Source organism: Netta rufina (genome assembly GCF_964035555.1).
Source record: "Netta rufina genome assembly, chromosome: 4".
Taxonomy (NCBI): domain Eukaryota; kingdom Metazoa; phylum Chordata; class Aves; order Anseriformes; family Anatidae; genus Netta; species Netta rufina.
Window position 1 is genome coordinate 64,652,933 of NC_140127.1, and position 127,345 is coordinate 64,780,277.

At 35.4% G+C, this 127,345-nt stretch overlaps 1 protein-coding gene across 1 annotated transcript; it reads right to left on the minus strand.

The window, feature by feature from the left end:
• Positions 1 to 407: 407 nt before the first annotated feature.
• Positions 408 to 87,000, minus strand: JAKMIP1 (janus kinase and microtubule interacting protein 1; the record flags this gene model as incomplete). Its single annotated transcript, XM_084285503.1, has 22 exons — positions 86,888 to 87,000; positions 82,792 to 83,066; positions 71,689 to 72,183; positions 60,600 to 60,809; positions 59,739 to 59,858; positions 57,365 to 57,511; positions 56,610 to 56,750; positions 53,272 to 53,331; positions 43,569 to 43,697; positions 42,051 to 42,179; positions 38,798 to 38,881; positions 35,690 to 35,752; positions 34,302 to 34,400; positions 31,160 to 31,261; positions 28,059 to 28,112; positions 27,568 to 27,633; positions 24,495 to 24,563; positions 21,357 to 21,434; positions 19,541 to 19,744; positions 3,260 to 3,325; positions 1,975 to 2,019; positions 408 to 440 (listed from the first exon to the last, which is right to left on the minus strand). The coding sequence occupies exons 2-22, from the start codon at positions 82,918 to 82,920 to the stop codon at positions 408 to 410; spliced, it is 2,523 nt and encodes an 840-aa protein (XP_084141629.1). The 5' UTR covers positions 82,921 to 83,066; positions 86,888 to 87,000.
• Between the last annotated feature and the right edge of the window lie 40,345 nt (positions 87,001 to 127,345).

Here is a 127,345-nt window from a genome sequence, read left to right on the forward strand (position 1 = left end):
ACTTAGCTTTTTATATAGATATTAAAAAGGAGATTTTGTGTTTGCTGGGTGAAATGAAAACAACATTGGCTGAAAGCATGCAGAATGGAGACAAAGATCTCAGTACTGTAAGAAAACCATTTGGTAGATAACAGTTCACATAGCAGCCAGTAATTGCACTTGTATTTTTTTCCAGTGTTTGATTGGTGTATGAATGTAAATTCTGTTTAGACTTTTTTCAGTGTTTATGATGTGCTGGTCCTTATTTGATTATTAAATCATTCCAGCTTGAAGCTATATCTTTAAAAAATCTCTAATTTTAAATTCAAATATTTTGCAGCTTCAAGTATTATGCAAACAGTTTTATGAAAAAAATGCACCAATTTAAAGCTGCTCAATAAAAATTTTCTATATTTTTGCACGTGGACTCAGCTGTTCACTCCATAGGTTCTTTTAATAGCCTGTATAATAAAATAAAACAAAAAGAAAAAAAAATTCTTCTCAGCTTTAGATAGACAAAATTAATTTAGGAATAAGTGTTGGCGTTCATCCCATCACAATCTCTTCCTAAAATTTTGATGTTAGCTTCAAAACAACAAGAACCAAAACTACCATCAGTAGAACAAAAGCAACCATCCCCTTTCTTCAAACACATCTTTATAAAATTTTTAAAATTTTATAAATCTTTTTAAAATTTTTATGTTGTTTATTTTTATTTTTAAATTTTTACAAAAGAAAGGAAAAATAAAAATGAAGGGTTAAAAAACTGTAAAAAATATATCTGAAATTCACCTAATTTTCATCCCACCTAATAATCAAAAGAAAGCTACTGCACTTGTAGCAAGTCAGTAATACTTTCATTATATTATACCCACCAGCATTTACCATTGTTTCATTTCAAAACATAAAACCTATGCAGAAATGCTAGTAACAGAAGACCTGAGCCAGTTCCCAAGAGGAACTGAATAGCAGGGCTTACCAGGAGCTGTATAAACTTGTAAAAGAGTCCATAATACAGGACTGATTTTTCAAAAGTACTTGTAGTCTGGGCAGAATATAATACAGTTTCAGGCTTAATATAAGGTATATATAATAGCTTTTTTTTGGATTGACTGTTGTCATCATGCTTCATCGTATAGTACTTGACAGCAGCTTATAAAAGTGTTGATTGAATTGACCACAGTCTTACCAGAAGCTGTTTCCATGAATGTAATTCAAAACAGATTTCAGTGAAGAAAAAGAATTGAAAACATGCAAAAGTAAAAATATTGCATATTTTCAGTTTAAAAAACAAATCAAAACAAAACACTACATAAATAGTTTTAAATTGTATCTTAATAGTCTGTCAATTAGGTTGTGAAGATATCCTCACATGCCACTTACATTGCTCCAGAGAAGAGGGCTTGGACTGATTTTGTCTCTAACCTGTATTTCCTTCCTGTTCTGTGTGAAAGGTAAGCCTTTTTAAGTCTTTAGCTATAGGTATTGCTACAGCTAAAGAAATTCACTGTCTTTTGCATTGAGCTGAAAAAGTCAGCACACTGTGGAAGGGGCAGTGGGAATGATGGTTTTGTTTGAAGGGAGACACATACAAATTTCTTAGTCTCATCCTTACTATATTGCATGGGCACAAAGAAGGTCAGTCATATTCCAGTTTTCTTGCATGGCAGAAAGGTACGATCCTATAGCCATAGCTGAACTTTTAGGTTAAAATGTACCCACTCTACAGAATTGAGAAGAACCCACTGAAGTTCAGGCAGTCAATATCTTAGAATGCAAAATCATATCTTGTTGAAAACTGAATGACCTTCTGCAGAAGCCCAGAAAGCTAACTGAAGACATCCAATTTGGATCTTAAATGTGACTCTTCCTCTATGTGCAAGCAAAATCAGTAAAGCCTTCCCAGAGTATTAGGGTCTTACATAGATGATTCTTAAAACATGGCAAAATCTAGGAGTTAAAAATTGAGTACAAAACGATATAAAGAATACCAACCACACGTCTTGGCTCAGTTGTGTCATCAAGGCCACAGAATGAATGCTAGTGAAAAAAACAAAAAAAGGAACAAAAACTATAAAATAAGATCAAAAGAAAATGAGGAAAAAGAAAAGAAAAGAAAAAAGATGTAAGATATGTAATATGAAATCCGATGACATAATTTTACAGCAGTTAGTCTTACATCAATATTAACTGAGTTGATTTGAAAGAGAGATACTGTATACCAATCTTACTCTGAAAAGAGGGTACAAAACGACGGTACAGGGTACAAAATTCAGTATTTGAGGGCAACATTTGTGGATTATGTAAACTTCAGAAACATCAGGCTTGGCTCTGTAACTTAGTCAAGCATGTACTTATAATTACATTTGTGCAAGCTTGCCTGAATCAAGACTTACCCAGCTGAGGGCACAAGCTAAATGTAACCAAAAGGGCAGAGAATCTGTTATGAGAAAATCATGAAGTGTTTAAATGGCACTTTTTCCTCATATGTTGTCCGGAAGAACAAAACTGAGATTTTACATTATTGTTATGTATAGCCTTCGGAAGCAGGACAGTTTGTTGAAGAATACATAGGGCAAAAACACTACCACCCCTATTTTCTGATTTGACAGAATTTTACATAAAATTTAAAAATTGAATACATTCCTGGGGGTGAATAAAAAGCCATACTCATGACAAAGTCAGTATAAGTGACCCACTGCCCTTAGCTACAACCAGCAACAGGCATCAGATATACAAACTGCCGCTCCTTCAAAAGAAAGGATTTCCCTCCACAAGAAATCATTGTGCTCAGTGTCAGCAGCAAGTATATGCAAGCCTCTATCCACTGACATATTAAACCTTCAAAAGACCAATGAAGTAGAAGTGTATCTGTCATTGATTCTCTGACAATGGAAATTTCCTTCAGGCAGTCATATTCAGAAAGAGATTTAATCTCAAGGAAAAAAAATAAATATGATACAGATAGAAGGAAGTCCTCCACCCAACCAAGAGTAGAAGGATAGAAGGATATCAGAAAATGATGAAGCCTTGAGAGGTCTCCTGCTAATGCAACATTAAGGTAAAGAAAACATTATTCATTTTAACTAATTACCAGTTTTCAGTTCAGTTTATGGTTACCTCACTTAATACAGTACTGAACTTCAGGTTTGATGTTTCTTGTATTAAAATAGATCTCTCAATATTAGATTAAATACTACTAACATCAACATAACTGGGAAAAATAAATTACTGAGGGGAAGGAGGAGGGAACTTTGGCATTGCCCAGGTATTTATTTACCTTTTCCTCAATTTCTTTGAGTTGCCTCTTTTGAAGTTCTATTTTATCTTCTAGTTCTCGAATCCGCTGAAACAAGAAAGTGAAATAGAACTTATAATATCTACTTTAAAAAAACATAAGAATCAAAAATATATGAAAAAAAATAAAAATGAAGAGAACAAATGCCCATTATTAATGTAACACCTCCTGTTCAGTTATATTGGACATGCTGATGGCACGATTGCTCCATGTTTCTACAAAACCATAGCATTTTAAACAAGATGCACCTTCAGGCCATCATGTTTACTATCAGGAATTCTAATCTCAACACTCATAAATTGTAAATTTAACATATATAAACAGATAGCACCACAGTTCCAAGCACAACACAACTACATGCTCTGCAACTCCCATTAGAAAACTAGGGTTTTCTACCACCTAGACAGTCAGCAGGTGATACTATTACATTTCATTGTAACTCTCTCTTTTCCTATAAAATGTAATTATGCTTCTAGCACATTTATGTTATACCAGAATAATTGATATACCAGCACACTTAGATTTTCAGGTCACCACCAAGATGCCACTCAGACATTCAAACCCATTCCACTACCAGGACCATTTCCCACCAGAGTTAGAGGGAACATCTCCAATGTATCTTTCCCTATTTGTAACATTTTTTTTGGTTCAGTTCTAGAAAGCATCTCCAAAAATATGACTGTGGTTGTCTGAACATCCTATTTCCACCCCCTTCTTTCCTTTTCATAAATTCCTTTAAAAAAAAATAAAAATTTATTATTATTATTATTATTATTATTATTATTATTATTATTATTATTATTATTATTATTATTATTATTATTATTATGTTCTGGAGCCAAGTCCAGTTGGAGGCCAGTCACTAGCGGCGTCCCCCAGGGCTCGGTGCTGGGGCCGGTCCTCTTTAATATCTTCATCGATGATCTGGACGAGGGCATCGAGTGCACCCTCAGTAAGTTCGCAGATGACACCAAGTTAGGTGCGTGTGTCGATCTGCTCGAGGGTAGGAAAGCTCTGCAGGAGGATCTGGATAGGCTGCACCGATGGGCTGAGGTCAACTGCATGAAGTTCAACAAGGCCAAGTGCCGGGTCCTGCACCTGGGGCGCAATAACCCCAAGCAGAGCTACAGACTGGGAGAGGAATGGTTGGAGAGCTGCCAGGCAGAGAAGGACCTGGGAGTGATGGTGGATAGTCAGCTGAATATGAGCCAGCAGTGTGCTCAGGTGGCCAAGAAGGCCAACGGCATCCTGGCTTGTATCAGGAACAGCGTGACCAGCAGGGCGAGGGAGGTGATCGTCCCGCTGTACTCAGCTCTGGTGAGGCCGCACCTCGAGTACTGTGTTCAGTTTTGGGCCCCTCGCTACAAGAAGGACATCGAGGTGCTTGAGCGGGTACAGAGAAGGGCGACGAAGCTGGTGAGGGGCCTGGAGAACAAGTCCTATGAGGAGCGGCTGAGGGAGCTGGGCTTGTTCAGCCTGGAGAAGAGGAGGCTCAGGGGTGACCTTATCGCTCTCTATAGGTACCTCAAGGGAGGCTGTAGCGAGGTGGGGGTTGGCCTGTTCTCCCACGTGCCTGGTGACAGGACGAGGGGGAATGGGCTTAAGTTGAGCCAGGGGAGTTTTAGGTTAGATGTTAGGAAGAATTTCTTCACTGAAAGGGTTGTTAGACATTGGAACAGGCTGCCCAGGGAAGTGGTGGAGTCACCATCCCTGGAAGTCTTCAAAAGACGTTTAGATGTAGAGCTTAGGGATATGGTTTAGTGGAGGGCTGTTAGCGTTAGGTTGGAGGTTGGACTCGATGACCTTGAGGTCTCTTCCAACCTAGAAATTCTGTGATTCTGTGATTCTGTGATTCTGTGATTCTGTGATTATTATTATTATGTTCTGGGCTTTTAGACTGAGGATGCATTTTATTACACTATTAGCATATTGAACTTCTTACAGATTTTATGAACTAGCTTCATTTTATTTTTTTTTTTATAGGCAGAAACCTGGGATCTCCCCTGGGAATCAAGCAGAGACTTTATAATCTATCAACTTTTTTCAGGATTAACTACCTGACGTTCGCCTGGCCTACAAAAATTAAGGTTATTAGCAGTTCATGAACTTTGAAAGGGAAATTATCATCTAGTCTAACTTCTATGCACAGGCCAACAAGTTTAATGTAGGAGCTGTGCACCACTCCCAAATTATTTGATTACTCCCAAATTCTTCTGAACAGCATCTCTTTCAGAAGAGCACCCAGGCATTACTTATAAATTGATGTGATTAACTGACAACTTACTAGTCAATCATCTATATTCAAGTCAAAAACCTCTGATAGTGGGAAATGCCCCATACCCATGGCAACCCACAACAGTCCCAACAGCAGCAGTGGATCTACTGATGGCTCAGTATTGCATTGGGAACCACAGCACTTGGTTTCAGCATTGGGAATCTAATTTGGAACTACCCCAAAGATGAGGTACATCCACCCCACAGGCTCACCTTGCCCAGGGCATGCTACTCTCCCCCCAAATATTGCAGGCAGGTCACAAGCAACAGCTTTGATACTGTTGCTGCTGTTTTTTAAAGAAAAGACTTTGCTTCAAGAATTGTTTTGCACATTGTGCAGTTGGAAGACGTTAATCAGCCCCTCCCCTGTATCACGCTGCATTGCTCAGAGATTTCCCCAGATAATACAAATGCACAAAGCAGATTACCCTCATGTGATACAAGTTCATACAGCCTTGCTGACAAATGCCTGGAGCACAGCTGTATTAATTCCACTTTCCCTCTATTACATCTGAACTGATTTATACTTCTACTCCATGCTTGAGATACGTCTATCTCTCAAGCACTTATTTTCATAAACTGTAGGTACCAGAAATATTACAAGAACTGTAAGAAGCCACAGGATGAGAAACAGGCAGATGTCTCTGAGAAGTCTGGTCCATCAGGTTACACTCCTATTTCCCTCCCACTAATTCTGCTGATTCCTACTTACAACCACATCCCACATGCAAGCGACAGACTTCGACATTCTGGGGGTCCTGCCATGCTCTGTGACAAGATTTGACCATGGTGAAGTAAGTGGAGAGAAGTAATAATTTTAAACACCATTTTCACCTTCAAGATTTATTGTGTGAGCTATTGTTTCAATATGTGCTGAGGAAATGCCTCCAGAAAAACAAAACAAAACAAAAAAACCTCCCCAAACATCTGGTGGCTTCCTCACTTCAGGGTTTTCAGTAAGTGTTCTTTTATAAAAGAATATTTTAATTAGGATTAGATAGCATTTTTCAGATTAGGGAATTCTGTTAATTAAGTAAAAATTGAGATGTTATTACTCCCTTATGAATTTCTTATCTTTTCAAGAGATTCCAGTTACTCAGTTATTCTCTTCAGCTATTAAGAAAAGTTCTAAAAATAAGAGCTGAGATTTCTGTTTTGCAGTTCTCACCTATAACCTCTCATAACTGTTAAACTTGGTGAGACTAAAGCAGAGAACAATTTTATGGTGAAAAAAAATTTACACTTCATCAGTTTAAATATAAAGATAACCTAGAAATCTAAAGGGAATACACACTGCATTTCTTAGCAGTGAAAATCCATCTACATAAAATTTTCAAAATGACTAGGTGTATATTGGTAGGGCAGGCAGAAACAGGGTGGCTGTATCCCATGGCGCAGAATTTGTTCTAAAATTTAACAGTGGGCTGGAATTTTCCACCAGGTATAAGAGCTTGGGGTTGTTTACTTGTACTTGCTTACTTGTGTTTCCCTGGAGTGTGGTAGGAAGATTATCCAGGGGGATGAAGTGGGCGTAACTATTTCAGTCAATACCTTGTCAGCATTGCCAGATAACCAGCCTAGTTCAGCTATTTATATATCCTGAAAAATCTGACTGTTATCTATTTCCATTTAAATGCAGACTTTACTTTAAAAGTATAAATATATCTTTCCAATGTATTAACAGGAAAAACAAAACAGATTTACATCTATGTACAGAAGGTAACATAAAAATCATTATTTTTCCCCTTTGTGCCTCTCTGTATTTATAGCATTATCTTGGTCACGTAGAGGTAATAATTTGCAGAATATGACTTAAAAATACACATACGGTACATCAAATAAATATAGCTTTAACAAAGAGTATCTTCTAGAAGTAGCAACAGATGTTCCTCAGTCAAGTGGTATTAAACCACTGAGAAGGAAATTATACAAAAATTTCACATCCTAATTAAGACTAAAGGCAGGACTGCTTGAGTTTCAGTATAAGCACTTACATCTTTGTCTTCTCTTCCTTTTATTTGCAAGTACTATTAGCAATCAAGAAGCTGTGGACTCACTCTTAGGTCTTCAGCACCTGATGAGTTGCTTTCAATGAACTCTGATTTGTTTATGTTTGCAAAAGCACAACTGTGACAACAAATCATGCAGAGATACTTTATTGTTATCAAGAAATTCTACCTACTGTCATGCTTCAGGGCACAAATTGACGATCGGTAAGTCAAGCTTTTCTTACTGTGTCATATAGAGGTATAACTATTGCACTATAAAAGATCTTTTCAGCTCTAGACTTGAAAAAGGTTTTCAGGAACCTCGCAGAGTAAATCCAGTGCATTTTCAACATAACAGACTGTGTGAGGAAGCCACTAAACCTATGGTACCCTCCTGTCAAAACACTGAGAAGTCTTTCTTGAAAAAAGACCCAAAGGCCATTGTTTTACTTTATTGTTATTATTATTAGAAGGGGACAGAAGACAAGTAAACAATCCAAAAGCATGACTGTTTACATTTCCAGTAACCCCCCTTCCCCCCACTATTTGGCCACGATCAGAGTGAGGATCAGGGACAAAGTGCAGCAGTGTTCTGCTGGGTTCCTATGGTTAATAGCTGCCCATTAGTCACATGAGTGCACCTTTTGGGAACTGGCAGGGTTGATGAGAGTAACACTGTACTGTCAAGTCACAAGGCCATACAAAGGAATGACTATAGGCAAACAAAGAGCCACAGTCAGAAACAGTGTAAAGGGAACGTAACTGTGAAAGAGATGCTTGGATTCCTAATGCTGCCCACCTCGCCTGCATTCACATCCAACCTGCCAAAATAATGAATACAAATCTGCCATTCATTAAATTGCAATAGCAAATAAAAGTTCACAAAACATCAGGATGATGGATGGGCAGATCTGTGAATACTACATGTGACTACTTCCCCCGCACGGAGTTCTCCTGCAGTTTGGAAAGAAGGCTGGCCAACCATCCATTTTAGTAGGGAAAGCACCTACTTGACAAATCATACTTCCATTAGCAATGAAGTTTGTTGCCACTTCTGGGTAGGTGCTTGCAAGAAGCCAGGGAGCAGTAGGGCCTGCTGTAATGCCGAGCTACCAGCAGATGGCTCTGCCAGCCAGGCTATGCTGGAACAGCAAACGAAGCTCATTTAGCAGTGAGGCTCATCTTTAAAACCATTTGCAATTCCAGACAGCCATTTAAAAAGCAAACTGAAGATGGACAATATATATGCCTTACTTATCACTTAAGTGCAATTTGAACAGACTTCTAAGATCCATTATAAATTATTTTTAGGAGTAATTATATATACTTTAGCAAAAGCAGATGGCACTCAGCCTCATGGCATTCACCCTAAAGGACATAAACCTAACAGTTTGGTAAAAGAGAGGGCATCCAGAAAGCTAAGGCAGTGAAAGCATACATTTTCTTTGGAAGCCTGTAGTTTAGTGATAGGCATAGGACTGAAAGTTTCCTAATGCACCCCTAAGAAGGAACTATTTATGATATTAATTAACTGAACAGAGCTGTAAAAGGAAAATTTAACATCAGTTAATTCCAAGTGTATGAAGAGAGTTCAATGACTGCCTTGGTCATATACTTCCCTTCCTCTCCATTTCCATGATTGGAGAGCTTCCAATCACAAAGGGCTGTCAAATTGCCCCAAAACAGGAAATCTTTTTTTTTTTTTTTCTCAGCACAAGCTTCCAAATGCACAGAAGATTCCTCCCAAATCTCTTAAGTCGTTTCCTTTCACCTCAAGATGAGAAGTTCATCTTTCTGGGAAACAGGATGTTCACTTAAGCAATTATTTCACTTTTGTAAGTTTGGATGGCAAGTGTCCTTGCTGTGCAGCTTCCAATACTGGTAGGGAATTTTTGACAGTCAACTCACATTTTCTGAGGTAACAGAGAGATACCAAGATGGGAGTACATAACATTACTGTACCTAGCTGGCTGCTGCCAGCTGGCTGCTGCCAGCTAGGTACAGTAATAGCCAGTTCCAAGATACCTTATTACTTTGGTGGTAACGCTTCATGAAAAAAAAGTAGCCAGCACAGATCTGAAAAGAGCATACAAGTGGGTTTATGCAGCATTATGCCAGGGCTAACGTGAGGTCCCAGAAGCAGGGTGGCTGGATAGCAATTTCCAAATGCACCAAAGGATGTCCCTGCAGTTCTGACCAATTCAGGAGTCTCTGCACCCACATCTCATTTTTCCTGACAGCTGGATATTTTTGCTAGAGATAATGGTTGTTTTCCAAATACATCCAAACTCAGGAAAAGGCTAGATAACACCAGATGCAAGTTCATTATTGTCAGGAATCCCATAGGTACAAAAATAATAGTTTTAAAAACTGAAAAAAAAAAAAAAAAAAAAAAAAGAAAAAGAAAAAAAAAAGGCAATGGGTTCCTTGCAGAACATTCAAATCAGACGAGGTCTAATAGAATGATGCTAATGCTTTGTTCATGGAGAACCAGCTAGATATGCTATGCACTAATTTCAAAAGGGAATTTTCTTCGGTTTTTAGTATGGTCTAGGTCCCATGCCTATACTGCAGCTTCAAGGAGATAAACATCTCTGGACCATCTGAGAAATTAAGGTTTATGTGAAATGCAGCAGCAAGATGATGGATATGTGCTTCGGAATATTACTCTGCTTTCAGTAATAGATAAATTCCAATAGCACTGGCTTCAAAAACTCAGTTTGCATTAAGGATCAAAGAAGTACAAATAATGAAGCTAGTAGTGAAAATAACATTACACTTTGGTTACTTCTTATTATTGAACACTTTAACAAAAATCAAAAAAAAAAAAAAAAAAGCTCAATTAAAAAAAGCTGATTACATTCCCACACTGTACACATGAAGTATGTATGTGCAATTGGTGTTGCAATTGCAATCCATCTACATTAAATACCATTTCCATGAATATAGTGCCCATTCGAAAGGGGCACTTAATAAATGCAAATCCTTCGGCTGAGCTCAGTGAGCCCTGGATTGCAGTCACTGAGCCATCATTTTTTTCTTTTGGAGGTAATAAATCAGCCCAGTAATGATTTGTCATCATTTTGAGAGTTTGGCATCACAGGAACTTCAGCTTTACAAAGAAAGATCTGAGATGTAAAGAATTGCTTCTAGGTTCAAATTTTCCTTACCAAATAACCAGAATGTGGGGATTTTTCTTTTACAATACCTCCAATTCCTATGAGAAATGTACTATGCCTCTCTACAATTACACAGTCCATTCCGTGCATTCAGGTATTTTACCCCATCTCTCAGTTACCTTCCCGGTAGCAAACGGATTCTGAGAATTCTGGCATTTTCTGCTTTTGGACAGTGATGCCCACTGTCTAGTATGCACTGAATGCACACTAGATGAAGTGGGACTTCTTCATGTAAGCCTTTTGTCCTCTCCAATTCACTCATGGCATTAGCCAGCCATTCACAGCCCTGAACCAACATCTTGGATGGCTTCTAGTCATCAAGGAGCTTTGCGAACTGAGGAAAATGTGACAGGAAAGGAACTTCTGTGGCAAATTTCAGCTGCTGAAACAATGAAACTTCATCCTTCTTTTGGTATCCAGCTGCAGAACTTATGTTCTTGTTTTCTAGGTAAGTGTGTAAGTTAAGGGCTCATATGAACAAAGACATTGTTTTACTGACAGTGACACCAAGAAAAATAATTTATTTGCCTGCAAAATAAGCTTCTTGCCATGCCTCTATAATCGTGAAAACACAAGATCGTACTAAACAGGGGGCATAGAAATCACCTTAATAGTTCCTGTGACTCATTCTTATTGGATTTACACTCATCAGCAAATCCAAGAAAACAATTTGATAATTTTAGCACAAAGCAGACAAAGAAGGATTTGCTAAGCTGCTTACAGCCTCAGCTCTGAAATGTCTGAAAGGTTCAGGTTGATATACATTTACAGAATGTGCACCATGAATGGACTATATTAGACGTGAAAGATGTTCCGAATCTAGCAGGTGATCAAGAATGTACCTAATTCTGCAGAAAAAGTTAGCAAGTGAAATATTTTATCAATCCAACATAGGGAAGAATCAATATTGCTTCACTCTTTTATATCACTCTTTTAACCAGCACCTCAACGATATTAGGACACAGGTATGTAAGATATTTAATAATATGAACAGCATAACTATGTTATATGTATAAATTTAAACAAAGATGAATATAAACTGCTATGCCTTTAGCTATTATTTGAATCACTTAGCTGATGGATAAAATTCCTTAATGAAATATAAATATATGTATTTAGATCTAATGCATTTTAACAGCTGTTTAAAAGACCCTACTGTGCTTACAATACAATTTACATGGGTAATTGCTAGATGAATTTACTCAAGCTGTTGTATCTGCTACTGTAACAGGCCTGGACTCAGGAATCCAAATGCTCCCTTTAGTCCCATATTCCTAGAATGTGATTTTGCATAATGAACATAAGGAAATGAGCAAACACATTGTAACATCAATAGCATAAGCTATTTCTGTTGCCATCTCATTTTACTTTATGATCATAAACTTAATATAACTTTCAGACATTTCAATATAATAATAATACCTTATTTTTGGATATACTATACCTCTCTGAATCTCATCAAGATATTTCTTTACAAAGCAGGCAAAAACTTCATTCTTTTCTATGTTCTGTAATCTCAACCATGATAATCCAATTAATTGTCACTGAAGTAGGAGAGTTGTTCTTGTTAATCTTTATTATGCATTTGTAATTTCTTTATTTGCCTTCCTGAGGAGAATGAATCTTTTAGCAGCTCCACTGATGCATCTCAGCATGAACATTAATATGTATTCAATTACATTGGTCCTAGCAGTAAATCAGTGAATTTTATAAATGAATTTCAATTAAAATAAACATTTATTATTAGCTGATATGGAATGATTATTTGCATGTGAAGATATGGCTTAATATTTATAAGTAAGCTTGATTTTTATTTTTTAGCACCGAGAGTGTTTGAATTTATGCTATGATAAAACTATATCCTACATTGATAGCAAGCGGCAGAAAGAACTACTCATTTCATTAGAGGAAAACAATAATTTAAGCCATATGAGCTTTATATCTATACAGAAAGGCTATTCTAAGTCTATGGGAGCTCAGAAGACAAAACATGTTCAGTATATGAAAATTGACTGCTTGTTAGTCAATACTCATTATCTGGTAAATAATAAGAATAATAAAATTAATATTAAAAACTATAATATTTATTTAGCATTACATTTAGATTATTTTATATTCTTGTGTTTTTGAATAGCAAATTTCCATTTAAATAATTATATGTATGAACTGTGCACATGAAAATACATTTAGTCTCCACTTCTGTAACAGACTTTAGTACACTTTCTTTTTTTTAGAGTTATCTTTCCTCAGCTCCCACAAAGAAACACAGGGCATTCAGAATTTCAGATGAGAGGATTTCAGCATTCAGACTTCAGAAGAGAGTCTGAATCACACCTCTTTGAGGACAAAAGAAGACTTTTCAGATATAGCTGGTATAGGACCAGCCCTGCTATCATCCCTTATGCATACAAGTAGCATTGCTAAGGCAGTTAGCAAAGCAGACATGAACCCTAAATCTGAACCCTAAATATACAGAAAACATATATAAGAAAACATGGTAGGATAGATATATAAAATTACTAAGATTAACTTTCATTTATCGTGTCATTTGTGGGAAATCACCGAAGTTTATTGTACTACTGTAGTTATAGCAGCAACGATGTCTTGAAAGACTCAACATTCACTCCTGCACTATAAATCAATACCACAGGTCAACTATGATTAACCTAGTCATGATATACTTGATGACTGTAGATTACAGTTAGATGTCTATGGTATCTGATGCCCTCAAGAGCATTAATGAATATCAAAAATGCACCATCATCAGTAATCTATCATATACTGAACAGTCAACATTCTGCAACTGCAAGCATTAGAAAATGCAATAAAAGATCCCTGGTTGCCCTATAGATTCCTCCTTGCGTACAGCTGCATGCAAATAGCTGGGGATGAACTTTGCTAGCACCATAACACTTAAGATTTAAAATTAAAACATCAGAACAGACAGTATCTATAAAGGGTTAGAAGTAAATTGTCTGAGATTTTCCCCAACTACTGTTGTGTAAGTATCATCAGTAAAATTTACACCTACTTTCTGAATTCTCTGACAAAGCTGTGAGCTTTTGACCAACCCAAGCTCTCTTTGGCACAAAGCAATGTTCCAGAGAGGACAAATGGAAGACAACACCTCCTCATGCCTATCCGCGAGGTACGCTGAGCTTAGCATCCTCTTCTAATTCAATAAAGTAAGCTTTCATCTCCTTGTCTCTCTCCAGAGCATTCAGAGTCTAACATTAAGCCTTAATAATTCTCCCTGGGTGACAAAAAGATGGTCTATCAACCATAACAGATTACACAGCAAAGAGAAACAGAGCTGCTGTATTTATCCAAGCTTTAACTGAAATCAGTAATATATCAAGCAACAAATCTCAGGTTCCTACTTCACATAGGCAATTAATATTTTAACAAATTAATGTTTTAAAATGAAGATTTTCAGCAAGAACCTTATAAAACAACAAAAGCATGTTTTCTGAATGGCTCAGAATCTGATAGAAACAGTGATAACCAATCTTACGGGATTGTGAACAAACTGCTCCCACAGACATAACAAATGATAGCAGTGTGAAAGATTTGTCCTGCTTACAAAAGAGCGAGGAGAACTCAGGGAGGAATTGCATCCGCCATAGCTTTGTTTGATCTATAAGCAGTAAGAATTTAGCTCCTCAGGATAGAAAAAAAAAAAAAAAAAAAAAAAAAAAAAAAAAAAAAGAGAGAGAGAGAGAGAAAAGAAACAAAGTAAAGGAAATGAGTTTGGAGTTTCCTGATTTCAAGTTATGTTTACATTTTGATATTTCAGGATGAAATAAGACCTAACTTCTGCTTCTGACTTTTCCTCAGTGCCCATGAAGACAAGTGCCTGAGGCACTGCATTTGCAGTGAACCTATCCCTATGGCAGTGACATGCAGAGGTCAGTTTGAGTTATACCTTTTTGGAAAAAAGGATTGTGCTATACCTTCTTCTAGTAAAACATGCAAAGTGGTAGTTTATGCTTTTATTACCAATGAATAATCCAACCTGGTCATAGGAGTAAAGGCAATAGTTTAAACGAAATTAGTTAAAATAATTACATCTATATTCCGACTGTATAAGGCTGGAATTTTGATGCTTTCAGCATTCCACAGATGTATTATTTTCAGGTTTAGAAATGAAGTGATGGTTTTATTTACTCTGTAAAACTTAGCTCCACCCAACAATATTCTAAACCAAATTAGAATAACCCCCTCCCACACACACACTTCAGTTTAGCACAGTGACTACAAAGCAACTCAGAAAAGAACAGTTTTACACCTTCTGATGACACAGTGAACACACATACACATTTTCTATTTCTTTTTCTTGTAATTTTAAACAAAGACAAGACTGCTCTGGGAAATTATTGGATTACATTAATAAAATCTGTCTCTTGCATCCTTCTTGATTGGCAGCAACCATTTTTGGAACTGAAAGTCTATCGGTCTGCTGTCCTTCAAAGATTTTATCATTTCTCCTTGTACTTAACATAGAATGAAATCAGAATAAATGCTATTATACATTTTCCTCATGTTTGAAGACTGCCAACAGTGCAATGTGAATTAATCTATCCTAATTCAGAGCATGGTTCTGATTACTTTCCACAGTTTTTTACTCCAGAAACAGATACACCCAAACCAACAGGAATATATTTCAAGTTAGGTCCTATATAATAGACATAAAGCAGAATTTGACCTTTAAAATTTATTAGTTTCAGCAGAGAACAAAATCACAACCTTTTTTTTCAGGAGATCTGGACATGTGACTCTCTTTCTCTCTCTCTCTCTCTTTTTTTTTTTTTTTTTTTTTTGCTGTAAATAGAGCTTGCTTAATTAATAAGTTGATATCACTACTTCAGAAACATATGGTATTGCTCTGTTTGAAATATTCTTTTCTAAGAGATTATTTTTGTAGCTACACCACTACATTTTTTCTTTCTCTTTAGATATTGCTTACCATGAAGCATGTTATTTATATAATACATCCTAATTCACAGAATCTGCTAGTAATGATCCCCATAATAGCCAAAATGCACAAAAGTCATGCCACTGCATTGGCTAGAGCACAAATGTTACTTTAAATGAAGTTCTGCTAGAAATAAACCAGACACTGGCTTATAAAAGCTTATAACGATACTGCAGCACAATAAGATACTTTTTTGATGGCAATATACACAGGAACAGCAGTTGAACTGCATATACCCTATGGCTAGGAGCAAATAGCACAAGCTGCTCATGACAGATTTTTAATTAACATATCTTGCCTCCCACAAATAGAGAGGATGGTGGCACCTTCACTGACTTAAAGGGAATACTGTCAATGTGCTTCAGCCAAGGATCTGTCCCCCACATTTGCACGTTGCAATCAGAGTTTAATAAAAGCTTTGTATGTCTTAGCAAGAAGATCCAATCACACAATCTATTTAATTTGGTTCCACAGAAGCCTGGTTTCCTTAATACTCAGTGGGTATACACAAGTAATTCTACCTATATTAATGAAAAGTAAAAATGTGGGGTTATGCATGCTAAAGATGAACAGAGCTACCAAATTAAAACAGGGCCTAACATCTTAAAATACATTTATTTCACTAGAACAACACCAATACCTAGTGACTAAGAACTATGGCTTTACATCTAGAAAAAGCAGACACACAAAGCAGCATGGGCTCACATGTGGACAGCTTTCACCCATATGCATCCCTGTCCTTTTCAGACAGTCCTTTTCAGCCTGAAAAAAGAATATTTACAAAACTCAACTTCTCCTTCTGCATCACCAGTTGGAGAAACATAGTTTCTGCTTCAGAGAAGCAGAAATTTAAAAGTGTTTGTAACACGGACATTTCATATCCAGTCTTGAAGGTCCACCATGCTGCCATGTCATTCTCCTTAACCTTCACTTCAGGAGATTAAGAACAGTGCATACTGCAAAGACACTCCACAGTGCACAAATATGAACAGGTCTAGACTACAGTTTTGCCAGAATAAATGTAGTGGGTGCTTACTAATGACATTGTGTCAACAAAACCTCCGATGGCCATAAATATATCAAGAAAAGAGGAGGGTTCATTTAATGTAGCATCTAAGGATGTAGGACATTTAAGACATTAGGACTCTGCTAACACAGATATGCTCTTGTTTTTGTAGCATTTCAGCTTCTGTCATCTGCTAGCGCAGACGAATGCAATCCTATGAGGATTAGCTCTGTGACACTATTGTTCCATTCTATGGCATTTTGTTTGGTTGCTTTGCTGTTGTTTTTTTTTAAGCTGTGCACATTGCACACAACCACTAGGTTATCAGGGTTGACCACAATTCCCATAAGAACCCACAAATACAGCCTTCAGAAAGGAAACAACAGAGAAGAATCCGAGTGACGGATTTGAAATGCAATATGCTCATTTCCCTTACACTGGGCAAATTAACTCTCTCTGCCTTTGGTTTTCCTATCTACTACAGGGGGTTAAAAATAGATGACAAAAATGATAAAAAATGCATAGCTCCTTATTAGGCAGTAGAATTAGTTTAACATGTCCTCCAGGGTTGTAACATTAGCATGCCTAACGAGATAGGCACAACATGAAACTCTAATGACACACTGTAAAATGCATCTGGAGACAGGTACATAAATATCCATGGCTAATGAGGCTTTGCTTATGTTAATATTTTGCTTTAGAGCAGGAGCAAAGTTTTATTCCATACCCATCATATTTAACTTTTTATTGTGGAATAATCTGTGAGTACATAAACCATACCCAAATGAGGATGTGCTCTAACTGGCAGTGAGCAGTCCCTGGGACCAAACACACACCTGAAATGCACATAGCATGCCTGTTGGGTTCTTGGGAATACTTTTTCACTCTATGAATATATTCCTACGAGTACATCCTATTTGCCAATGTTATATGAACCTAAATCAGAAGCTCTGCCCAGGTGTCCACAGCAGGCCACACAAAGGTCCTAGTCAATTGTGGTCCTTCAAAGAGCATCATACATCATCTAGGCTACATCTGGTCTGATGTAAAAATCTCAGACTGCATATTGCTTAGATGTAGAGGCTTTAGCATCAAGTTTTCATGTGGTGTTATCTGCTCCTCTGAAACCCTCTCTTGAAAATGTAGACATAAAACTCTATCATCTATCAGATCCAGTAGAACTGAAACAGGCCAATTTGAAGGAAAATCTGAAAAGTTGTGAGCCTCTGTAGCACATGGCTGAATGGGTCTGTGTTCCTGATGAGAGACATTTATACAGCTAAAAAAATAAAATTCTTATTCCACAGCTATTGTTTCAGAGGTTTTGGGTAAAGACAGACTCGTGGTTGCTTGGAGCCCAAAGTGCTTTATTTGATCTTTCAGAGCTGTAATAGAACCTAAAATGATTAATGCTGTATTCACTAGTCAATGAATAGAGTCAACACAAAATAACATTCACACCCATTAAATGTCAGTGATAAATAATATTTACCTAACTGAAAAGCACTGCATTACCAATCTGAGGAAAAGAAAAAAAAAAAAAAGTACAAAAACACCACAAGTGTGGCTAGGAGATTAGACTAGCAAATAAAACCCATTCTCACAAATTTTCAGCTACACTAATAACACTAAGCTAATAACTTCTGGCTCCATTCTTATCGTCCAAATTTCATATGTATTTACTCTACTGTCTCTTTCTGGCACTTTTAGTACCAGCTGGTAATACCTTCTCCAGCTTTCCGTACACCACCACTGATCTGACACCCATTAAAAACAAACAAATAAATAAATAAATGCAAGAGTTGCTCCTGTTCTCCTGATCTCAATATTGCAACTTCCAAACCAAGGCAACATAGTGAAGGTGTCAAGAAAAAGGAGACTTTTAGTAAGTCACACAGCGTAAGTACTTCTCATCACTGCATAATGAGAGGAGATCAACAAAATAGTCCTGGGTCAGCACATTACATCGGTTCTGGCCTGTATTAATCTACAAAGCAAATCTGAATAAAGAGAAGTCTGGACTAAAGTGAAAGCAGTACCTACCCCTACCAACATTTGAGACAGCAACAGCATCCTGAACACATCTGCATACTACAGATTCTGGCATTTAAAATATGTGATTCCAGATTTGCATTGAAAGTAGCCAGAGCAACTGGAGGGCAGGCTCCAAGACCTAAGACATCTGCCTGCATCTTCCAGAGGTTACTATAATGAGGAACCATGCAGGAAAAATTATTCCTGCTGGAATAATTAACACCCCGAGACATGCAGTTCTCTTCTTTCCGTGAATCCTTGCACAGAAAAAACAGTAATCCTATGAAAGAATTCTCCAGTAATTAGTGTGCTTCCAGAAGCTGGGAAATTGCCTGATTCTAAGTTGTAAATATTTGTCCCAAAGGAAGTTGTTTAGAGAGACAAGGCTTTTCTAAACTAAATTAAAGGCATGAAGGCTTGTTAATAGTCCCTTAAACTACTGCTTTTACCTTTCCTCTTTTCATAGTGTTACAGTCTTACAACCATCCTTCCATTCAAGCTTCTTGTAATTTAGGTCTTAAACCTACAACAAGCCCTTTGTGGAGCCCTGTGGCTGTCTGTAGTTCCACACCCAAGAAGCAGATTGTGCAACACAACTTTGTAGCGAGACAGTGACCCATTTAGCGTGCATACCATGCCCAGGACAACAGGGTCCTCACATTGCTCATCTTCTTTACATGGGAGCAGTACAAAGCCTAGAGTAAGCATGACTCGACGAGGTGAGGGTGAGGTGGTGCTGCTGTATGTGCAGTGGTGGCAACCACAGTGATAACAATGACAGGAGGGAGGAGAGAGACCAGGGATTACCTGCTGTGCCTGCTGCAGCAGCTCCATTCGCTCGTGCAAGATCTGGCTGTCAAACTCGCGGCTCTGCCTCAGGATCTGCCGCCGCACCTTCTCCACTGCCGCCCGCAAATCCTCCCTCTGGGCCTCAGTCAGCGACTCGCTCGCCCGCCTTCCTGGATCCTGCTGCAGGGCATTATACAGCGTGGCTTCCAGCTCCTGGATTTTCTAAGGCAACCCAAATCACATACAGACAGGCTGCCATTTGAATCCAGCAAGCAAACAACCCTCCCAGAGCTAGAGGAGAAGGCTAGGGAGCAAAGCCATAGGCAGGAGGGGAGGACAGACACAGACAGCTGGACAGAAAGCAGCAGCCATGAGCAGTGAGCAGCATTGCATATGCAGTGCACAGAACCATCCGGCACCTATTTACACCTGGGCTAAGCTTTCTATTCCACTAAATGATCAGTTTCTTCCATTTAGGAAAGATTCATGGTAGTTCTGCATTCAATACCTGGCAAAAAAAACGAAACCCCTGATGCTGAAAGTTACAAGATCAATGCAAACTAAGATTCCCTTCAACTGCTACTGAATTGCTAAACCATTCTGTAAAATAACAAGGCCACAGCAAACAAAGGGAAAGCTGTGAACAACAAAAATAGGACTGTCCTCTCTCCCTTTTGTTCTTACTGTCCTGCTATCCATTGTTTGACATCTACTTCACTCTATTACCAGCTGCCAAAAGCAATGAGGAAAAAAACACTTAAGGGTACACTAATCCCTCTTCAGTCTCTTGCCATTTGTCAGACTGCTAATTGGATTTTCATACCTAACCAAAACTCTGGTAGTTTGCAAAGCAGAGAGCACCGGAGAACTTTACATTCATATGGAGAACCGTATTCCCAATAGGAAAGAAAGAAAGGAATCATGGCAGTATTTCTCTTGCTACTGGGGTTAGTATGTTCCTATTACAAAACAACATACAATGACATTTAGATCAAAAGCATCTGACAACATCCCTTTAGTCCTCGTAACACCTTTGTGAGGTAGGTAATTCTATCCATATTAGTGATGCATAAACAGCGGCAGAGAGGTTAAATGGCTTGCCCAAGGTCACAGTGCTAGAAATAGAGCCTGCTTGGTTCCATCTGTTATCTACTCTGAGCACTAAACCTTGCTCCTTCTTGAAAATGTTTTGCCCATAAGAAATATTTGTGATGTATGAACAATTCTTCAGGTCATCATATTTTGGTTTCCTCAAGTCAAACACTTAAGGAAGTGTGCTGTGCAGTTTTGCCAATTCCTCAATAATTCCAGAGACTTCATTTTATGGTGCTTAGCCTGAGAGAAGGTGAGGTTGCAGCTTTCCCTTTGAAAAATAGGAAAAGTAAAGTTGGATAGGGCAGCACAGGAAGGGATCGCATAGGAAGAATAAGCATTCCCAACTTGGGATAGGTTAGCAGCAGCAGTATTTACAAATGGTTAGGGAAAAGCAGTATCAAAGGAGTTCTGAAGTTATTTCTGGTATATTTTACCAGGATAATTTCATGCACATATAAGCCAGCTCTTCCCATCCTAGATGTACTAATGAGATGTTCACACATTTTAGAATTAAAAAATAATAATAAATCAAAACCATGACACTTCTAAATAATATCATCCATTTTCTAATTCCCCATTTAAGTTGTAATTGATTTCCTACTCTGGCAGAACAGTAAGTGAATTAAAAGAGAACCCTATTTATAATTAAAAGAAAGAAAGAAAAAAAAAATAAACAACAACAATTGTATTTTATCAAATCTGTTCAAACAAGAAAATTTAATGACTGTTCTTTTCCTACCATGTATGCCTGGTCCAGGGCTTGTTTCCTGTAGTCGAGTTCTTCCTCTAAATAACCCTTCTGTTTACTGAACAGGTCCTGAGCAATAATAAAAACAAGGGAGTGTTTGTTCTTTATCCTAAGTCACGAGCAGTCATAAATGCCATCATTTTCATGTGAGCTTTCCATTTGAAAGCAAAAGAAAAGCTTAGCTAATGATCACATTAATCATAATGATATTCAGAATATCAAATTTACAATATGAGCACTTAAAATACATGTGTACTACCAAAATACATGTACTACCAAGGTGTACCTAGAAAGTGCAGACCTCTTCACCAGTGTACAAACCTGTCTAGACCTGCCAGAGTTGCACACAAAGGAGAGTTTGTGAATGTGAGGTTGCATGCATTTGGTCCAAGAGTCATTATTTGCACCAGGCATGCCAAGAGAGGGATGAGAGTAACAACAGTGAGGTCACTTTACTGTTTTTCTAAAAATATACAATATACACCCCTCAGGAATTCACGGGGCAAAACATAATCCATGTTGCCTAGCCCCTTTTAGACAGGAAATCAGAGCATGCCCTAGCTGTATCCTGCAGCAACAATCCCTGATGTGTTGGCAAAGCCATAGAAATTCAGTTCTCAACTGTTAAAGGTCAATTTGAAATAGGTAAAGTGATGCCAGAGAGGTTAAGTGACTTTAGCTAAAGGGCTGAAGAAGTTTTCAACACACCAAGGTTTTACAGGGATTCTTTTTTTGTTGTTGTTGTTTTATAATCAAACACACTAAGTTTCACAGAAGCAACACCTTACACCAGAGAAGTTGTAAAACAGGGTGGGATTTCAGTGAAACTTGATATCCAAAAGCATGATGTTGCAGGAAAATTATGGATAATTGAATGTCTGAATGAATAGTCAAACTAGAAGGGACTGGTGACAGTGGTTTCACAAAACATGCCACTAGAGTGTTTTGATGAAAATAAATAGATCATAAATTAATTAGTTGGTTTTATTAACTTTTCTCTTAAGGCACCTCATTCTCAAAAATAAAAAATAAAATAGTAGTAGTCCTAAAGCAGAGAGGCCTTTTGATTGAATTTAGTATTTTTCATTGATTTTTCTCTATTCAACAAACTCTTGCATTTCTTATAGACGTACATATATAATGTAACACATAGAATAGATCCCAATTTAAATATACAGGAGTCTTGTATGTTTTTTGATGATGCTTGTTTGTAGCTTTTTTTAGCACTATAAAAAGTCATTTATTTGACCAAATTTCACCTTCAGACATACATGTGCAAGCCCAAAGTTTTTTCTTTTAATTGTTGGTGTAGCACTGACGTAGCATTTGACTAAACATGAACAGTACTGATGATGAATTGTAAGTCAAAACATCTTGCTTTAAAATAAATGCACTCTGATCAGCAAATTAATGTTTGAGGGGGGCTGTGAGTACAAAATGACTACAAATACATTTGTACCTGTAGATGACCTGCCAGCCCCTTGTTAAGAACAATTCATAATTGGTGACAGCAGCAACATACAAAGCCAATATTGGAAGACTAATTAAATTGCTGTTTTCTGTATAAGGATTATAATCTTTATTATTCAAGTGTTTGTATTTTATTATTATTTTTTTTTTATGGAGTTCTTTTAATTACTTATCAATTAATACTGAAACTAGAACTAAAGTTTAAGCCAGGCTTTGATCCTGAGGCTGGAATTCCCTTACAGACCGGTGTCTGCTGCTATTGTAGCCATTCTAGGGAATGCTACTTTAGCTGTCAAGAAAGGTCCCCAACAGGTCTTACAGGACATACTTCCCAGCCCCTCTTGTACATAACTCTAAGAAATCTAATATATATTAGATATTATGCTAATGCAGCTGAATCCCACCTTGACCACCCAGGTGGCATTGTTTTCTTAGGCAGATTACAGCAACAATGTCATGGCTGTTGTAGAAGATGCAGTTCTACCATGCACTCTTAAATGCATAGTAAAAAAGGCCTAGTCTACATATGCTTACAAATGGCTTACAAGAAAACGAGCAAGATCTCAAATTCTTAACATGGGCTTCAAGGACAACTAAACCTCAACCCTTCTCAAAGTGGAATAGTGGAATATTTCTTCTAAACTCATCTCACGATTCTGTTTTAGGAGATACAGTCATTGTCAATGAAGAGTTTCAGATTGCTGCTCTAAACAAATACAGGGCTATCCAGAGTAATACTTGAAAAAAATCACAGATAATAACTGGGAGGATAACAAACTAAGTTAGAAAGAAACTATTGTTTACCAATCCCTTTTATAAACAATCATTTATAAACAATCAAGCATTTGTTTGTATTTGTATTGCATTACAATCAGCTACACTCAACTGAGAACACAGTCTGAGCACAGCCCAAATACACAATTCTTCAGTGGCCCTGGGCAAATCACTTAACCTCTTTGTCTCAGTTTCCGATTCTCTAAGATGGATGTAATGCTGATTACTTATCTACCTGGAAAAGGTGTGGTGAGGATTAACCTGTGTTTGTAAAGCTTTTTGAAGATGAGAAGCACAATATGAATGGTAAACCAATAAAACCAAGCACTCATTTCAAAACTCTTTGTCCATCATATGGAAAAATAAGGTGAGTATAACACTGAGTTTCTTATGTAAAACAGAAGTGCTTTTGAGAAAACATTCTGCCTTTAAACAGGAAGACCTTGGTGCAAGAAAGGTAATCTGGATTAGGAAGAGGCCTTTACAACTTGTCCAGAAACTGAATACCAGAGACCAAAGGATTTAGCAATTCTTCAAGCATGATTAAAAAGATTAAAAAGACGATGCTGTTGCCAGACAAATAAATACATAGAGAAAGCACAAAGACAATTTCACACTGTTTGGTTAATATGCTTTGTAAAGTTATGCCTTCATATGCTATTTTGTATATATTTTGCTATTTTTGCTCTATATGGCTTTGACATTTCCCTCCCACTCCAAAAAACACAAGCATTAAACTGGGATAGTACTTACCAGTTCCACCATGAAGCAATCTCAGTTAAGCAGAGAAAGGCAGCATGTCAATCTGTGCTGAAGTTTATACACTTTCCCTTGAAAAGATTTTTTTTAGCTAAATGAATTCTGGTTTTGGTGACCTTTACTTACCTTCTCATTCTCCAGATCTAACATCTTCTGTGTCAGTGCAGCTTCTGTCCCCTCTATCTGTTTTAACCACTACATGAATATAGTAGCATGAAGAGGAAAAAATAAAAAGTGAAAAAACAGAGTTTGTGAAAAATTTTCACCGAACATTTTGCAAGTTTGTTGCCAACATTCCCAGGCATATGCTTCCCCCTTATTATCTATTCACTTTGAAGTTACACTTGAATAAGCAGGTTGTGGAAACAGGCAGAATGGAGGACTATAGAAACATAATCAAAAACAGTAAGTGGAGGCTATCTTCTTATTAAAGTTTCTTTCCTCCTGTAAACTTCAAGATGCAACATAGATTTGGGTAAGCAATGCAAAATTAATCTTTTTTTTTTTTTTTTTTTTTTTTTCTCCAACTTGATATACTTGTTGGCTTGATTTACAAAATAATAAGATTTCAGGGCACCAGTTCTGCACTTTTCCAGATGTAGGCCAGTTCCCATTAAGATCAACCATAGCTTTGCCAATGATGAATGCTTACTAATATTAGATTACTCCTATTTAGTTTAATTCTTTGATAAGCATTGCACAACTTGTTGTTGTTTTAATTTGTTTTTTAATTTGGGATTTTGATTTCAAGAATAGCAAAATGTGCATTCATGAATTCATGCATTTAGACCTTCCACTATTTAAGAGACTAATGGATAAAAAAAATAAATGAATTTTGCTTTATCTATTTAGTATATTTAGCTTTGCATACAGAGTTGAAAGAAGTGTGCAGGAACATCATATCCCCCAGAGATTCTGTTCTCATCATAATCTTTGTTTTCTTCATTTTGAAGGTGACAGACTGACGATATTGCTAAACAAAGCCCCACTGCTGATAAAGGATACTGCAAGACAGTGAGCATTCTGAACCCTTTAAATCTATAGAAATTGGAAGTCCTCAGCATCTCTCACAGTTATTCTCAATAAAGAGTTTTTTCTTTAAGGATTAATTGGAAGAATTAAAGTTCTAATTTTTGGAGTTAATAGAATTGATAAAAAAAAATAACCATTGAGTGTGATTAATTAGCATACATGAATGTGACTGGCACATCTTGTACGCTACATAGGGTAGCACCCTTACTTTACCAAAACATCTAATTATGAGTTGTGATTACTATATGGTACTTTGTAATTAAGGAACTATAGGAATGTACATGGGATGTTGTGTGTTCCTCACATAGCAGGACATCTGAGATAGTTACATTTTAATAGAAGAGGCAGTAGTAGGGTTGTTTTAATCTAAATTAAGTCTACACATTCAGTAGAATGGATGTTAAAGCAATAATCTAGTTTTACTTATCAGATTTTGTCTTTTCTTTTTCATTTTAGCTTCTCAATGAGTACTGTAAAACATACAATATTGTGCAAATATGTGATATGTTTCTCTTCTCAAGGACAACATAAAACTGTTTTCTCTTATTCTTTGTCTTGGTTAAATTTGGATATGGATAGTGTCTCCTCTTACGAAGAAACTTAGTTATTTGATGTCATTCATTACCCTTTACCTCAAATGTTCATCAGGAAAAAAGACAAAAGATTTTGTGTTTCTCAGAGTACCCTCTTCATTCAATTGGCTATCAGGTTGTGCTTATGAGTTTACTGTGAGAGACTTCACTAAAATGGCAAAAAATTGATATAGAGAGATAAAATGAACTATTTTCTTTTCAGTCTTAAAGTGCAGTCTATTAGCCTATGTAAGATAAAATGAAATATTTAATCTTTCTGATAGAGTGGTGAGTTTCTGATCATCACATTATATGATAAAACCACCATAAAAATCCATTAAGGCAAACTATGACTGCACAAAACAAAGAAACAAAAGCAATCAACCAAACAAATAAACCCCCCACAATTTTACCTGGGTAAAAATTACACTATAACTTTCACATTCAAAAATTAATAAATAAGGATTAATTTTTAATTTTATGGCTCTATTTATTTAAGGAATTACTTCTATTGACAAAGCTGCCAATACCTTATTACTAATGGAAATAACTTACAGATAACAAAGTGTATGTTGTACGTTGCACTGACACAAATTAAACAATCTCACTAATTCCACTGGCACTTTTTATGCAGACATTTATTTATTTGAACAATATTAACCTAATCTCACCCCTAAAGTCTGGCCATGTCTTAGGCTTGCATACTGGGGTTCCTCCACCTTATTTATTGAATTTAAAGGAAAATTAAAGGATCATCAGCTCCTCTTTTTCATGCGATGAGGCAATCAAAAGGATAGCGCTTTTAGCCCTCCTCCTCCTTTTTATATTGCTTATAGCAATTGCTCAGTTAAGCTAATGATTGTCAAATTACCTTATTTAGATTACCTACATTAAGATATTTGGATAAGTAGATTATCAAAATTGTGTCAATTAAAGCAATAATTACTTGTTAAACAAAATGCTCAATTTTTACTTTTAAAGTTCTGTTTCTGAATTTTAAAAGTAAATCTAGGAAAGATTTACTATCAGCCTACAAAAGAGTGAAGCTTCTTCAGAGTAAAAGACAAGTGCTTCTTAGTTCTAAATGACATCATTATTCATATACAGATTATATTCTCTCTGTAATTGGAGAATTAAAGAGCTAGCCATGTGGAATTGAGTGACCTGACTAATAATCTGTCTTGCACAAGTTCTTTTTTGTTATCTATGCCCATTAATTTACAGATGAAAGCAGCACAGGCTACTCAGAAATTTTTCAGTCATATGTCATGTGATTTACAGAGAACCTCACAGCACACCTGGTCCCAAGAGGGTACTGGCATTTCTTGAAATGAAGTTGCTCTCGTTTAGTGACATTTTAGTAACTTATTCTAAGGGAACATCCCCAGAAGAAATTTTTATTTTTAAATTGGGTTTATTCTGAATATTTGATTGTACCTCAACACATCACAATCCCAACAAAGCCATGTAAGGATGAATACATGCTCTAGTCCAGATGCATTTAACAGAAAAGCCATGCTTCCCTGGCAAAGTTACATCAGATCTTAGCAGACATGGTCAGTCTTTAGGCAGACAAAAATCTTTACTGAATTCACCTTTTCACAGAGAGAAAGTACAGTCCCAGCTTGGATTATTGCAACCTGTTCTTCATTTCTCAAATTCTAAAATACAAAACAAACAAACAAATAAAATAAACAAAAAGATGCATTTTAAATTGGATTGGAAATCTATTCTTCAACATGTGATAAATTTTAAATTAAATTACAGTTATAAATTCTGTACATTTCAGAATCAAAGTATCAAAGTAAAGAAACTATAATATTTGGTATTGTATAAATGAGACCAAAATGGGTCCCATGATTGAAAATATTGAAAGTACTTAGTTTCCGCTTGAATTCAGTATGACACTCAGTAATAACTTTGCAATTGCTCATTATTTAGTGAGACCTGTTTTCCATTTGAGGATTTTGAAATTTCTTTCTTTTCTTTTTTTTTAGATAGAAAAATTCCAGTGCTGTGAGGAAAAAAAAAGTGCTTTAAAATAACCACAAAACTAGAAGTATGTTAGAAAGTAAAAAATTGTTACCCCATTATCTCCAAGAATATCTAGCTTCTTCATAAGTTCTGATATATTCACATCCTGAAAAAGATGTTCAACATATTTTTATAAAGGAGTTGAGAAACAATTTTGCATGCTACATTTTATGTACCCTTGTACTCTTCATTCACTTTGCATGCAAAAAAACGAAATGCAAATAAATTAAATGTTAGTTTTGCATCACAATTATGAACGTGTTACTTTCACGTGATACTTTCAGAAACAAAGCCAACTGTCACTTGATTACAGCAAGCAACCCCAAGGTCTGTGCATTAGGTCAGACTGTACTGTTTCACATTTATCATCCTGCTGACGGATGCAGAAGAAAAATCAAAACTGATAAACAGGCCTAAATGACTGCTTTTTTTTTTTTTTTTTTCTTCTGTTTGTTTGGAGTGGAGTTTGAAGCGCATCAGGCTATGTAAGTCAAAGGGACAGCAAAATAATTGTTAAGAAGGTGTTTTCTGTTTGTTTGTTTGTTTGTTTGTTTTTGTTTTGTTTTTCTTCCCCTTTGTTAAGCAAAAGAAGAGTTCCATATCAGACTCAGAGGGGCAGAAGTGAATATGCACAGTGGGCTGAACATGTTCTTCCAAATATTACTAGCTCACAGTTTTTGTGAGTAGAAAGTCACATTTCTTTGCCAGTCAACCCCCCAGATCCACAAAGAGCAGCAACCAGCCCATCCCTATTAAGTGTCTAGTCACTGCGCTGCAATTAAGAAAAGCTCTCCACTGATTAAAAATAATTAAATAAATAAATAAAAATTAATAAATAATAGGAATAAATTTGCAGACGATGCTTTCATTTGTTGAAACTGTTCATGCAACTGTTTAACCTCCAATAGTAGCACACTCCAGAACTATCCTGAGTATGACCCGCCAGTTAATGTGGACCAAAGATATTCCCATTGACAGCTTGTATGTGGCCATGCTGTTTGTGAAGGTAGTGAGTCTTGACAGCATGAGCAAAGACCAGCTTATGTTAGTCCAAAATGCTTAATTTACACACAAAAAAAGACAGCCATGATAATGCGGGTACTCTCAACTTCTCATATTCAGCACTTCTTAGTAGAGGTCAGCAGTTCACAGTGGCTGTGTCTTGGCTCATTAGTTTCATTACTTACAGTGCATAGTGCTGGTTTACATCTGTGTTGCACAACTGCATTATTTGGGAGTCAGGATGATTGATCTTTCAATTTCTTTAAAGCCAAATTAGCTATGCTTGCAAATTACATAACTACATCAGAACAGATCTGCTCATGATTCTATATCCAACAGACTCCAGAGAGTAAAGCTTAATAATGAATTGAAAGATTTCTTGAAAACCAGACACAGTTGTGGGAGAGAGTCCATACAAATTAGACTATCCTGGCTCCAAAATAGGAATAATGTGTTGTTTTCAAGTTGGTCTATCCTGGGAAGTGCCCTTCCTCACTCCCCTCTCTCCCCCAACACTTCAGCAATACTGCAGAAACTACTAGAGTAGTTTCTAAACAGTGCACATCAGTAATTTAAGAATGGTGCAGAGCTTAAAATACACTTCAATTTAAAATTAAAGCTGTTGATTTTGATCAGCTGTGACAATGTTGAGTAAGAACTTCTTTCGCTGATCAGTTACACTGGTGAGGAATGGAATTCAGAAGGATATGCTAGTTCTAGGCCCTCTTAACCTATAAATAATCATTCTAATTAATTGTAATATCACTCATTGTGATATCTAGTTTTCTGCCAATGGCTAACAATTTTGAAAGATACTGAAAACACAAAAAGAAAGCAATTTCAGTATGCCCATATCAGGTGACTGTCCCTGCTTCCAGGCAAGTAAACTGAAAAGAGGTTTCAAAAGCAAACAAACAAACAAAACCCTGCCATTTATATTTAGGAAATAAAATGTTCTGCAACAGAAGGCAATGCATAAAAACAAATGAGTTCCAGAACCTGTACATGCTACAACGAATATGCAAGTTAGAATAATAGATAAGTTAAAAAGCAGATCCGGCATCCCATGGAAGGTCTATTTGAAAGGCAATACATTAATTGATGACTCTTGATGTGGTGTTGGGAAATGACTAACCAACCAAACATGTAGGTTTTACCTTAAACCTATCAGGTGTAACCTTTTTTTTTCTTTTTTTTTTTCTTTTTTTTTTTTTTCTAAGACTACTCAGTCTTGCCTATACATAAAAGAGAGAGGGGCTATATAGCCTATAATTTCAGTTGATTTCCACTACTGAAAGTATTGCACTTATTAAGGGACTGAATAGAAACCAGTCTTCTGTTAGGGAGCTTGTAAACACAATTACAAATACAGGCAAAAATTACTAGTGTGTGCTATTGATTGTAACACAGAGATATTCCACCTAAGTTACTGATGGAGAAATCAGCCTGGCCTGTTACACAACATTACTATCAAGACAAGCCTGAATTCAGTCTTAGGTGAACCAGCATGCAAATCAGTTTGTATGGTTAGCCTATTGAAAGGGGTATAAAAGTAGAAAGAACAATCTTTTCTTTCTAGTAACACAAGCTAACCAAGTGAGATCCTAATGTTTGTCTTGTGCTTGATCTAAAATGATAGTCTCACCTGTTTGAATAGCTTTTGGATCAGGCACCTCATGCTTCAAGGCCCTGATCCAGGCAAATAACCTAAGCATATTAATTCAACACACAAAATGTCTAGGGACTTCATGAAATTGGTTGTAAAATAGTATGTGAATGTGGTATTTCTGACCTTAGATGCAAGTATTTATTGTGAAGGAAAGACAAAAGTACTGTAACTAGCCTGACAATGACTCATATCAAACCCCACATTCTTCTCTGCAATGTTTTTACAGCAGTTACCTAGACTGTACACTAATTATCTTGACTGGCTATCCTTAATTTTCATGAATGAACTCCTGACAGACTACCAGATTCCAACCAAATCATATTTGTATGAAATCCTTTTCCCAGTTATAAATATATTTGCTTACTATATGTATTTTTCATATTTTCTTCCCTACAGTGAGACGATAAAAATGGCAAACCGTTCATTTGCGTATTGTGTTCTTCATTTTGGCCATCCAACTGTTCCTAACTTCCCACATATACCTTTATTCCTTCATGTTGACAGAACAGTTGAAGCGCACTTCCATTGTTTTCAGGGAAGGTGGTTATATGAAGATTAAATGCTGGTGACCTTCGTTCTCTCTCCTGAGGAAAGATTTCGTTTAAAAACAATATGTGTGATTACATGTAAACAATTATTTCCCACCTTTACAAAATAGACTTGTAAATTAAAAAGACAGATTCCTATTCATATTCCAAATATTTCCTCCTACTTTCTTTCTTTCTTTTATACTTGTAGGCTGTTGGACATAGCTATGAAAAAAAAAAATAAAAAATTTCAGATTCTAACAAATTCCATGCACACAGTTTCTGCAAAGTTAACAGACACGCTCCAGAGCCAGAAAACTTTGCACGTTGCCCAAATAATTCACTGGAACTGAAAAAACTTCTTTGCAATAACTAATGTCAGTTGTAACCTCATTTCACTATTGCTTTCTTTCATTGAACAAATGATTACTTAGGAAGAATAAACTGCAGGAAAAAAAAAATCAACAAATATTATCACAGATTTTCTCAATAAAATTAAAAGTATGTATCCACTCCTTGTTTATTCTTTAGTTAACTTTTGTATTAAAGCATGTGAAATCCCCAGACCTATTCTCTGTACAACCCAGGATGCTGGGTTTTAGCACAAATATGCCTTTGTGCTAAAGCTAAAAAATTATAAATTTTTATTTGTCTAAAACTAATAGTGTTTCTAAAACATCCAGACCATCTACTTGATTTTCATATGTTGCTTCAAAATATCATTGCTATTATTTATTTGGAAGACAAAAATACTGTAAAACAATAAGTAAGACATCTTATTAAATGAAGTTTTAACATGGTTGTGAAAATGACTGTACTGAAGACCCTGGAAACCAAGGCCCTGGATCTTACTCTGAACTCACTATGGCCATGGGAACGTGAGTGAAGAAAATCATATTTCTTCTCCATACAACAATGAGAGGTACCGACAACAAGACCTTCAGTTTCAATGAAAGAGAGTTTCTGCAAATATTTTACTTCTTCTGTCCATCCATGCATGCCTGATTTCCTAAGCCATAAAATGTGGCACTTTAATTGATAATGGCGGGAATAAGGGATGAATACATTCACTTAAGCAGATTACAAAGCATGGCAACTCTTGTTCATTAACTAGTCTAAACCTAATTTGAAATTACAATGTTGAGAGAAATATCTCTGTGCTCTGTATATTTCCTCCCCCCCCCCCCCCCACAAAGGCTCTATTTTAAATAATTTTCCTGTTAACAGCCTAATTTTGAAATAGACTTAAGTGACATAGCTATTGTAATACAAAACCAGAAGCTTAATTCTTCTGTGATCATTATAGATTTTTTTTTTTAATTAATCACTTGTTATTGCACTAAACTTACATGGATTTGCTTGCATTAAATGATAAAAAAAGATTCAGTTTTCCACCCTAATCAATTTTTTATCTGAAATAATTAACTGTTCTGAGAAAAATACTGCTCTGATTATGAGAAGCATTTACAATTTTACTAAAGAATTAACATTGTCAATCACATTTGTGTCTATGCGCTTGCCTACTAAGGAGAAAAATCTTTTATTGCAATCACACAAAAATACTCTCATTGTTATTCTGTGAAACAAGTCTTCAAAGATTTGGCAGATAACAAAACTAGACACATTATACTGAGCTACTTTTCATGTAATTCTTGTATGTGGAAAATACTTTTATGAAGGATGTTTTGAAGCACTTTTTTTTTTTCTTTCTTTTTCCTTTTACAAGTATATATATATATATTTCAGATTGTTTTACTTCTAAAAGCACGTTTTAGGGAGCAGATTCTAGGGTAACTGCCAATTTAATGCTAAAGTGTTCAGCATTTTACTCTACAGTTGCTTAACAGAATACAAATAATATATATTACAAAGCACTTTTATCTTCCAGAATACCTACTGAAATTCCAATAATCTAAATCCTTAATTTAGAATATAATGTGCTATGACATTAAAAGGTATGGTAGATAAAATAAAAGATTACAAAATAGACTAAGAAATATCAAAGACAAAATGCAGAATGTCCATATAACAGGATGACATGACATTTTCATCTTTATCAGAGAAGTTATACATGCCAAGATTTTTGGTGAAACGTGCTGGATGAAAATTATGGAGGAGTGACTTTGACAGGTTTCTTGGAGAGTCTATTCTAAATGGTGTTAAGAAGGCTGATGATCTTTGAAACTGAACAATATGTTACCAGGCAATACGACTGTGTGATAATGCATCACACCCAACTAGTTTACTAAATTCCACACAGGCCCCATTTATGAGGCAATGAGAACCATTGCTTTCTACTGTGATCACAGGCTACATGTTCAAATTTTTATTCACAAAAATTATTCAGTTATTTCATTAACTCAAAGTATAGAATTTGCTAAAGAAGTTTGCTAGGGGCAACATACTACTTCCACATACACACTGTGTAAGTGGTGTACTTCACCACTAACTGACATTCTCAGAGGTTTTTTTTCCTTCTTTTAACTGAGTGATGAAAATTATTTCAATTCCATGACCATTTTATCCAATCAGAAAATGGATTCAGGTAAGAGAAATGATTTCAAAGCTGCTATCAAAATGTGTTCTTTTAAGATCATTTTACTTCATATTAATGCTGTCAATCTTAAATCAATGTAGTTAAAAGCAATTATACATTGATGTGATGGATGTGTCAGATCTTTAGATTTCACTGCATGCAAGATGTGAGAAGGTGTGTTAATTGAAGCAATGCCAACCAATGCTGTAGTATACATACTGAGTGATTTTACATGCAGGAAAGGAGTAGTTATGGAAATGAAACAAATAAAAAAGGCAAAATACTGCAAAACAAAATATTTTATTAGATGTAAAACAAACTATATGCAATATATATTAGCTATATTACATCTTCATAAACATTAGTGAGCACTCTCTCCAAAACACATTAAGGCAGCGGCATCAATTTCATTATCCCAAGATACAACATTTAAAAAATAGATACCTAAGTGATTTCCCTTAAACATGCACCAGACATCAGTAATCTTTACAGGAATTTCAGCTTGGGTTCAAACATAATTTCTGCTCCATTTGAGAGTTTGCAACAGAGAGAATCTCTTACTTCAAGCTCTAGCACTCTGAATTCTAACAGCTCATTCTGGTCTTTTGCATCTTGCATCTCATTCTTCAGCTGATGCTCTTCTTGTTCCATTCTGTAAATCTAGGAGACAAATACATCATTAACACCCTGCAAACAATGGAAAAGACATCATACTAAGCTATGGATCAGGGCTTTAGACAAAACGTTTTTTTTTTTTTTTTTTCTTTTTTTCAGTTTCTCAGCAGCTACTAGACCTTGTCTTGGAGATAAAGAAGGAACTTACCATCAGAAAAGTATTTTTAAGAACTGACAGCAGAAAATAGTCTATGATCTCTTAGAATAAAAACGTGGAAGCCAGTAAGAAAAGTGATATGAATACTGTATCTAAACAAATTAAAAATATAACCTTTCTTTTAAAATCAGGTGAATAAAACTGGATTCAATTAACATATGCACAGACTGTTCTTATTGTCTTTGCATAACCAGACATTTACATTTTACAGCATATGAAACACAATAATGGAGAGTATTTTAATGTCTAATTTTTAATTTTCCAGACTTTTGCTTTAGGGCACTAACAATGACAAAACAGAAATTCAAATCTGACTCTGTTATGCCACCTAATAGTTTTGGTCTACTGGCTAGCTTAACTGGGTGATCTTTTTATTTGTATGAAACTAAACAGAAGTGTAGCACCTGGTGGAACGTGCTATAGCATTTAGAATACCTGTGTAAGTGTCTGAATAAATGAAGTCCAGCTGTAACTGCTTTTAGTCATGCACTTTTCTTTATCTTGTTTCAATTGTATTAATATTGATCTGCTAATAACAATAATAATTGCTACATTCTGAGTACCAACTAACATTCCCTGCAGCATCAGTGAAGGACAATGAGGATGCTTAGCTCTGAATACTTCAGAAAGGAAATGATACAATAGACTTAAATCAACTAGTATTACTTAATGTGTGGAAAAAGTAATTTCTACACACTTAATGTGTGTAAAAATTTTTACACACTTAATGTGTGTAAAAATCCAAGGCTGGAGTGAGCAGGAAATTTTAGTTGAGGTTTAAAATTTAGCAGTCCTGACAATAGTCATACTTGTGTAACTGGTAAAATATAGCATTCCACATTATCATGAATATTTTAGATTATGTTTTGGCAGAAACTAGAAACATCAGTGGCCTGTACAAAATGTAATTCCACAGTAAAGAGCAGCTTCCATTCCCAAAGAACACAAAAGCATATTGATAATGGTATTTTAATCAGAATTTCTGTTTCTGGAGAAAAATAAAGTGTGCAATTTTCATGTTGATGTTCCAGTATTTGGTACATTCATTTCCTTTTACCATTCATTTTATGATAAAGGGCAGCAATTGTGAAAAAAATCCCAGACTCTGAACACATACCTTCTCTAGCAACTCCTGATTTGTTCTGATTAGTAGCTGCTTTTCTTCTACCCATTTTGAATCCTATGAGGAAGAAGAGGATTAAAAAGATATATATTCATTTATACATATAGTTAAACAAGACAAATAAACACACTAATTACAAGATTCCAGACACCGTTGCACATTCAAGTATAAAAATGGTCACACATCAAAGAATCATAACTATTTCAAGGACAAAGAGCAACTGAAACTGCAGAGAAAATAAAAGTTCGTTTCTTTCCCTGAAGCTGTCTCCTGTCTCCTAATTTGTTCCAGCCAAGTATTTACTTTAAAATGTTTCCATATTGAAGTAGTGGGTAGAGAGAGTTACATGACATTTTGTGATTTAAAATAAATAAATAATTTATTTATTTATTTATTCAGCTATTTATTTTTCCATTGCAAAGAGTTGGGAAGTTTCTTGCAAAAGCACCCCATTTTGTGTTCTATAACATAAATCCTAATGGAGAAAGGGAAGAAAAAGGAAAATAACTTTCAGGGACATACAGTTTCAATTGTTCTTGAACAGTTCTTCCCAAAAAAAGTGTGAGGATCAAGCTAATACACAGTATTTATGACAAGGAATTCAAGGTATGGAGGAAAGACAGTGATATATGATGGTCTTCTAATAAAAAATGTATTTCTATTTGATCATTTGCTCCAAAGCTCCTCTTTGCTTTTATGTTTTTCCATGGATTCAGAAGGTTTCATCAAATATCCTTATAAAGACCCAAATTACAAAAACAAAGTTGGACATTCATATTTAATGGATTTTAACAGTCAAATTCACTCTGTTCTCTTTGTAGAGAAACATACAACCTAGTTCATTGTGCTCTAATTAGTTTAATAAGACAATGTCCAACAACTTATATGACATTGCATCCTTAAATCAAATTATTTTCTTGCTAAAAAGGACAATTCATTTAAAATCTAAATCTCTTCACTACAGCATTAAGGCTGATACTTCTTTTTTGTCATCTACATGTAGGTATTTGCACATTGATGCTGCACTAGAAATTAAGGAAATCTAGCTAGCCAAGCCCCTCAGCTAGATTTGAAAAATCCAACAAAAACACTCCAAGACAATATTTATTTCAAATACCCTGTTTTTTCCACTTTCTGTAGACGTTTCATATTCATGAATATGAATATGAAATTTTTGAAAAGGAAAAAAAGTTTTTTTTCTCCTTTTTTTCTCCTTTTCTCACTTACATACAAGAATGGGCAAGCACATTTTAATTTTCATGCAGTAAACAAGTTCTTCAGTGTTATGGTGTTAAAAATGTTATGCTGAGAAAAATGTACTAAAATGAGTACTGGAAAAAAATGTATTTGGAAAGAATTTTTGAAATAAATGAAATGAAGGAGTCAAGTTTCAAAATATTTTTTAACAACATGATTTTAATTTTCTGGTTTGAATTTGACTTCAGGAAAATTGTGAAGGTATTTGCAGTTTCTGTTTCTTACAGCTGTAATATAATACTAATAATTCCTGGGATAATGCACTAGAATCTTTTATTTCACTGTTTATTTTTGGAAAACATTTTAAGGATGGATTCCCCAAATGAACATTTCGCAAGTGTTACTAAATTATCAGTACTACCTTCTAGATGATGGAAAAAAAAATAATGAAAAAAAATCACATAGTGCACAAAGAAGTCAGTTTATCATCACCACCTTTTATTTTGTTGAATATAAATACTATCAGGTTAGGAAAACTGAATAAATAGGTTCTCAGGATCTCAGGAAGACACTGAGACCACTTCTGTGAAAAGGTAATGCTAGGGTACAAACTAGCCCACTAGGGACAATATTGTATTTCTCCTTCTGATGTCACATTCCTGTTGGCCATCTCAGATTACCAAGAGATACAAGGTTGCAAATGTGGTTACGAGGTGTTATTATTAAGAGTTATTATTATTATAAAGTAATAACTAACTGAATTCTGATTTCCAAGTATACCTTTTTCATGTACCATTCCAGAAACAGAAGTCACAGAAGTATTTCTTACATGTGTATCCATGGTTGCTTATCTTATTCACATACATTGAACTTATTTCTTACACTGTAATAGTCAATTATTTTGTTAATATTTTCAATTACACAGCAATTTGCCTACAGCACCTTTATCATCAACAAACTAAAATGTCCACAGTTGATCCTCAAGAGGTTTTCAGTTCCAATTGCTATTCCAAAACCTCAGTGGGCCAATATTGTTAGATTGGTAACATATTACTTATTTTAGTAATATTTTATTTACATACAATTTACTAAGCAAATTGAAATTTGTGTGGAAGTGAGCATAAACAATTTTATCAATTTTTATCCTTAATTTGAATATGGTCCCCTTTGAATTTATACAGAATTTTACAGAAACCTTTCTTACACAGAATAAATAGTATTATTTGTAAGTTGCTTTTATTTGATGCTACAGGATTATTAGTCTTTGAAATGCATCTCTGTAGATAAATGTGTCTTATTTTATTACCATATTACCTGCAATCTTAAATTACTACTTTAAACAATAAACAAAGCACAAAATAACCTCCCTGATATTCTCAGTGTGTTCTAGTAGTTATGCAAATGAACATCTTTTAAATGCAGTTCTAAAACTCTAACCAGCCTTCCTGAAGATCCTGGACTTTTTAAAATATGCACTAGTAGCATTTACAAGATACACTGAAGCATGAGACCTACTTTTATCCTGTGTGGTGGTATGGAAGCATCTTTTTCCTACACTATGCACCAAAAATATTCTAAAATACAAATACAGAATACACATCTTGTTGGAATATATAGCAAAGAAACAAAACAGAAGAAAAGTCTGCACTGAATGACAATGGGAACAGAATTTAGAATGCATGTATATGTGGATACTCCAATATCACACTTTAGTGTTAGAAAATTAATCTTTGATGGACTTTTTTTTAGTGTATGTAATATTTTCCTCTAAGTAATCCACTGCTGGAGTAATAATTAGGCTGCATCAGTCACACTAACACACCAGCAGGCAATGAAGATGGCAAGGGCACCACTGCATGCAAGGGAGAAAATGACATGGCAGAGGACATTAAGAGAGCCTTTTACCTGTCCTTTCTCGATTAGAGCTTTCTCCAGGTCCTCAATTTTTGCCTGACACCTGAGAAGATCAGTTTGCAGTTGTTCACGAGTCTGGGGGGAAAAGAAAAGTGTTATAAATTGTGTGCATATGCATGCACATACAAATGAACCGATATATTTAATCTTATACAGAATCAAAGGATGATTTTCACCCACCTGTGGGTCATCCAGTCAGCTTTTAATGGCTTTTATTAAAGTAATTGTTTTTGGCTGTACGTTACAAAATACCTAAAAGCATCAGTTAAATAATGTTTTTCTTTCCTAACCTATGAAGATATTAACATCACATATTGAGTGACAAAACTCTTTCCAGAAGAGAAAGAAAATGTTAGGAACAGAAAGAGTAATTCATAAGAAGAAGATATTCGTAAGGTAACTAGGCAGAAAGGACAAGACAGAATTGCAAAAAGCAGTGAATAAATTAATAACAGCCTCTGATTTTTAAAACGGCTAAGAATGAATAAAACATATAGACCCAAAATAATTCGTTTCTCCCATAAACAACATATACCACTCATTTTTCCTCTTTCTACATGATTCTTAAACTATCAAATAGGTATTACCCACTGAGTTCAGAGATGACCTAGAAGAATCTGCATCATATAAGGCACCAAACAAAAAGTGTACAAAACTAAGGATATCTGGAGATCCTCAGTCAATGAGACTCCTTGGAACTGCTGCAAGAATTTTCTGACCCAACTTTAGGTACCTTTTACCCACACAGTTCAAAAATTCCCACAAGGATCTCCTTCTGCGTCTTCACATCCTTGTTGTTTACCTCAAGCCTCATCCTTGAACGTAGCAGGAAATGTTCATCACACAAGAAAATTGGGCCAAAACTAACCATGAAAAAAGCTGCCTTCTGAAAACCTTCTGACTCCCTCAAACAATGAATTTGTATGAATGTGACAAAAAAGATGAAAATGCCTTTAACAACAAAGAGCAACCATTCTAAAATGTATTAAGGAACATTTTTCAAATGCCTGCAAAATAAATTTTTTAAAGCTATTACAAAAATATTCATATCCTTGTTTCCCTTCCCATGAAGGCAAATGAAATATATAATGATCTCTCATAAATGTCAAATACATCAGTACCTCTGAAATCTTAATTTAACAGTATATGTAAAAATGCTCCCAGACTTTTTTTTTTTTTTTTTTAAGAAATAAAACAAATACTTTGCTAATCTTTGAGATTAAATGAACATCAGCTGCAATCACATGATATTGTTAACATTGTAACAGCCTTTTGGAATAGTAGAAATTGCCACACAATGGCCAGGGGAAAAGCAACTCTTATTCCAACCAAAAGCATGTGCAGTGAAATACTACCACAAATATTCTTCAACCATGCTATCATACATCAGAGAGGCTTCAAATAAAAAAATAAAAAATAAAAAAATAAAAAATGATAGATACTAAAGGACAATGTCTAACAGGTGAAGGTAGCCAGACTATGGCATTAGACCACTCAGTTCTGTCTCTAGATTTACATCTACCTTGAGAAATTATCTACTGCTCTTGTCCTCAGCTGAGCTTCCTAGGTAGGGTCTCAAATGTGACTAAGCTTTTGTATGATGTTGAGAACTCTAACAAAAAAAGCTATATAGAAGGAATTCCTCTGTTATAAGAACTGTACTTCACAGAAAAGAATAAGTGAATATTGGTTGAAAACCAGACAAACTTGGGAAAAAAAAAAAAAAAAGACACATTTTAAAAGTACAATCTGAATTTCCTACATACTGGCTCTAGGGATAATAGACCAGCATTTTAAGATGTAAGTAAATGCAGATAATGTCAAGCAGTCTACTTTGTAACTTTTATTTGAAAAGCTTTGTGTATTAAGGCACAGCAATTCTCCTCCCACAAACATACTGCTTCTATGCTTGAGAAAATTCTGTAAGTGGATTTTAAAATGCTTGGCAGAGAAAATGATGTGGATGTAATAGTAAAGTGAGTAATGTATGCTCATCTGCAATCTAACAATATGTAATTTTGTGAGAATTTTATTAATTGTTTAAGCAGTAGAAACATCAAGTTAGCAGCAGCTCTTACCTTGGGGATAAATTGAGTCCCTATCCACCAGTAACTTATAAGCCTTATAAAAATCTTTGCCTTTCTGCATTATTAGCAGCATGCTGTGGTGGCACAGGACAAGGTAACATGTAGCAAGGTAGAAATACGTAGTAAGTCACAACATGTAATACGTTTCTACAGTTTTGTGGTTTGGGGTTATTTTTTGCATTTCTTTTTCTTTCTAATTCTTAAATATATTTTTAGAATCAGTCTTACTGAGCTTGAAAGGGAGCTCTGGAGATTTTCTAGTCCAACTGCTGTGCTCAAAGTAGGGGGGCATGTATAGCAGGTTGTTTGTCTATCTGAGTTTTGAACATCTCCGGGGATGGAGATGCCCGAACCTCTCTGCAAAACACATTCCAGTATTTGACCACCACATTCTTCCTCATGTCCAGGACTTTGTAGTTCCCTTTGCTGAATTTCATGAGAGTCCTGCTTACTGTATTCTCCAGCCTGTCAAGGACCCTCTAACTGGCAGCACAAGCATCTCATGTATCTAAATACTAAATTTAACTAAATAGATTGCTGTGAGGTTAAAAATACAATAATTTCAGAGAGAGTCGATAATGCTGACCTAATAGGAATAATACTGCTTTTTAATGGAAGAAAAAAGAGATCTGAGATTGTAAGAACAAATTGAGACTTCACACATTCAGAAAACACTTGAAGAGAAACTTACTTTGTCAGATTGGGATCAGATTTTTAATATGCTCATTGTAAAGGTACTAGAGTACTCAATACAACTTTTTCTCCAAATAATTTTAAATCCATCTCCAAATTATTTTATTCAAATAATTTCAAATCCATCAATCCAATCCATCTGATTTGGATTTTAAATCCAAATTTCAGGTTCAAATGATTCTGTGGAATATCATTCCCAATAAAGGCATCTTACTCCTGAAATCTTTTACACATTAAACACACTAGAATGAAGTATAATGATATTTTGTTTAGATCACATCAGATAAATCTAAATTTTTGCCTAACTGATAATATCTTCTAATCCTCAAGAACATCCATACTAGGCATTTTACTGACCTGCAAAGATATCTCCTACGAGACATCATTTTTTTTTGGCTTTTTCAACTATTTCAGAGCTAAAAGAAATTCTAGTTAAAAATAAATTAAAAAAAAATATATATTACCCTTGCTTCTCTCTCTGCATCCAGGGTTCCACCAACTTGTTCTTGAAGCAATGCGTATGCTCTTTGCAAAGCTTGATACTCTCTTGTTAGCTGGCAGAATCTTAGTTCAGCTTCTTCCTTTGGTGTGCTCTTAATGAAGAGGAAAAAGAAGTGGGTTTGTTTATGTAATGACAAATATATATGATAATGTGTTTGTATACATAAACAGAGACACAAACACACAGCAAGAAACACAATTGTACTGAGTCTCAAAGTTCAAGAACGCTTTAAAAAAACATCACAAGTAGAAATGGAAGGAAAGATGACTTGAGGATAAGGTAGAAATGCAGAGGATGAGGTAGAAATGCAGAGATCAGTAGCTGTATCAATTCAATAATTTCAGGACAGTGTAAGATACTAGGTAAAGCAGTAATGCATAGAAATGGCAAGAAACTGACTGAGGAATGTCAACGGTGATCAGTTCTATGCACCATTTTCTTCAGTAACTCCAGTGCCACAAGGTGTTCAGAAGGGGTTTGTCCTACTTGTCATGCAGTCCACCACTTACTTACTCTTTGTCTGTACTACACATAAAGCAATTTGCCAGGAAAAAAAAAAAAAAAACAAAAAACAAACAAACAAACAAAAAAACTTACACAGAAGTTATATTTAAAAAGCCATAAGATTTAAAAAAAAACTTTTTTTTTTTTTTTTTTTTTACTTGAAGTAATTTTAATATCTTAATTTGCTTTGAATCTTGAGCAACTGACATCAACACTTTCAAGGTCTTTTTTATAATGCTAAGAGCAAGAAATGTCCTTCCCTTTAATTAATTTTTGCTCCAGGAACTCAGGCTCCAAGGAACAGAGATTAAAATATTATTAGATATTAAAGCTAGGAAAATAGGAATCCTGTTGTGAGTGAGGAGTATGAGACACAAGTGAGTGACGAGGATAAAAATATGAAAGAGAGTATCTAACTCATGCTTTGTCCTCAGCCTTGCAATCTTCTAAAGTAGGCCAGCTGCCGTGTGTATGACAGAGCTCAGACAAAACATTACAGTGGGCATTTACTACCTATGATCATTTAAGCCTTAATGAATTGCAAAAGCCTTTTTTTACTACCACAAAAACAAGAAGAAAATCCTAGTTGTAACAAAATAGTAAAATAAATTACAAGGTTGAAAGGCAAACTATTGTCTATTAACTATTGACTTTTGGCAAAGCAACATGCCAATTCGTTTTTGTTTTTGTTTTTGTTTTTTTCCACAACTAAGAAAGGGTTTGAAACAAAAACATTTTTGTTTCTCAGCCCAATTATCTACCAAGCACGTAAGGCAGAATGTCAACTTATTAATTCTATTGCAATGACTATGGATCCTTTTGTTTATTTGTTTTTGTTTTTACTGGACTTGAGAAACACAAAACAATTCCTTGTCAAAACTCTTTTAGTTCCTAATGCAGAATAGTTGAAAAATGTTTGCATTTATACCCCATGCCAACTTCTCTAGAAGTTAGAAACAAATCACGTGCTACTTACATCATCCAAATCTTCCTCTGGTGTTGCTGGTGTCCTGTCTGTTTTATCTGTGTTATATGAAGTTACAGATGATGTTTCTGAATCTATGGATTCTTCATCAAATCCAAAAAATGTCTCCACAACATGCCTCTGAAAAGTTAGTTTTTCTTAGTTACTAGCAAAACAGAAAACCCCAGTAACCCGGTTAACAGCAGCCAAGGTCTTCTCTGACCATTGTTTCAGTATTCAGGAAGAAAACGGTTCCTGTGTAAACTCTTGTCCTATGAATTCTGTTGGATTAGTTAACTTTCCAGCATCATTTGCCTAAGTAGATTCAAGAACTAAACTGCACATAGCACTGAGTAATTGCCAGTATAATAAGGCTTTAACACAAACATCAAAGCTAATTATCAAAATCATACAGATCTTGAATACTTCAAGATCCACAGGGGAGGACTACAGTATCTATACAGAAGAAAGTAACCCAACAGACTGTAACATATATGATGTGGAACCAAAAAAAAAAACACCTCCAAAGAATTATATGTGGAATTAACTTTGACATTCATACTGCCATACTGCTTAAAAAGAGAGAGAACAATTTATAGTATTTATTTTGCAAAATCCTACTCAAAAATATGCATTATTCCTTTCCATTTATTTTTCCAACACCATCATTCTGTTTTTTTCAAAAGTTTGCTCCAATGGAAAAAAAAAAAAGTACAAAACCCAGCGTTTTAAAGTTTTTAAATTTTAAAAACTATGCAGAATGTAATGCATGCTTGTAGACAACTAGAGAAAATTTGTAGCCAAAGGAAGTGAATAATACAATATTAGTACTAAGAAATATGACATTTTACATAAAATATCACAACTGCAATAATCCTTCCACCATTTCCATCAATTTCCTAATACATACTTAGAAAGCAGAAAATTTCTATAGAAAACGTTGCTGTCCAAATAAATAAATAAATAAATAAATAAAAATAAAAAATAAAAATACTGATTTAACATTTAACTGAGAATTAGCTTTCTCCAGCATTGCTCCTTCCAAAATACCATTAAGAAATATTAACTATTATTAATCAATAGAAGTCTAACTTTCTACACTACACAAGTGTTCTGGTGACCCACAGAAATTCAAAGAACTAAGGAAATTAAAAAAAAGATACAGGTTACTGGAAAAATTAAGTCAGGTTACGAAGCATTGTAGACAGAGAGGCTGGTGGAGAGAAGTGGCTCTAAGAAGATGAAGGAAAAAAAGTCTGCCTACCTGTCTCTATATTTTTTGGCCCTTCTTGATGCTGAATCACAGATTCTGATATCAGTTTTTTTTGTTTGTTTTTACTGTTTTTGATGTTGTTGTTTTTTAACTATAAACTACAGGTTGTACTTAAGTTAATAGCCCTATAGCCCTGTTCATTAAATATGCCTAAAGGATGAAAAATAATCATTAAAAAAAAGATTAGTTGTTACTACTTCTGAACATCAGACATTTTACATATCAGCATGGCCAAACTGGCTAACTGAGTGGAATCGTGAGCTGTCATTTTCTTTCAAGGTACTGAAAGGCTTTATTTTTATCTATATTGCTCTATCTCATTATGAATTCTGAATATTTACTTTTCACTGAAGTCTTCTAGACTTTATCAATTCTTCCTTATAGGTATGAAAAGTACTATCTCCACTTTTGCATAAAGCCCCATAATGTATGGTATGTTCTTTTGGCTTAACTAATCAACAGCCAAAATTCCCTAGCTTGAACAAAGTTGTATCATAAAATCAAGGGCCGAGTTGGTGCACTGCATTTACAGCCTGCAGCCCTGGCCCACTCTGGTCCAGGTCACCAGGTTACCAAGGTCCTCTAAGTCCCACCTTGCTGAACAGCTCTACAGTTCTTTCATGGTACAGCTAATCCCACTCAAGCTACTGAAGACAGCTTCAAGGCCCTGTCCTAAGACGTTTAATTGCTTTACTTAACATGAGTCCTTCACAAAATAATTTAAAAAATTCATTCAGATTGCATTTTTAAATGAACTGGATTTACTAAAAGCACCTGAAATGATATTATGCACTCAGAAAAATAAATAAAATAAATAAAATAAATAAATAAATAAATAAATATCACATATTTTTCAAATTGTATAAGGTTCTACATCCATCCATGGATATTCAGATAAATATGATGTTGCTTGCACAGATGGCAGAAAGCTTTTATCAATCTTTAAAAGCCAACCTTACTTTTGCAAGCTACTAGGCCACTAGCATTACTATCAGGCATATCCAAAAGAAAAGAAAAGCAGTGCAGTTTCAGTACTAAAACCATGTAAAGGCACATTTCTGTTCTCTCAGTCATTTCAGAAACACTGCATCCCCAGCACTGTAAGCCTAGCAGAACTGTCTTAGGTGCTTAAGACAAACACTTCCCTGGGATAATTCAATTATTTCTTCCAACATTCACATTCTACACCAGTTTGTTCACCATTCTGCCCTGATCAACAAAACAAAGGACACAGGAAATAGATTTAAGTTGTATTCTAGAAATATAAGGACTTATCCAGAAAAATAATTTGTTCTCTCACATTCAAATTACAAAAATTTCAGACCCTTCTCTCATCAGCACAAAGGTTTACCAAGAAAACTGAGGTGAACAAAAACTAGACCTTCAGAGATCCAAGCCCATCCAGTTTTCCTCCCACACTGGACACTGGCTACAGGCTACAATCATCTAACAGTAGTACTACAAGTAGATACTGGGAATTGAAAATAAGGCTAAATAGACTGCATTTAAGTTATAAGGAAGGCCACAAGACTGCTTTATGACTCCAGACCAGTGAAGAGATATAGTTTCATAAAAATGAAAGCATATTATATGGAGGTAAAGACGATGAAAGAAGGCAAACAAAACCCAAGAGACTCCCACCAAGACTGCATCTGAATTTTTCAGTGTGGATAATTTTTACTCAAAGATGCTGAGAATAAACCCAAAACAAAGCTGCATTCAGACATTTATTCCAAAGCTTTGGAGAAACCTAGCCAAGGACAAGCAATTCAGAGTGCAGAATGGCTGACCCTGCTCATGCCTAAAACTTCAAGGTTGCTCATCCTCATGAAAATGATTCAGCAATGTTCAAACAAAGCCTGCAATGAGATATAGACTTGAGGGCTGACAAAGAGAGTAACACTCAAGCCTCGATCTTAAAAAGATCTGGTAGAAGGGACTTCAAAAGATGGACAGCAAAACTCCAGTGTATACAAAGCACAGATAATAACACAGATAATAGAGTACCATGAAGGTCAACAGTTTCTTAGCCAAACCCATTTGGTTTAACAAATTTTATTTTTAGGTGTTTATTGTTGTGGTGGTTTGTTTGTTTGTTTGTTTGGTGTTTTTTGTTTGTTTGTTTTTGTTTTTGCTATATTTCAAACTACAAGCACTTTTGCAGATAACTCTTAACTTGCTTAAATATGCATCTTGCTTAAACCATACAGACACACACCTGTGCACTGTTTCAAGGAGTGAAAAAACAATAGTAAAGCAATATCTCTTTTGACTTTGCATAAATGTATACAGGTTTGCGAAGGTACCTAAATAAATGCCACCAATTTGAAAAAAAATATGCTGGCACTCAAATATTTACATTTGCATATATTAATAAATACACTTGATTATTGGATGGAAGAGAAATATGCAAGAAAATTAGTGTTTACTATGATACTAAAAAATCCCAAAGTTTAAAAGAAATTCAAAAGTCAAAACCTGTTAAATGCTATGCTATAGCAATATTTAATGCCTCCTTCCTCTACACAGAAGCTGCGTATTTATCATCTTGTGGATAAGATACTTTCCACAGAAATAGAGAATTAGCCATTGTGTGTTAATCATACATGTATGAATTTCTCCATGACATAATTACAAAATAGCTGGTTTTATTGTTGATCATCTAATATTTGAAGCAATTATCTACAAGAAGTGATTCACAGCAAAGTCAGAACAAATTAACTGATAAAGAACAGCTGTAGAGAAAAAAAAAAAGAAGATGACATCTGAGTCATACAAAGTTTGTTGATTAAAAGCATAAATAAATACAGTGACTTCTAGTGAGATCCACATATATTTTAAGAGCTGGATCACAATGGCTCTTCTAAAGTATATGTGAGCATGTATGATACTCACTGGATTTTTGTAACGATACACAGTTTTCATTCAAGTTTCATTCAAGCTTTTCTTAAAAGTCACATTCTCCAAACATTCTCAATCAACAAATTATTCTTTTATACTAATTTGTACATTCTATTGTTACCTCTAAATCATAACTGAGAAAATAGTCCCATCAGTTGCTAAAATTGTAATTTAAATTCTAATTTCCTCTGACTACTATTATATATTTGATAGCAAGTATTTTTCACATGAATTTGTATCAATGATTCCACGTAATTTTAAAGTAAAATTGTGCATTTGGCCTTTGTAATTCAAGTATTAAGGTTTCTACGGAAGTATAATGTTCAGTAAACATAAAAGTTTAGATTATTATAAATCAATACATAGAACATATTTCATGCATATTTCAACATAACTTCATTTCTAATGGTTTGGGTTGGATATACCTACATATAAATATTCTAATTTCTCTGTTCCTAAAGTATCAACTTTACAGTTAAATATCTCATTTTCAATAAATTAATCTAACATGATGAAAATAATCCAGGATGAATTTCCTTGTAATTCAATCAGATGAAATTATCAGTAACTTCTTACCTTCATGCTTATAAGTCATTTCTTGGCAGCCAGAAAAATACAGGCACACCAAAGCACAGAGGCAGATAAAAAAAGAAAAATATAAAACAAGAAATATGAACTCCATCACACTGGCATGCAGGCCTTCCACTGTCACGAATAGAGTTCATTTGCTAAAGTTTAAGTAAAGAAACAAATCTGCAGTCCTGCAGTTACCAAGCAAACTGGGCAATAAAGCCTTATTTTCAAATACATAACACCATCAATCATGGAATCATTGTTATTCCATTCTGTGTGTTAAAAAATAAAAAATAAAAAATACACTGTTTCCAGACTTTGTTATTTCACTAACAAAATGGCGGGGGAGACAACAATAGCAACAACAAAAAGGCAAAGAAAAAAACAAACAAAACAAAACACTAATTGAGCTTGAAAAATGAAAACAAAACAAAACAAAACAAAAACATGCCTTAAACAGCAAAAATAAGGAAGATTTACTCTGTGACTTGCAGTCACAGAGGTTATAAGCCCCATCCCACTATGCTGCTCCTTTCCTCATGGGTGACCTGAGCTCATTGCCAGTGCTCGTCCATGGATCTGTATGTCCCTTGGTAATTAAACGAGTGCTCAGTTAAAGCTACACTAGCAACAGTAACCTAGTGCACTTACACTGCTCCAGAAATAACATAGATATCTAATTGCAAGAAGAAATAATTAAATCCCTGATACTTTCTAAAGCTTTTCAGCTGAACTAATGTTATTTAGACACAATAGGGCTATAAAAGCTATTGGATTACTTTGAAAGACCATTCCCACAAGCTGTTTTACAGACTGAGAAAGGTGGATACTGTTCTTCCTAACAGGAATCACTGCTAGGAAAACACTCATTTTAGAAATGTCCATATACTGGACATTGTTTAGTCAGAATACTGTGAAAATTAATGAAGCTGAAGTGTACCCATTCAGGAAAAGCTGCAAAAGTATGTGAGTGTAATAGAATCACAGAATGGTTTGAGGTAGAAGGGACCTTAAAGACCACCCAGTTCCAACCCCCTGCTATGGGCAAGGACGCCTCCCATCAGACCAGGTTGCTCCATCCAACCTGGACTTCAATACTTCTAGGGATGGGGCATCCACATCTTCTCTGGGCAACCTGTTCCAATGCTTCACCACCCTCATAGTGACCCTCATAGTCACCCATGCACCTGTTTACTAAAAGAAAAAATGAAACTTCCTATACCTTCTAGTGTAAGCTTATCTGACTGCATTCATGAAACTTAGTTCCCATCAGTTATTTCCTTTTTCACTTTGTCAAAGAAAGTGGGGCACTGATCTGGAAATAGATCCAACTCCAACAGCCAAACTTGATAATTAACTAGTGTTAAAGATAATTTTACACTTAACAAAACTTAGAAAAGCAAAGCCAAAGATTTACATCAGTAATTTCTCCTTCTGAGTGGTTGGTTAGGACAGATACAGCCATAATTTCTTCTACTGTTATATATAGGTTATCATCTGTATGATATAAAAATCTTGTGTAGATCATAGACAGAAACACACTTGCACTGTACATGTCTCTATATAAAGCAACTCATCCTAGACAGCATTTATAGTTCATGGACAGAAACAGGCAATTTCAGGACAAAACCCATATGGCCTATTTAGATATCTACTTCCAGAGGAGAACAATCACAACACTAACACTCTGTCCAGAGTGAGATGTCTGTATCTCAGTGCTCTGAATGACATCTACCCAAGCATTTGGTTTGATGAGTTCTACCATTTTCAACTAGATTCCAGAGATGGGCTGTAAAAACAGAGAGGATGAAGATGGTACAATCCCAACAGCATATTCATATGAGCAGTCCATTCTGCATAGATTGTTTAAATAAAAAGCGCTGGAAGTTTACATAGCTTTGATGATTTTGATTTATCTTTCTGGATTTAGAACCTAACTAGAGTATTCCAAACCCTTCTGACTACCTGTTCACAAAATATAGGAGTCAAGAAAAAAAAAAAAAGAGAGAAATTCCTGACCTGAGATAACCTTTTGAAAGTCCTGTTAAACTAACCTTTAAATGGGAGCTAGGTAGGCACAACTAAGACAAAGCACATTTTGCAATGAACGTTGAGAAGATTTTAAATGATATAATATATCTTTTCAATATAGCTGCCTATGTGGATTTTGAATTGGAGTCAAGCTATACTGCCTCTACATAAAAATAATGTAATAACAAAAAAAATGTAAATTTATTTGGCTTATAGCAATCATTAAAATAAAATAAAAAAGAAAAAATGTTTTAAAATTAAGGTATGAAATTTTAAAATGTACCTATCACACTTATACAATTATTTGACAAAGGCCTTAAACAGGAGGGAGAAAGGATGGTTCTTTGAGTTGAACATTAAGGGGGGAGAGGAGAGGAAGAGAGGATGCTTTTTGTTTTGTTTTTAGGTTTTGGAGTGTAGTTGTTCTATTTTTTGTTATAGAGAATTAGAGTGAGAAATAACAATTAGTTCAAAAACAGTAAGGCAAAAAAACAAGAACATTTACTTAGATGATTTGATATTAAGATGTAACAGGTTAGCTGTGCAAAGTTTCAAAGCATAACTTTGAAGGAAGTTACAGTTATGCCTTTACACAGATAGTCATCATAACCCAAATTACACATAACATACAAGCAAGTACACATAGCAAGTAATAGGACCCTATTGATGACTTATTGATGACTTTTTTCCTTCATTAAAGAATTAGCACATTTAAAAACTACATATCTGCACATATATGTATGTATACATAACATAAAATGCACCCAATTTTCAACTAGATCTGCCTTTTCTCTTTTCCCAGATTGCCCCCTTCTGTCTAGCTGTTCCTCCACTTCCATTTTCTTCAGAAGTCTCTATCACTGTCCCCTCTGTAACGCACACAAGTGACTCTTTACACCCTTATACAAAAGTCATATGGAGAATTTTATACCCCCACAACCCAGGTCCATAGAGAGCCAGTCCAACTTAACAAACCTTCTCTTTTAATTGTTATGTTTTTTGTTGCTCCTCACTCTACCAACAATAGCAATTCACATTTCCCTACCCAACTGAGAAAATTATAGGATGTTCTCAAATTGCAAGTAAGTAAAGACAAGCTTTATGATAGGAATGAAGACTTGCTTCATATCACGTTAGTTCCTAAAAAATCCTCCCAAGAACCTTTAGAAAGGGGAAGGTCTTTCACCACAAGGTCTACCTCATTTTTCTAGCTTAGTCCTCAGTCAGGGTCACATCCTCAGGGTGCTCACTTGGGCTCACACAGAAGTCTAGAGGAGGACAGCCAGATCATCATGTAGAGAAATACTGGTACAGAAGAGTGATGAGCAAAGGAAGGAAGCAGCTGGCAAAAGCTCAAGCTTTTCCTCAACAGGTAACATGGACGGAAATAAGAAGCAAAACACTAGAACTCTGCTGCTCATATGCACACAATTCTTGCTGTAAACTGCAGATTACAGCATTCTTGCCACATGAAGAATAGCAATGCAATAAAGTTCAGTGGAATCAAATCCAATTCTCAAACCCTCATGTTGTACAACTCTCGTTTTGGTCAGTAAGGAAAAGAAGATGATATCACTAGGAAAAATCTCACTCAAGGAAAAATAGGTAGAGAGAAGGGGTTTAGAGTTTAGGTCAGGCGAAGTTCTGTCAACACAGGATTTTTTTAACACATAAATTAATAATTATGGGTGTTTTCAACCTATGGAAATTACCACTGTTTGTTATCAAGCCATATATATTTTTTTTTCATTTAGGAACTTTGCAGTTTAGCAAAAGATCTACACAAATTATTTAAAATATGAGGAGGGCTAATAATTAGAGAAGACTACTATAAAAATATGGTGCCAGATTAGGTACATGCTTTTTTTTTTTTTTTTTTTTTTTAATCTTGTTTTAAACTTGCTCACAATACATAAACTTCCAGACATAATACACAAAGAAAGAATAGCTAAGGTTTACTGTAAACACATTTGGCCTCCATCAGCCTTACATTATATAAAAGAAGAAGGTATGTAAGATTTATGATTGCATCTGAATTTTTCTTTTTTGTATGACAAAGACACATCATTATTAGAAGCATCATTTCAAGAATTACCACCAACACAGAGAAATGAAGAGGAGAAATATTTCAGAATGCAGCCATTACAGAGCACAGAACAATAAAAAAGCACCACCTGGAGGTCATCAGGAGTATACTATGAAGAACACATCAACACAAAACAAAAAACATACTAAAAGCATGCATCTTAAACTGTGATATACTTGATAATAATCTCTCTTCATTTCCATTTTCTCCCTCTTACCCATTCTCCTCCCCTTACACGCTCCAGGCTGCTCATGCTCAACTTCACAAAAAATAAGCATATTGCAATAAACACTGAAGGTACATTCTGAAACAAAACTTTTCTAAATTCTATTTTTTTCTCTTTGCATTTTAGAACAAAACAGTTACAAGAGAAAAAGTTATATCTTTTTTTTTTTCTATTTATATATCTACATAAATATCATTTCAATAACAGCCCTAGCATGAGTTAAAGTTTTCAATGAAATTAAACAGTACCTTTGTGCAAGTGCTTTAAAGGAGTATCTTGTCTTTAAAAAGGACTGAGAATTTGCCCTCTAAAATATTGGTTGTTTCAAGTCATTATATCATTTAGGCCTCAAGACTTAGAATTAGGCCACAATGGCTAAAACTGCAATTATTTTGTGTATTAGAAACAAATCTGTGTGCAGTACAAAACTCCTTAAGCAGCTCCTATCCAAAATAAACCAAAAACCTTAATAGGCTCTTACTAGAGAAAACAGAAGAATTACATGAAATGTTATCATTATAAATGATAACAATTAAATAGAGTTCTAATTTCTAATTTCAGTAAGTATTTGAAACTACTTTTGTTCACAACAATCAAAATGCACAGAAAATGAAGATTTGCTCACCTTTGGAGGCTTCAGACTTTTCCTCCTCTGTTTTTTAGACCGTAACAACCGTTCCCTTTCCTAGAAGGAAAGATAACATTTTAGTAAAGATTTCTTTTGAAATATATATTTAGATATGTTTAACACAAAGAAATATTACAAAATTCTTAAAGATAAAACTAACACAATGTCTTTATTTTTTGAATAACACCATGTTGGTGTAACACCACATCATACTGCAGTTTTATCTCTTTAAGCAAACAAACATTCTGCCACATGCTTTACACGCTTGATTGGAAGTTGGCAAGAAGAGGCTTTGTTAAATATTGGGCACAGATTTCTGACAGTTCTTTTGACTCTTTTACCAAGAAGCTCACTATGGAAACAGAATTAACGTTCTCAGTCCAGTGTTCAGCCATCCTGAAGAAGCAGTTTGGTAGCTAAAAAATGAATCCAGTGTTAGTAATCATATTAGGCATCCTCTGACATACAGTTTGATAGTGCTACATGTGACTTATCCTTGTATGGCAAAAGTCTAAAATCCAAAGGTATACTCTTATTAAGGGAAATTAGCCCTACTTTTAACTTAGTACATGTTAAGCATATTAATTTTACTAAGCATATGCTTAGTAATATTAAGCATATTCAGAATAGCCCATGTCTTTTTTCTAATGTGGCCTTGGAATAAGATCGCAATTAACTAAGTCATAATACAGCTACAATTGGAACAACGCTGGGTTGAGAAACATTAAAGTGCAAGACTATTGTCTTGAATTCCAAAGAAGAGGAGAAAGACAAGGTAAGAAATGCAAAGGAGGGCATAAATTATTATTATTAATAATAATAATAATAATAAAAAGTGGATGATTTATCTCCTTGCCTTTTTCCCAATTCTTTTGTTAGCTCTGCATCTTTGTTTGCAACACCTCTATTTTTAAAGGAGTGATAGCAATAGCAAGTGCATCTCCAGCAGTTATTGCTCACTGTATGGTATTTTTCTATTCAGAGTTACATTTTATGCATTCAGTTCAGAAGCTGGACAAATAAGAAGCACCCAGTAGAAATCACAATAAAATAAATCATCTTTATCAGCACATTGTCCCAAGAAAGAAGTATTGGAAAGTAAGAAATAATACAGAAAAGCACAACACTTACTATTGCGCCTTTAATACATCTGGCTTTTGAAATAAGGAAAAGTAACAACTGCTGAGGTAGACTGAAACAGATATTCCATGGTGTAGGAAAACATAATATATAAAGAGAAACCTGAAACCACACAGCTGAATTTCAGACATTGTAGGAGAAGAATGTTCCCTCCTCAGGGATCTGGTTAAAGCACAGTCCCTGCTTTAACCTAGGTCTCCTGCATCCAAAGCATTATTCAAATAATTGGGGAAACTAGCTGGTCTTCTCACTGTCTTTCCTTTTCTTTCCTCTCACTCCACTGAAGAATGAACAAACACTTCCTAAACCCCTCACTCCTTACTGTTACTAATTTTGTTTGTAAGAAGACTGCTCAATTTACTTTCTGTCTCAATCATACATCAAACTACCAGAGCAATACTAATGCCAATTAAAAAAAAAAAAAAAAAAAAAAAAAACATAAAATAAAAAACAAATATTAAATCACTAGCATGTTTTGCAAGTATCTGAGTTTATCTTGACAGCTTTCCTGTTAAGACCTGACCAGGAAACCCTGTCATCAGAGAACTCAAGTTGATGGGGATTCAAGAGCATCAAAGATACTCTTCAAAGGACAAGGTAAATCGATTCAGATAACACTATTGCCTAAGACTATCATTCTTTTGTCTGTGTATCACATTGGTCTCAGCTGGAGTTAAGCTGATGACTTTTATATTAATCAAGTGGGGCATGTGGGTCATTTTTAATATTTATGATACATTTGTATTCTCCTGAGGTGTGATTTGAACCAGAAATAATAGCTGAAAAGCACAATGGAAGTGCAGAGTTCCACTGCATTCATATTGCAGGTGAAGCATCAATTAGTTTGTACCACCAATCGAAGCAGTAACATAGTTAATGATTTAACTTGTTTTTGCCTGTGAAAATGCATCTGTAAATAGGAGACAAAGCAACAATGAAACCATATTTTAAAATGCTTATTAATTTTATTTTCATACTAAAAATTATTTAATACTAGTTGAACCGTTAGGATAGGATACATTTCTTCAAATTACTGGCTGAGATGGAGTGGGTAGAGTTCTTTCATATCCACTTCAAGCAGAAATATAAATGGAGTTATATGTGCATATATTGGGAATTTAATGTAGTGACACAGACCTTGCCTGTAAAGTTGTATTAGGAAGGTAAAGCAGCAACCCTTTGTGAATCAGACCTTCCATTAGTGTCTGGCAAACATCCTACTGCTTGCAACACTGTGACACTGGAGAATGCACACAGACATTGGCACTAATTACAGAGAGAAATCCTGGGTCAAAATCTGAAGGGAACTGTCAAGACAATATTCCAGACTGAGCAATAACATATATTATTTTTTTTTTAAATGTATCTTCTGTTTTTATTTTCAATATTCTAATCGATTGCTTAATCACAGATTTAAGATCACAGAGTGATCTTAAATTTGTTTCATCATCATGTAGCTTTAGTAGTACCAATCTGAGATCCTCTAGAACAGTGAGCCTGAGTTCCAGGTGCTGCTCCAGAAGGGCATGGATCTCTCAGAGATGATAAATAATTTCTTCCAGCACCAGAATTGTGTATCTTAATGTCCAAAACACATCTAGAACAACTAAAGTGAGTCCCAAACAATGCAAAAATCTCTAAGCATCATCTTAAGTAGTTTTCACGGAGCAAAACAGCTGTGCCAAATACCAAAATACACTGCTACCTTTAGTTAAATTAGTCATGCAAATTTCTCTCTATGTGCTATAAATATAGCTAGTGTAGGCAGTTTATTTAGGTGAAATGAATGCCATTCTGCATGTTCCTTTTTTTTTCAAGAGAACTTCTAGATCAAGGGAGAGGTTGGGTTTACAGTAAGGTCTATATCTAACATGTTTCAGTCATTAAGTTTTGGAAAGTTTCCTTTCCTCCAGGTTCCTCAGCTGTTGACAGCCAGTTTTGTAAGTAAGATGAATGGACTGATGCACCTCTTTCCACAAGCAACCCATAACTGGTGAGTGCTTTAAGATCCAGAGATTTATGCACATTTCAAAGGAATTCATTCACTATTTGGGAAATAACAAAAACCCTTCAATGCTGAAGAACTATTTCTATGCCACTACTGCAACTGGAGTTAAAATATTGCTCTCAAATCTTCAGTTTGCCTATAGATGTGTATGCATGCATATATGTGTACCAGATGTGAGAAGTATTACCACTGTGAGATCATCAATAACGTGCTGTTTTTCTTTGACTTGCAGTCTAAGAAATTCAATTTCTTGTTCCTCCCGTGTGCTACTAAGATCATTTAAAGATGTGTGCCTCTTCAGTGCTGGTTGTGCAGATAACTTCTCTTTCTACAAAATTAAAATGAAATCTGTTATTAACAAGAATGTTTTAAAGGGTCTTCCCATAACAGTAAGAACATCCTCACATATGATGTAGCAATCAAGAATTCTGCATACTCATCACTGCATCCCACACCACAACATAAGGCCTCTTTTACCAACAAAATATTGTACATTCTGTGTGCCTTAGGGTTAGTACTTCACATAAGGTATTTTAGGGCAGCATCAAAGACCCATCAGGACAAAATTAGAGACAAGCAAACTCAACATTCTGTAATGGTAGAGCTATTGGCACATGCATTTAAATTCAGTTTTGACTTTTAGTCAAAAAAGCAGCATTACTGAAGCTGATTTTGTCATAAATTTTTACAGGCTCCAAACACATTTTTAACAATTTGTGATCTGTTTCCTTAATCAGTGTGAATTGATACAACACAAAGACACAAAGGATATGTCACTATGAATTTAGAATAGGAATATTCACGTGCATTGGCTGAATTTGACAGATATACCATCCTGTGGTTGAGACTCTGAAATGTCTGTACCAAAGCAAAAGCCTCACAAACACTTCCACCTTGAAGCAACTGTGTTCTCTTAACATGACAGTAGATATGATTACTTACCAATTCTATATTTTCCCTGGACAGATTTTTTATTTTTTCTTCCATTCTCTGAACGCACTGCATCATATCATCATTTTTTTTGCTCATCCTCTTATTTTTTTCAACCAAAGGCTTCAGCTGACTTTCTGTCTCTCGAGAACGTTTCAGCTGTAAATGGCAAAGGAACAAAGTAAGCTGTGCTTTAGTTCGTAGTTGTAGGAAAGAAGAAATTTGTGGGTTTTCTCTTGCCTTTATCCTTCATTCAGAAAGTTTAGTTCTTTTGTTAATTGACATCTGATAGGCTATTGCTAAACTAAGAACTAAAGGAGTCCAAGCAAAAAAAGAAATAGCTCTGGTCCCTATATTGCTCCTGGAAAATGCTTATGATTATCTGAAAAATTGATTTCTTGATAAACTAATCTTGTTACATATAAACTTACTGTGATCAACTGTGTCTAGGGTAGCAATCTTTCAACAACTCAACTATCCCCTGGTAAACTTTTCCTCCTTTACTTTTAAAAAAACATATACTTAATGTGTAATTAGAGCAATGAGAGAGTCAGCCAGAGGGCACAGATTCAATCTCAGCATTCTGCTGACATTTCCAAGCTGCTCAATTTTGCTCCTGTGGTCTTACGATGTTAGACAATTATGTGAAGCAAATTACTGCCCTTTCTTGTATTTGTGTGCATTCAGTATTCCGCTACTTTTATTTCTTTAATCCTTGTGTCATTTTCTATATTTTTTCCCAATAAAAGATTTTTCAATTTTCTGAGTTTTAACCAGAAATGAGAAAAAGATAATCTCTCCTGAGCTAATTTCTATGAATATTTGGTTTTCTGTTTCGTTCTCAGAATAAAATGATTTTTACAGTACTTAATCACAAGAGCTTACTGATATTACTGGGTTTATGTAGTATTGTCTTGAAATATGACAAAACCTCTTCCATATGATTTCCAAAATGCATTTCTGAAACCTCAGCATTTGACTGAGTCATACATGCCTTCCATTTAGAGGGACACTGCAGTAAAGGTGTTGCAGTACTTTAGCATTCTTCAGGGATGTTTTGAATGACTTATGTCCACAGAAGGGATTAGGAGGCTGAATAATCTTGTCTTTATATAATGCAACCTTGAAAGAAAGCATGATGTTCTTGTGAGTACAGAGTAGAGAAAAGTAACTGTACTGGTAAAAGTGGAAGAAAAAGAAAATGAAAAACCACACCACTCAGCATCTAGGCAAAGCAGTGAAAACAGATAATAGTACCCAGGTTAAAAAGCATGCTCTCCCAATAAAATAAAATAATTAACGAGGAATCAATTTTGTCATATGAAAAGGCAGTTTAGACTATATAGCTATTTAAAATGGAATAGATTTTTTTTTTTTTTTATAAATTATTATGTTCTCAATTAATCCAGTTTTACTCTAGTATGGTTCAATTAACTTTGCTAGTCTAGATTCAGCCAAGATTTTGGACAAGAAAATTTCAAAAATTAGTTTTGATAATCATCAATATATTGCAACTAAATTTAGTTCTTTCGTCATAAAGCAAAGCCCTCAAATCTCAACAGGAAAAACTAAGTATGTCAAAGAAACTATGAAGATGTCAGTGCTCCACTCAATTTATTGTATTGAAATTCTACCCTCACCATAAATAATAGCATTGCTTTACAGTCAGATACACAGGTTGCATGAGGGCAAAATTCCACCTGATTAGAATGAGAAATCCTTTCTACTGCCGCTGGGAATAGAGCATTATAACAGGACATGTATAGAACTTCTTATTGTTAAAACTCACTTTCCGTTGCAGTCAATGGGAGTTTTACCATTAATCTCATTACAAGCAATTAAGAAGAAATGCAGGCTAATAAAATTCATTCTTAAATTACTGTCATATCCATTCTTTTATGAGTTACTATCATTCTCCTAGGACAATTTCACCTACTTAAGAGATTACCCTTGAGAAAGGGGATGGCAGATTACTCATCTCCAGTACATGAAAGCTTTTTAACTCTTAGCTAGCATAAGCATGTCACAAAACTAATGTCAATTTTGTCTATTTCAAAGATTAATATAGTAATTTGAGTGCGTGGATTATGCATGTTTTACACAACATTATTACACAGTGCCACAGGCAAGCTACCAGTCTATTTGGTTACAATGGCCCCAAAATGAAATTATAAAGCTTTCTTACTCTGGAACAAAAGGGATTCCATCCATGTCTATGGTGACAAAGTGAATATCCATAGAAATGTCTCTTACCTTTAGATATAATTGATTGTGGCCAAGCAGGACTAATTTGTAAATTATTTATAACAGTGACTTTCCGGAATTAATTCATTTACCATAAAGATGCCCTCCCAGTCACCATCTGTGTTGTTACTAATTAATTTACCAGTTCATTTCTTTCATCCGCTAAGAGAGTATTTCTGTCTTCCAGCTTCCTTATTACAGCATTCAGTTCAGCGATTTTCAGCTGAAATCTCCGCACATCTCGTTCATCCAAATGCTGCTCCTTTATGTCAAAAACATACAGACATATAAAATTACCTTTTAAAATATACTTTACTATCCATAAATGTAATATCATGGTTTAGCAAGTATACTGTGTAAATCTAAAATCAACTATTACATCAATGTCTGGAAAGCATATTTTAATTAAAAGAAAAACTAAACAATAACATACTGTGGAAGTGCTATGTGATATCTTACATTTAAAAGGGTCTACTTGCCAAATGTATGTAAAGATTTCAAAGGTTGGTTTTTTTAATTAAAAAAAAGTGGATATAAATAATATTTCATATATTACTGGTAACTTCTCACAAGATTTCTTATTATCAGCTAGAATAAATCCAATGCATAGCACATGGATTAAAATCACATGCAGCTTTTGAAAACTATAGTTTCTATTTTATAATTCTAAAATTATGAAATAAACAAACAACTCTATGAAAATAATGGGATTCTAGATAAAGAAAGTTTCTTTTCAGTCACAGAAAACTAGTTAGTTCATAGACGAAGCTCACTTTTAGCTCACAAGCTAAAAGCTCTGTATCCACCTGTTTTTCAACATTTTTTGAAATTGAACAGGTCTAAGAAATTTCTAACCATCAGAAAAACACCACAATGCAGTGCAAGGCTGATTATCATGAATTAGTCCTTCTAGTAGTCCTTAAAAGTAGCCACAAAAACAATGTGAATACACAGGCAGTAATTGTCCCATGCTTCCCTTTTGAAGGGAATACAATTTTCTTACCGGGCTTCCCATCAGCTCAGTGATATCCCCCACTCCTGCAGGAAGCTCTCTCTTAGGGCTACTGTGGTATCGTTCTGCCTCCTTTACTTGGACAAGCTGTTCGTCCAAAGCTTCTTTCTGAAGGAGGAGTTTCTGTGTATGGCCTGCCTGGACACCAAGGTCTTTCTCCAGAGCCAGAATCACTCTGTCTTTGCCTTTTATTTCATCCATCTGGAAAGAAAAAAAAGCAAGAAGGAAGTTTCTATAATCCCCAAGTGTTTACTGCATTTACCACAAAATTGCAAAAACAAAGTTCTGTTTCTCTCAGATTTATACCAGCAGCCAAACTTGGGTTGCTAAAAGGAAGATATCTCTTCTCTGAAGTCTTTTTCCCTTCCCTTAAAAGAGTTTCAGCCTTCACTTGATCATGAGTTTGCTGAGTGCAGTCTCAAATCAAGTAACAAACAAAAATAGATGCAAACACACACTGAAACAGAAAAAAAAGCCACTGAAATTGTCTCTATTTTATCTGACTATACACACTATACACTTCTATTAGCTGAAGAGAAATCTCCCTTCACTATGTCCCAGAGAAGACACACAAGGCTAGTATGAGGTAAGACAAGAAAACCCCTTAAAACTCACCTAAGCTATATTTTGAAGTTTGAGCAATAAACATTTGCTGACTTCCCTCTTTATTAGTGAAAAATCACACAAGGTGAATCTCTTCACAGTCGTTTTAAAATTAGTAGCATACACACACACACATTTCAACATCAATTCTTAAGCATACCTAAGCATTTTGTGTGCCTTTGCTCTAAGATTCAAAGGAGGCCTAGTCTTTGTATAGAAGGAAAAAAGCAAATGCATGCCGAGCATTAGAATAAATTGTAGGGAGAACTACTTTTTAAACACCATCTATGGTTACTGAACTGTGTTGTTCATACATCTCGATTCCAAATAAAGCATGCTGCTAGCAGGGATCTATTGCAGCTCTCATAGGATTTGTCCCTCCCAGCATCAGTGTTAAATTCAGTTTGGTACTATTCCAAATGCTAGAAGTGCGAATCTGCAGCAGTTACTATAGAAACACAACTCTTAACAAGAATATTAACCATTAATGATATATTTATTAGAACCATGTTGTACCTCCTTCAGTTTACTAAATCATTTTATTGGCCAACAAACTCATGGAATTTTGGAAGTCAGAGTATTATATTTGTATGCAAAAAATAAAAATAAAACCACGAACTTGTTAAATCATACATGTATTGTTTATTATAGTCCTACACCCATAGAAGTCCTTCAGCCAAGTTCTAACCCACTCTCCCACACCCTGGAAAAAAAAAAAAAAAAAAAAAAAAAAAAAAAAAAAAAAAAAAAAAAAAAAAGAGGGACTGTGCAGAGAACAGCAATGACAAAAATTAAGCAGCTGCCTCATTCACTGAATGCTATCTGTCATGCACACTGATCTATTCGGGATCTCTTCAGAGGAAAAAATGTCATGTAACTAAATACTGTGGACAAAGTTTGGCTCTCAATAACACAGGTGTTCATACTGAAATAAGTGGAACTGCATCTATGTAACTGAGATAGAAACTTGGCCATGTGAGGCACACACTTAACAAGGAAGAACTAATGTTATGTAGGCAGCCTTGATTTTAATCACCCAATTAGTCACACATTTTGTACTCTTCATACTCTCACAACTTAAATGTTAAATGGAACAATATAGGTGTTTAAGTTGGAAATAAAAAGAAAGCAACAACTTTGGTGTAGACTGATAGATGCTGAACTGCAGCAGAATAAACCTTCTGAAACGTGTCATCAATGAAATGGTGCTCAGGTCACCCTTCACAGACATTTCCATGGATGAAGGCACACAAGCTCACACACATCACAAAGAAAGGCCATGAAAGAGTATGGTCTAGGGTGGGGTTAGGGGAAGGCAGGGAAGAAGGCAGAATTACCCTCTACTCTGCATACTGCTTTTTCTTCTACCATAAATTCTATGTGGTGAAAATTTTTGGAGAAAAAAAAAAAAAGAGCTTCAATCAAATAGAAAAATCATTGAGACATTGATAAGAATTGAAAATAGTAACACAATAGCCATTACTACATACTTTTTTTTTTTTTTAATTTGGACTTATATCTTAAGTTACACAGTAGAGAATCCTTACACAAGTAAACATGCATATATACACAAATGTACAGAGTACTGTAAGAGTGCTAATTTAATTACAAGCACAAACTAGCAGGATTTTCTAAGCAATTTTACTCAAGTAACTTAAAACGAACTGATAGAAATGAACAGAGAAGCAGCAATAACACCTACGCCTTGAATTCTGTTTTGGATGCCTGGTTCACAATACATTTTTCCTTTCTTGAAGGGGACAGTTACACATATGATTTCAATGTAAATATATCAACCCAGTCACTACCTCACTTTTCTTAAATTTACCGCAATGCCTGACCCAAAGATTTACTATCTTTCTTCTCACTTGCATACTACAGAGCAAATTTGTTCATCTTCCCCATCTGCTTTCTTAGTAGAGATTCCAAATTAGGAAAAAAAGAAAAGGGAGGAGGCAGGGGGAGATGATTTTTCAGGGATGCAATATCCCTCAGCTCCAAGTGGGTGAGGTGCCAGGTCAAGGGGCAGGCAGGCAAAGCAAAAGATACAAGACTAAACCCAAGTGATATCTCTCCTTTTCCTAGACTGAACATAAACTGATAGTCAGAGACAAAACAACTCTTCAAAGAGGCTTAAGCAATGTGTAGCCTTATTTTAACAGTTGTAAAAGCATTCATGTAGTCACCAAGCCAGTTCAACACCACTGGAGAACTATTCTTTTCCTGAAGAAGCCTTGCCTGGTTTGGTTATACAAAACAAAAAAGGTATTAGGATAAAGCAAAACAGCCGTATACTATCAGACTATGTATTCAGGTTTTTATTTTAGCAACAGAAAGAGTGTTTTCCATTAGGAAAATTAAATCCAAAGTGAATTAATATGCTTTCCCTGTAGGATGCTCTTTCGACCGAATACATGTTGTGGAAGTAACATTGTCATAGCCAAGATTGTCTAGGAAGCCACATTGTCTAAAGAAAAGCAATTTTTTTTATTACACCATGTGATGTAGCAAGGAAAAAAAAAAAAAAAAAAGCCTTCAGGTAGAGAAGCCCTTCAGCAGATTAAGCAGCCTTTTGCTTAAAAGCTTTTTACATCTATATAAGTTTGTTTTTCCCATAAGTATTTTGGTACTTATACATGTGTTTGTGTGTGTATGTGTAATATATATACACAAACACACACAGGTATGCCAAGGTCAGCACTAGGCCGAAGCTGATAAACTGGGATGAATCAGGTCTCACTTGATGATTTATGACATGATTCTGAGCAAGCAGAAGCTTTTCCGCTGCATTCCCTAGCCCCCCGTGGTCCTGGGAATATGGTGCAGGACCTGCCACAGCAGGTACCTAGAGGATGTTTCTGCATCTGTGGCACAATATAGATAAGACAAGCAAGTGAGAGCTTGTCCCACTGCTTTTGTCTTTTCTTCCCTGTACTACTATTCATTTGAGACCGCTCAGTAAGATACAAAGGGTAGAGACCATCTTTTATTCCAGCATATTTAGCGAGGTGAAATCCCAATCCAAGCATTGGCTCACAGGTATTACATTGAATCAAATAGATAATCCCAGAAACTCCTTCCAACTGCCTGTTTTGGTTCCTAACTTTTTCTCGGTTTTAAAAAATTGACCTTTTATTTATTTATTTATTTTTTCTGCAGCTATACAACACAACAGGGTCACACATATTATTTTGCATTCTGCTCCACATGGATTTTAAAACATTTTATAAAAGTCACATTTTTCTTTATGCAGTTAAGCATGCCACAATTCAGCATAAAAAGTGATTCTGTGATCAGAAGGCAGTGGAGCAGCAAGAGGTTAGAACTTGTTTTCAATTATATGCTTTGAGAAGGGAAGTAGTAGAAATAACTTCAGAAAGAGCATTGAAAAGAAAATAAGGTCAGCTGTAGTAGGATATTACTACAAAATCACCTTGGAAGTAACTCTGGTGTTGTTGGTTAAAATTACCGCTTTCTGAAGTATCATTTCTTAATTAATGGGTTTTGTACTGTCATATATTAGGTGCGGAACACAGCAATTACCTGCATTATATCCGTGAAGAGCTAGTGTTTATAGCTTGTGCCAAAATTGCATGGTTTCCTAAGAACAGGTATCTAAGCCTCCTAAAAGCTATGAGAAACGAGCAGAAATAAGTGTTGTAATAATATTTATCAGACATGAAAGAAAACCAAGCAGCCATTGGAAAAAGTATCTCTGTGCCAATTATCCTACACTTCAATAGCTGCAATGAAAGAAAGTCTGAGACCTTTGGGGGAACTTTAGCCTCTCACCAAGTTGAAAGAGAAATTCCCAGGGAATTAAAAGCAAGATCTATCAAGGCAGTCACATACTCAGTTTTCAAAGTGGAAAAAGCCAGCTGCTGCATGGCCAAATGTAAGACCCATCCATATCAAAGTTATCTCCTAGCCAACTGCAGAACAGAATTCTACAGTGCTTTTCTCCAGAAGAACTTGAATTGATCTTTATACTAAATGCTTGACATTGAAAATAGGGTTATCTTGACAGGAGGACTGCTAGTTACTTGGAAAAATAGAAAGGAGAGACTACTCAAATAAATAGTTAGAACTAAATAGAATTAACAACTTTTACATTAATAAAAGGCCAGTAAGATCTAATCAATATTCTACACTGAAAGCACACCTGGAGAGAGGAATCAAAACATTTCTAGGCTGTGTGTAGTCTCCGCTACAGCAGACATGGTCACCTATTTATTTAAATGCTTGCTGCTTATCTAGGAACCTCAGAAAAAGAGGAAGAAAAGATGCTAGGCATCCAGTGGAGAAGGAAGGGTTATATGTGCAAGTAGTTGGGACTTATTCTTAAAATTTTCCTAAACCACTAGACAATATTTACCACCAATAACTTTTTTTTTTTTTTTAATTAAGGAATATATTAAAAGTTTTGATAAATTATACAAGATACACTATAAATACAGAAAATTCCGGAACTTTTCGATAGGTTTCCGGTATATTTCTCAAAAGAAAGCACTCTGCAGTACTGTAGGTGACTGCAGCCTCTTAATTGTTCATTGAAAGAACTGAAACAAAAGTAGTCAAATGGTGGAAAAAGTAGAAAAACGCAGTAATCCAAACTTCATGATCTCTTGTCCAGGCGCCACACCATACATCATTTCTGTGGGTTCTTAATACTGTCTAAAGAGTTATGTACTTTGTAAAAGTACATAAAAGTCTGATTTGTGACCTACCTACAATAATAGAATCCTAAGAAAACACTAAGAATAAACACAAAATGCTGAGCCTGTATTATAAAGCACTTCCATTAGATCTGCTTGATTCAGGAAAAATACAAGGCTCGGGTGGAATGTTGCCCTGTTAGCTCTTGAGAGGAGAAGCATAAATCTTCAGAGGTCTGAAAGCAAAGTTTTATTTGCAGTCCTAAAATGCTGAAGGTGGTAGAAGGGTCTTTGCAGGAGATTAGTTCAGCCTTGGAACGTAACTGAAACAGGCTTCTCAAACAGATGGCAAAATCCAGAGCAGCAGCATACAATTTGATATCAGCAGCTGCGTGCAAAATACATACACATTTAAGTGGGTGATAAGAAGCATGTCACAGCAATCTCTACCCAACCATGCATGACTGCACACACTTAGAAAATTCAAAGACACACTTGGAAGATTCAAAACTCAGCTTCCAGTTTCAAAAATTCACTATTTGGGAGAAACAAAACTCATGCTTATATCCACTGCACAAGTGAAGTGAAAAAAGCCATGCCCCATCACTCTTTTCAAGTCTCAGGGCAGCAGAGGAACAAAAAGTCCCCCTGCCAATAGCCAACTACCAGAATTTCGAGAGAGAAAAAGACTCTTTATCACACACACTCCAGGGTGTAACCTAGAGATACAAATACCAATGCCTTAAAATGGCAAAATCCTAGTAAAGTGAATGCGAGAGAAAGTGAATGTTACAAGGAAATAGTTACAGCCAATACAAAGGATGTAATTTTGTTTTTTGGTGGAGTGTTAAACTTTTGCTCCTACTGTTTTTCATGTTTTACTGAAAAGAATTGCTGAATCTTGCAAGACAGATTTTTATTTGGACATATAAATTTTACCCCTTAAAAATTGAAGAGAATAATGCTTGTTAACTTCTTCATCAACTACCCAGATGAAGAAATGGAACACCAGATTTTGGGAGCTGCTACAGTAGAGATGTCTGCCATTCAGAGTGACTTTGACGTGATGGAGAAATCTCATGGAGTTCACCCAAAACAGATAGAAACTCTCCGGACCCTTAAATAGTTTAAGCTCTGCAACAGAAAAACGTGGAAGTCAACTGCAGCTGATGGTTCAGCAGAAGAAGAAGAGGAAAAAGAAAAAAGAAAAAAAAAAAAAAAAAAAAAAAAAAGGAAAGGAAAGAAAACAAGAAAAGCCTTTGGTGTTGCTACCACTGCAACTATAAATGGGGACATTGGGGTAAACCAGGCAGATTTTTCTCAAAGATGAATGGCAAATGAAATAGCAAAATGAAAAGCATGGCAATCAGTGGTAACAGAAAGAGGAATTCCAACTAGGTCAAAGAAGAAAGACATTTCACTCCGTAAGTATTGGGGCTGCCATAGAGGATGTGGAATCTTCATCTTCAGAGATTTTCAAATTTGACTGGATGAGGCCCTGAGCAACATGATCCAACTTTTAAGATAGCCCTGCTTCGAACAGGATTTTGGGATAACCTTGAGACAACCCTCAGAATCTATTTTTTTCTATATTTTATGATACTCCAGTTCACTTATGAAATTCTAATGCTAAGAAATACAGTAGGTCATTATAGGCAGACACACACAGTAAGAGCTGTGCAAGGTTAGAAAACACCAACTTACGAAGGACTAGAGTTGAAATCTGGACTTTGGTTTTGTTCTGAACTGGAACAATTCTTGCTTTGAATTTAAATCCAAAAAAACTACTTAATCTATTAAGTTGAATTATATTCTTTCAGGTATGGCATTTTGCCATATTTGGGAAACACTAAACTGCAGAAGAGTTCCACGATGGAAGGAGTTTATAATTCATGCAACAATTGGCTGACGGGTCAGGCTCATAGGGTAAATGAGGTTACATTGGGCTGATGGCCAGTACATTGATTTTGTGAATAAGAAAATTGTGTCTATTTTACATTAAAGTGACAAAAGTCTTTCAATTCATTTAAATCTGAACTGTTTAGGAATGTTCAGGAAGACCGTGTGTGTGAAGACTTTAACTAGGTTGAGCAGTATTTATCTGTAAATTGGGTGAAAGATTTGATGTTAAAGAAGTTTCCAATAGAGGAAACTTGTTGCATGTCATTTACATGACAAGCTTACTGGAGGCTCAGGAAAAAAATGAAAAAAAATTTACTTTTCAGCATTTATCAGGTATTTTATTAAATTAACTCATACCACCCCAGACCTCGTCGGGAAACTAGACATACTACTTACAAGGATGTTATTAAAAGTCTGTTGATATAGAGCTATTTAGGAATGTACACACTTGTCAATGTACAGCCTCCATCTGAATATATGTTTTGGAACCGCTTATAGTGATGTTCAGTGGATAAAAATGTGCTAGTATGATTCTGCATATTCTTTTTTTTTTTTTTTTTAAATCTGATCCAGAAAAACAGACTTTAACACTTTTCCTTCATGCAGATTATTTTTCAGTTTGCTATTACTGATTTTATTCCCATTTACTGTTTTTAATGTTATTTCTATATTTAAGAAATGCCTCAATCTGTATCATAACAGTTTTCGTTCTATACTGTATAGTACTCAGACTCAACTACTTGGAAAATATTGTATGAAAAAAAAAAAAAAAGGAGAAATAATTGTTATTGCATTCTTATCTTCTTCTTCAAGTTGTCTCTTTACTTTTAAAGCCTCTGTTTCACTTGTGCCTCCACTTTGTTTACTAGTTATTTTTACTTCCAAGTTTTATGTATTTTCTTTTGGGAAGAAGGAAAAAAAAAAAAGCCATGTCCACAAGCATTCCTTGACTCAATGAAAACATTTATATAACTGTTATATGAAGTCAGTTACAGGAACTGAAAAATTCCAATATAGTTTCATACTATATCAAGAAAAAGAGTAACATATTCTTTGTAAAGTAGCTGTTTTACTTTCCCTTATTAGGAACTAGAATCTTCCCATTCATCTTGTTTGTATTGAGGCTTATTGAGTATTTTTCATGGCTCAGTTCAGAAGTGTGAAGACATATCTCAAAATCGATAATATTTCTAAAATACTAACATTTGTACAATACAAGCATGGCTGTTAATGCACCCAATGTAATTACATCCATATATTCATAGACAATGGATTTTTCTTTTTTCTTTTCTCAATACTTTTTTTTTTATTATTTTTTGACCGCAAGCCAAGAAAAAGCAAGATTTTGCTCAAATTAGTCATGGGTATTAAAACCATTGGTAATAGTATTGATTTTTTATTTTTTTTTCCCAGCTGCAATATTTATATAGAATAAATCTGCAAAACCTGTGATCTAAAAATATAAAAATAAATCTGTCAAGTCTATCAGGACAATCATACACTGAATCCTGATTTACTTCATCTGAGTTTCAATTATGGTATGTCCAGCTCATTTTGGCCATTAATACCAAACATACTGATTTCTTAATACTGCACATACAAAAAAGCATGTTAATTGAAGCTCTGTTATGGATCTGCACTAATACTGCCTGCCACATTCTTGCCATTTCATTTCACAAGGGTAGGATCTAAAATAATAGAGTACCCCAAATCTGCTACAGACACAGTTGATTTGAAATTGAAGGCAAGCATCCTTTGCACTATTTAAAATGAGGGGGCAGGAGGGAGGGAAATATCCTGATAATCTGACTCAAATCCCACTTACTCTGCCAGCAGAAGATAGCAACACCTAAAAACTCTGCAGTGTTTTTTTTTGTTTCTTTGTTGTTTTTTGTTTGTTTGTTTTTTAGCTTGCCCCAGAGTAAAAGAGTGCCCTATACAGAAACAACTGCCTAAATCATTATGAATTCCTGGAAGAAACACTTTTTTTTTTTTTTTTTTTTGGTAATAAAAACTCACACAATTTAATGAAAAAAAGTGAAATTCATAATCTGAAAGGGGTCAAGCCACTGCAGGGCAACACCAGACTTCTGATATTTTTCTGATATTTTTCCCCACCTTAAGGTGGAGAGGAATATGAACACTTCTAGTGAAAGGCCATGAAAATAATGGCAGAATTCCATCAGAGCTGGGAGTAGATAACAGGAGTTATCTACACATGCTTTAAATATAGTCATCTTTTATGGACATAGTTGTACTGGATAATGGAGGAAGAAATGGATTAGCCCAGTAAGGCTCCAATTACTATTCTGAATGATTTGATAGAATTGTTTTGTGCCAGATGAGAAACCCTGAATGGCCCTCTTCATCACTTTCATATCACAGCAGGCTGAAAGGTTTGACTGTTGAAAGAGAAGTGCAGTTCCTTTACAGTACCACTCAAAGACACACTGTAGGTGTGTTTACTGGGGTAATTCATGATGACAAAATCTGGGATGCATATGTGCCTCACCTCACCATTTCTTGGGTTTTAAGAAAACTAAATTTAATATCAACTATTCTCTAGAAAAACACAGGTGACAATGCAGTAAGCTCCTCTCCTCCTTAATACTTTTTTAAAATTACTTGTGCTTTATAGTCATGATTTTAAGACTCTAGATGTATAATATGGAACAAAACATGAAAGAAACTATGCTCTCAGTAATATCATGTTGTCAGTCTTTGCAGTGGTCATTATCAAGTGTGTTTATCAAGGAAATGACACCCCTGAGAGTTGATCAATATCCGATCTATTTAAAGCACAAATATTAACTGCATTAAAAGCTTTAATTGCCCCAGAAAGAAAATCATCACCCATTCGTAGCTTTCCCTCACCATCTTTTTTCCTAAGGAACCAAAGAAATGAGAGGACGTATCTGTATAAGCATAAACTGATAAAATATTTTTTTTTTGCTTCAGAAAAAGGATGTTTTCTTCCATTTAAGATGCAGACTTTACATATGAGAAATATAATAATATATTTTTTATAATTTTACATTTTATTTGCATAACTATTGTACTGTTAGTTTAGCCAGATTAAGTATCAGATCTTGAATATGCACAGAAAGTATCATGGTACCAACACAAATGTCCTTTGATGTTGAACTACTCTGCGTACACTGATGTGTACGACCCATGTTATAGATTCTTTATCTTTTACAAAGCTGCAGAACTTGAAATATTTGGGGCACTTGCTGTCAGGAAATTTTGTCCATTCTTCCATTTTATACAAATGGCATAGTCTGGCTATCTGTGCTGAAGTTCCACAGCTTATGAAACATGACAAAAGCCTGCTGTCCTGCACCCTAATTTTTCTGCCCTTAAAAGGCATAATAAAAACCCTGAAATTTTAAAAAGCCAAAAAGAGTAATAATAGTTAAAATTGAATGAGCTGGACAATGATTCAGAAGGAGAAAATACATTGTCTTGGTTCATTGCAACTGGTTCACGCATAAAATTATAAAATCGCTATGAAAATTTAGTTTTGCCATCTCATAAAGGTGTTGTTGAACTAAAAAATGATGAATGCCTCACTGTTTTGATCAAAGGGATTTTTGTAAAGAAATACAGCTCAGGCAAGTAGGAAAGGGAAAATCAATTTCTTTGATCTGTTGAAAAAATTCACTCTGGAAAGTTTTGGTTTACTCACATTTGACTTGATGGGACATAAAACTTTTAATTGGGTTGAGACAGCCATGGAACCAAGGCTCATCTATGCTGTACAGAAGAAAGAGTAGTGGAACTAGCAGCCTATTGTACCAACCAACACTGATAAAATATGTCACTGCAGAACAAGTTAGATATTTGTTTGTGGGTAGATAAAGCAATATATTGAACACTGCCATAAACTGCCATAAGCATGTACAACTTAATGAACTTACCAGCCTGCGGATATCTCTCTCACATTCACGCTTTATTCTATTAATCTCATCCTGATGGGACTGATAAGCCATGCGCAGATCAGCAGCTTTCATTTTATCTGCCTGCATAATGTTGTTCAAAGCTTCCTCAAGCTGCTTTTTACCAGATTTCAGCTCCAAGATCTCCTGTTGCAACTTCATTCGTTCACTGTCAAACGCCTTCCGAGCCTCCTCTTTTGCTTCACTTAGCAGTGCTGTCTTCACTTTGTCAGCTGCCCCGTCCCGCAGGACATTGACTGTTGACTGCAAACGCTGAATTTCACCATCTTTGATTTTCACCATTCTCGCTACTTCCTGCTCATGCTGCCGAATCAGTAGCTCTCTGACACTCTGAAGCTCCTTCATTTTCTCTTCATGGAGCTTAGCTTTCAGTTCAGAAACATAGGCAGTGTGTTTGTGCTGCTCCTGCTCCCTTTCTTGCTTAACCTCTTGGATTTTCTCTCTCAATTTACCCACCTGGAACGTCAATATAAAATATTGATTAGCAAGTACCTCTACACCTTTAAAAGTCATCAAGGGAGCTTTGTCTTAAACCTTAAAAACTTATCCTGAATATTGAAAAGCAAAGACTGCATACCTGAAATTTCTCTCTTCAGTAAACAGCTAGAGAACTAGAGCTTGAAAAAGGCTATGCTTGTTCCTGTGTGTGCAAAGGAATCTGCTGTGCAGATGTGTTACTGGCAACAAGATCTCAAAGTATTAGGTGATAAAATAAAACCAAGCAGCATCCAACCCTGTCCTTATTTCCTCCATCAACCACCCCAAATTACTCTTATCCACAATCCCTCTATTGTGCCCAACAAGGTGAGAGAAAAAGAAGCAGAGACAGAAGTGTTCATATTTATGCTGTGAAGGAAATGCTAGAAAACCTTCTAATATTCAAAGGGCCATACTTCAAGGATCCTCATAGGGACTTAGATCTTTACATACACTTAATTATTTTATTCCCACAACATCCTTCTGTAGCTAAGAAGCCATACCACTGTGTTACAGATGGGATCCCCAGCCAGGCATAGACTGATTTATCTAATTTACGCACACATACTGTCTTTGGGATTTGAGTCCCAAATCCTTACACCCGAATCCACTACTTGACCTAAGATACTTCCTGCTAATAAGATGAGGAGGATAATAGGACCTTACCTTAAAGTATCAGAAAGAAAAAATTGTATTAAAAAGGTGTATTAATTGTATTAAAAAATTGTATTAAAAAGGTGTATTATTAGTAGAAACATTGGGGAGGGGGTAAGTAGAGGGAAAATAAAATGAAGTTGATTTTGTATTTCCTAATTTCTTAACCACTTTAATGGGAATGTCTGTACTGGATAAACCAAATTAATTGTTCTTCTGAAAATAATCAAGTCTACTCAAGGGGTTTCAGATCGGACACCCCAAAAACGAGGTATTCAGAGTCCCAGACACCTCAGAAAATGTAGGCCAGTGACTCTAAGGGCTGGGGGTATTACTATAAAGGGCTATAAGACCTTATAAAGGCTTATAAGACCTATGAAGGGCTATAAGACCTTTATAGTAACACCCACTGTGATGAAATCTCATTATAAAATGATGCAGGCTGCACGTGAAGCAATGCTTTTTCCAGGTGGGATTAGACATTAATATATAAGGGGAGGGAAAAAAAAAAAAAAGAGAGAGAGAGGGAGGGAGAAAGACTTGCTTCTCTATTATAATATACCAGAAAGTGTATAATTTATCCAATCACACATAATGTCAGTAATAATATCACCTACAACCCCTATAGGAGTGTCAGCCAAAATATGAGCTCCACATATGATCTGCTACTCTTAAGGGAAGTCAGAGAGAAGCAGAGAAGCAGAGATTTCAAACATTTGTATTTTAACCTTGAGTGGCAATACAAAAATATAAACTACGTAGTGCTTCATGGTAAAATGAGGTTACTGAGCAGCTGAATGTTAGGCACTGCTACAGTGTTCCTAGACTGCTTGCATCTCTGCTATGCACAGCTAGGATCCGTAGTCACACAATGGATTTCATTTATGCTAAACTATGGTAAAGTTGCAACTTGCCTCAGATTTTAATGCAATATGGAGGGGAGACCTCTATTAATATTCAGACTAACATTTACTGTTCAGGCATAATTAATACAATTTATTTTTTCGCATGTCTACATTCTGCAGTCATAGAATCAAAGAATATCCTGAGTTGGAAGGGATCCACAAGGATCATCAAGTCTGACTCTTGGCTACACACAGAGCCACCCCAAAATCAGACCCTATGTGTGACAGCATTGTCCAAACACTTCTTGAACTTCATCAGGCTCGGTGTGATGACCATTGCCCTGTGGAGCCTGTCTCAGCACCCAATCACCCTGTGGGTGCAGAACCTTTTCCTAACCCCCAGCCTGACCCTCCCCTGTCCCAGCTCCATACCGTTCCCTCGGGTCCTGTTGCTGTCCCCAGAGAGCAGAGCTCAGCGCCTGCCCCTCCGCTCCCCCTGTGAGGGAGCTGCAGGCCTCCATGAGGCTTCCCCTTGGCCTGCTCTGCTCTGGGCTGAACAACCCAAGGGACCTCAGCCACTCCTTATACGTCTTCCCCTCTAGCTCCTTCCCCATCTTTGTAGCCCTCCTTTGGATGCACTCTAATAATTTTATATCCTTCTTATGCTGTGGTGCTCCAAACTGCACACAGTACTCATGGTGAGGCTGCACCAGCACGAAGCAGAGTGGGACAATCCTTTCTCTTGACCAGCTGGTAGTGCAGTGCCTGATGCACCCCAAGATATTGTTGGCCCTCCTGGCCTCTCTACCCTTAATGGAGTCAGCAGCTCCTCCCAATTTAGTGTCATCCACAAACTTACTCAGTGTACCTTTACATCCTACATCCGAGTCATTTATAAAACCATTGAGGAGACTGGCTCTAAAATGGAGCACTGTGGAACCACACTAATGAACCCCACCAGCCTGATGTAACTCTATTTACTATACTATAACCTTTTGAGTCCAAAGAAAAGTAAAGGGTTAAAATATAAGCAGTAATACCACTTCAGGAAACATTTAGAAGGTTTCATTATTTTTGTTTATTGGAACAGGATAGGGAGGGAAGCTATCTACATTTTCATGTAGATACACTGTGGACTAAACACCAGCTGGGACAGCATTATAATTACAGATGTGGAAAAGGTAACACTTCTGAATCAGGCACTGTCAGACCTGGATATTATTGCACAGGTACTGTTTTACTATTACTAGATGATTCAGATGATAATTCTTTATGAAAAAAAAAATCAACCCCAAATGGTAAATCTAGCTACTGGAAATTATCTTCGTTAGATACCCGTATTTTATTTTATAACATCCAGTTCCATTCCTATGGTCAATAACACCAATTTTCAGTGCTTGCATTAGGGTACCCAATTCAATATAAAACAAAGCTAAACCTATCTACTATCACAAGTGGATGAATTTATAGTAAAATTTTCAAATGAGCCAACACTCACAGTGACTTAAATATATTAGTTATTTCTTTACTGATGAGTGAAGAAAATTGCAATGAAATTGAGAAATGAAACCCACAAACAATTACACAGGAAAGCAAATTGTATAATGGCAATTATAAACAAGGTTAGTACTTCTCCAGAACTACAGTAATTTAAAATTAGTTATACTGTACATTAAGTATGCAACTAAAAGGCAGTTTTCCATCTAACACATTATTGATTGTTACTTCATAAAAGCATTTTAATATATGAGAAACTGATTCCAAAATTTTGGAGGAGTACTGATTTACATGAAATGGTATGCTTGCTCAGTGGTTTTCATCTTGCTCTGAATGCATGCCAATGTCTATATGGATTGTTGCTGTCTGTGACAGCACACATTAAACTACTGAGAGTAACTGAATATCATCACGTATCATCCAGTCATTTCACTTACAAAGTTTTAGCAAGAGCAATGTAAACAAAAAGAATAACAGTCCTTCTAAAATCACTGGATTTTACATGGCATCTTAAATGCATATCACTCTTCATGACCCAGTAAAACAGATGCATCCTAATTTTCAAGGTCTTTAAAAAGTCTTTTCTTGTTATTGCTTCTTATCAGAGAAGATAGACAGATCTATCTGTTCGGTCTTCCCTGAAAGCTATGAACTTCTCTCCCTCTGTCCCTCCCTCCCTCACAATACGCAAATCTTTATACTTCTTGCTTCCAGAGCAACGAATGGAATGAAAATAGTAATATGGCATTTTCCCATATACCTTACTCTCAGTTTCAAAATGAACTTAAACGCAATTTGTCTTTCTTTAGTTTCCGGCATTCCTTTTTTTTTATATTATTATTTTTTAATGAGAAAGCTGTTCTGTTCACAGGAACAATATCAAGCATAACCAAGAAATTAAGCCAATAAGCAAACAAATTCATGCAGGCTTTCAGGGCACCACTGAGAATGTCTGGCTCCATCTTTACTCCCCCTATCAGATATTTATGCAATTTTATAGTCCCTCTAAAACTTCTCTGCAAACACACACTGAGCAGATTCATACACAGTAGATTAACTCTACAGGGATTCTACCATCACCAGAAAGATTCCTCAAAACATTTTTACATTTAAAACAAGGGTCACATAGTCTAATACAAACTGATATTTGAAAAAGCATTCAGCAGCATTTCATTCTGTTTCTCTTAAATATTTGCCTTGAATTTATCTTTTGTGTTAAAGTTAGAGATCAACTAACTGTAGGTAAAAGGACAAGAAATAAAAAAGTTGACAAATTATCCTACTGTGTGACTAAATACGGCTTAACTGAATTGCAGCAATATCTACAGCAACATCTTAAAAACTTTCTTCTCTGCAACGGAATATGGTAATACAAATGTGTCATTTTGGAAAGTGTGTAGGGAAGAAAACATTTTTAGTATGGATTCCAGTGGCATGATGAGACAAAACAAAACAAAACAAACAAACAAAAACCACACAAAACCACAAAAGAACAAAACCAGTAAAATAAGAACTCTTTTTGGTACAACTGGGTACACATAAATCCAGTGGTAACCAATGCACCTCAAACCTGCTCTAGCCAAGATCATCTGAAGAATCTTAACAATATTTAATAGAAATAATTTGTTCCGGGCCTGATCTTGAATAATCCTGAGTATCTGCAAACTGCTCTGAACCATCATCTCTCCACAATGCAGGTAACACAAGCTTTCATTGCTCCAAATTCAGAGCCAAGGCTATCTACTCTAAATTAAATTGGAAAAACATAGCATTAACAGGTTGTAAACAGAAATATCAAGTGAATTTGCCATATGCTTCTGAAATTCTACATTTGGTAAGTACATCATGCACAATTCTTTTTCCTCTTTCTTTTCTGCTTTTCAAGGTATCAAAGAACATCTTCTTCTACATATATACCTCCCATTCTGCAGCTGGCTAGAAAAGGAAACTATTGTTGCCTTCATAGCAATCTTCCTACCTTGACCACGAGGGTCAAGGTGTCTAACCAAGCATTTGAACATCAATGAACTGTTGCTAGACCACTTGAAAAGCTCTTCAGGAAAAGTTTTTTTGCATCCACATCAGCCATATTGAAACCGTAGATGTCACCATCTGCTGAATGAGCTTTGCCTGTCTGGTCTTTTCCAAGGGGGCTAGTTATAATCTACAGAAGGCCGCTATTGAAACTGAAGAGTGATCAGCTTTGCAATCTCTGCATAATACCTACTCACATCAGCAATGTACTTGGAGGTGGGGTGGGAGGCAAGTCTAGAAGATTCATTGAGGACACCTGTTTGGAACAACTTTAATACATTTATTCCTGTACGGAATCCAAGGATAAGGAGGGGAAGTGCGAAGCAACCCCAAAAGCTGTGCCTCTGTGAGGCACTCCAGGGACACATAGGGAACCTGAACAGCATCGTCAGCTGCAATCTCCATCCGCTGTAACACAAACTCTCGCTTTGGTCTTTGCATCAGAGCCTACTCATACAGCCTTGGGCACTGGGTGATTTACAACTGCTGGACACCTGAAGCTCTTTCTTGGAAGTGACATGGCATTCCAATGAATCTTAGAGCAAGAGAAAATGACTTGGCAACAGGCTAGTTTCAGAATGAGGAGATGATGAAAATACTCAGCGTGGGAAGTTCATAACAATTCACACAACTGGTTTATGTGTCACAGAATAAAGTATCTACCAATTAGATTGCAAGAATTCTGTGCTAAAAATAAATTTAAAACAATTTGGGGGAATAAAACAAGCTAAAAATCTGTATTTTTTAGGATTGGATAACTTTTCAGTGGAATATTAAGCTTGTAATGTAGATGGCTGAAAATTAAGCAATATAGTGAAAGACTACCGGAGAGTTCACAGGCCTGATTGAATCTCTTTATTGGAGGTGACAGATTTTCACATCAGTCCACAGCCTAGGAACTCTTCTGGCTTCCTTCCTGATTGCACCATTGCATCGCACCTTCACAAAGTAACGGCTTTTCTCACTTCCAGTTATATAAGATATAAAAGATATATATCTAAGTTATCTATCTGCCCAATACCACTTTTTCTGTCCACCTGCCCCTGCTTCTTCTTTCTTACTCATTGTTCTTTTTCCATAGCAAAAAAACACACACTTGTTTTCACTCTTTATTCTGTCCACCTTTGTAATCATCCAGTTCTGGCATATTTGTTTTCAGCAGTAACTCTTTAAAATAAATTTATATATGTTTTATATATATTTATATATATATATTTATATATAAATATATATAAAATATTAATATATATTACACATATTTTATATAATTTTTATATATATATATATATATATCCATCTTACATTTCTATTGTAATCTTTCTTGCCTAAAGATTTTCCAATTCTGATAATCTTTTAACCTAAACTCTCAAGATTATGTGACAATATTATAGAAAATGTGTTTCTACTCATATCTGAGGATATTTTCCTGTTCTGTATTGGTGGAATCCTCTAGAAACTTCTGAAGGCTGCAGTGACTGTCCTCTTATTTCAGATCAAAACAGTTTATATGTATAATTTGACAGATTTTAATTACATAGGCCCCACTAGCATTTTAAATAGAATTTTCTTGTGGATCACATTGTAACTTCTGACTTTTTTAAGGATGCCTTGCACCGCATTTTCTGTCAACATCTTCCAACATAACAGTATCATAATCATAGTTATGATACTTTCTTGTTGATTTTTCCAATTTAAGTGTAATCATTGTTTAACATCTGTCTATCGATGTCTTACTCTGCTCTAATATCTGTTTTACTGGGACTAGAAATTACATTATCATGTCTAGCATATTCAGTCCTTTACTAATTTTGAACTCTAATCGAAGTAACACTATCACATTTATTCCTACTAACTTTCTGTTACCTACTATGTTTGACAGATGTCCCAGATTTTCTCATTTTAGTGGTTTTATTAAATATTAAGAATTTGAATTTATACATCAAGAATACAGAGCTGAATTCAAATGCCCTTTGACTTTAACAGGAAAAACCTTTACACATTGTTTTACCAATACTTCATCCATTTCCCTGCCCCAAGACGATTGCCAATTATAACCCCCTACCACCTCCTTGTTGTTCATAGAATATCCTGAGTAGGAAGGGACCCTTAAGGATGAGGCTCTTTACAGTTCAGTAAGTTATCTGTTTATTTGTTTTTCCATACATTGAAGATGGTAACATTCATTTATGTATGTTCAGTTTGTCTGGATTCTCAAATCAAAATCTGTATGAATTCTTCCATGTGTACTAACCATAACTCTTTCCTGTTACTTTTTTAATCCTCAGCACACACAGATGTTTTGCCAGAATCATATGCCACTGCTTTTTTTTGTTTTGTTTTGTTTTTTAATTTCACATATTGAAAATAGTTTTCAGAACTTACATTAAATCTCTGTTACACAGAGATTCAGTATCTGACACCAAAGATGAAAAAAAAAAAAAAAAAAAAAAAAAAGCTAAGAAATCTGGGGAAAAGCATAAAGACTTACAAAAACAAGCTGTGAAATTGCAAGGTAGCACAGAGACAACTGGGTTGAAATGTCTCATTTATTCTAGCTCTGCAGCCTGTGGGACATAAACTGTGTTAGGAAAGGTAAAAAATTCTGGTGGGGCTAATTCATTATATTTAATTCTCCTAAACTATTTTCTCCCTCATGTATATGTGTATATTAATGATTTATCTGAGGAGAAACCTTCTAATTGATGAGAGACATTACAAATGGAAATTAGACTTAACATATTTCTGTGTGCAGAATACCATTTTGTTATCACAACTGTATAAAATATACAGTCAAATGCAGAACATTTAAAAACAATACCATAATTCAGTGAAGATGGAATGGCAGTGACAGCAAATACTGTAACACCTTGTTTTCAGGAAAAAAGTGAAATGTTGAAAGACTATCTTCTAATGTTTACTAACCATCTCAGTAGGAATACTGAAGACTTGATAATATTCTTCTCTAAATGTTCGTGGATCTCAGCATAGGCACTTAACCACTGAGCTGATTCACATTTTCCTAAGTCTGGCTACCAACACGATGCTTATTCACTGCATCTCCTTGTGTTTACTGCACAGGACTTTAATGTTCAGATAGGTTGAGTCCTGTCTCCATTCATATTAAAGTAACTACAATTTTTGTACAATCCAGCTGCTCTTATGCCAGATGACCAAAACACAAACAGCAAGAGCCACAGCAGTACATATTCAGAGAACTGCAAGCACATCACTTTTAGATCAAGCATTGTATAAACATGGCGGGGAACAGTTTTACAGGAGAAATTTCTTGGACGGTCTCAACAATAAATGAAATAAAATGAATTGGGAAAACATTCACAAAGTCTTTGACATCTCTTGGATAAAATCCCCCCCCTCCAAAAAAAAATAAAATAATCACACAACAACAAAACCAAAAACAACCAACACCAGTACTTTGCACACAGAAATATGTTACAACTAATTTCCATTTGTGATGTCTCTCATTAATTAGAAAGTTTCTTCTCAGATAATTCATTAATAAATGAACATACATGAGGGAGAAAATAATTTAGGAGAATAAAATTAAATGAATTAGCCCCACAAGAGTTTGTTACCTTTCCTAATACAGTTTATATCCCACAGGCCACAGAAATGTCTTTTTCGCAGCTTTAGTACATTCCCTCTTACCTCTCTGTCAATAAAGCAATTTAATTTATTTAGAATCCTCTAGGCACAGTGTTTTTACTACTCTGATACTAAGCTGTAATTCCTGTTGGTTTTGTTACTCATTTTTAAGTTGCAGTCTAAAGAGGTAAAATGTCTGTAGCTATAATTTAATCATCTTGTCAATCAGGCCTTCACAATCTTACACAGCCAACATGTACACAGATAGCTGTTGCCCTGATGCTGAGAAAGAAGCTTTACGGCCTCAATTCCAGTCAAATGATTTACAACAGACATCACAGAACAGACGCAGAAGAGGTTGAAGATAGCACTTCCCCCCTCCTCCCAGAAATGCGTTCATGCAGCAGAACTTACTATAGAGCATACCGTACATTCAGTATACAGTATGTGTATATATAATATCTTCGATACTCAGAAATGCAAAATTATCATACCGTAAAAAGATTAACAAGTAACCAAACCAAAGAAACTGTTGCTAGAATGGATATAAGTAAATAAGCAGACTAGTTTTAGAAGAAGAGTGGTAGTGTTTTGAAAGCTATCCTTCAATCTTCGTTGAATCAGAGTTAAACTTGACACTATTAAAGCATCAAACTTTGAAGCATACCAGGATTAAACTCTTTTTAGTGTTTGTGTAGTCTTCAGTGTGAACACTCAAGATTAATTCATTCTTCTGTCCTGTGTATAAGATAACTTTATAATTTTTGTGCTCTTTCTAAGGTAATTAAAAGGAGATAAAATTCAAATTCTGCATTTCTACATAAAAAGTGATACAGAACAAAATAACTAAACAAAAGAAATGACTAGCCAAAAGTACCAGCACTTTCAATTCTCTTCCCAAACAGAAACAGATAATAAATAAATTAAAAAAGACACTGATAAAATACAATATATGAGCTTATAAATTCAATTTTAGTGGGTTTCAGCCACTGGTAAATTTAATGTAGTGATGTTTTAGGAAGGAGAAGGACTCTGCCCTGCTCTTGTACTATAGTTTATTAACATAATATGAAAGAAGAGTAGAAGTTGTTAGATGAGGAAGCTAATACCAACATAACTGGATTTTCTCTTCACTCATCAATACTGGTAACCCCTAAGAGACAGGAAGAAAGGATGAGACAGACAGAAGTTCATAGCCTCTGCAGTCTAAAAGGCAATCAAAGCAACAGTAGGAAACAAGAAAATAAAATAACATCAGAATTCTCAAATTTCCATTATATAAATTGTATCATCCTAAGATCTTTTGCTTCAGTCTGTGCAACAGAAAAAATTCTAAGTTACCAGAAATTTCCATTTTTCAATAAATTTAGTTTCTCTGATACATGCTGAACCCATTACTTTCAGCCAAGGATTAAGGCTTTATTGTTTATTTTTTCCTCTCTGAGAAATAAATTCTGAAGATTCTATTCACAGGTTTATTTGTTTGTTTTATGAAATAATAAAATGAAATAAAATAAGAAAAATAACACCATTCAAAGCTGAGTATCACATAAGGCTGTTAAATAAACTTGAACATACTGGAATATTATTTTTCATGTGTTCCAAAGATGTTCCGAATTTTACACAGATCTAAAGAATCAAGTACAGAACAAAGCTATTTTGTACAAAGTGAACACATTTTTAGTGCATACTTGTTCTACTGGCAAGTCCTTGAGACTCTTAGAAATATAGTATCACCAAGAAAAAAAAAAATTGATCTCCACATGGATTCATCTCCAGAACTGTATTGTGCAAAGTCAAATGCACTAATAGAGATTAATTAACTTATAAAATAGAAATTACCTTATTGGCTTACCATATTTCAAAATGCTACAGAGATACATAAAAGTAAATATAAAAATAAATAAAAAGTAAATATAAAGTTTTATAAACATCACAAACCATATGCACATACCTTGCTTTTTTCCTGCTGAAATTCTATCTGAATGTTGGTTAGTTTAGTTCGTAGCTCCTCATTAGCAGCTTGCAGTGCTTCAGTATCCATATCGGACTTCTCTCCTTTGGAACGACTTTTCTTTGACATAATTATTTTTGAAGTTTCAAATAAAACTTTTGCTCCACACTGAGCTACCAGCTAGTGCCTTCTGCTTTTAGCATTTAAGAATCATGCAACGTTCAACAAAATCTTTCACATAAATCTCTGCCATTGTGTGTGCTGTTCCTCATGTCCTGAAAGAAACAAAGTAGTAGGAACAGAATTAGACTGCACCATTAAGCAGAATCAAGCATCAGACTTAACATCTGAAGCACACTGAACTATATACCTTGTAGTATACACTATATTGCATAGTGTACTAGACTTAGAAAGCAATAGATGAGAAAAGAAGTTACATAATATTTCATCTTATCTAAAACCATATCCATTCCCATCCTATGCTCACAGAAATAAGACTTTTTGATGACTCTAGCATATAAACATAAATCATATCTTATTCAGGACCCAATTTGAACCACATACAGGATTATCAAGAGGCACTGAGAAAGTCATAAATTAATTGAGCCTAGTGGTGTTTCAGCAGGAATAGTTTACTTCCTATAGTAAGAAGCACCCACTTTTCACATTTGTTTATCAGTTACACTGAGTTACTCAAAATTATTGAGGAGTCTCACATCAGGATATATGGAAAAAGTATTACAAAGTTAGACAAACATTTTAAAATAATTAAATATACGTGCTTGTGTGTGTATGAATTGCATACATTCAGGGTTGGTAGTTTGAAATAGCCTAATCAAAACATTAAAGTGGTAGTTTATTTCATTTTTATTCCCTAGCATGCATCTAAGCTTAAAAAGTATTAAATTATTTAAATCAGCTTTATATTCAAGAAGGATATCAGCAGCAAAGAACTCTAATTTCAATAATCAGGAAATCCATGGTTAGTTTGCTTCATGGGTAATTATAAAAGCTTAATCTTTCCCCCCAACCCTATCCCAGCACTACTCTAAGAAGAACTCAGTGATCCACAAGAACAAACTGAGCAACAAGAGCTGTCAATGTTAACTAGTTTCCAAAACTACATCCCCTGCTTGTTTTAAATATCCACATAATTTTCATCATTGAATTCCTGATAAGGCAGAGACATTCTTACCTTAACACTGAATTACATTAATGGGGTGTTATATTTCCAAGAAAATTGCTACTAGTATTCTTTCAAACAATAAATTACTTTTTTCCACCTACAACTACCTGGGAGTTATTTTAGATATTGTACTATAACAAAAATCATGTGCGTTCTTTAGCGAATACATTTTAAGGGGTTAAGAATTCATATGGATACCAACACTCCATTTGGTGGACTCAACTAAATACTTAAGTTTTATTCTCATTTTAAAGACTGGTAAAAACTGAGGAGTTAAATATCTTGGTCAATATATATAATAATATCTTGGTCAATATCTTGGTCAATAATATCCATATATAACAATATCTTGGTCAATAATATCGTGGTCAAGTCAGGTGAAAAGGGAACAGAACTAAGGAGGCCACCTCTTTAGTTTGACAACATTTAATGATTCTATGATTTCCACTGAGTTCTGTTATCTGTTAAAAAACAGTTGATAAAAGACCAACTATACCAATTATTTTGTAATGTAACAGGTGAAACCACTGTTCTGCTTTGTAATATTAGATGACTTCCCTTCCAAACTTAATAATCAGTTTATCACACACAATAAAACTTAATCTGTTCCTTAAATCCTTATATCAAGCATTTAGAATACATAATTAATGAAAAATGAGGAATTGAATTAAACTTTAATTTTAGTTATATATCTAAATTACATTACAAAACAAATAAGCACTCATACTGTTATTTCACATATATTTGTTAAATCAAGAATAATAAAATAGCAATATTCTTACAGTAACTTGAAACAAGAACTCTTCAGTGCATAGAAGAAACTTGCGGAAGTATTGTTCTTAATAAAGGAATTTCATGTTATTAATCTTTGTAGTTTCTATTATGCTAACTAAAGACTTTTTAATCAATATACTTCATCCAAAATTGTTAACTTTATGGAAAACTGGACTTCAAAATCAGTTTCTACTTCTATTTCCTTGGCCAACTTGTAAAGAAAATCTAAGATAGCATAGATGTGCAATCCACTATCTAATAATCATTAACCATTCGGAATGGTGAAGGAATGGTTCCTTGTCTCAAAAGTTATCTGGGTTACTCAGATACTATCCAGGAATTATTCCTGCAGTCCTTATTAAAACAAAATTCTTAATGCAGCCAGATCATATATTCCTTAGTTCAGTAGATCATTAATTAAGTTAAGGAAACCAGAAGTGTCCCTTGCTGGCTTGGCTTCAGGAATTTTAACCTCATTAGATCCTTCCATCTGCCCCCATCTCAGTTACAGTTTGACATAAAGAATATTTAAATGATAGAATGAGAATGTGAGGTAGCTTTGTTTGATGTGGATAAAACTGACATCCAGAGAACAGCAAAAGAGGTTTCAAATTACCATGTACATCTTGTTCAGTAACAGTAAGCTCTCCTGATTGTACCATGTTCCCTAGCACATCACGTGCTATACACAAACATCTACAGGTGCAACACGAACATCAAAACTTACACTTATGCACCTCAGTAGGTGGTCTCTCTGTGAAGTTTTGATGGTTTGTAATTCTGACCTGAAGAAAATCACCTACATCTCTGGTAAACTTTGAAGGAAAACAAAGCAAAACAAAAAACAACCTGTGGTGCTGGGCACAAAAATATTTCCATTTTTACTCTCCTTTATATGCATCTTCCAACCTATCTATTTCAAAAGCAGAAACTATGGAATCACAAAGCCCCTGTTAACACTGACAAAGGCACCAAGTCCAGATATATAAGGGTTGCTGCAGAAGAGGATGCATCTTGGCTCCCGAACAAGATGCATCCCGAACAGTGAGTACCAGGATGCTGTGCTATTTGACTAGTTGTGCTTATTGTTTGCATGACTCTAAGGACAGAAAATATTAAACTTGTAAACACAGCAAGAAAAAGGAAGGAAGAAACATTCTACTCTGATAAAATTTGTATTTTACTGACTCAGAAGCTTCATATAACATACTTGTTAATTCACAATACATCCACCACAGTCCTTCAATCACTGTATGAATACAAATAACCACTTTCAGCACTGTTGAGTGCTACACACTTATTGCAAATCTTAAGAACTTTTGAATATATGTCATCATTTCAAGAGAAGAGGGAGAGAGAGAGAGAAGACTAATGGCCTGTAAGTCACAAGTCACCTTTTCAGCAGTCTCTGGAATATACCAAATACTTGATAGGTAAAGGGACATTTGTAATTCAAAATAAAGAACAGCAAAAGAAATAAACTTGATTGGATTTGGATCAACTATTCAACAGTATGGGAGACTAGTACATGAAAGCCAGTATTTCACACATGAACCAAGTATGTGAACCAATATTTCACATGGTTAAGAAATTATGACTCAATTTCTGTTATATTTGTCATCCCAAACAGCATTCTAGCCTTGATTCAATTGGGAACAATGTTATTCAGATTGAATAAGATTTCTGGAAGGTGAAGTTGTTAATGAGTCACCTCAGCTGAAACATCAAGCAAAAGCACAGACAGACAAAAAATGCTTGGGGGAGGAGAAAACAGTTTGTGTCAGTTAAAAAGCTCTCTCTCTGCATACCACATGGAATCAGTTGCTTCCATCTTAATGGGAAAGAAAATTGTTGGGTTGCGAGTACAGTTTCATTTTAGACTAGGAGTTTTCATTCAGAGAAAGATTTCATCTTTCAAATGCAACACAAAAACCAACAGTGCTAAAATCCGTAGTATATGAAAGAGTTTTACTGAATTTTAGGAAGAAAAAAAAAATTCTTGCAATGTCTCTCACATGCCTCCATCAAAAAAACAAATTTAAACAAACAAACAAAAAAGATAGACACATCCAGGCAAGCAATTTTCTGAAGAAATGATACAGAGTGGTACATAAACTGAAGATTAATTATTCTTACCTGACGCTTCCTGAAAAACAATACCATCTCATGGTTCTTGCACAGGAGATTAAACTGTCATACTTTAGCAACATAGCTTATAAAAAGAAGACATCTAGGACTAAGACATAAATAGACATCTGCAAATGTATATACAGGCACATAGTATTAAATGTTCAAGTTCATATTATCAATTAACCTAATCATAAATCTTTGACTACACATATTTTTACTTTGACAACAACAACATCTTGTCCTCTCCTTCAGGTCTGACATGCATTTTGTTTTTATCTGACATACAAGCAAGACAAATGGAGAAATAGAGGACAATAACAATTACTACATATAATAAACCTTACTGCTGAAATTTTCACATTGATTCTACTTTAAAAAAAAAAAAAAAAAAACAAAAAAAAACAAAACACCATACCACACCTTCTTGCTAGGGCTCTTACACAACAAATACATTCCTCAATTCATATATTTCTTCATTGTCATTGCCATATCTGTCTAACATGGAAACCAATAGCATAGCTCTGGTTTTTCTTCTCCCCAAGAAATATTTTAGAAAGATTCACTCGGAATTTGTCTGCACAACTATCTTCATTTTCTGTGTGAATACATATTGCTTTTAACCTTCTATTTCCAATTTTAATTTCTTCTGAAAACTCAGATTTTTAACTTGCAGACATCTTTGCAAGAAACAGAAAGAACTGCAACCCTTAAAACTCTCAAGGATGCCTGAACACTGAACTTTGCCATACTCACCTTTTCAACAAATCTGTTTCTAACATTTTAGCCGTGGGAAAACTTTTCTGTGAAATTTGTGAAATACACTGAGTATTTATATATTCATTGAATATTTATATTTATATTTATATTTATATTTATATTTATATTTATATTTATATTTATATTTATATTTATATTTATATTTATAAAATATCTTCAATACATTTCCACAGACTAAAATTGCTCACTTTAATATATTATTTTTGTAAGGATACTTAGTTACCTTCCAGAAGTTCCCTGAAGGCCAACAGTAATTCATGCTACTGCGTATAAAATACATATATAAATACATTAAAAATAAATTAAAAAAATAATAAGTAGAAGCTTCTTCATCTAGACATTTTGCCTCCATTCAGATTAAGGTTGCCTTTTTTTTTTTCATTTTAATTCATAAATTCTTTTACAATATTACAAAGCCCTACTGTGGCCTAACCACAATCTTTATTATGCTTGTGAACATGAGACAAAAGTACCTCATCAGTACAGCAGAATTCTAAATGTTCAAGAAGTTTAAAATCAAATTTATTACCCTTGCACCTGATAAAAGTAAACTCAGTGGACACAGGTACAATATGGTATCTTCAGAAGTGCTAGTTCATCTATGTTAGAATTTTAAAAATGTGATAATCAGCCAATGGCTGTATGGGAAAAGGGACATTCATAGCTGTCAATGCCCAAGGCATATTTCCCACAAGGTTCAGATGACCTACATTTCCTGCTTCAGTTCTCAGTTGTATGTAATAAAACATGACTGAATGGATAAAAGCAAAAGCATCTCTAGAGGATGAAAAAGAATACTTTTCCAAGCCAAGAAATATAAATCAAAATTATCAGGATGATTTTTTAAGTATATTATAGACTATATTTTAGTAGACTATATTTTTAGTAGACTATTATTTTTACATGTATTATTGTAGACTATATTTTTGTAGACATATCTTAGATACCCATTTGTCAGCTACCTAAGAAATCTATTTCTGTAGCAGTAGAGCTTTCAAGGATTACTTTAAATCCTATTGTACTTAGGGTATTGCTGAGTTTCCTCATCGTGGAACACTTTTAAGTGCTACTTATGACTTTTTTTTTTCAGAGGATAAATATATATATACATATATATATATATACACACCTTTAGAACCAAACTATATGGAAAGCAATCACCAAGAAGCACTAAGCTGTTCAAACTGGTGTTTTGCAACAAGAGCTGATGTTAACATAATTGTGTCAATCATAGTTGAAGAGAAGAAACATTTATTTTGTAGAAACATTTATTTTATTTTATATTTTAGTGTAGCATGAGTTCAACTTTCATGATACCTGGCTTAGGAGGGTCTGTAACAGATGATACCCTGTGTATGAACAGGGTATTTGTAAGTCACTTAACTCTTCTGTCAAGGATTGTAAGTACCACCATTATTTTTTACCATGGCACCTCAGCAAAAGAAATGTGCTAAGTTTCTGCACCTCCACAGACTTTCAGAAAATTTCTCATTGGTCCCAAGGATCAGTAGCTGTGTTTTAACATCTCATTACAAATCACCACCTTCCAGGTCCTTACTGTGCAGTTAGCAGAACTGGAATTTGGCAAGCTTCAGAATGAATTTCACCAATATATTCATTTTTATTTCAGTTAATTGGTTGCCTGTGTCACGTATGCATCTGCTAAAACACATGCAACAAAAATATGCTTCCAAGTCACTGCATGACACACGCAAAAAATCTAAGTATTTCAAACTCATTTAAATCCTCTGCACAGACTCAAACATATGTGTACCTACTAATACAACACTGAATAATTATTTTTGATTGGTAGTACTGCAGGCCATTGGATAGCACCCAGTACATTAATGGCCTCATTCTAGTCAAAGAACATAAGCAGCCCATCCAAAGGAAAAAAAAAAAAGAAAAAAAAAAAAGGCAGAAACAAAAAGCAAGCTAGCTCTTATTTGCAATAAATTATCACAAGTAAGTATGCAGTAAAAAGGAAAGTTAGAGGTGAAAAGGACAAGGCAGGGGGAAGGGAAGGAATCACAAATATATTTAGCCACTAAGATTAACTTGAACTTAGGTGCATAATTAAAAAAAAAAAAAAAAAGGAAATGGGTTGAAGCTACTTATAGGAGGGACAATATTGTCAGTAGTCCTGGCAAGCCATTTAGAACAGGAACCACAGAATAGTTACACAGTGAAAAAGGATTTAAAGGAACAACATGTCTCTGATATTACAGATTGCTCTGCAGGGTAACTGAAGGACCAGTTCAGAAACATAAGTTAGAATGGGCTATTTACTGTGACTACAGACATCTGTCATTGCCAATGCGCCACAAAGCAGCAATAGAAATGCAATTTTGGGTGCAACAACGCTAACCTTGGATATGAGAACCCTGTCTGATATCCTGAAATTGATACATTTCCTCACATCACTACAGCTGCCCGTATCAAAGCTACTAGAACATTAGAGAACAAGAAATAAACAAACAAACAAACAAAAACTTACCTAATGGGATGGAAAACAAAGGAAATCAGAGGCCTGTATACACTGCAAATTTGTATGCACAGCAACACAGCTTGTTCAGAGACATCTTGGTGCTCACTGAGCAGTATAGCTGCCTTACAACACAATACCATAGGATCCTCTTGCAGAAAAGTAGTGGAAAATGCTGGCTCCATCACAGCCACCCTAGGAGAGGAAGCAAACCTCCACACTTATATCCTCCCCAGTGCTGTTCCTCCTCTGGCTCTGCTGGCCTCAAGACCCTGCGTAGATGTACTCTGCAGCAATCTTTCTGCACTACACAGACCAGAAGTTACCTAAACCTTGGCCTGAATCTCTTCTCAAAATGATATGAACTTGAACCAGGCCTCTGAGGTAAATAAAAAATATTAATTGGTTTCAATGAATGTTAGATTGGCCTCTGTTAACATTTCTTCACTCGGAACACCAATTTGTGGATTAATCCCTATAATGACCCTGCTAAATGTATTAAAGACAAACTGTTTGATACAGCAATCCTGTGACACACAATACCGAAGACAGAAGCACCACAACGGGATGTTCAAATGCAAAAAAAAATTAATAAAACCAGACCCTCCCTCCACAACCTTCCAAAGTCGGCTCTCCTATAGAGCCTGAGCCCTTTAAGGTGCTGGGTTAACTGCAACATGAGGCCAGCAGCTTAAAGCAGAGCCGTTCCTCTGATCCTTGTGCCAATTCCTTTCCCTTGAGCACATGCGGGAGACCTGACTGGACACCTTCTGTCCAACACAACCTATGTCCAGCCTCCCATCCTTCTGCTTGTACCCAGGCTGTGATTCAGAGAGACCCCTGGTCTCATTGATGAGCAGCTCTTCCTTTGAAGCATGGTATTTAAGAGGGACAGGGACAGGAAGAAAGATTAAACTGTAGCACTTCCCAATTAGGGCTAGAGAAATGGCAAATACAGAGACAGACTGTACAGATCCTCATTCACTCCCACTGACACCCTGCAACTTAATCAGTCTGTCAAACCTAGGCCTTTGGATTATACTATTGCTTAGTTATTTATCTGAATTTTGAGGGAAAGTTCCTTTGTTGGTGGTGGTAGATTTTTCTTTTTCTTCATTGGTACGTGTTTTCATCATTATCACCATTATTATTACCACTGTAGAGGTTTGGAGTAGTTAAAACCTGAAACCGGAAAAAAAAAAGAAAAATTGACAGATGTGTAGGAAACATGCAAAACAGTCAGACTGAGGGAGAGAGGCCCAGATTTTCAGTCAAATGACTTAAAAGAGAAAAATTGAACCTTAGCAGAAGAAAAACTGGGGTATTGATACTTTACAAAATGTTGAATGCTTATTTCATAAATCTAATATTTTTTTGTAAATCTGGCCTCTGATACATCTCAGTCAAGTAAGTGTAAGGAGAAGAACTCAGACTTCTTACAGTTGACAATTATTATCAAGGACTTCTGCCAAACTATGTTGCTGAAGTAGGACACCCCACATTCAATTCTAATTTCTAATCTAACAATTATTATAGTAATGTTTTTATTTTGTGGGCAACAGATGGGACAAAAGCTTGATGGATTTTGGTTTCTCCTATGGTTCTGTCACAGATTCCTTGTATGACCATGAAAAAAATCACTTGATCTCAGAAAAATGGATACTACACTTGCATACCTCATATTCTGAGGACAATATTAAAATATGAAGCAGTGAATAGGGATTATGAGAAAAAGGGATTAAGAGAAACTACCATGAGTTTGCAACAATTGTTATTTGGCAGGAACCATCAAATTTAGCATATCACAAAGCTGCAATTCCCTCAAAGGATCTATCCAGTAATTCCTAATAGATGTACTCTTAAAAAACAAGTATTTCCTTGAAGATCAGAAACAAGACAAAGTATTTGGGATACAGATTCATAAGACTACTTGAGTGTCCCATATAAGACTAGACAAAAAAAAAATATCCAAAAATCAGTCCTCCAATGCTCTCCTTATTTCTATAGGTTTTTAATATGTAAAGTAAAATCTTTATATATTCAATTGTTTCTTCTCAGTAAAGAATTTGCATAATCCTTCCATGCAGAGCATAATCTAACCACTGCAGTACAGACTAAAGCATTTAAAGCTCTAGTGAAGCAAGACTGCATGCCATCTTATTAACATTTTCTAGCAAGTGGCTTAGATAACTCTCATGTTAGTACTTTAGATACTGTTCTGCAGGTATGTAATACCCTGTTCCCATATACTTTATTGAGAGATAACACCTTGTTCTGATTGAAGATTTCAGGGATGCTAGATCCTGTGTGATCAGACGCCATGCTGGCCAATTCACTGAGCATCCTTCCTGGCTGAGGGAAGCAGTGAACGTATTTCTTCACATGCGTGCCTACCAGTGGTGACAAAATGAGGTGACTCACTTCAATTTATTCTTAAAACAGTGCTCTGATAGTCAGCCAGCTAACACTGACATTTCAATTATTGATAATTGAGTGATTGTTCATTAGAGTGTACAGAGTTTGTCACTCTGGTTCTGCAGTACAGGCTTATAGAACAGTATTACCTAGGATAAAATGCTAAAAATTGACATTTCAGCCAGATGTTAGCTTCTTTCCTGTTTTCCCTCAGTTCCATAAGGGAGCAGCAGCTTAAAATTACAGCCAGTAAAATGCACAGCTAGATGGTAATGCACTAAGAGCCTGAAGACAAACTTCCACTTCTTACTCAGATAACAGACAGAGACAAGCATGACAAAGCACAAGAAAAGCACAGCAGAGAATCTTTGTGAACTAAAGACTTTCGTTGCGTAACTGCCTTCCGACATCCACAAACTGGAAACTTCACCACCGTGAGAAGACTACCAATAAAACATCCTTCTGGCAACTGCCAGCAATTTTGATTCAAAGCATGCCAGGCTACTTGGAACGGTTGTTGGCAAGTTGCTCAACAGAAGTACAAAGGTGCCCTCTGGCAATGCTCAGAGTTGAATATGCTGTCCAGGAGCACTTGCAGAAAATACTTTTATTCAGATATGCATGTCAAAATCATAACATTAAGGATAGCATCCCTCACAATGCTAATAAACAAACAAACAAAAAACAAATTGACAAGTCAGTCATACATTGGCTTAAAAAGTAACATGCAAAAAACCTCAGAATTACTCTGTGACCAGCTACTACGAAATGAGACTGAGTGCTGCCCAGGTTAGACTGTATTAAAGTCCCAAGGTATTTTGGAGTTCAGAATGTAATCAATGCATGCAAATTTTAACTTTTCCATGTCATTTGGGCATCCAAGTTATGTGGGTACAGCATTGGTACCAGTGTATCATACACTGCTGAATGCTGTCAGTCGGGCTATTTTGTTTTATTTAGGGGAATTAAAAAGTGATTTATTGTTAACTCTCAGAAAAACTTTTCTGTATATAACATTTTTCCCTATGTGATTTTCCTTTTTGTACCTATATAATATATTTTTTTTTATTACTGTTAAATAAAGATTTTATTTCAGTATTTTGTTTCAGAAAGCTAACCTTTGTTTAACTCAAAGTGAAAGCCTACGTATGTCACCTATGGCTTCCCAGGAGCCTATATGGTTGAAGGAAATATGTTTATGCATACGAAATCCTTACAAACACAACCTCTTTCTTTCCATGGTCTAAATGCTTCTGTAAATTATCTTTGACTATGGACAAAATTTTTATTCAAGTTTCGTTATCACATAAATAGGAGTCTTTTTGTCCAGTTGTGTAAAATTATATTCATGTAATTTCTGCTATCCAGTTTTGTCACTCTCCCAATCTCATCTTTGAGGAGAAGTGGCAGGAACAAGCCTGAAAAGTTAGGGCACCAACAGTGTCTTTGTAGGCACAAGTAGCCTTAATGAAGGTTTTGTGGAGAAATACAGAAATAGGTATTGCCACATCACTCATCATCTCCCCAAGTGGAATCTCTGAATAAGATTTTATTTTAAGGTTAAAGCCAGCACAGCTAAGGCAGTAATAATGCAATTTTTCACCTCTTAAACAGCAAAACTGTATTAATAAAACTGTAACACTTTCGAAAGCAGGAAAGAAAAAAAGCAGTGGCATACCATGGGCATACCATTCCAGAACAGAGCTTCTAATCTAATAGAGCCCACTCCTTGCCACCAGCCCAAGTAAGAGTCCTATCTGCTGTTTGTCTATTAGCCCACCAGCACCCTGTGGAGTCTGTCTCAGCTCTTTTCCTCACAACCACTAGTCCTCAAAAAGAGGAGAAGGGAAAGGAAGTGCGTATCAGAACAGGAAGAGAAAGAGGAAAAAAAAATGAAAAAAAAAAAAAAGGTGAAATGAAAAGCTGAGTTGCACACAGATCAGGATTCCTTTTGCAAGAAAATGCTGAAACACTGCCTGTTAATGAACAAAGTGAAAACTAGAAGCTCTGAATTCTAACCACGGTCTTTCCCTCTAGGGAATATCAATTCAAATGGCTATGCTGCACACACATGTTTTTGTTAAATAGTAAAAACATGGAAGCATCACATCAAAGATTTTCATTAACATTTCCCAAACTTCATAAGGGATTAATGATAGGAAATTAGTAGATGTTTTCTTTGCTATGCAGGTCTTCACCAGTAAATAACTACATAATGAGTCCAGTATTAGACTGATCTTTGGAAGTTAACTGAAATGCCCAAAAACTCTCCACCTCTCTTCTACTACCCAATTTCTCTTTTTTCTTGGGTTGTAATAACTTACCGCACACCTGGAAACTGCTGTCATGCCTCTACTAGCATTATAACCCTCTTTCCTTGCTACCCCTCTTTCACTGACTTCTATTTACTTGAAAAAGTCATTCATGTATGATCTCTAAATGTAAAGTCAAGGAATATATTAAGTTTTACCTAAACAGGAAATTGTTACCACTGCAGTCTTGCAAGCATTTTAGCACAAGTTCTTTTACTTGAGAAAAATGGGAAGTCAGCTTTCCACAGTTTCCTGATAAGCACAGAAATATTAAACCACCGCAATCGAACAGATGGAACAAAGCGCAACTGATCCCAAAAGTGAAACAATACCATAAGTCTCAGAAGGACAGTAAAATACTATATATTTTTTTTAAATCCCTTTCTACTTTGTTGTCTGAAACAACCACAAGGCAATAAAATATTGCCTCAATAAAGCTTCTAAATGAAGCAATAGAAATCTCTCTGCTATAGATTGGAAACTCGTAATTTACATCTCAGTATATTCCCTCACCCCCTTCCCCTACGCACTTCTTAATTTTAAGCTAGCTTTAACATAAGTGAAACAGAATATATTTCCTTCCCCTGAACTTTTACTTCAGTTTTAATTGCAATGAATAGTACTTAGGCTAGCAGTGCTGTAGCAATGATGTTTATCAAGCTCGTACACCACTTTTTGGGGTTGCCAACTAATCTGATGGCAGCCTGTGAATTCCAACCTTCCCTGGCCGTCGTTCCAACCACAACCACCTTTCTCACTTCTTTCCCACCTCTGCAGATTGCATACAGCTATGAAGTCACCCTTGCATTAAAAGAAGGATTTTTGTCTGTTCTTCTTGACTCTCCTTATCCATGCATAACATCTGCATATTAACTGAGCCCTGCTGCTTCTTCCTTCCAACCTCCAAGAAATAACCCTTTTTAGCAGTCCTTTCAGTGAAAGCAAATGTTACCACCATCACCATGTTGTCCTCTGGTTGGAAGTTACTCATTGACAACCCACATGCAACATGCTTGCTCATTTACTTTTTAAACTGATATTGTTCTCTTTGTTACCAGTCAGGAGATCAAATTTTAAGGTTTGTTTTTTTTTTTTTTTTTTTTTTTTTTTTTTCCTTCCAATCCACATGATTTAATTAAGTCTGATTCCTCCCACCCCTCAATACTTTTTTCATCTGCAAGATGAAATACAGATTTGCATCCCCGATGGTCCTGACTTCAGAGCACACCTACAAAACCCATCATTCTGTCTACACACTATTTTGCCACACTCTTCAACTGACTCATGTGGTCAGTTTCTATTATTCCCCTTTCCTAAACTGTAAGAGGATTCTTCCTGGAGGATGAACCACTACTGTTCTCAGGGCAGGGGAAAGACAGGGAAGGGTACTGTGGTAATAAGCATCTGATAAACCTCCAGCAGCACACAGAATTTCTGGTTTCAAAAAAATTATGATTCTTCTACATAATAAATGTTTAACACATCTGTTTGTCAGTTTTGGTCATAACTTCTCATCATGGCTTAACATCTAAAAATAGTTCAGGTATAGAGGATCACAGAGATTTAATCAGTGAAACAAGTTTCAGACTTCACAGCAGACAATTTATTTTTCCAAGATGAAATTACTTGTTTAAAAGTGGATAAAATGAGAGAAATTAAAATTAAGAGAATTTCTGAAAGTGATGCCATCTAGTAGCCTATCCTCATACTATATCTTCAAATTAAAATCGTTGATGAGCAAGCAATTTTTCAACACCAATTTGAATTCTGTTGGTCAATTTTACAATTAGAAAGTATATTTATACTATTCAGCTTCATTCTGACTCAAAAGAGTGAATTCTCTGGAAAAGGGTTTTTTCTTCATTATGATGGTTTGTGTTTTCCAGCTAGCATCAGTAGGTTCATGTTCTGCTTTATTCATTCAGTTTCTATACTCACACATATTTTATTTTTCCCCATATTTTCCCTTTCTCATTTCTGTTCCCTGCTATAACCAAAATACAAAAGATCTACTAGTACACTTCTAAATAGGAAATGTTAATAAATGTAATTCTACCAAATAAGTTAACATCTGAAGTCCTTTTTTCAAAGAAATTTAAGGTAGACTTTCTAGTCTGTCTTGAAGTTTGTTTTTTGACAGTTCACACTAAATAAAAAATGAACTCAGCTGTGAGATGGGAGTGTTTTGGTATGCAGCATTTTTCAAGCACACTGACTAAATTTAATATGGAAGATGTGGAACACAAGGTGGAAAAGGAACAGGAAAGTCTTAATGAATTAAAAAAAAATCCAATATTATTATCAAAATAATACAAACGTCACCCTGTAGTACTGAAGAAATGCAATATTGAGACACTGAGTGACAACCTGAAATTGATTGCTATTTTTCAAGCTGGTTATAATATAGAAACATATAAAGTACATTTTAAAATATGTCATTGCTTAAGTTTACTTGTAATACAATATTGTGTGTACAGGACAGGTTTCCTTCAGAAAAGGTAAGTTTTAAGTGGTAAGATAATTTGTGTCCTACAAAACTATTCTCCTGAAAATCAACATTTATAAAATTGCTATGCATAAAGTGTGCTTTTTTTTTTTTTTTTTTTTAACTTATGTTGCCAGAATTAGACCATATCATCAAGGTTATTCAATATTCATAATACGCTGTTCAGTGTTATTGATGTTTTCAACAAATCAGTTGAATACTAGAGCTGAAAAAGAAGCACAAAGCCCCACAACAAAACACTTAAAGAGCTAGAAAGAGAACCACAAGGAAGAGAGACCCTATTTATCAAGAGAAGTATATTATTACAAAGATGGTATCATAAAGAGATGTCAAAACTCTCAACTTCTTGTTCTCATACTATTTATTGAATCTATACCATATAGGCTAAACGTTTCTCATGGTTCATTCATACCTTCCTTTTTCCATTCATACCCATTTATGAATAGACAAGTAGCTTCATAACAGACTGACGATCTGTTTTGCTTAATTTCCAACACCAAGTCTTAAATATATGAAAGACTTCCTGTGATACGGGAAAGGTCTTTTTAACACCTCTTGCAAACATTCAAAACAGAGAAGTCCTTTTACATAACTAAGCTATCTTATCTTAACGAGACCATTACCAGCCATGTACTTATCTAACTGTAAAATGCATGTGGGAATTCTGCCAGCAGCTTAAGAGCTATCAGATGTCTAAATGTAGTACCTTTTTAGTAAAGCTGAATATTTGCAAGAGAAACTAACCAGACATAAGCAGGTTTTAGCAATTTGTTGTGTTTGAAGAGTAATAGATCTGTAGTCACATGGTAGGGTACATAAACAATATTTGTGCAGATAATTAGTCAGCACAGATAGATTGTTCAAAGGCTGTTAAGAACAAAAAAAAAAAGAGAGAGAGAGAAAGGAAAAAAAAAAAAAAAAAAAAAGGAAATATATGAGTAATACCAAAGGTTTTGTAGATTTAAATTGCATTAATTTAAGAGAGAAAGCAGGAAAGAAGAAGAAAAAAATAAAAAGACTGTAAAATCTGCTAAAATTGCAATCAGTCAGAAAAAAAAAAAAAAAAAGAAACATTTAAAAAAACCAAATGTGCCTGGCCCCACACCCACTACATTGCAGCAATCCCAAATTTTCACAGGAAAAAACAGGCAGTCTTTAAAGCAAAGTGCCCACACATAGCTGCATGATGTAACAGTCCCCATTCAAATCAGTACTGTTCTTGCACAAACATGTTTGTGTTTACACAGTCATTCTGAGGAGATAGTTTGGAAATATCAGAAACAGTCTAACCAAATAAATATGACATTGATATGCAAGAAATATGACTAATCAAATAAACAGGGACCAGATTTATATTTTTTTTTTCTGTAGCATTGGGCAGATCTGCATAAGCAATACAGAAATTCCTGTGCTCATGTTTTCATAAAGTAGTATATAAGTTAATGAGGTAAAGTATATGAGGCCAGGTAATATGAGGCCTCCTTGTGTATAATTTGCATGTGACAAAATCAGTTTCAGAAATACATTAGTTGTTGAAGACTCTCGTATCTTTAACATTTCATTTTCATTATGCTGAGTCAGCTAAATAAAATATTCAGTCTAAATCAATTTGTTAATGTATGTTCATCTGCTTAGATGTACAGGAAAAGGATGGAACTCAAGGACAACAGAATAAAAATCTTTAAATAGCACTCCTTTGAGATTTAAAATCCAAATGCATCCATCTTAGCAGAAAGTCAAGGCAAAAAAATCAGCATTTTTACTCTTTTCAAAAGCATTATCATCTACTTTCTATTATTATTAAATAGATATGAAAAAGTTTTTTTAGATGCATCTAAAGAGAAGGTCACAAGTAAATGTTGAAGTGCCTACCCAGTTACAGAAGAAAGAATTTAGGATCACATTAGTGTGTCTGTTGCCCTCAAAACACACTTAGTTATAATAATTCTTCTCTATACTAAAGTGTAATTAATGAACATAAAATTGTTTTAGACATTGTTTCACTCTTTATATACTCTTTGATAATGACTGTGCTATTCTCTCTCAAGCATTAAAATAGAAAATACTAATGAACTATTAGCTGTACTTGAGTGTCACAGAAGACAATCATATACTACCCAGATAGGCCCTAGGACATTTCTCTTATGTTTTTGTTTTGTTTTGGTTTGGTTGTTTTTCTTTTCTTTTGTTTGATTGTTTAAAAAGAAAACAAATCTTTACCCTTTCCATCTTCAGGATGTTTTCAGTAATGATTATGCACTGTATAGCTGTCATTTCTCATAGCACTCTCCTTGCTTAGGGTCATAATTTATCCTTCCATCAGAAGTGGAAGATAAGTGTTTTTCATTACCCACTATATTTAATATAATTGCAGGGTTCGTGAGCAAAAATGAGGCAACAATTTCAATATGCAAACTGCAAAATATCTACCAGGAAAGGATATTTTCTAGGTTTCTGCTACTTTTTTCATTCTTTGGCAATATAGTTTTTTGACTAACCTTGGTGATATTCAATGTCTTTCTAGAAGTATTTCATTTCTAGGATCCAATGGCATTTTGCTGCAGTAAGAAAAGTTACAGAGTAGGGGTTCTCCCCTTACTATTTCTAAATCTACTAACTGCATTATCACTGCAGTTCCACTGCAGGAATACTACAACATGTGAAAGCTAAGAGTTAGGCATTGTGTTAAACTCTTATCCTTGTCATAGTTCTCCAATAGGAGGAAACTGGTATTTTTCCCCATATAAGTAGATGGTCGTTCAAGGCAACCAAACCATTGCCTTTCACGCACAGCACATAAAGCTGCTTTCTGAATGCCCAGACTTGTGCACACAGTAAACACACAAAAGTCAACAGAAGGTTTGGAAAGTCTGTCAAAGAAGCTTAGCATCAACGGGGACCAAACTAGTCAGAAGCATTTGGACAACACCTCTCAGACCTACGGATTGATTTTTGTGTGGTCCTGGCTGTAGCCAGGAGCTGGACTTAATGATACTTGTGGGTCTCTTCCAATTCAAGATATTCTGTAGTTATATGATTCTAGTGAAAGACTTTCTTCTTTATTAATGGTGACAGGTATACAGGACACAGAAACAGTAGTGAGGTTAGAAAGCATATGACAAATGTATGACACTGGGCAACATTTCTGTACTGAGGACTTAAGATTTTATGAGGAGAAAAAATCACACACAGTTAATAAAAAAAAAATCACAAGTATGAAAATGTTGATATCAAGAAATATATTCACTGAACACAGGAAGGCTCCACATAAAGGGAACCACATTAAAGCAGATAGAAACTTAGTACTGATTTGGCTTATTTTTACTGACTGCACATCTGGTTGGGTTGAAAGTTTATCTCAGCACAAAGAAAAAAAAATAACCTGTGAAGTTCCAAATGATATTGTCTGTAATAAATTGATAAACATGTAACTACTTTTTAGCTTTTTTTAGCTTCTGAGCAATCAACATGGTGACAATGCACAGTACCTTTCTCTTGTCCTCAGGCCCCGAGGCAGCTGTGTTTTATTTTACATTAAAGAAGTTAACACTGAGCAGCACCAGTAGCAAAGTCAAGAAGTATGTTTGTACTGGGATTTTCCACACCACAAGTCCTACTCCTATTGGCACATCCTCTTTTTCATCAGCAAGGAGGGATTTCTGAGCAATATTAGTGACATCATCTGTCAAACAAAAGAAAAAGAGATTTAATTCAAATCAGATTTGATTAACAGCTTTCATGGTAGTAATGCAATGAAAACGTAATTACACAGGGTAACAAAATGCAACAGAAAAAAGAACGCAGAACTACAGCCATGGCTGTAGAATCACATAGCCACACATATGCAGTCTAATTCACAGTTGTTTTGGCTAGATGATCCCCAACGAAAGCTGGATGAAAGCTGTTAAGCTACTTTACCATCAGAACAGTGCAGCGCAGACAGGTAACTGAGCATAGCTAACGCTAAGGTTGTATTCCTTTTCAAAACAAATTAATTGTTTGGGGGTTTAAGTTGCTTTAATTTAACTTAAAATTAATTAATTAATTAATAATAAATTAAATAATTAATGTAATTTAATTTTAATTGTTTGGGGGCTTAAGTTGTGGTGATCACCTAAAAATTGTCACATGCCCACAGGCATGTCTTTGATCTGGTCTTTGATCCTTATAAATACCCAAAATATACCAACAAAAGGAAGTTATCACGTGTCCTGTTGAGCAGAGGACTAGACTGAATTTCAGAAACTTAAATTCTATTCTTTCTGTGTCTGCCCTGCATAGCGAAGGTAAAGATGCTAATTTCCTCTCTTAAAAAATACTGAAAATAGATGCACAAAGCCCTGATATTGTTTCACTTCACATTTATTGAAAATACTTCAACATATTTTGATCATAAGGGAAGCATGACAGCACCTTTACTTAAATTTGTGAAGTACAGGAAAAGGAGTGAAGTCTCCTAAGCAACAAGTCTTGCAGTACATCCTTTGTGTTAGTCAATCACAGACTTACAGTTCAAAAGGGATTCAGACAAGGGAAACAAATTTCAATAATGTAATGATGTCTAACACAAGCCACACTCGGGGCTCCAAAGCAGAGGGTGGGCAGACATGACACAGAACTGATCAAAGTCCAGGGTCCATCTGGCAGAGAGCTGCAAGCTAGACAGGATGCCATTTCAGTACAGCACTGAAACATGCTGTACATATTACCTTGCACTTGGTTCAAGCCTTCACCAAAAGCTGTACCTCACAGAGAATATGCCAGGCTTGCATCCAATGGTACCAGGCCTCAGAATGTTAATTCTTAATTGATTTCCTTTCCTTGGAAGCATTCCGTTCATTTCAAGTGGTTTGTTAAAGGTTTTGTCAGTTCTCAAATGTTAGTGGGATAAAAACTAAATCCTCAGGGAATAACTTAGCAGCTTGTTTGCTCAACAAGGACAGCCATCTAGGCATGATTTAATGGAAAAGGGGGAGAAAAAATCTTCATGCTTAGGGCCAAATTCTCTGCTGTGAGAGAATACATTTTAAGGGGATGAAAGTGGAACTAGGACCATATCATGGCAAGAGATCAAAGTGCTGAAACAGCTTATTCAGCATCTTTAAGTGGCACAGGAGTCTAGAAAAGAGGAATTTGATTTGTTTCTGTAGAACCAAAACTCCTCGGGGACAGGGAGGCCAAGAACCTGGATTTTTATGACATCAGAGTTCACCTCATCTTCATCACCCTTTTGGAGCTGCTCTGTTTCTAAATATTCCAGTTGTTATTCCACATAAAAGAACATCTTGTGTTTCTTTTTTTTTTTTTTTCCTTCTTGGTTACAGAAGCTAATTTGAACATATTTAAACAAAAGGGAAATAGAATTTTTTCCAGTGTTAAGAGGTAAATGCAGAAATGTATAAGAGAACAAGAATTTAATTGTCAAAAATACCAAAATACAGCAATCAGGCCAGCAAGAAAGCAGAGTTAGAAGATAGTTCTTGCTAAGTAGTCACAGAATAAATATTTTCAAATTCAAAAGTTACCCTGATGAGTTTCCTACATTTAAAAATGTATTCAAGTTTCAACAGATCAATTCATTCCATAATACTAATTATGGAAGGAGAAGTTCTTGCATTCTAGAAATCTTGTTAAAATAAACAGCAGATGTATTTGAATTCTCCAGTAAATTTGGGAATAAAAAGTATCTTAATCATATTCTTGAACAAGAGGCCTTCCTATATGAAGGGAACAGTGTTTATAAAGTTTTTAGAAGGATGAACATAAATCAAAGATGTGCAATTTCAAGCTGCTGAAAGAACGGCATATATAATAAAAACAGTATAGCAATATAACAATATACCCTTTTTAAAATGGAAGTTTCACTGGTGTAGTGTATCAATAAGATTAAAACAGAAGAATTGGGAGTAAGTTTTACAAAAACTATTGCAGGCTTGGAACATATTTAATTATGCCTTTATGTCATTAGATACTATCAGAATGCTTCTTGTAATAAATTACCACTAACCACTGGAAACCTACAAACCAATAATCCTTCAGTAATTTTCCCAGTTTCTTAAAAGATACGGCAATACAGAAATAATTTAAAATAATTGGATACTTAATTTCCCATTTCCAGTAACTGTTATGCTGAATCAACTTCTGAATGTGGGGGGAGGATAAAGAGGAGAGGGAAGTGGTTGGTTTGGATATGTATTTCTTAATCTACAAACAAACAGAGCATTAACCATACTCATTCAAATTCATTCAGAACTCAAAAGATATCGTACATGCCAAAAACTCCTCAAAGAACCAAAGCTATTATAGAAATAATATGACAGTTGAGCTGATGTTTGATAAATGAGTAATTTCTTTCCATGTAACGAAGTCACCAACATATTCATATCCTGTAGTTAGGGTAGAACATGCTAAATAAGGAAAGTCAATTAAATTATGTGCTTTGTTACATAATGGCTCTCTAGACAAAAGTTCAGTGTTATAATAATGAAGGTTTTATTTCTGTTTACATGGCAATGACTTGCAATTCTGTCAACACTTCCCAAATACTTAGAAAAGGGATATATCCAAGATATTTTTTTTTTCAAATGACAAACTGAAATGCAAAGAATCTTCAGTGAAAATTCTGTTTCTGACACCTTATGTCACTATGTCTGATAGCACCATCTCTTGAGATCAACATAAATTTAAAGGTAAGAGCATAAAAGATTGATGCCCTTTGCTTTAGATTCTCTAAACAGGTAAAGCACTCAGTGTTTATAGATTTTAGCCAGAGCTATTTGTACAGGACATCCTAATCCATTTTAACTCTTAAGGGAGTGCATTACCTGAGGAACATTAAAACCATAAGGTTAACAGATATTTTAGAGATTTCTTCTTGGAGAGTATAACACTTGAGGAAAGTTCCTCTGACAACTAGGGGGATGTTGCATACAGTCCACATATGCAGGATCTGTCGACTACAAAAGGAAAAAAAAAATCTCAACCTTTTGCAGTCCTAGAGAGATAGTAGCCCTCACTCCTCTGTCCTCCAAGCCTCAAACAATCATAAGTCACCGGCCAACTTATTTTCAGAGCAGAAAAACAAGATAAACAACAGCCACATCCTTACCCTGAGGTAAGAGAAGAGTATTTTCCCTGAATATTTCAGATGTCCTCTTTATATTCTTGTACAGCTGATCCACATTTTTAAGTTTTTTTTGGAAACGATACTTTTTGGTTTTAGGATGACTAAATGTAAAGTAAAGCATGGTAGACAGTGACAAGAATGACCCAAATAAAAGGCAATACCTTTGCAATGTGGGAATACAGTGCTGAGCACATCTGCAAGTTCTTTGCAGTAGTTGCTAGAAATTTTGCTTGGCAAATGCTTTTTAATAGGAATTTAATTAGAATAACTTCTTAAAAGAAAAAAAGAAAAGGTAATCAAAAATTACACGAGGGTAGGGTGGGGGTTCTTTCTTATTACCAAATGTTCACATATTAAAAAATAATACAAAAATCACACTTCTTTCCAAAAACCCATGACATTTTACTATAGTACCTTGTTTTCTAACCTAAACCTTTTAATTCATAATATTAATTTGATTTATTTGATTTATAATCTTCTAGTAAGACATATACATGTCTGGCACACAAGTTACATGCAAGAAGACTGCATCTTCCTAGTGTTGCCTCCAATTTTTGATTTCTAAGAATGTGATATTTTCTTTGGCAACAGATTTTCTGTAATTTCCAAGGGAGCAAAGAATTTACATGCACATAAATCAGTGGCACAGACACAGCCCTTCATGAATGGGACTCGACATGTCAACAGCCCAAACACACCAGCAACACTTGCATACAATGTATATCGCTTGCTCTCTATTTTACCCATTCAGTCTCCACCTAATATACCAGATTATAGTCAGGAAATGTGAAGCCTTCCAATGTAGCTGCACCAAAAGCAGACAGAAAAAGACCCATATTTAACGTAATCACCAGCACAACATTTTTAGAGCATTCTACATATCCTCAATCAACTTGCACACAGCCAAATGTACAACCACCATCATTTTTATAGGGAACACACTTAGATCTTAACAGGTGCTGACAGAATGACTGAGGACTTTTTCCTACTTTACTTATTTTTATATCATATTTGAAGTTGATAATAACATAAATCAAAGACATTATAAGCAGCAAGTTCTTGCCTACTTCTTCAACAGTCTGTCAAGGACACTGACAGAAACTTTCCTGATCTGTTTTAGTCTGCTGTTTTTATTGCAAAATATGTCTTCATTGGACAGAATTTTTATTTGAATAGTAGGAATGACCTGCTCTAGGTGGCCAAGCTTTAGCAGGCTGGGGGTTTAGACCAGATGACTAGAGGTCCCTTCTAAACTCAACCATTCTGTGGTTCTGTGACCTGAGCTGTCACAAAGCAACGAGAGGTAGAAGCAGTAACTCACTTTCCTGCCTCATCCATACTAGAGCTTTTTGTTTTGGCAGCTCCTTAACAAGTCACTCCCAGGGTCCATCTAAACTTCTGACAGCAATGGTGAACTACCAAAAAATAGGTCAACATTTTCTGTGCTGATTTTGCTGTACTGCAGATTAGTACAACAGTTCCCATAGGCCCTAATGATGGCTTGTAAACAGCATGTCATGTAATACTGGTTTCATAGGAATTGATATCATTCCTGCCACCTTGTTGCTTTAATTGGATTTTCAATGCAAAGAAAAATCTTCCTCTTTTTATTTTTTTTTCCTGAAGTAGGAAGCAATAGGCATTCATCCGTGGGTGTTTCAGAAGAACATGAGTGTGACTTGCTTGTGCAGTTGATTTAACACCATAAAACACACTTGGAAAAGAAGTTAATTACAGCATTTACTAGATTCTGCATGAAAATTAGCATAGGTTGCAAACTGCAGGACACAGTTGCTTTTGTGTACAGAAGTAGGAAAATCTATGTTACATAGGGCATATTTTTAATAAATATATTTTTTGTAAATCTTCTTGGTAATTAAAATGACTGTGGTGCAGAAGCATTTGTGTGTGGAAGAGCTATCCAAGTGAAACTCTCTCCTTAAATACTAACAATAATTAAACATTACTTGAGAATGACATTCTTTATTCATTAAATATCAAAGACATTAATGTTTGTTAAAAACAATAATCAAAAACAACAACAACAACAAAAAGTTTCAATGAGATTTGTTGAGCGTAGCCAATGGCCAGAGTCTACACAGTCTCATTCACACTAAGAATCAGTCTTTTTATGCATGAAGAAAAATAATATAACATTCAACATAAAAGGTTTTTTTCCCCAACTCAGATTTCCTTCCTGGAGGTTGTGATGGGTGATACCTCTCAGCCTGTTTACACAAGTTTGTGGGCTCTTTTTGTTCCCAAATGTGCCAAATCAACCTACTTCCCGGAGGCCCCACCCCCTGAAATCTATTCTTTCTCCTGAAAAAGCTTTCAGAGATAGTTCCATAGTGCTGCAAGGTCTGAGGCTTCTTAGACCTTACAAGGAGAAGATTATTCTGAAAGTTATCAAAAAACACTTGAAAGACAGCAGTCATAAAACACGAGTTCACAAGTCCTAACTAATTTAACTAACTTAATTTCATTTTATGACAAGGTTACCCATCTATCTGACCAATGGAAGCCAGTTGGTGTAATATGTTTCGATTTCAGCAAAGCCTTCAATATTGTTTCTTACTTTTGGACAAAACGTCCAGCATACAGCTAGACAAATACATACTATGATAGGTGAAAAACTGGCTGATGGGTTGGTCTCAAAGGGTTATAGCAAATGGGGTTACACCACACTGGCGGACAGTCACTAGTGTGGCTCCCCAGGGCTCTATTTTAGAGCTAGTTTTCTTCAATTTTTTTTTAAGCGATCTCCAACACACGCTAACCTTCCAGATAATACTAAATGAGGAAGAGGATCTGTGAATTCATTTGAGGGTAGAAAGGCCTTGCAGAGAGATCTTGACAAATTAGAGCACTGGGCAATCACCAACCACGTGAAGTTGAACAAGAGCAAGTGCCAGATTCTACACCTGGGAAGGGGCAACCTGGTTGTACTTACAGATTGAGGGATGAGAGGATGAAAAGCAACCCTACAGAAAGGGATTTGGGGATTTTGGTCAATGGTAAGTTTAATGTGAACAAGTAGTGTGGCCTAGCACCCAGGAGGGCCAACCATATCTTCAGGTGCATCAGGAACAGCACTACCAGCTGGTCAAGAGAAAGGATTGTCCCACTCTGCTTTGTGCTGGTGCAGCCTCACCATGAGTACTGTGTGCAGTTTGGAGCACCACAGCATAAGAAGGACATAAAACTATTAGAGTGCGTCCAAAGGAGGGCTACAAAGATGGAGGGCAAGGCATATGAGGAGCAGCTGAGGTCCCTTGGTTTGCTCAGCCCAGAGCAGAGCAGGCCAAGGGGAGGCCTCATGGTGACCTGCAGCTTCCTCACGAGGGGAGTGGAGGAGCCGGAGCTGAGCTCTGCTCTCTGGGGACAGCAACAGGAAAACGGCATGGAACTAGGACAGGGGAGGGTCAGGCTGGGTGTTAGGAAAAGGTTCTGCACTAGTGATTGGGCACTGGGATTGGATCCCCAGGGCAGTGGTCATGGCACCGAGCCTGCCAGAGTTCAAGAAAAGTTTGGACAACATTCTCAGACATACAGTCTGATTTTGAGGTAGTCCTATGTGTAGCCAGGAGTTAGACTCAATGGTCCTTGTGGGTCCCTTTCTACTCGGGATATTCTGTGATTCTATGATCCATGGAGAGTTTCTAACCCTTTCTCTCTAATGGAAGCTTTCTCTTAGATCAGTTTCAAGCTGCGGAATACCATTTTTTGGTGCCCTGGACTGACCCAGCACTTGAAGCTATTTTGTCTTGCTATTATACAACTTGCTCAAAGACATAGTTTGGAACAATAAAGGTTTTCAAGACTATTTTTATTTTCCACTCCTACACAGAGTTTAGTAGTACCTTAGCAAAGTGACTGCGATTGCTGAGGCAAGATTGCCAATTAGACTAGCCCTCAAAGGGGCCTTATTCATGTACTAACTCTCTTCCTCACTATTTCAGCTATTACAGACATGTAGTGTTTAAGTCTGAAGAAGTGTTTTTCATACCTAAGTCACTGATAAGGCAATTATGTCTGTGACGGAAAAGTAAAGGTTGTCACTTTTAAAAACAACTATCTTTCCACTGGTGCTCCTCAGGCCCTAGTATTTGCTAAACTTAAGCCTAATGAAAGATTTATTAGGCTATTCTGGCCTTTAAGTTTCTTGCACCTATGGCTTGTTATGCCTCAGCAGTTGATTCAAAACAGATAGACGTGGTGCTTAGGGACATGGTTTAATGGGTGATAGTGGTGGGATGGTTGGACTGGATGATCTTAGAGGTCTTTTCCAACCATAATGATTCTATGATTGGGTTTATGTGTCAAGGTTGTGGTTGGGGGTGGGAGAATGCAGAGGTGGCCTCTGTGAGAAGAGACTAGGCACTCCCAATTCTCTCAGCAAGCCCTTGGCCTCCTCCTACTATTGCAGTACATAAATATGGAAGACATTCATTCAGCATTTATAAGGGTATCAGCACATACGTGTTGGTGGCCCTTTACAAAAACAACTGTATTTCTAAGCCTAAACAACCTGCAAGCTGTTTCTCATAGCTCAACCCTGAAAGCCCCTATGCAAAGGCTAGAATTTACTCATTTAACTTCTTAATTGAAGTCAAAGTCAATTAAGCAAGAAACTTTCACATCGGTAAGCTATTAGCATGAGTTGGGAAATAGACAAAAGTGACTTTCTACAAATAATAGTATTCACATTAAATTCCCTTGTACACCAATAAGAAAACTGCACTGTGCCACAACAGTTATACTTCATTGTATGCATTTTATTTTTCAGAGGTTTTAACAAACTACTCAAATTTTTATTTTTTATTTTTATTTTTTTCTGGCAGCTCTATGGCAGTTCTTTCCTTTAAAAGCCAGATCCTAGCAGCTACCAGCAGTCTTGAAATAGACTATTCAGTAAAAGAAAGTTTGAAATTAATACATTTAAAATTCCAGCCAAAATGAAAGCCAAAAGCTATACTGTCTTTGTGAGGCTAGGAGTTGGTATCATGTGAAGAACTGGAAAAATATACATTTCTGCTTCATTACATTACAAATACCTTGTAGGATATGATCACAGAGTAGGCCACTTAAACTTTTCCAGTAATATCAGACTAAAATTTCTGACTTGAGGTGCTGCTCTTGTATTTTCGTAACTTTTTGCAAAGCTACTTTGAAAAATGAAGAACAGTAGCTATCTGAAAACGGTCAAAGATTAAGAAAGTTAGAATATACTCTGCCTGAACAGGCTAAGATTAACTGTAAAAAAGAGGCAGACAAGATGTCAAAGACTCATTACAGAGGCAGTCCACTATAGTGCTATAATCTCCTTCTAATTCCGTGAATTGTATATTCCTAGATACCAATATGTATGCATGCAAAAAAAATGCATACCTAGGTAAATGAGAAATAACATGAAGTTGGAAGAAATGTATCGATATACCTACCGTGAATTTCAGCACTAGCTTTACTTGTTATTTTTCCTGTTTAAAACACAGCCCTCTTACTAACATTGAATCAGTGTTGCAGAATCAACTTGCATGTGTTCTAAAATCAAGGAAGCCAGAGATAAAGTTATTCAACCCTCATTTCTAGTTTTCTCCTTTGTATCCCCCAACACACATATTCACTATATTTCTTTTCATTGCTAATACACAGTGCCTAACATAATGCTGGTAAAACATCCAATACCACTGATCAGTCTCATCAAATCTGCAGTTTCAGCCATCCAAGAATACCCTCACAGGTGATGATCAGTACTTCTTTGCAGATACAGTATGCCAAGGGAAGAGGTGTACTCAAGGTCACACAGTGAGTCAGCAATGAATTGCAAAAAAGACTTGGGGCAGCCATGTTGCATGTGCTTCAAATGCAGTTCAGCACTTAGCCCTTGGAATAAAATGTCCACTTTCCATACCTAAATGCGTCAATTAGCTGTGTGTTATGACACAGATTGAGCATCCTCTTTGATGTTCAGTTTAGAGTACATTACTATTAAATGCTTCAATTCCAACAGCAAAGTTGCAGATCTCTACATTTCTCAGAGTTACACAGAAACCATTAAGTACATAGATCCTGCATACTTAAGGACTTCATAATGATCATTAAAATGACAGGTGTACATAGATGTGTAAATTCTGAGCTTCTCACTGCTCTCTTCTCGGCTTCTACAATGACTTAAATTTTAATAATATCAGAACCCGGTTAGTGTATTTTTCCACCTACTCATAAAATGTATTTAACATGCTGTCTCTGAATAGAAAAAGTGATGTACAATAAAAGCTGATAGAAGTTTAATTCTCCCAGAAACCTCGGCGAGTCCAATTAAACACTGACAAGCGTAACAGTTTGAAGCAGGCACTGTTTGATACAAAGACATTACTATATTCAAATAAAGGACTTCACTCTAGTTTTATGTGAACAAAGAGCTGCTTCCAGTTAGAGTCATAATAATGGGGGATGGGAGGAGAAATAAATCCAAGTGATCTTTAGATGCTTGCCTTTATGGAACAATTACTCTGTGGTCTGGTCACATCCTTCTTCAGCCTTTTCACCAACTGCATGGTAAGGAAAAGTGCTGTAGAGATGTGGTAATGTGTAATCATACTAGGTATTAAATTCCAGTTTTCTGTTAATTCCTTTCCAGTTATATACCAAACTGAATTCTTCACTATTAGGAGGATTTCATGCCTGACAGTAGCACACTTCACAACAGGACATACAAAAATTTTACAACTATTACTGAAGATGCATCTACTTTTCAAAAGATATTTAGGTGTCTAGAGATGCAGAGAGCTAGCTGTATTCCTTAAAACTGACAAACAATGTATGCTGATACTTGCAATCCTTTATCCTTTCTCTCCTCGGGCATTTTTATATTATATAAATACACGTACACACACAGAGAGTAACATATATATTATATACCAAAACAGAATGCTGTCAAACACATTGCAGAAGTGGCTATGGATTTGGAAGAATAAGTCCGTTTCTGTGATGCTTATTGTCCTCTACTCTCATCTCCAGAAACAGTGACCCAACCAAGGCACTACATTGGTGTTCACAAAGGCCGGGAGGAATTTTAACTGGGATGTGCAATACCACAGTAAAACAGCCATGTTCCATACTGATGGGAAGAAAAAGGCCACAACAGGACGAGCGAGCCTGCAGGGCACAGTGCCTACAAAGTACTCTGTGTAGTGTTTTTTTGTTTTGTTTTGTTTTTCTCCATTTTCCTGGATTTGTTACACTCCCTTTGACATTTCAAAGATCTGTTTATAAAACTGTGCAAAATACTCTACCTTTTGGGAACATGAGCATGGAGACCAAGTACAGACACAAGCTTAGTTCTAACATTCCCACAAAGAAGTTCCTCACAGCTCTCATCACTGTAACACATGCTGAGCTTAAAATTCTCGCAGGCCTGTCAGCAATAACATAGATCTGCTTATTTTACTTTGCCAGTTCAAAAAGTTCAAGCTCAGCAGCCGTAAGTGCAACTCAGTGCTGTTCTCTCATTTCCACACCTGTGCAGAGTGAACCTTCCCCTCTTCTGCTGGCTAACTCACCCATGGATTTTTAAAAGTGTCCTGCTGCTCTAATAGATTTGCAAAGCAAAATAAACTTGGTTCCAGGAGAAGTCTCAACTTCCTTTAATTTGTCTGCTCCATAACAAATTAATTTTGAAATTAATATTCTTCTAACATTATGTCAGGAAATATCAACTCAAATTATTTGCAATACCAAATACATTGTACCAACTATTTTTATTCATGATTTGGTTAAGCAGTATGACAAATAATTTTATTTGAGGTAGGCCTAACTATGACTTTGTTCTGATTTCCTCACAGTGTTAACAGTATTAGTTTATTTTTCACTTTCTTCATAGCATGATCTTTAATAAGAATAATAAAATAATGACTTAAAAAAAATATTCATTGCATTGCCATATATAATTTAAATGCCACACAGAAATGTTTTGATAAATTCTTTGTTTGGTTTCCGTTTTTTTGTTTGGTTGTTTTTTGCCTTTACTTTTCCCGCATTTAATAGATTACTTGGTTTTATTCCACATTTTGTTTACTGCATATTTATATAATCACCTCTCAGTAAATAAAATTTCAGGTGAAATAGACTGCTGCTCAAGTCAGCAAAGATGTATTAGAAAAAGAGACACTAACATATTCATGCTGGTGCATCAAAGGATCCATATTTATTAAGGACAATGGAACAAAAAGTCAAGGAAAGTACAACCATCAGCAGAAGTGCATGTGTTGCTGATAAAATATATTTCAGAAGCCATGTAAAAGTAATACAGTCCTCAGATATAGTTCAGGTGGATTGTACACTCCTTTACACAGCTAACTTTTGTATATAGAGATAAATATGTATTTATACATATTTATATGCATATTTATACATACATTTATATGTATACAATATTATATATACATATAAATATATACATTATATATGTATATAGGCATACATATATACATACATGCACACATATACACATATTATATAATATATACAAATATATATTATTTATATAATACATATATTTATATGCATATTTATACATATATTCATGAAATATATGCATATATATATACATATATTCATATATACATATTTATTAAAAAAAAAAAACAAACAAGATCTTTTTTTGGACCAGCACCCATTTGTGTACATCTTTCTAAACCAGGAAAACATAACACTTTTAATATCAATTCCTTCAGAAGGGTTTAAAATGGATACACATACACTTAGAACTTTCTGGCATATTTTGCCTTCTGTTAAATAGTAGGTACATTGGTACATGGTAGGACTAATGCTGTGGACATGACCTCTAGTACATGCAGTACTAAAGGTAGTTCAGTATCAGCTACTACCTGATAACCCAACACCCTGCCTGATGTCTTTCTGGTTCAGCACAGCCTTTTAATTAAGTTGTTCACAAGGTTGCATGTATCTATTGTAATTTAAAATCTAGCAGACTTCACAATTGTCCATTTGTGCATCCATTACCTTGAGCAAACCTGCACTAAATTTCTTCTTGTCACCATGCAGCCAACACATCCACAAGCTTTGTAAAACCCTTGTGTTTTTTTGTTTGTTTGTTTAGAATACTCACTCACTAACACAATTTATTTGTTGAAAACATAACAGCTGCTATAAAGCAAACAAAAAGTTAAACTGTATACTGGAGCACTGCTAAGTATGAAGTGTTAATGTATTTCAAATTTGAGGGGTTCAAAGTTAGTTAATTTCAGACCACTGAACATTTAATGCACAACAAAAAGTTTTTAAGTTTCTCAGAAATAACTTAATTAGGGATTATAGTATATATCTATAAATACATACATAATATATCTATATCTGTGACTTAGCCACCTAGTTAATATCATTTTTAAATACCAAGCCAATCAGCAGCATTTGAGGAAAAAAATAAATAAAAAAGTTACCTATAAGATAATTGATGTTTCTTGGTACTTCAACAAGAAGACAACAGAAAGGAAGTTATAATCCCATAAAATCCTCTGGCTGCTGTATGACAATAGGATAAATGATCCCTTTCTTTTTGGTTTTGCTGTTCCTAAAATATGACTTAGTACTTCTGTAACCAAGTGATCAACATGTTTACAGAGGGAGGTGGAGATGATTTATGCACACGGAACTATATTTTCCTTTGTATACACTACTTGTTTACTCTAAGCTCCATAAAACTTGGTAATTATATGAGAAAATTTTAATACAGTCTGCTCTAACTCCAAAGTCTGGAGGCATGGACTAAAATGTATTCCCCCATCAGTATGCTGCTCTTTGGAAGCATGTTGTTACCTGAAGAGTTTCTCCAATCATTCTTGTTAAAGAACAGAGTTATTCCAAAATTTATAAATACTGTTATAACATCTCAATGAAAAAAAAATATATGTTGAAATCAAGAAAATTAATGACTGAAGTTGCAAACAGACCTGAGATCCTGATTCAAGAGCAGCACCAGAGTCTTTTAAGAGAGAGACTTGATGAATCAGTAATATGGATACATTGATCAACTGGAAATCTGGCAAAGACTTGATACATAATATTCCATTCTAATACAGAATTAATTGCTATTGTAATTATTATTATCTATTACAGAATTATGTAAAATACTTGATTTAAATTATATGTATATAAATCTAAAGTGAGGCCAGGGTTAAAACAGCAACATAAACAATGTAATTTTAAAAACAGCAACAAAAAGAGGAAAAAAGAAGAAAAGGAAGATACATAACTTTATTCCAACTCACCTCTTGTGCAAACTACAAAGGTGGGGTAAGAAGCTAAAAAACACTTGTCCCTTGACCTGGCTCTTGCTAATTACCAGTTCTAGCATTGTTGGATTTTAGCCTAATTAAGAAATTTAATTAAAGTCCAACCTATACTACAAATGAGAACTGTACTAGAGCATAGCATCTTGCTGGCTTTGCTGCATCATTAGTGCCTCTCAGTGAGTGTCAGCTGCAGTACACCTCTCTTGCGCAGGTGTGCTTTTGCACCTCAGCTTTGGAGCCAGGCGAAGCCATCCAGCAAAATGAGCACTCTTTCATCTACCCCAGAAATTACTACCCGTTACTCAGAACACCACACAGCTCATTAGATTCAGGTAAGTATAAACCAACAAAAAGGCTTCATAAAGGGACGAAATTGTGTTTTTTATTATTTGTAACACCAGCTTTCACATTTCTTAGCTGAGTGCCAGTAGACAAAGACCAGATTGGAATTCCCTTTAATGAAAAAGTTAAAATAATGCAACTATATATAATGATCTCTTATTCCAAAATATGTTGCATTGCACATACTAAAACATTTGCTATCTACGTTGTTTTTTTTTTTTTTTTTCCCCCCCAATTTAGAGAAAGGATGAGCTTGAAACGTCAAAACCTGGAGTTATGCCTAGGAAAGTTTACTGTATGAGCTTCAAGAACAAATTCTTAAGTTACCATCTACAAGCAACAAAAAGATGTATATAATTATGTCTGCATCAAAAATTTCTTCTTAAACAAAGGTGATAGTTTGGTTAAAATGCTGTGAACGATAAATTATCTAGAAGGTCCCAAGTAGTACATACCCAGAAATGTGCATATCATACTGTGCATCAGTCCCAAAAAGCAGAAAAATTAGTGCCCAAAACATACCACCTCTCCAGGATCTTGGAGACAGTAACAGAAAAAAATGAAATTGTGTTGTAATAATCAAATCGGATAAAATATTAGTATCTCCAAAGTATTTAACATTATGTTTTGCTCAATTTCAAGTTAACATTACAAACAGTCAAAATATATCTGGTATGTTCTGGTATGAACATCACTTGTGAGGTGTTTCCTTCCTTCTTTTCAGTCTAGACTACTGCATACAATTTTGTGCAGAAATGGGCCATTAAAGGAGTCTAGAAGGAAGGAACAAGAAATAACCTAAAAAGTGTGGCTGAAATAAAATGAGAAGTGTGAAGCACCTTCCTATCTGTGAAAGGTTTTTGCCAAGAGAAAGAGGAATAAACTCCTCACCAGATGAGGTGGGAAGCAGGTGAGAAAGAAGTAGGATTTAGGTTAGATAATATGAGGGAGAGGAGGTGTCCAGTAAGACTGGCTAAGTAGTGAGATAAGCTAGAAAGAAGAAACCTGGAAAGATCTATCAAATCTTTTTGACAAGTTAAATCTACCAGGCAGGCAGTTAAGAACAAGCTGAATAAATGTGCTTTATATACCAGTGCCTCTCTCAAAGAGTACAACAGACCAAGTAATGTAGAATTACATGTTCAAAGATTTCTGTTTAGCTATTTTCTGCTGAATTTCTTGTTACAGATTTGTAGGGGAGAATGAATAGGTAACTTGGAGATTAGTGCTTTTAATACAGCTCATGAACATTTAACATTTGGGCAAAGTAAAACACAGACGGGTGCAATGGAAAGGAAATAATCATCCAACAGAACTGATTGCTCCAAATCTATTCCACGTCAATATACAGTTCAACAAAAAAAGCATCTGCCTTATCATCTAACATCTACAATGATGGTGAATCTATTTGCACAAGTACCAGAGTGACTTTTCTTTGCATGCTCAAAGACAACAGGAACAACTTCCTTTTTAAGCATCAGTTCACTACACATTAAATAGTTGCCTGGTATTCTACTGACTCCTCTGCAGTTATTCAAGTTTGTCAGAGGCATAACTTCTGAGAAGAAAAAAAAAAACAAAAACAAGAGAAACACACACACTATGTGGTTAACTTAACTGGTATTGCTCTGAAAATGACAGACACATCTGTTGAAAACAAAACATAAATGCTGTAATTGTTCAACTGCAAGCTTCTACAGTCCTCTTAAAGAAGGTTTGATACAGCAAAACACAAAATATGAACATATTCATTACAGAAGAAGTTCAGAACACTCAAGAGTTCCTAAATCTTCAGCAGCTACAGCTGACCTGATGTGTTAATATACAAGTTTGACAGATCTGCCTTTATAAAACACAACTTTTATAAGAGGATGAAGGACTTGAAAAGCAATTGTTGACATTTTCCCATATCATGTGTTTTATAACAGAAATGCAAACAATAAAAAATGTCATTCTGAATCTAATTCTGTATTTTTTCCTGCTTTGTACATGATAGACTGACATAATAAGATTAATATCAGCTTAGCAACTTCTTGCTTCCTGTAGATCAGTATTACCTATTTGTATTAGAAGAAAATCCTAAACACCGAACAATTATTTCCACTTTTTATAACACAGCTTGACTATGATTTATCAGTCAGGTCACTATGTTGATTTATTGCTGTGTTTTGCTGGAATATGTTATGACCACACTATTTCCGCAAGGATAAAATGATCTTTGTTAAGGAAGGGATATCAGCCCTTACCATCATGTCTGTGGATATTAAAATAATGTAGAAATGGTGTAGTCGGACAAGTACTACATTGACAGCACTTTGGTCTGCATTACTCTTTACAGATTATGGAGCCCAAAAGTAAATTAATAATAATGATAAAAAAATCTTCACTTCTTTCTTCTATGAGGAGAATGTTAGAAATCTGTATTACCGTGACAGAGATGGCAGCAGTCAAAACCATTTCACAAAACTGGAAAAGTTTAACAGAAGAGATGCATAAAAAAATAAAGCCAACATTAACTGAGGTAAGAACCCGAGAATTTTTCTGTCTGAACAGATGAGTCAGATTTATCTGTTAGGATAATATATCTAAAAAATAAAAATAAAAAAAAATCTAGTGACATCTGTTTAATAATATTTGAGTAGCAGTCTGGTCAGACTGTCAGCCCATACATGAGCATTTAATGAGCACGTGAAGAATTTTTTCTAAATATAAACCTCAGTAAACTTTACTGTAGGTGGGAGAACCAGACTTCCTTCTTCTGTGTGTATTTTTCTAAATTACTTGCAGATTCACCATCTGTATTGTTTAGACAACATGCAATACTAAACAGCACAGGCTGCTGAAGAGCTTAAGCATAACCATACTGGCTCAGACCAGGATCATACAGTCAAGCATACTGACTCTGCCAGTAACTGGGTACTAATCCAACAGCAGATGTCTTTGGATAAAAAGAACAAAGCAAATGGGGGGGGAGTGGGGAGAAGACAAAAAGTATGGAACAGCTCCTGGGCAAAGAATCAAATGAAGAACTCATCAACTTAGGAGAGACAGTTTGAAGGTGGATATTCACATGATTATTAACATGAAAGAGATACTCAAGAATCAACTGGTCACTCTTCTGGAACAAAAATTTAGTAGGATTCAAATTTAGGGGAGGGAAGAAATGGAGGAAATCTTCAAGCAACAGGCAGTGAAGGCTTAATGAAAAGATGTGTGGCACTGAAAATTTAGATGGGTTGAAGGGGAGAATGAACAAATTTCTGAGGAAAAAAAAAATCCACTAATGGTTACTAAAGACAAAGAAAATTGTATTCAGCATGGAAAACCACTGAGCTACAAACAAGTGAAAGCTGTAAGAGTTAAGTGGAAAGTATCATGTATTCTTGACCTGCTTTTACCCTTACCCTGTCCTCAGATTAGTTACACTTAGGATACCAGATGCTGTGTTAGATAAGATTCAATATGACACAGTATGATGTGTCATAAATATTACAACAACATAAAAGAATTGGTCAGCTCAAGACCTATACTGAAAGTTTCTTGACCCTCACTACAAAATATTATGGTACCTGTTACAGCCAGCATTACAAGAGTGGACTTGAGTTGTTTAGCTGCAAACATTTCAATGTTTTACTTGGAAAACAAACAAACAAACACTTAATGTCTTGTTTTCCATAAAACTGGATCATTTTAATTAGAAACAAGTTACTGAAGGACACAGAGATCACATTATCATTTTTTCTTTTAGAACATCTCTGAAGTATGATTTTTACTGAATTAAGTTTTCATAATTTCCTTAATAGTGAGTAATACTTGAAAAATATTATGCCATTACCTTTGTATTTCTAAGCGTAATGTTTATGCAGATTTTTTGTTGCTGTTGGATAAACTTAGAGAACAAGCCTATTTCTAGTTTCAGAAACGAATAACGGACATTAAAGCACAGTTTAGGATAAAGGGAGGTGAAGTAATTGCCTAAAGACTGGTTACCATCTTCATCCTGTATTATGGTGTCAAGCTGTCATGTTGAAAAGCATATAAAAATACAGAAGAGAAGAGAAAAAGCAATCTGACAGTAATTTATACAGCAGATTCCCTAAAGCTGTAGGAAAAACAAGTTCTGTTTGATACACCTTGGTGTTTTTTTTTTTTTTCAGTCATATCTTGAGGGCTTTTCTCAACATCACTGGAACTACTTCTTAAGGAGGGTTTAGGAAAATTCATACCTAAGGCATTGCATGAATTTTTTTCACTCTATGACATTTATTACATTTCATGCTCTGAAGAGCTGCTCAGCTTTCTGAAAGTTCTGTAAGGAATGACACTGCTAGAGTAATATACACTTGATATTCATATTATGTGTGATTTTCCCATTGATATTGTGGATATTCATATTACTGTAATACATGGTTGAAAACCTACAAATCCTTTTGCTTACTTTTAATGAAGAAAAAACTATAATATCTGGAAATGATGTATGAATGACAGATATATTTCAGAGTTTTTAGTATTTCAGCAATGTTCCACAAAGGATGTTTGTTGTTCTATAGACTTGTACCATTACCTACTGGCCAGGTAAATTTTGTCTGTAATATATAATATGCAATAATGCTACACAACTGCTTTATAGCCGTATTAGCAGCATACCTGTTTTAAATAATAGTGATCATATACAAAACTGTTAGGCCAATGAAATAAAACATGAAGGCTAGGGAAGTTTGTGTTTCAGATGTTAATCATATGTAAATGCTTTTAAGGAAAAAGAGAAAGTTTTCACAAAAATGTTTATACATGTCCTTCAGGTAGCATACTCTTAGACAAAACCTGATGGTTTCAATTATTATGAGACAGGCTAATGCAAAAAAATATAACTTTATGAAACAGAATTTGTCATTTTGTGACCAGGTGGGTTAGTGTTCTTCACAGTGAGGGATGACCTGCAGTCCCTCTCCTGTGAGCACACAAAGAAGCTGTACGAGACCTATGTCAGAAGCACCCTGCGTGATACTGAGATATCTCAGTCTACTGCTCCTCCATTTTCCACTCAGAGGGTTTCTTCCCTGCTCAGCTGGTCTCCAACCTATTGACTCCAACTGCTAGAAAATGCCTGCAGCATTAATGTGTATTCTCCCATTTATTAGAAGAACGGTTAATTACCTCTTTTCTTCCCAACGTAATGAATTGATACTATGCACATAAAATCTATATTTAGAAACTAGTCTATAGATTCCATGATGTGCTTGTTTACAGCACATAAAAGCCAGCTCTCCATTATCAAAAAATGAAACAGAAGTAAGAAGGCTCTTTTTATTGTTGCCATCCTTACAAGAGGATTTTCTTTTCTTCAAAGTGGGAAGTACCAGTATAGCGGCACAGATCAGCCCATATCAACCATGCTATAGGTTCACATCAAGAAGAATTAAAAAGGAAAAGGTCTAACAAAGCTGAATTCACCTGTTACAATGCTGAAGTTCAATTCTTTCTACCTTGCTTTCTAAGCAAAAACAGGAGGAAGTCTAGCAACACTTTCTACTGAAAATAAGCTTAATTTATCTAACACCCCAACATGCAATGGCATGTGCATATACTCTTCACAACAGGAAGGAAGAAACTTCAGCATTAAGGCACTTTGGTTAACAAAAAATTGTTCTTTTTTTTTTTTTTTTCTCCTTTAAAATGAAAGAAAATGATTCCTGTAGAAAATGACTGCCTCACAGCTTCAATCCCTCTATTCCTATTGAAATTCTGAGACCTAACAGCTTGAAGTTTCTCTAGAAAAGAAATGAAGAGAGAAAAGCTATGAGAAAAAAAAAAAAAAAGAAAAAAGAAAAAAAAAATATATAAACTTCTCTTGAAAGATTCTATATAAAAAAGGAAAGAAGAAATTGCTCATCTTTTCTATGAGAAATTCTCTAAGTACGGAACTGAGGCAAAAGGATTTTAAAACCTGTCCAAGATTACACGTGCAGCCTGTGACAGAAATAAACCAGGATAATCCATTTAAATCTTATCGTAACAACCGTTACTAATCTTGTTATGAAAGCCTTACTTTTTCTAAGAGTAAGGCACAAATTTCTGAGTTACCTCAACTCTCCTCTCTCAATATCCCATTAGACTTCATAGTAACCACTACACAAATGTACCAAGGCACATGGAATCTTTCCATGAGTTGCTTGCTTGTTTGTTTTTCTTCCAGAAGTTATCAATTATTGCATTTCTAACTTTCACATAATGAATAAACCTATCCTGTAACTACCCCTTTAGTCTTTAGGGCCAAAGGAAAATCCTTAGGCACATATTGAAATGAATTAGCATAACTCCCTCTCAAAAGCAAATAGAGTACTTTTAGTTGACAAAACAATCCTAAACTCAGAGCCCTTCTTAGGTATAGTCCAATTCACTCTCTCTTATTTATTTCAATTAGTTATCAAGATTTTCTTTACAGAGCAGGATTATAGGCTACTGACTATGAAAAATATTACTTGGATTTTCAGCTCCCCACCCACTGGTAGTATCATTAGATTATATTAGTTTTTGTAAAACAGGCTAGCTACATCTTCAATAGCATCATTGGTCCTCGGTAACATTTCTTTTTTCTTGCAGTGTTGTGTTTGATTTTTTTATTATATTAGAAAAGTCTTAATCTGTTGTTATTCATGCGCAACTGGAAACAGAACAGAAATACAGCATCTCATCTAAGTTGCCACTTCAGCTTCAGATACAATGATTTACAAGACTTCTATCTCTCACTACAGACTCCTGCGCACACAGTGGTACTCTAGGGAAGAAGCTCCCAAAGTGATACAAACTCATCATCAATGATACTCCTCCCAAGTACACTTAGCAGAGGGCTGCCTCCTCAATTTCCAGCATGTGGAAATCTTGTGGGAAGGACTTCCAGATACAGCATCCAGTACAGGAGTGCGTGCCTCTTCTTGGGCAATCCTATGGGCTCATACTCCCAGACACCATTTGCAGGTACTAGTGGTCTCCAGGCAAGTTAATGGACCAGCAAGCATCCACTGCAAAACATTTATGTTGCTGGTTTCATTGAGGTCTGCAACTGTGCACTGAACTTTCATCCTCATATCCGACAAAATTTAAAAGGATAGCTAATCTCTCTGGCTTAGTTGCAAATCAAGCTAGTTGCAGAAGGAGAGTTAGGAGATAACTACTCCTTACAGGACTATAGGTAGAACACAAAATACTCATAAAGTTACTAAGTAGCAAAGCAAGAATATCTTCTATTTTCAAAGGAGTTTTAGACACATGAATCTTCCCCAAAATAAGAGGAATAAACAAACTACCTCATTTTCAAGTGTTCAAATGACTGCAGTTACTGTGGGTTCCTGAGTAGGATGTTCAATATAGTGCACCAGAATTGCAAGACTGGTGGATAACTCAAGCCACACAGATTCCAGGGAACAACATAGATATGTCGATCACTCCCACTTCACACAGTGCAAACATCCCAGCTTTTGACACACATACAAAAACAAAACAAAACAAAACTCATAAATCTGTAAATTCAGAAAAGAACACATATGTAGCTATCCCAACCCCAAATTTTAAGTTCTCATTGAAATTTTAAAGTTGCAGTGTTAAGTAATATATTCTAGTTTCTCCTTTCATTAAAGGCTAGTAGCAAAACCTCAATCTCCCCCCAAGTAATTTCTTTGATCTATTTCCACTTATAACTACAAAATACATCTTCTTGCTCTCCCCTAGCTAGCTGCCACTGCTGAAAACTAAACTTTATCCCATTTAGAGAAAGAACATAGGCCAAAAAAAATAAAAAAAAACACTACTCTCTCTTCAAAAAAAAAAAAAATGTGCATTTTGATGCACACATATAAATAAATATATTTTCTAGATGTAGAAAATCTTCTGTAGAACAGACTTTTTCCTATAGAAATAATAAAAAGCAATATATTAGTGTTTCAAATAGGCAGATCACATCAAGAAAGTCACCCCACACTTTGAGAAATCATTTATTGATTATTTACTGCCAAGGATCTTACCAACAGTGCAACTGGCTTTTCTTCAATTCAAGATATACTTGGACTCTTGGATTTTCACATGAACTCCAATAGGCTTCCCTTTGGAAGGACAAAGCCAAAGACATTCGAATTAAAAAAAAAAAAAAGTTGGGGGGAAGCAACCCTACTGAACATTTTCCTAACTGGGGAGAGAGGCAGCCTAAAGGCAAAGAAACCACAATAACCAACTGGATTAATTCTTTGCTTAAAAATTGCTCAAAAAGTGGCAGAACAGGTGCTGATGATTGTGCTTAATGAGATAATTCTCAGCCTGCTTTTGTACTGGCAAGCTGCCCCTTGTCATGGTGTGATCAGTTTTAATTATTTTTATCAGTCAACTTGATAGAATCACCATAAAAAGGAAACCATAGTTTTAAGGTCTTTTCCAGTACTGCCTTGCTGGCATATCACAACTCTTCAGATGCTCCACTTCACACCAAAAGCTATTTTTCAACAAATTTTTGCATTACTGATCCTGACAGCATATGACACACTCTTCTTTGCAGTCTTAGCTATGTTTCATTTATTGAAAGATATAAAATTGGCAAAAAGTTGTTCCATCTTTTCTATAACCCCCCTTTAAATACTGAAAGGCCACAATGAGGTTTCCCCAGAGCCATCTGTTACGCAGGCTGAACATCTCCATCTCTCTCAGCCTTTCTCCACAGGAGTGGTGCTCCAGCTCTCTGATCGTCTTTGTGACACTCCTCTGGACCCACTCTAACAAACCCCCATCCGTCTTGCACTGGGGGCCCCAGGCCTGCATGCAGTATTCCAGGTGAGGCCTCACAAGGGCAAAGCACACCTCCACCACACTCCAGGGAACAACCACCTCCCTCCACCTGTGGGCCATCCCTCTGGTGATGCAGCCCAGGACACAGTAGGCCTTCTGGTCTACAAACACACACTGCTGGCTGGTGTCGAGTTTTTGGTCCACCAGAGCCCCCAAGTCCTTCTCTGCAGGACTGCTCTCAGTGAGTTCTTCTCCCAGCCTGTGCTCCTGTCTGAGAGTGCCCTGACCCAGGTGCAGGACCTTGCACTTGGACTTGCACTTGAACCTCATGAGGTTCACGTGAGCCCAGTTCTCAAGCTTGTCCAGGTCCCTTCCTAGCTTTGCATTTGCCAAGTTTTCTTTCAACTTCATTGTGTAACCAAACCATTATGTCCTACGTGTAATCAAACAATTACGTCCTGTCTTGTATGAAGTAGGGCAGGATAACTGGGAAGGCTTCTTAAGCTTCCTTTAACTGTGAATTAATCTGACAAAACCCTGAGAAGCACCCTGGGTTACCATTAGACATCTTCTGTCCAACTAAATTAAGACTATTTACAGTGGAAACAGCGGTTCTCTCAGGCAAGGAGAGTCATTCCCAAGAGCCCCTCCTGCAGTTTTGTAGCCTGGCACTTCTAGTGTGCCAGAACAAAAGGTGCCCTCCACAGCCTTCAGCATTGTCAACACCATGTCCAGCCAGCCTTGCTTACCTGTGATACCACTAGCAAAAGATTATATTGATGTCTTTGTAGTACAAAGTGTTTTTATAGAACTCATTCTTGAACAACCACATGCGAGTTAAGAGATGTAGAGTGGACCACTGCCACACACTACAACCTCCCTCAAAAAAAAAAAAAAAAAAAAAAAAGAAAAAAGAAAAAAAGGCTTCATTAGTATTCCAATAACACATAATCCATAATTATGCTTTTAAAGTGCAGGAGGAGTAAAAAGGAAGTGCTCCTGAGAAATATCCTGACTGTAAAAAAATAACACACTTAAATGGTAATAGGGTTATAAAACCAAAATTACAATAGAGCATTTCTTTAAATTGTTTTTTTCTTACCAAATGCATCCTTTCAAAGGAAAGAAATGCTTTCTAAGTTCAGAGGGAAGTAAAAAACAGTTCTTTACCACATAGAATCATGCTGATAATTACAAAAATAAATAAATAAATAAATAAATACACTCCTACTGCAAAATTATACTCCAAAAAGACATACACACTGGATTCATAATCCTTTTTGGTTTAATTTAAAATTTTCTTACAGATAAACAGAATCTGGATGGTAGAAGAGACCAGGGAAGACTCTATTTTCTCTTCAGGTTATATTGCTGCCTTTGGACAGCGTATAGATAATTGTCTTAGCTTCCTGGCTCTGGCATTAAAAACTTCAGTGATGACTTGTACAGTGGCATTTCACCCTGTATGTGTGAAACCCTAATGACTCACAGAGGAAATTGAGAGCATCAGGGTTTTGCTGTTTTTAAACAGAACTAGACCTCATTTCATCTGTGATATTATTTAAGAAAGAGATAGAAGCCCTTCTGAGTTTCTAGAAAATATCAGTGTTAGGCCTGGCCATCCCATCTGCAGCTCGGCAAGCTGCCAGCAGAACACTATGGTGACACTCAGTTAATTCTCATGAAATTACCTGGGCACTTCAAGAACAGTCTAGCTAGAGAAATAAATGCATCCAGGAGACACATTTGGAACAGATGTTTTGCTTTGAAATATCTTTAAAACAAAAAGAACTTTCTGGCAGAACAGTGAACATTCAATTATGGAACAGCCTCTGTTTCATCCTCAGTGAACAGTCAGCATCATCAAACCTTACACTAACTGAAACCCTGCTGCTTCTGAGAGCACTCGGTGACTTCCATGAATGCTGAACCACTTTTGATTATGACTTTTTGATTTTTCTTTACTACTTTTTGCTTGAATAGGAGACAGACTAGCACTTTGTTGTAAAGATACAATATGCTTTTCAAGAATAGCAAAATTCTTCTGTTAAATAACAGTGACTTGAAGAAAATAAATCCAATCCAACCCTAGCAGAAGTGAATACGCCTGAAACCTCCCTTTATCTGGGACAAACTTTCCTGTTACACAACACAAGAGAGAGCAGATACTACAGGACCCAAGGGCATTATGCAAATGCATCTACAACAGAGTCAGGACTGAGAATTAAACTGAATATTGGCTGGAGTTTTATTGCAAGAGGCAATTCAAAAACTGAAGAGTTCTCAAAAGATCTAGCAAATAAAGACATCGGACAGTTAAGCAGGAAATGTAAAAATACTAAGAGGAGATAATGAAGTCAACAATATACTGTTTGCCTTCTTTCATTTTGGTTACTGCTAGCTATTGGGTACAAACATGGGTACACACAAGGCACTAACACTGGAAATAATATGAGGTGAAATGGCTTAACAAATCCAAAAGTGTATTTATTTCTCATTATCAGAAAGTGGAAAAAAAAATTAATCGGCTTTCTGAAGCCAACTACTGAGATCAGTATAAAATTTTCATGCTATGAACTCGAAGTGCTACACCAGTTACCTAAAATGTATCATTGCCACAAACTATACTATCTGCTGGTATATTGCACTAATTGCTTTTCAAACCCAAATAAACTACAGAACAAAATACATCCTTATTTTTCTGTTCCTTCCTTATAAACTGTAATAGTCATCAGTGTTCCAAAAATTCACAATGATAGCATAAGGTGTCCTTCAGTAATAATAAAAAAATAATAATAAAAATAATAATAATAAAAATAATAATAATTTTTAAAAAATGAACGATGTATCTGTTCATAAGGCCTTAGCATTTACTTCTCTGAGAGAATGTTGCCAAAGCATAAGAAACTCTCCCTTGCATGAACTTAGGTGTAGAAAGAGAGCAAAGTTTACCATTAAGGGATAGCGATTATCATATTCAGGACCTGCAGCCAAGAACTTATCCTCTGGCAAATGCTTTAAACCAAAATAGCAATGCTGCAAGTAGATGAATGAATAGTATAAAAAGTAACATAATTTAACCTTTCATGTCTAAAGCAAGTCCTGTTATGTGATAACATGCTTTTGAATTAATTAAATAAATAAATCATTATTTTAATTCCTTCAGCAGACAATGCAGCTGTGTCAAATACCATTAAAAATATGCCATTTATCATCCTGCAGAAAGTCGGCTATGCTGTGGTACATTGACAGAAACAGAATAGGTGTTGCCTTCCTGACAACATAAAGTATCTGTACAGTTTTGCATAACTACATATGTTAGATTAGGATGGGCGTCCTGATTTTGTGGGGTATTCCCAGCTACACGCATTAACTTGCAATTTCTGTCTTGCTTTCCAACGAATCCTAGAGAT